The sequence below is a fragment of the Neolamprologus brichardi genome, chromosome 20, assembly GCF_056152115.1.
Source record: "Neolamprologus brichardi isolate AB-2024 chromosome 20, ASM5615211v1, whole genome shotgun sequence".
In the NCBI taxonomy this organism is placed as follows: Eukaryota; Metazoa; Chordata; class Actinopteri; order Cichliformes; family Cichlidae; genus Neolamprologus; species Neolamprologus brichardi.
This window is the reverse complement of record NC_142123.1, coordinates 29,635,709-29,757,604: the sequence shown is the minus strand read 5'-3', so window position 1 is coordinate 29,757,604 and position 121,896 is coordinate 29,635,709. Positions and strand designations below refer to the sequence as shown.

Sequence of the window (121,896 nt, the reverse complement as noted above, 5' to 3'; positions counted from 1 at the left end):
TCAAACAGATTGATGACAATTCTCATCATAGAAAATTGAATAAGACAGTATTAATAACATTTCCATTACCATAGGATGTAAAATAATAAGACAGACAAAAATATACTATAAAACTACTATAGGTAAGGTTAATGTAAATCCCTTCAGATTAAAGATACATGGCAATAAAACAAAGACAACATATGTGTATTCTACAGAAAAAGAGAGAAAATGATATATGACAACAAATGACTTCTCTTAACGCTTTATTTACTATTTACACAAAAGGGGAAAAAGGTGTTTCATACAAATTACATTCAAGAAATGTCAGATGCACTTGTACTGCACTGGCTCAATGAGAAATATCCTTAAATGATCAATATTAGCTTTACGAATATAACAAAATATAGTTATTTTCTATCAAATAGGTCCACATCAAGTGCTAACTCTTGTGACTCAGGCCTACATTTTACTTTAATGTATTTTTACTGCTTTAGAGTTACATAACTGGCACTTGGTATTTAATGTACTACTGTTCACTCAGAATTACACTTAAACTTGTGCTTTTCTATTTAAGGCGAGATATACGAGCACATCGGTAATCCTGACTGTATAACTATTTTGTGCTTATGTTTTACGGCAATTGCAGAAAATAATTTCTATGCTCTTTGCATCTGCAAGCACAATAGTTCTGAATAGACAGGCAATTAGCTCCAAGCATAATGATGGCCATTATGGATAAATTCAAAATGCAGCTATTCACAAAACGATACACAGTTTAAACTTTGGACATTTTGTTGCTGAGTTGTTATTACGATTTTTTTTTAAAAAGAACAAAATATCAAATTAAATCAAATGATCTCACTTCAGTTTGCATGAGTGAGACTTAAGTTAGATTGTTAGCTGCAATATTGGGAAATAAAACCTCAACTATTGTGCATGGAAATCATTTAAAAATGAAGCACACGTCCCCATAAAGCTATCTTGGCACCTGGATATAATTGAATATATACTATATGAATAGGAAACGGTGCATTATTCACAAATAATATATAAAAATAATAATAATAAACATTGAAATCCCATTCTGAAAAACAGTGCATATTAGGAGATGTCACAATAGTTCATTTGTATATGCTTAAGGCAGCAGTGTGCGCTTCACAAGAAAACTGCACTTAAAATGAGATGATCAACACGTAAGCTTTGGTCAATCTTTACATGTAAAAAAAAAACATACAAAAAGACAAAAACACGCACTTTGTGCACAAAGGTTGAAAAAAATGACCAAAAAACAAAGAACGTTGTACGTGTGATGACTTTACATCGCGACATTAACCTGTTGATGTCGTCTTTTATGATAAGGCAAACCGGTGCGGCTTTATTGTCTGGACATTATGGCTATGCTGTTTGTGGACTTCAACATTTTATGTTTTTTCTCTTTGGTTATAAACAGTGTTTCCACCTGAAAAACATCATGAACAACGTAAGGCACAATTTTCTGCCTTTCCTCAGTGGTGTTATCTGTTGGAAACCTGTCGGGTGTTGATGGCAGACATTACGGGTCAAATGAAATCTTCTGTTTGCCAAATGTTTATGGCAGGAAAACATCCAAAACAAACACAGCAGCCATATTTCTATCACCATGGGTAGCGAAAATAAGGAAGAGACGGTCTGATTGGTAGTGGAAATGCGTCACCTCGATGGACTGCCCGTTAATGTCTGTCTGTTTGTTTGTCGGCGGGGTGGGGGGGTAAGGGTATGTTGTCATTTCCTGCTGGAGTCCCTCCTTTATGTCTGACCTCTGGCCTGAACACCCGTCAGATCCTTTCTTATGATTTCATTCACTGTAAAGACAAATAAAGACGGCGATATCAGACACTGACGCAATCAGTATCACAAAGAAATTTCCAAATGGTAAGAAAACAATGCTTTCCTGACAACGTAAAATAGTGACACTGATAACATTCCTATTGGAAATATTCCTCCGTGAGAAAATTTACAGTCTGACTGATATCCTGTGAAGGGCGTCGATGGAGGGTAGACAAATGCTGCATTTATATAGAGTAACCTCTAGAGGTAGCAAGCAATTACTGGTTGTTGCTCAGCCGATTACAAGTGTGTGTAAACACACACCGACAGCAGAGGAAGGGGGTTGAAATGGAAACTTTCATGGTGTCAAAGCTCTAAAAATAGGAGCACTGTATGTGTGTGTGTGTGTGTGTGGGGGGGGGGGGGGGGGGGGGGCATACAAGTTGCATTCGAAATAATAATAAATATTGCGTTTCACACATAATAGGTGCAGTTGTTTATCTCTCTCAGCAGCACAGGTTTGAGTTCATGGAGTTTTGTTTTTATCTGCTGAGTAAAACAGCCAAATAGTAGAGACCAGGAAGTGTAACTACTTGCTATATAGTCTTACTTAAACTTCCTGCCTGCTTAGCTAGTTCAGCGTTAAGAAGCTAGGAATGATGACTATGTGTAATATGTCATTGCTTCAGAAATGCCATGCCGTCTGTGTTGAGCTGTGGTGTTTATCTGGCAGCCTGCTGTGTACACTCTGCCTCTCAGACATTATAGGCTGGTGCCACTGCTTCCACTATGCCCCGGGGAACTCATTAGGATGGCTGAGTAATAAAAGTATTTCAAAGAGGACCAAAAAAAGCTTCTTGCTTGTGACCAAGCCATTACAGAGCATATTATGCCTGTGATTCTGTAACCATGGTAATAGCCTTCATTTAAGGATTGGCCTATTGAACCATTAAAATGTGATTATCCAGCTAGCGTAGTTCGTATAGCAGTCTGTCAGGTTTGCAGAGTTTTCTGCTAGAGTTTGTTTTTTTCATTCTTTTTTAAAAGGATGCTTCTGATTCTGTTTGACTTGGTATTCCTCATTAAATACACCGTAGTCAGATGTTTTATTTAGGAAATATGCCTCCTTATTAACAGGGTAAACAAGAAACCCACTACAGTCGTGAGCCAATTAGCTTAGGGAATAAAAGCATGCTAACCAGTCACCTAAGCTGTCAGTCATTATTTATAAGAACCCAAACAAGGAATAATATGTTTACTTGTGTCATTTATAAGGATACCCAACCTTCACACACATTTTTACCTTTAATTTCATGCCACTTGAATAAAAAACATGCGGGGTTTTTCTGCTCTGAGCGAGTTTTTGGCTTACAGCTGTTTGTAGGAGTCTTTCCTCTGATTTTATTAACTATCTGCAGCTTCATGCGGTGCTACAGCAGCAGGATCCAGATAGTGAGACATCTGCATTTTTGTGTATGGCACAACAGTCATAATTTTCTTGACTTGTTATTCCTAATACACAAAATAGTACATTGCAATATGTACTATTTTATGCCATTTACTGTTAAAGTTGGTATTTCAGTGTCTGTGAAATCAGCAAATCATACATGAACCCAATAAAATGTCATCTATGAATGAAATATTTGAGTTATTATTGTGTTGTGGGAACCCAAGGTTAACATAAGTTGCCTTCTTTCTAACCTTACAGAAAATGACTTGCTCGTGCTCATTGGGCTACATATGTAATAATTATCCATTGACAAGAATACAAAAAAGCTGATATATATTAAGCTGCCTCTGTAACTTCACACCTACAAATATGAAATATTCAAATCTGATTTTCTAACCACTGTTAGAAAAAAAACTGACATCTTGCTTTAGATAAAGATAGATTAACTCGGTCCAGCCCAACTGTGTATGTTCTATTTCCATCTTTAATTTACATAGTGTCAAATTTAAGGGTGCGACTACATTTAAGCTCATGTAAAACAATGTCTGACATTATCTCACCCACACAGCTGCACTTCTGAGCAGGCACAGAGCAAACCGAAGACCACAAAATATATTAGAAGCTAGGAAGAGTCGCGTTATGTTTCTTGGTTTGTTTTTCTGACTTGTTTTGAGTGTTGTGTGGTTTTTAGGGGCTACAAACTATAATTCTAATTCAAACTTAAAGTACCTTTAACTTTAACCCAGTCTTTGTTTCTTTCTCTCAGCCTCTCCCTTGTCTTCCTTTGTGAAAGAGCAGCTCAGCGCTGAGTGCATTTTTTCAGCCAAAGCAGCTTCTGAGACTTCCAGCACTGCAGGAGTAGCCAAACTGGATGCTCTGCTGTCGTCACAACATCGGCCTCCCTGTTTATTTTAGTCTGTAGTGGAATTCCCTCTGACACCCAATGCCTTAAAGAAACTTTCATCTATCCAGCAGTGCCACAGGATTTTTCCTGAGTATAAAACCAGCTTAGAGAAGGAGCAAGAGTGCCACAGAGGAGCAACATACAGTGGGGCTTTACTGATTCGAATGAAGGGTTGGCACACACTGGCAATTTGAGGCAGGCCTAGGGAACACTCGGACTAGTCTGTTCAATAGGTGAGTGTCTGGCTCCTGAGTTCTATACCAATGAGCTGGACTGTTTACCAACCAAATGTGGGAAGAGAGGGGAGAGAAAGAGAGGGAGAGAAAGGGGAAACTCTGTACAGTAGCTGACTCAGTTGCCTGCTGTGAGCTGGAATGTGTGCGTTTGTGCATCTGCAAGTATCTGCATGTTCATACAGTGTACATGTTTGGACATACAGTATTTTTAATATTTTCATATGACCGAATCTATTTAAATGAAGCTCTTATTTCACTGCAATGACAATGTGAAGCTAAAAACACATCCACTGGAAAGAGAAAGTGGAGGGATCGGACTGACATCTAACTGCTATTCTAACTGCAGTTCTGGTGTGTCAGCACTTAGAGTGACAAGCTTGCATTTTGAAACAAAGCTCACACACACACACAGTGAAAAAAACCTGCTCGCGAGTGTTATTGTTATTTTTCTTGACGCTGGCATGAAGGGACTGATTTGAATCTGATTTGCATGAAAACATTTTCTCCATAATTCATTTTCTGTTCCTATGAGAGTCCAACTGTCAGATTTTTTATAGGTGTTAAACCCTTTTTGGTTTAATACATTTTGTTGCACATTAGCATTCAGGAGCAGTTTGAATTAAAATAAATTACAACCCCCCCCCACCCCCCCCACCCCCCACCCCCCATGAAAGACAAAACAAACAGAGGTTGTTTTGTCTTTCAGGTGCTGATGCAGCAGTTGAAGACCCAGCATGTCTGTTAGATTCATCCTAGACAGCATGTCTTTTGTCCCGTCCTCCTTTTCTCACCCCAACCAGTCACGGCAGCCGCCCCTCCCTGAGCCTGGTTCTGCTGGAGCTTTCTTCCTGTTAAAAGGGAGTTTTTCCTTCCCACTGTCACCAAAGTGCTTGCTCATAGGGGGTCATGTATCATGTATGTATTATTGCAGGGTCTACCTTACAATATAAAGGGCCATGATTTGGCACTGTATAAATAAAATTGAATTGAATAGACCTTTGTGGCCCCCCCTTTTTCCTCTCTTTTTCTATTCCTCCACCACCTTCTCCTTACTTTAGCCAACCTGGCCTTCCCCCCATGTCAGCTCCAGCATAATACCCACTCTGATATTAATGCAAATAATAAAATAAACTAAATAAACAGAGAGTCTATAGTGCTCCTGTTGGCAAAGCAAATGTGTTTGGCACAACGAAGCATTCAGACCATGATTCTGCTTGCTAAAAATATCGGACTGGGCGGGTTTAAAAAAGGAAAACAATTTGCATTACCGTATTCGTATTGCACACAGTGCAGACTGCAGATTTTAAAGCTGTATTGTAGCATAATCGCATCTGGAAGGGCGCGATTGAGTCTTTAAGTCTTTCAAATGAGATGTAAGTGAGCTGAGACTAATGCACGTCCACCAGGCCGTTGCTATGTGCTTTATCTTTCCTGCGCTGATCTCTACCTGCTGGAACACTTTCACCTGCTCCACTGCCTCCAGGCTTTATTCCACACCCACCAAATCTGTCACTTTCAGCCTTTGTATGCTGTGCCAGTCGTTCTATTTTTGCTCCGACAAACTATATGACATGTAGTAACTGATGGGGGTGATTCTTGACCTTTGTGGTTCATAACAAGGCAGGCTCTGACAGGCATCTTTCACCAAGTTGACTAGATAATGTAAATAAATACCAGTCAACAGAAGAACGGTCACGTCTGAATACCAGCAGAGGGCACGGGAACTTTTCGATGGGCATAAAAATTCAAGCCCTCTGCATGGGAGAAATTAGAAGCCACACTTTGTGAGAACAAATAGCGGGTTTTCATTCAACACTCGTCTCTGGAGTTGACACACTTTAAAGTCCCTCTGAGATGTGACAGTTACGGACCACAACAGTGTGACGATACCAGGATGTGGCATCACCTCTTTTTCAAAAATGACTATAGACTTTAACACATGGCTTGATGAGTAATGTTGACAATCTCACTTAGGGCTATAAAACACTTTTTTACCTAACATAAATGAGTGTTATGCGGTCAGGATCAAACTTCAGCAACCTTCCACTCAAACTGGAAGGGATTTTTTCTGCCTCACCTATCTTCTCACCCCCTAAAAATGTTTTGACTCTTGGGTAATCCCCCTCTTTTTCTCACTAAATAGCAATGATGGCATGCGTAGGTGGCCTGTCATCTGTTGGGAGTGATAAGACAATGGCAGAGCAATTGAGCTACAAATGCTACATAAGGTTAATAAGGTTTTTACATTCATGAATGGTGTGAATTTATAGAACTGCCATTGTCATATTGAAAATTGTAAAATCACTCGACGGTCAGATTAATAAAAGACAGTTTTTAATCCCAGGATCTGCAAGTAGTTTTCATGAGATAAAGGGTTAAAGTTAAACTCAAGCAGGGGCACCTGGGGAAAATGACTGACCGTCATCAGCTTTTGATGATGGGAGGATGAAAGAGGGCCCCAGTTTGACCATTTCTCTAACTCCTTGTTAATTCACCAGCTCACAGCCCTGTTGCTGTTTACTGTGGAGGAAAATCCTGCAAGTTCCATCCAAAAAACACAAATTCCATTGCTAGCCTTTTTTCTTCGTTTCATTTTTTCCATTGAAGCACGCACATGTGCAAACACACACAGCTCCTTCCCTTTTCCTGCGAACTACCCTCCACCCTCCTGCTATCTTACAGGGATCAGGCTGGATCTCTGGAGGACAGCAGCTGCAAATAGGAATTTCTTGTGCCAGATTGGCAGAATCCCGTGGTCGGAAAAAACCTAAACCTCTGGTGGGCTCCCCGACAGAATCGAGGGGCATAGGGCCAAGGAGAAATCCTGGCCAACTATAACAAACAAAAAGGCTTTCCCCAGTTCTCCCAGGCAGCCCGTTCCACTGTTTGACAATGGTTGCCATGGAAGTTGTTTTTCACTTCATAACAGTGTCAACATGTCCAGGCGGTCAGCACAGTGACACTTTTTTCTCCCTCTCGCCCTGTGTTTAATGCATGAAAAAGCTCATTTCCTGATGTTTGCCAGAGCCAGATGAACCCCTACGACCAGCAGAATGAGCATTTTTGAATGGATTGACGAGCAAAGACTAACTTTAAAAAACATCCGGCTGACAAAAACCAAAGGTAAGAAAAATATTGCACCGTGTTCAGAGCTGCTCGTTTTATTTTAAAAGACAGCACGGTTTGGAGAAATTCTAAGGAAGAGGTATAACCTCGTGCCTGCTGCTGGATGTGGCCTGACATTAATTTTGTCAGAGGGTAGTGGGGTTGACAAGCACAAGTATAAACATATGACTCACAATCCCTGTTATTTCCACCTTGCATGGAACATAACTGCACCTCCCGGCAAGGATTGTTTTAACAGTGCGAGTTTGTTCTGCTGGCTTTGTTCAGAGCAATACTATAGCACACAGACTGGACCAGGATATGTGAAAAGGAGATACTGTAAATATCCTTGAATTGTTCTTGGGAAAAGTCATATCTTTGTTAGTGGGTCTTATCAAATCGGAACTGCACCTATCGATCACGTTGTCTGGCCCTGAATCTGGAGACTCAGACACAAGCTGCAATTGTCCACTCACACTGAGTATAAAAGCATTAACTTACACTCACCATCATCTAGGTAGGCCTGGTCCAAATTCTCTTCCTTGACAGTCACTCGTCTCTGTCCGTCTCCCGAAGCGTCCACCTGCCCCGTCCCAGCTGGAGTTCTGCCTTTCTGCTGCTGAATCACGGTGGGGTAGTGCTGCGGGTGGGTTACTGCGACCTGGGGGGGTGTGGGCGAATGGGTGGCAGCTGCCTGTGGGGAATAGCTATCGCAGTATATGATCGGCTGGTTGTCAGGTTGAGGCCCAGTAAGGGGTTGAGGTTCACCTGCTCGGATCAGGTGGTGGTTGGTGGGAGAGAACTGGATGATAGAGGGGTGTTGACCTGCATTGATTGGCCCCACAGACTGAGCCGGGGAGCCCGTGTGGACCAGGACAGATCTGTGGGGGTCAGGCATCATCCCTCCGGTCTGCCACATAGCAGGGCTGCCACTCAGACTCTTGCCTCCACGTGAGTACACGATGGCCGGGCTCTGCTGCTGGAAACGTGCATCCTGGTTTGGAAGGCTGGAGCTGAGGCGCTGGCAGGGAGCCATGCCAGAGACCAGGCCATTGTCTGGGTGGAGAATGCCACGTGGGTTATGGTAGTAGGAATGAGGAGATAAGCCCAAGATTTGAGGCATGGCAAAGCCCATGCGCTCTGCTTCATACTCATCTATAGGCTCTGTCTTAATGGATGGAGCTGAGGAGGGAAAAAAATGAGTAAGATGGCTGTGAACAATACCACGAAAATCATTTACATATGATTCTTTAAAAACAGTATGTGAAAAAAGCATACCAAAAAGAGGCTGAGCAGCATTCTTACATGCCAGTGGTGTGTAGGTGAAATGCTGAGGCTGGCTGCGCTTTCTTTTGCCATTGATGACGTAGAAGTTTACTTTGACAGGATGGCAAACAGATGCATCCCGGTAGGGCGGCACCTCCACAAACAGCATACTCTACAAGACAATGCTCTATTATGTACTGAAAGGGGTTCATTTATTTGAACTAATGGGTAGATATCCAGAATTTAAGTGTCATGTTTAATACATACAGGTTGGCTTTTGTCTTTATCCACCGTTGCTTCCATTTCCCAGATTTGCTGCCCATCTAGAAAGAAGGAAAGAGAAAACAAAAACCTAATTACACTTAAGAACATGTGGAAATTAATTCTACAGGGTAAGTGAGGTTGATTGCTTCCAGATGTACTTGACAGCGTGTAAATTTGGAAACCGGTGAAACTAAAACGATTGAGAAATTGATTTTCTTTCTTTTTCAAGTGTATTTTGGCTTATTTTATTTCACCAATTCAAACGCAGGGACGTGCATTACTAGACAAATCTACTGTATGTCCCCACGAGTCCCATTTGAGTTACAGTTCATGTCGACAGAAAAGGCATCTTTGTGCTTGGAGATGATATCACTTTTGAAACCACTTCCTCTTACCCCACAACGCACGCCCAACGATAGAGGTTCGGTAGGTTTACCCCAAACACGCATACAGCCTTCCATTGTTCAGAAAGACATGTGACTTTTGAGCATCCTGAGCCGACTAAATAGTAACAACAAGGTAAAACACCTTGGATTATATCTATGGCGGTAAAGGTTTACGTTATCTCACACTTCATCAGATTTAAATGCAGCTGTCATTTATGTGCAAAACTTGAAAACAACATGTGCCTGCGAACGTAAACTCCACATGCCCCAACACATGACAGGACATGTGCTGCAGCGAGTTCTGTTTGGAGTGCAGTTGGGAAACCCTCTGTCAGATTGTGAATTAATAACACATGGCTAAAATGAGTCAGCAGGAGAAAAGGGGGGATTCCACGCATGTTGACAACTTTTTTTTTCTTAGCTTTATTTTTATGATCAACTTTCTCCACTGCTACAAAACGTAACCATTTCTGCTTTCTTGGCATTTCTATTTGTTTGCATTTTGTTGCAATTCTACTCCAAGCGATACCCCTGACTGCGTGTACTTTTGGAGATAATTGCATGTGGAGGGGAGGGGGGGGGGGGGGGGGGGGGGGCAAGGAATGGAGCTGGAAACAGAGGAAGAAAATTTACTTGGACAGAGAAGCTTTCCTTCGCTCCGTACAGCTTTCCCTGTCCAAGCACAGGAGTCAGGGGAGCTCCAGCCAATAGCAGCTGAGGGATTCAGAGGGATTTCACAGCCTCACTGGTCCAGAACTTTGTGTCATACACAAACTCTTCAAAACATCGGCAACCCCTCTTTGTACGATTTCTTTTTCCATCTCTGTATTACTATCCATTGCTGTTGTTTCATAACACAGCAGCAGGGAACCCCGAAGAAGAAGAAGAAGGAGGAGAGGAGGGGAAGCACCTGCGATGTGCATGTCCAAGTTTTATTTTAGGTAGCCTGTAGATTTAAAAATACAGCATTGATGCCATTTAATCAAAATAAGGGAAACCCAGAGCAACAGAACTTCTGACCTTTGACCTAAGACGAGAACCATAAAAGCTCCCAATCATAGTACAAATGCTTCAGTCTGGCGTAAAAATGTCAGAAGGCAAGAAAGATTACTGCACGTCCTCGCTGCTAAAAATAAATCCTTTTGTTCCGTCCATTTGTTTCAGCAAATAAAACAAACTTTTATGTGACACCATTGATCAAATAGCGAGAGGCCCGTGTGACTGATAAGACATGAAGGTGAGGGAGAAAAGGTCAAAAGGAAGTGAGGCAGCAGCGTTATCCTTCAGATCATGCAAATAATTCACGCAGATTCATCTATTAAATGAAAGCGAAGACACGTAACAGCTATGACCTCGTGCACAGACACGGCCAATTGTGACTCATTAGTTGTCGTTCGTGTCGTGTTGTGACACAATGTTGTGCGACAGTGGAATTGACAAATCGACAGACACCACAAAGATTTTATGAATTCAGTCACTGATTTGGCTTGAAAGCAAAGCGTGTTTTTGGAATGCCGCTTACCCTGTGTTTTCTCCATAAAAATGACCTTGGAATCGGAGCTGAAGTTCTGCCCAGTCAGGATCATCTGCTGGCCACCCAGAACAGAGCAGCTGTCCATGTCCTGCTTCTCAACCATGGGAAGCTCGTGAGCTGAACGCTGAGCTGCAGGGACACACAAAAGGGTGGCGTGTAACATTTACTGCCTTTCTACTGGTGTCACTTTCTCCAGTGTGTGGATTTTTCTGTTTTGCTTTGTTTTTGTGAACATCCTTGATTTCTATGCTGTTACTTGGACGCTATGCAGCAGGTATTGGCAGTTTTCCCCAAGCTCTGACATATCGCAGACTACATAACCAATTTTTAGTCATAGCCCAATACTGCAGAAAAGAAGAAAAAAAAAGCACGTAACAGATCAAAAGTTCACTATTGATTTCTCACAAATGCAAAACAACTCATTACCAAGAAGTGACAGTGTTTGGCACTAAACATTTGATGCTGAGTCATTCAACAATCTCACCCGGCGCTTTCGGTTTTAATCAGCCGAAGCTTAAAATCAGTCAAATCACAACCTACAAGAGCAAAGGGGAGTTGTTGCTGTCTGAGCCCATTTACAATCAAGTACCGTACAGACACAAAGAACAAAATAAAACACCTAAAAGAATGATGCAACCTCTAAAAACTGTAAATGTGCTGTGCAGTCAAATCATTCAATCAGACAAATATTTCCAGTTGATTGAAATATGAGCACCGAATTGAACGTTTGGATGAGGCCGATACAAAAATGCATACAATACTCAAACGTGCAGAAAGAAATACACCTGCTTGACTGGAAATGGACATGTTATGTATGTATATGTTAAAGGGAAACAGGTAATATTCCCGTAGCTATCAGCTTTGTATTCATTTATTCATCTTTTTTAAAAAAAACAAGACAGTTCCTCACTGGTGCCCTATTGTCATCGGTTCAGCCGTATCTCCTGTTCAGCTGACTCTCCACATTTACTGATGGGAACTGAGCTACTGACAAACACGCCGCTGACCTTTAAATCGGCCGATTCAACCTACTACACTGCAAAAGGGTAGAACAAAGAGGATGACACAAGCAGGTGGCTCATCTCCTCAAACACCCCATCACCGACCCTCTGCTTAACAATACGCCTGACAGATGCAGCACAGGTGTTACTGTGCGCGGCTTTACGCTCGATTGGTTTTTACATACAATGATTTTTCAGAAATTCACCTTTTAAAAAAAAAAGAGGTAGTATCTGTTGTTTCTCCCTATCTGTGATCCGTAAGCAGATGGAAAAAAAAAATACAACATAATATTGTATTCTGCATCATGACTTTTTACAATGGCGGGAGCATATTGCACGCAGATGGCGCAACACTTGACCGGGGTGTTGATTAAAGCCAGATAAAGGCCCTTCTTGTTTGAGTTTTGATTACACCAGGTGCTTTAATAACGCTGTGTACACATTCGCTGATGTACCCAAACACAGACTTTACTACTGTGCACATACAAACAGGTACACAGACACTGACACATGCTGTGCCCACTGACTGGATGGAAGCCCTGGTAGCATAAAGAGGTCTTTCATACTATCAGGCGAGCTCCAAACTCATTTGAATGTGGGTTCCTTTTTTTATGTTTGTTTTGTATGAAGTTTTGTTAACTCTTGAAAAGCAGTTTGACCTCAATGGGAAGCGCACATGCTGAAATTCAAAAAGCTCATGGTCTATCGGGATGATATTAGTAGTTACAATAACGCAAAAATAAAACATATTGTTAAATGGAATTATGCGCAGCTACTTACAGCACTCAATGGGATGTGAGGCCACCTGGAGAGAGACGTGCTGTCCTCCGGGCTGAGGTATGTGCACGCGAAACACAAGTCGGACTCTGGTGTTTTTCCGACCGACGTCCGTCTCGCCCTTCCTCAGCTCGATGTCGGCGTTCCTGAGCTTCAGGATCCCAGCGCAGTCGATGCTGCGACGAGAAGGAAATGTTCAGAACTTTAATATTTAAAACATTAGACGAAAAGACAGATCTGGGGTTTAAAAGTGGACACTGTGCTTATCTCACATTGCTTTCATGTTGTTCTTTGGCTCCAGCGGGATCTCGAGGACTTTGGTGCCGTTGATGATCTTTTCGAAGCTGGTGGTTGTAACCGTTTTGCCAGTGATGCGGTGGACTTGGTAAAAGGCATGAGGCTTGAGGATGCGCTCGTCAGCTGTACCGATAAAAATCTGCAGGCCAAGAGGCTCCTTGCCTCTATAGCCGTGTAACTGTAAACGAAGAAATAGCACTCAGTCGTTTTCTTTTCTTTTTTTAACTTAAAGCATCCTCTGGAAAGGAAGGAAGCAGAGATACAGTACGAAGGAAATATTTCAGTCACGTTTAACTGGTTGTGCTTCTCCATAGCCGCTTTCACTAACTCTGCATTTCCAGATGTTGCCCCCCCCCTCCAGTGATGGCAAATCTGTGTCAGACCCACGTGCAAACACATGAGTCTTTTTTCTGCAGCCTTGAACGGAAGCCAGCAGAGAGCTCAAATCCTACGGCCTTGTACTTGTTCTTTCCGATGGGATGAAGGATTAAGCAGGGATTCTATCTTTTAAACTTTAGCTGAAATGACAAGTACCACATTGATTAAACCGTGAACATGAAAAGACCGAGATGCTACTTTTAACCTGTGACTGCCTCCTAAGGAAACCTGCAAAAACCACAAAGCATCAACTTGCATCTAAATGCTGTTTTTATGCAAACTGTGTAGTGCATAACCTTTATCATAGAGCACAACCATGAATTGGATTGTGGGTAATGGAAAAAAAAAAAAGGCTCGGGTCCCTCTGCTATTAGCCTGCAACACGCAAAGTTAATTTAAAGTTGTTTCGAAACATAATTTCCATTCAAAAGAGCTCCGTTTAACTGCGGTCAGGGGAAAAAAATCTACTTGTTTGAAGAAATTATCATCTCAGTGGATGCAACTGTCAGGCTTGACAGCAGCTGCTCAGTGTGAACAGAAGCTATGGCAACATGAATGAGCATGCTCCCCTCCAAACAGAAGGAAGCTGACTGCAAACACTCAAAAGGCCATGTGAGCAGCCGGCCAGTTGTCATGGCATTGGCAGGACCCGTGAGTCATGACAGAGCGCAGTGTAGGAAAAGTAAAGTGGAGGGCAAGAAGCTTAGAGAGAGGCAAAGAGAAGAAGAGAAGGAGGGACAAAGTGAGTGAAAGAAGGGCAGAGGAAGGGAAAGAGGAGGTGAAGGAGTGCAACCGTGGCTAGCCAGGCCTGACCATCTGATTGGCCGGGCAAAGCAGGCAGAACTGACCTCAGGGTGAGGCCTTTGGGGATGGGCATAAAATGGAAAAGAAGCATTAGAAGCTTAATTTCCACAAAGTCCCCACAGTCACAGACAAACACAGCACTGAAATGTTGCCACAGTAACACAAAGAAAAGGAAGTTGTATCTATTTATGGACCCCAGCTGTAACTGTGTCAAAGCTAATTTTAAAGTGGATATTTGAATCTTATTTTGTGACTAGAGAAAAACTAAAATATTAGTATTTTTCATTTTCATCTGCGATCATCATAACCACAGGCCGTATTCAGGTTCTACGCATCGGGGCTGAACGCTTCGATACTTCAACACAGCTAACGCAAGAACCACACAGTCAAAACCTCGTACACAGAGTGTAAGAGGAAGTCAGAACAGCATGAGAACAAATATGTACATGTGGTTAAAACCATACGGCGAAGGTGCGCCATTGCAGACTATTTTAAGCTTTAACACCAAAAAGAAAAAAAAATCTGAGTGTTAGAGTTGATGAGTGACCCGAGGGTTGTCCTGAGTGTGCACCCTGGTTTCAATGCGTCATTTTTCTGGGGTTACAGCAGCTATTTCAATTTGTTTTAGAAAGTGAAGAAAAAAAATGGAGAGGTGCCATGACAGTAGCCACAATAACTTACGCAGACTCATTTTCATACAGATGACCCCGGGCAACAATACCACCGCTACCGCCGAGTGTATAATGAGTAGGAAATACTATTACACGCAAGCCCTCCCACCAGGGTTGCCTGAGGCTCTCGAGCTGGACGGCTAATTTAAAGCGGAACTGTTACTAGTTTCCTTATTCCTTACTTTGCTGTTGTGTTTACTGTCACGTCGGTGGACGATAACAGAATTCAGACTGCTCTAGGCACTTTTTTCTATGCTTGGTTCAGTATGATGTCAGTTAAACTGTAATACAACGATTTGAGGCACACAGCTCTGTCTGTGAACACAGAATCCCCACCCATGTTCAAACCTCTTGTTTACAAGGGCCAGCCAATCGGAAGAAAGTTGGCAGACCAGTATAAGAAAAATAAGGATTAGGTTTAGCTGTGAATCATTAGACTACTGAAGTAGAGCCCAAAATATGGGAATGGAAATAACTATGAATGTGCACTTTTATGAATAACCCTGACAACATGACTTCATATGGTCATTCACCAAAGTAAAAAACAGATTTATTCATATTTACTGATTTAGTTCTTAAAAATAAATCATAGGCTTAAGAATTTTACTTCATTTTTTTATAATGATGCTTTTGGCCATACCTGCACAACAGGATGTCCTCCCGTGGGGGCTTTGACTGCACCCCTGCTTCCTTCTGTTTCATAGTGAGCTCTGTGATGTGGTTTAGGCTGCACATCAATGTGCAGTTCATACTGGTCGGTGCGACGAGGAATCGGCCATTCCAGTGGTGGGAGAGAAGCCACGGGGATGCTGCAAAATATTAATTATTCATAAAATTATAGAATTATTACATAAATAAACACACGTGGAGAGTAGGAGCTTATCGGAGTGAAGCCTCACTTCATTGCCAATTTACCTGCAGAGGCTGGAAACCAAAGGCTTGGGCCAGACTGAAGGAATAACAAAGAAAGGCTCTGCAGCAGGTTTGGTCTTTATGTCCTGATCACAGGACACCATGTAGTTCCCATCGCCATGATTCTCTGGATACAGAGTGTAAACCTGGTTGGATGTCTTCACTATTTTAGTGGGAACCAGGTTTGGATGATTGGCGCCAAAACCATTCATGGCATCAGTAAGGCTGGTGTGTGTATAGTGGGCGCCTATGTTGTGATCTTCATGGCCGTTATTGGGGGATGGACTGCGGGACCGGTGCCCAGGGATTAATCCTGGGTTTCTGTACATGTCGTAGGTGCGTTTTCCCTGTGGGGAGGTGGAGCGAGAGCCTGGTCTTGGTGAGGGAGAACGGGGTCCGAGGCCGTCGTCACCTAGGCTGGTGTGAGGAGAGGTGCCCGGGGAGGTGCGAGGGGAGCCAGTGTGGATGTTCTGCAAACGAGGGCAGAGATCTCCAGGGTTCTGCGCACTGCTTGGGGAGACGCAAGGTGACGCCCAGGGAGAATAGTTCTCAGAGTGCCAGCTGGTGGAGGAATTGCTGCTGGCAGGACTCAGGCACTGGGGCTCACGGTAGGCAAGGTTTTCATGGCCCGGGACAGTAAGGGTAGGTCTGGGGCTAATGTTTAGATGGTGGTTCTGCAGAGAGTCCCGACCATGACTGTAGTGCTCACGTGAGGGGGTGATTTCAATGCGAGGGCTCAAGGCTGCAGGTCGGGTACTGTCCAGGTAGTTTCTGGCTTCCTGGTTCTCGTATCCTGTGAGAACTTCGGTGTGCTCACTGTAGGCGGGGCTGCACGACTTGATACCATAGGGTGAGGTCTCCTCCAAGGGGTAAGCCTGCTCAGATTCAGGACTGAGGACTTTTGGGGGTCCAAGGTTGGAGTCATCTGCAGGGAACAAAATGTTTACATTTATTACAATGCACACATTTGAAAGAGAAACGGGCTTATGTTTGTTTTTAAAGAAAAGCTCATGTTTTTGTACCAATATCACTCAGTGAATGAATGAATCTTAATCAAAGACGTGTTTCTTTTCAAAAACAACACAGGTTATTTTTAGCTCAAGTATACATTTATCAGCTGAAATATTGACTTTTTTTTTCCACATGGCGAGGCGTCAGAATCCTCATTGCGAAGTCTGTCAACTTTACTTCCTCGTTTTTCATTTCATTGACATTAAGCAACTTTAAAGGCCTCGCTAGTGGTCAACACAGCAGAGAGAGAGAAAGAGAAAGGCAAGCCAACTCAGAGTGCCAAAAAGAAAAGTCTCGGACAAACCTTGGTGCCCCCCTGCAAAGTCACTGCACGGCGGCTCATATTCAAACAGGTACTCAAACGGCAAATCCTCATCGGGGCAGCTGACTCGACTGAGCTCTTCCACCAAATCTTTTTCGTCGTAAAAGGAGGTCATCTGTCTATTTTTTTCCTATCTACTCCTCTGAGTTCACACGAAGCGGCGGGGACGTGGACGGCGAATTGCGGTGTAGATGTGGATTTGGGGAACCTGTTGTCAATTCATGCATCGGTGAGCAGCAGAAGGTGAAGCGCACACGTTTCCTGTTCAGTTCGCCGCGGTTATTTTCGTACGGAGGCGGGTCTATTTACACACTGAATACAAACTCTTCGTGTTCATCCCCGAGAGTCCGATCACGCCTTCTCTCTATGCTGATGCGTCAAACAACAAAAAGCGCAAGTGCAGTTTGGACGTGAATTAACTGCTCAGATCAAACAGAATACTGGTTTGACGGGCTACACAGCCTGTTGCTGCCCCCGGGTGTTTGACATGGTGACATAGCAGGGTGCCGACTATGTTCGACACCTGTCAAACTGAGTTACCATTAAAACGCGGTTGTGCATCGCTTTTGCATGGACTTAGATTAAAGAGGATAGATGGCTGAAAATATAAACGTTTATTTTATCTGATGCGTTATCTCGTCAAACAATAAATCCTGTCCCGGATTGGATTTCGTTGTGACGTACTGTTTTATTGTCACTGAAAACCCACGGGTTCTCCTGAGGGTATCCCCGGATTTACGCACGACGCAGCACACATACCAGGGCGTTCCTTACACCGGTAGCATGTGCTCTGTCAGCAAAAAGCTAAACAACGGCAGTAAACTTTAATTTTTCTGATCTCGTTGGTGGTGTTATATACAAATCACAACTTTATTAAATCGTTGATTATAGGCGTATTTGTTTAAATCCTTAATGAAGACGGAAAGCGTGTATCCCTATCAGAGAAGACGATAGCATCTTCAAGTTTCCATTAACTGATGAGAAAATCAATCTCTGCATGAGCCTATCAGTCTTTGCTACGTTGCATTTGGTAGACTTGTGCAGAGTGCCCTTCTTTCTCCCGATTAGCAAGTAATTCTTAATGGCAATCAAAACTTTGTAGGCGTGATTTCAAAAACACGCGCTGTATGCTGATTTAAAGCGCCAAACATCAACATCCCAGCTGTCTCCGAAATGTTAGACAGACAGCCGACAAATGACTGCAGCATTTCAGGCATGAACACACTAGTTAACACTAGTCTATAAATTAAAAATCAAATGGGTTGATTACCAGATAATCACAACACTTCAGCAGTACCTTGATCCATCGTCCTCATGGTGTGGTACTGTGCCAGCCTCCAAGTCTCTCTGAACATCTGGATACAAAAAACTGGAAACAGGAATGTAAAAAAAAAAAGAGAAAAAGAAAAAAGAAAGAAATATCTGGAAAAACTAGCGTCCTCTAATAACCATAGCAGAAGAAACTCTCTTCGGTTAAAATGCTGAAAGCGGAGTAAAACAGGAAAGAAAAACTCTGTAGACGTTCAAGTTAAGGCTGCGACACGGCAGCTGCGCGCAAACTCCTTTTCTGTTCAAAAACATGCGGCCGCATCAGCAGTGGCTCTGGTATGAAGCCCCTCTTCCTAGAGCTCTATAAGGATTACTTGAGTATCGAGAGCGGCTTCCTTCCCCGCTCTGGGTGTTTATAATGGTCCAATGCTGTAAAATAACGGGATTCCCTCAGTGTTTCCTCCTGTTTGTGCGCCTTTGCCATGGAAACCTGGAGCTGGTCCATGTCGGAGACTCAGGGCTTTCCTGCAAAGCCCCACACTCAGGAATCCATGACGTCTCCAGCTCCTGCGCCAAGGCATTTCTGCGGTTCTCTCAGACAGTAGCACACAAGAACCTCATTGTGGGTATGAAGAAATTACTGTAGGACATTGTAGGAAAGAGAGAGAAAAATGAAAAATAGCTCTAAAGTCTAATCACAGGCTACACTACGTGAAATTTACTTAACATAGTTCACCCTACTCATTCTTCTACAGTTCAGTTTGAACTATGAGAGACCAGGCAGTAGTAAGATGTAGCTTTTTGGAGCAAAAACTGAATCTTTTTTTAGGCTATGGCTAATTTTGAACATGGAATATGGAGAATTCCATTGCTTCCATTGTGGGAAGACGTTACTACCCATTTCCATTTTAAAATGGAAATCTGCTGCATCTTCTAATACTTGGCTGGAAAAAATCTGAACAAGACCAGGACATAGCGTGTCCCCAACAGACCTGGAGATACATTTATAATTAATATAGTAGTTATATAACCCAGCATCTGAGGAGAGGAAGAATAATGCTATTTTGGATTTAACTGAGCTAAAGATTTGTTATGTATGAAGGTTTCTGCCAGACATCTAAATCACAGGCTCACTTCTTCATTCCAAGAACCTTCATTTACTGCATTGTGGAGGGAGATCGCCTGAGGTCACAAAGACACGGGACTTTACATTGTAGACTTCATCTTTTTACTCCCAGACGTGATCTTTTTGGAATAAATCACAAAATAATGAATAGGAATGATATTTCACACAGCATAGTTTTTCTCGTCTCATAAAACTTAAAATCGCACTCTTGGGAATTCAGGAGGGGGTTGGGGGGGGGGGGGGGGGGGTGGCTCATCTATCTACCTGCTGAGGTTTCCAGCTTCTGAACAAATACTGACAGAAAACTTCAGGAAGAATGGTTCTGAAGTTGTATCGTCATAAATCACCCCTAGCAGCAAAGGGTCTTTATTTTTCATTTGGACAGGAGAGAAAAAGTTTACGTTGTAGATCAGTGCTCCTGCTAAACCGCTACTGTTTCACGACCATATGTGATGAATTGCGATGTTTTTAAGAAGCTGAAGTTTATCCAGAATATATTTGCATAATTAAGAAACTGGGAATAGAACATTAAGACTTTCACATATTGCCCAGGAGAGGAAGACGTGCTGAATAAGCCATCGAGAAGAGCCAAGTTAAACTATACGTTACCGTGTCAGTGCCAAGAACTCAACCCTACTCTGCTGCATTAAGCGTAGTCTGTTACTTATGACATCTGTGGAGTTTGTATGTATGTTCAAAATACCCCAAAATAAATAATTTGCCAGAAAAACTGAAGTTTTTAAACTATTTCATTGTACAATGTACTACTTTCTTCAAAGAACAGCACTGCTGGGATGTAGGGGTTGAGGACCTGCGAGGATACCTCTCACTTATCTTTGCATTCTAGTCCTTACTTACCACCATATGCGCTGTTCTGTAAAGGGAATTATTAATTGAACTTAATTTCTTTCAGGCACTGAACAGTCTTCATTTATAATAAGAACAATCTGAAGTGTTTCAAAAGATTTTGTGTGTGTTTGGCTATTTTGAGACTATATTTGTAACCAAACCCACAAAGGCGCTCCAGCTCAAACAGTCAAATGTCTCACTTCTTTAGTTAGCAAAATGGTTTTCAGCAAGTTCAGATATAGCCTTTAAAATTGCATTAGCTAACACATTGTGCTGCTGGAACACAGGAGTGATGACATGTCCAGTTCATGTTAACGTTACCGGTTAAAGCAAATTTAAAAAGCACATTTGCTTAGTCTCAGACTGCATCTACATTTGGAATGCCGAGCCTCAGTATAACCTTAGGGAGTGATCCCATGCTTACGTTAGTCATATTAGTCCCAAGACCACTCAGAGGAAAATGTGTGCACTTGAGAAAGGGGGGGGGGGGGGGGGGGGGGTGTAATCAGAGGATTTATTTTGGATTGAGATATTGATGAATCTGTGTTAGGGAGCTTGTGCTAGACAGCTGGGCGAACAAGGTGACTGCAATGAGTCTGTAAACCGCAGCGGCCAGAGCCTATGTTTTGGGGGTAACCATCCAGCAGGCTCGTCTACCAGCTCTAAATTCCTCCACTGTTACGGAACACTTATGCAACTTAAATCATGAATGAGTAAATGAATATGGCACAGGCTTAAGAAAGGAAAACTGCCTGTGTCCAGACAGTCGAGTTTGCACTTCCGCTTTTTTTTTTTTTTCATGAGCCCATTTTTTCCAAGGTCATGCAGTGTTTTCCATCACTGTTAAAGAGCTAATTGAGGTAAAGTTGTCTGGGTTAGAGCACTGCCTTGTTAGAGTTTTCCAAGGGTAACATATGCCGCTGAGCTCCTAAAACCAAGCATATGGAAATATTAACTTGTCCAATGGAAAACTCTCCCAGGAAATTCAGGGGTCAATGAAAAGCATGGACTTTTGACTTTGTTTGGGTCTTTTGATCACCTCTCTTACTTGCCAGGTAAAGTATAGCTGCTTTCTATTTTGCAATAGCTCTGAACCTTTCACCTCTTGACAATAAGTGGAGTAAACTGTAAATTTTTTCAGGTGAGCAGCAGGATACAGACCATAACAAAGAAAGAAAATAAAAAACATAACAGTATATCAACAGGTTTATTAGTTTTAGTGGGCTTAAGTCCATGTCATACACTGTTTAAAGCATGCAAACAATGGCTAAATACCAAAAAACAATCATATGAGAAGACTGACACCACTGACATGTTGGTACCCTGCAAAAAAAAAAAAGGCCAGAGAAAACTGGCAGTTAGCTTAATCCAAAGACTGGAGATAGCAAGTCTCTGCAAGAATGGAAGGTACCCAGTTGAATCCCCCGCCCCACATTCTTCTGTCAAGTCAAACATCTAAGTGAAGTGACAATAAGCAAAATAAATATGACTTTAATATTAGCACAAAGGAATCATTTTCAAAACTTATTACAGAAGATGTCAGCGCACACCTCAAACATTTATGGATCGCCTTTTAATGATGTGGAAGCCTTAAAAAATTAGAATGTGTTTCACAAGTATCACCAGATATTAGACAAGTGCTGTGGTAGCTGGAGAGACCACTACTGACAAGATTTCAGTTTGGGCAGCGCTGCCTTGTCATTGTGCAATAAAGAATCTTTATTTCCTTCCTGCCACAACTTGAGATCTGTGGAAAACATTGTCCTTCTTTTTCCAAATCGTGCAAATGAACTAATATGTTCCACTAACATGGAAACTACATACATCCACGCAGGACGAAACCAGCTCATTATGTAATAGGATTCTGATCAATACTGGAATGTCTGTAGAAAGAATTCAAGTGTCTTAAATCCAAGTGGAAAAGTGGCAGACTGCAGCTCACGGATTTTCCCCTTTTCAGCACCACATAAAATCTCACGAAACAACATCGCCCCCCTTGTCGACACTTCTTTCTGTCTGTCTGTCTTGAAGTTTCCAGTTCAACTCAGCAGTGTTTCATTAGATCTCTCTCTCTCTATCTATTATCAGTGCAAAAATGAAAGCATAAAAGTCAATATTTGGTAGTCATAACAAAGTTAAATAAATCCTATCCAAAACTGCAGCTAAAAAAACCCTTACTCCTCCTTCTACAACTCCATTTATAACAACAATTGAAGGTATTTTGGGCTCAACAATCACAACTAATCACTCCTTTTTTTTTTTTACTTATACTGCAACGAAAGTCTTAAAGTGTTTTGGGCGGTTTTGTTTGATTAGTTTGGGAGGTATTACCCAATGTCATTAGTGATCGCTGGGAGAGGCAGCAAAACACATATGCAGCCCTTCTTTAACAGTGGTGGGTGCCGAGACAAATCAAAGCATTCCAGGCCCACGGGGTTATAAATAGTGTCAGAGAAGGGTGTGTGTTCATGCCTTGCAAAGTTTCTGTGAGGAGCCTGTCATTGCCAAAATCCAGTGTTTACACAGAGCAATAACAGCGAGTAGTAAACAATTAATCTGCAGTGGCGTGTTCGTTATTTTGTGTCGTTTCAAATAATCCGTCAATGGTTTCTGTTATTTCAAAGCAGCTCAGCAGGTAAGCTTAATGTGGGCTATAATCCTAGGAGTGTTATTCAAATTTGGTCTATTGCGCGAATTTATTATGCCTTTAACCAATCCAGAAGCAAGGCTGACCTCAGGCTGAAACCACGCAGCAGAAGTTAGTGTTGTCTGTAGGAAATTGGCAGTGGCCTTGGGACCTCGTTGATGTGGCTGCCTTGGCCTTAAAGTTGGGTATAGATCCCACATGTTTCCATGCTATCATTTTGTATTAACCACTCTAGTCAGGGGCCTGTTACAGCTGGTGGTATATTCTGTAGCAGATTCATGATAGTCTGCTTCTCTCTCGCGCTGTTCCACTGGGAGCTGTGTGGAGGATGTTTCCAAGCTGGAAACAAATTCATGTGTTGAAGTGCCAAAGATAAAATGCAGCGATGTTGTGGTAATTAGCTTAGATCTGTTACATAAAAGCTATATGCTACCTTTTTTTTCTCAAAGCCTTAAAGTCAAAATGTTGTGAAATGCTAAATGTTAATTTGAAGATTTACTGAGATTGTTAACTGGATAGTGAACTTGGCAGTGAGCCAGCAGGAGCTCTATAGCTGGCATCGGGACAGGAGGAAAGACCCAAATGTTGAGGTTAGCAGGCAGCTCTGTTGATTCTGGAGTGGAATTTCAGTTTTCATGGGACAGATTAAGTTAAATGGTTTCTTTTAATGGTATAACTTACGCATTTGGGCATGGAACAAGAAAAAAAAAGTTGGATAAACACTGTAGTTTTAATTTGAACATGCCGTTCTGAGGCGCTTGACTGCATTTTGAAAAAAGGAAAAGGTTTTATGACTGAGAATCTAGTCCTGTTTAATCCTTGAGCTGAAATGCCAAGCAAACACAAACACTTTTACATCTTTTAACTTACATGAACAATTAATAAGGTTGCTTCTAAAAATTCTCACAGAGCATGGACATTGATTTAAAACAGATGCTTTTTCCACCAAGTTATGGATTTTATGAGCTGTGATAATATTTCTAATAAAGTCAGATGATATTTTGTGTTATATTGTTTCTCATTAAGACTGAAATAAGATTAAAACATGCAGGTCGTGACCATGAATGGAAAACAGAAGTGTCTCTAGGTACCAGGGACTCCCTCCTCTGGTGAGAGAGAGCCAAACATCCAGGCTCTGTGTGTCCTGTGTAACTTGCACCTCATCAGAAACTGGAACACAACCAGAGAAGCCAGGATTGCTTCAGCAGACAAACATAATTTGGTTTCAATCCAAACTCCATTAACAAGGATCGCTCAGAGGAAATGAAAGCATTAAAGTTTCATTCACAAATGCTTTCTTTATATACTCTTCTTATCATAGCCTGTTGCTCACCACTGACTTTTGGTTAGGCAACGCTGAGCAAAAGGGATTACAGTTATCACCTTTATTTAACAAGGAAGTCCCATTGAGAGCAAATCTCTTTTGCAGGAGAGGCCTGGCTTAGGTAGCAGCCACATCTACTCAAAACATCTCAAAAGCTCTAAAAGAAAAAAACATAAAATAGAGTATACAAGTAGCCTTATCAGTGGCCTCTCAAGAAAAGAAAATCAAGAAATCTCCTTCATCGCCTTTTTTATTTTTTATTTTATTAGATAGTAGACCAGACACACAGCAAAGGTCACATTCAAACCTGGGCTGCTGCACTCTGGCAATGCTCACCTATTGAGCTAAAGTGGTGCTCATTTGTCATTTTAAATTCACCAGCAAATATATATCCATGTTTAAGTTTAGGTTTTTTGTAAATTATGCCATGTCCGGTGTGCATAGTAACAAAAAACAAACACCCTAGTTAATTGTAACTGCTGGTACTGAGACAGAGAAGGGTATAAAGGTCAAATATAGAAGAGAAATATATCAGTGCTGTTTTATGCAAGTTGTATTTGATGGCCAAACTACCAAATCATAAAGAAATGGTAAGTGACAGGCTTTGTGATAAAATAAATCCACAGTACAATAAAACAAGTTTTTTCTTATAATAAAAAATACATTAACGCTAGTTTCTAAAAAAAAAACCCAACTTGAGCTTAGAACTCAAAAGAAGATTTGTGACATCTACATTAAAGAGGAACTTGTCATCTAATCATATACTGGTAAGTATGTACCCCTTCATTTACCATCAGATGTCACAAATTCATCAAATTCCTGCAGGCAGGAACATAAATTTTGTTAAATATTTAAAAATCACTTTTAAATACAGTTTGTAATGAATGAGTGAAATCCAGCCTGCCTGCCCCACAGAGGGAGCATGTGTGTACATGACAGTATCGTCAGCATAAAAATGTGTTTTCGCAGAAATGTTCTTTACTAAAGCATTCATAAAACAAGGCCCCACAATAGAGCCCTGCAGCACACCCTTAGTTAACTTTAGGGTTAACAAATTTAGGGTCCTCTACATAAACACAGAGTTCAATTTACAAAATAATTTCATATCATAATCATACCAAGAGTAGCATTAATGTGCTTTTTTCAGGGGGAATCCTTGAGCCACTGAATCAAATGACTTAGATCCAGAAACAAGACAGCACAGTGTACTTTCCTGCCCATGGCACCTATGAGATCATTTATCACAGTTGTAGCAGCAGTAATACTGCCCCTACTTGTAAAACCAGACTGAAAATAACCTTAAAGTAGATTAAAAACGTTTATAATAGCAAACTTACCTAAGATTCAAAGATTTCAGGATGATCTCCACCTTTACAGAAAGGGGGAATAGAGGCAGCTTTCTAAATATTAGGTAGGGAGCTGGACTCATATTAAAAATGTGAGCGATTGGCTCGGCAATGATATCAGCTGAGATCTTTAAGATATAAGGATCAGGATCGTCTGGAAATCGTATGAAGATTTTTGAGTGCTACAGACATGACACACAGCAAGAAATCATGGTGTGAAGAAGAATAGTAAACGTAAAAAATATACACAAGAATGGCACAATTAAAGAAAACATGTTTATTAATTATCATCACAACATTAACATCAGCACAGTTCTCCCTTTTTTGTTCTGCTCATTTGAGTGCAAACAACATTGTTAAATAAAACATGGCAATAAATTAAAAATCCTGTTATTTACAAGCAAGCAAACCATTTTAGCATCGTTTACGCTCTGCACTTCAATTACAACAGAAAAATATACTAATTAGTTGTACAAAAAAAAAAAAGATTCAGTGCAAACAGCTTGCTGAAGTCAGTGAAGACTGAAATTCCCATTTAGCATACAAAATTAATTATGGCACCCTGGATACTGACATATTAATTACATAAGAGAAAAGTAACGCCTTTTTAAAACTGAAGCAATGTGGTTATGTTAGCTGCTGACTTTGCACAGTCCACCATCACACCACTAGTGAAATGAAATATGAGGAGTGTAGCATCGTGAAGTTTTTCTTTGAAGGTGCAGTACTAATACTTATTGACAATATTCACATTTGGATGAGTAGTGTGTTGATTTGATCCCTTTTTTTGTTATTGCAATGAGAAGTGAGGGGGCCCTGGATTAGCTGACATGAAAGGTGGCGGCTGGACGCCGGTCACCGGGGTATTTTCAGTTATGGCTTTAGGTCACTGTTACAGTGAGTCATCATGCAATGCTGAAGCGTGGCCGTTGCCGGCCTGCCCAAGTGGCCACATTAGAGACTGTGCATTCTCCTGTGAACAAACAGCCTGTCGGGAGCCCCGGCGGAAGGCTCGACTGCAAATAACCGGCACTCCTTTGTGGTCGTTTTGACCACGCTCCACAAACAATAACAACTCAGGGTCCGCACAATGAGACAAGGACAGATTTAACATCAGACACCACGGGTCATGCTAAAATAAACTACCGCACCACCTCCGCCGTGCTGGGATGTAGCTTCGAGGTGACGCATAAACAAATGCACAAACTTGCAGACGTCTGTTTTATGCAGTCTAGCCAGCAAACTTAACCGTAACGTACAATTCTCAAACTCTGTTTAGAAATAACTGTTTAAGGAGAGTGTGACCCAAGTCCTGAGTGAAAATGCTACGTCAAATTCCAGTTCTTAGATTAAAAACTAATTTACTATTTAAGATGGAACTGGAAATTAGACCAAATTCCTTTGCAAAACCAGTGATACATCTACAGATGTCTAAATGAGTTAACTTTCCAGTGTAATTTCTTAAATATAGAACAAATTGGACCTGCAAAATTCACTGAAAGCTGTTTGTATTTTGCATTTATTACATTCAGACTAAATGGTTTCAGGTATATTCATGTTAGGGATGTTTTTTAATGCTGACAGGACAACTGAAACCAGTCCAAGCTGGTCAGTCTAATCCACCCCATAAATTTGTTGCAGGTGCTCTTGACAATAACGATCAATCAGTCTGTCCTTTCATGAAAATACATGCAATTAACACAGTTTTGTTGTTGTTTTTTTTAAACTGACACAAACTCTCCCAACCAGTAAACAATCTGTCCCTGTCGATTCAGTCTACATTTAACATTTCTAACAAAAGTTTTTCAGAGAAAATTAAAGGGCGTTTATCTGTATTTGATTCTCTGGTCAAGGTGCAGGTTTGCAGTTCAAAGGGAGGAAAATCTTTGTGTTTTCCCACAAAAAACAAATCCTGAGACCTCTCGGAGGAGACCTTGTTTTAAGAGGTCAGCTTGGAGTAATTGGGTGGAGAGAAGCGTCTGCGCAGGTACTTGAGGATGTACAGGGGCAGACAGCTCACCAGCGTGATGACGGTCACTTTCCACAGGAACGATACGGTGGTGATGAAATAAATATCTGACACAAAAAAAGAGGTAAAGGTAAAATTGTTGTTATAGGATACAAACAGACATGTCTCACCATCATACAAGAGTTCAGGGTTGAAAACATTTCTGTTTGCACCTGCAACTCAACTAATTTTGCTGTGTTAAGAGTTCAGTTCTGACTTCTTTATGTCTGGGCTAGAACCTAATTGTTGTTGTTTTAGGGTGTCTGCAGGTACAGAATTTTAAATACCTTTTCAATGCCACTTTGAATGAAATTTAAGACCAGACTTTTAATAAAAATGCAAACTTGCAATAGAAATGCACATGAATAAAGTCTAAAACAACTTCCACACACAATGCAGCTCACTTTTTAAGTATTTCCAGACATTAGCTTCAACCATCAACAGTAACTGTTTTTCTTTTTGTCCTTAAACACACATCCTCCCAGTTTCACACACTGAATGCTGGCTACCAAGGTCTTTTTCATCACCTTCAGAATTTCAGTTTCAATTTCAAGACTTGGTGCTCCCTCAGGGTCAATGGGTAGAAAATGACTTTTCCCCTTGTCTAACCTTGAGCCTAACCACCAGGGTTTGTTTGTTTTGTTTGACAATTTTTTAAGTGGTGTTTTAATTTTTAGCTAATGCTAAAAGCTAACAGCTAACGTGTGCTAATGTGTCAGCCTGCTTCATATTAGCTTGTTAAGTGGTGACACCGCTAAAAAGACTGAGGAACCTCCAGCCTATGTTTAAGGGAATTTAATAGTTTTGAAGGTGTTTTAATTAAAATGATGCATATTATTATTCTGTTGTAATTTCACTCAGTTGTATACAGCATTTGTATTCTATTTTTATCCTATTGTATATTTTATTCTATTGTATATAGTATTTTATTTAATTCTATTCTGTACAGTTGTGTACAGTATATTCTTATTGTATTCTAATTTTTGCTATATAACTTTACACTGTCCACTTTCTGCTGTGACAAAACAAATTTCCCACATGTGGGACTAATAAAGGTTATCTTATCTTATACTCATGGGTGTAGAGACAACGGTTACAGCGTTAGATAGTGATGGAAACAATAAGAGAGGATTTTCAGACAGGATGTGGGGTTATAAAGCTACATAATTTTTGTACTTCAAAACTATTCTTTGTGCAATGAAAATAGGAAATGAGACCATGATGGTCTCAGAAAGCACGACCACACTGAAACACACTTGATGCTTCTGCTTTCATTTTTGTATCAATACGGCTTTGAAGTAGCCTCTATGCTGCTCATTGTTCTTCAGCAGGCCAAACTACTTCCTATTGTTTTTATAACACTGGCATGCACTTATACCTCACACACACACTGCCTTACATCACACCATCTGTACCCCCGAACCCTATCAGTTTCCTGTGTCTTACTGGAAATGCACACCTCGCAGTTTACAATTTTATGGTATACATTTTCCATATTTAAAAAAAGAACACAATTTCCCTCAGGAGTTCTTGACCAAGTCTTTTTGAGTTAAAGCCATATGGGTACAGAATGCTTCGAATGCAGGAGACAGAAAAATAAACCCTGGAAAATGTCCAATTAAAAGTGTAAACTGCACATTCAACAGAAGAATAGGCTTTAAAATCTATTCTAGTCTGACTTGAAGAGGGAGAAAACGTGTACCAAAAGGGTATTCTTGACCACACGCCAGTCATGATCCTCAGTGGTCGAGGTTGCAGGCTGAAAATGGAACTCCACACCCCACATAAAGCTCAAAATAAGACCTTGAAGAGCCCTTGGTTACAGTATTGTGTATGTCACGAATCTTAATATGGCACAACTAAAAATGCCTTACTGTTTGTCAACTAAAGTAAATGTGTGGGTGCAACAGGGCAATAAACTGTTGTTCTATGAATGTTTTTCTTTTAGATTTTTAATGGCTATGAATTTATTTATTTGGTGGGAACATTGTTTTTTTGGGGTAATATTCTCTAACACACCTTTGCTGTGATAAACACATAAACCTTGGAAGCTCACAGGAAACTAACTGGACTGTAGGCATTTCCTCTTTGATACTACAGCATGCCTGACTGTCGTCCACACCAGGAGAATTTGTCAATACAGTCAGCTTTGGACTTCCTAATATTCAGCATATCGCTGTTTATTATACACTAGAGACACAATATGAATGAGCGGGGTCTCCGTACTGCTGAACGCTGACGTACTATTTCAAGGTCAGCAAAAAAACAAACTAACACTGTAGTGCAATCAATTCAGAAATGAATGCATTTTCCTTTGCTTCCCCATGAATTAGACAGCGCTTCAGCCTGAAAGTCACTCTTTGTCTGATAAATGCATCTGTGTGCGATCGTGTTAACTTACCGATGAACTCGTGCAGGAAGACGAGCGAGGCGATATAAGACGCCAGGCTCAGGAGCTCGGCAACTATCATGAGCCAGTGCCATGTCTGAATGGTCAGGGCCACCATCAGTAGCTCAGTCAGGATAAGAGAGGTGAACGAAATGGCAACGATATGGACAAATTCGGACTCGAAGAGCAGCATTGCTCCATACATGATGATGCTCCCTGTGGAGGAAAAAGAGGCCTTAATGTAACTAAAGCTTAAAAATGTGATCATTTAACTTGATCCACCTCCTCAGCTCATCCACAGTTTGAAATAAGCTGTTTAACATTACACTGATACAATTTGGTTTTATTAAAATAATGACAATGAAGATATTAAATATTTATGGTAATCTCATCATATAACAATGACAATAATGAAACTTCTGCTTTGAGTAAAAGGAAAACTGAGGTGCTTAGTTCAAACTGAGAATCCAAATGGGGGTGTCTGCGTGTTTGTGTGGCTACAGTGACTTTGAATGTGCACCATTGTTTGTGACAGAAGGGCTGGTCTGAGTATTTCAGAAACTGCTGATCTACTGGGATTTTCCCAAACAACCACCTCTATGGTTTACAGAGAATCGCCCGAAAAAGAGAAAATATCCAGCGAATGGTAGCTTTCTAGGATAAAATGCAATGTTGATGTCAGAGAAGAATGGCCAGACTGCTTCGAGTGACAATAAGGGAAGAGTAACACAAACAAGCACTCGTTACAACCAAGATATGCAGAAGAGCATCTCTGAATGTACAACACGCTGACATGCTAAGAACAGACACGCTTTGATACCAACTAAACTTCATTTACATGTCACTGCCTAGCTGGGTACTGACGATAACACCAGTGTACCATCCTCTACATTGTGGAGGACTATAAAGACCTTGGAGTATACATAGACAATAAACTGGACTGGGTTAAAAACACCACTGCACTTTACAAGAAGGGCCAGAGTCGTCTCTATTTTCTGAGGCGGCCGAAGTCCTTCAACATCTGTCGGGCAATGCTCAGGATTTTCCATTAGCCTGTTGTGGCCAGTGCTATCCTCTATGCTGTTGCATGCTGGGGCAGCAGGCTGAGGGTCGCAGACGCCAACAGACTCAATAAACTGATCCGTAAGGCCAGTAATGTTGTGGGGATGGAGCTGGCTTCCCTTAAGGTGGTGTCGGAGAGGCGAATGTTGTCCAAGATAAAGACAATGTTGGATAACACCTCCCGCCCACTCCACGACATGCTGGCTAGCCACAGGAGCACGTTCAGTGAGAGACTGAGATTACCAAAAAGCACCACTGAACAACACAGAAAATCATTCCTGCCTGTGGCCATCTCTCTGTACAGCTCCTCCATCTAACACACTGTGAACCCTGCAATAGTTACAGCCTTTTTGCACATGTCTTTCCTACTATGTAAAATTCCTGTCAATTCTTGATTTATTATCAGGGGTGCACATAAGTGGTCCGCAGGTGCGCAGGCGCTGTCAAAATAAAACACGCGCACCAAATGAGAAGTTGCAACGCGCGTTCACGTACATATAAAAGGCACTGTTTTTGTCTGCTAGAGTGGGACTTTCACGCCATATTCTGCACCACATCTCTGTGCGTTCATCATTTATTTGAAGCCAGCTCATCTCCTGCAACCACTTTTCCGAGAATATGCGCTTCTTTTGCAGTTCCGACTCCTTCTGACATTTCTTTGAAGATGACTGCTTAAAGGAGCTTCTTCAACATCTTTAAGAGTTCTAAACAAACGTCAGTCCTCCTCCAGAAAATCTTATGTACGCAAACGCGTGTTGCAACTTCTTATCTGGTGCGCGTCTTTTATTTTGACAGCGAATGCGCACCTGCGGACCACTTATGTGCACCCCTGTTTATAATTACAATCACCTCTGTCAATCCTTGATATTAATTAATGAGTGATTTGTATATATTGTGCTATTTCTTAAATTTCCTAAATCTGTAACACATTGTTAAATAGTCTAGTCTGTTTCTGTTATTTATACTGGAGCAACTGTAACCACATAATTTCCTTGGAGATTAATAAAGTATGCTGATTCTGATTCTATGCTAGATAACACACCATCATGTCACAAAGCTCAAATACTGTGAACCTCCAAAGTCAGCAGAGATCAACCTAATAGAGAACCTTTGCGATGTGGATGCGGAGAAATGGGAGATTCAGCAACTGTTTATTTACTTTATGTTGTCTTGTCAATATGTACCAAAAATCTCAGAGTAAAGTTTTCAGCGCCTCGTTGAATCATCGCAGTAAAGAATTAAGGTAGGCTGACAAGGTGTACCTAATAAAGTGGCCAATGTGTTTGGCTTATTACAGAGACTAAAAAAAACAAATTAATCAAAATATTAATTTAAAAGAGAAAACTTAGCTCTTATATAAGAAGAACAAAGCCCACTTCATTACCTCTTTAAAACACCATTACATTTAAGCATTTCCTGCATATTATGGTTGTTATGAGAGATTTTCCAAAGTAATCTTTGGCCGGTAACAGTAGCACTCTTCTATCTAATAGATTCGTGCCTCCTTTAACATACAAGCATGAATAGGACCGAGAAGAATGATACAAACACACAGAAGTGGTTTGCAAAAAACGCCCTTACCACTGCTTGGATATACAGCGTTTCGACAGAAATAGACAAAAAAGGTTTCGGGGTGTAGTTTAGAATGCCCGCGTAAACAGCTTTCATTGCAACGGTCCATGTCGGAAAGTTACCTCAAGTTTTTCTTTAACAAAGTCCCTAAAGAAAAGAAGAAAGTGTGTGGGCTTTTCGAGAGTGATAAGTCATGAACCTAAGCAATATATCTTGTTTGTTTGACGGGGAGTGACTCATCAGTCTGCCAGTGTAGACGTCTTGTACAGATACAAACATTTAAACAAACATATGACCTGAAATACAGCTTAGATGCTGTAAAGTACTTAGAAATTAAGTGTATTTAGAATTACTGACTCATTGCCAGCAGTTTGCACAAACTCTCTCTTACCTTGATATATACTTATTAAAACCCATATTAGGAACGTCTTGAAAGACAGTGGTCGACCCTGTGAAAAGAAGACAGTGCGTTCATATTCACCGATTCAAACCTACGTGTCTGCACAGCAATAGTTAATTTGCGAACATTTACTAGATACCTTCAAAAGATCCTTATACAACTCTGGGTATAGCATGGCAACCTCTGACTTAACATCTTTGTCCAACACCAGGGAGAAGACAGGGAACATGGTGTAGATAGTGGAATAGCTGAAACAGACAAAAATCGAGTGTGATGAATACTTCCCAGATAAAATGTCACGTGTACAAATTGGTTGAAATCTTTCATTGTAAGATTTTGCATATTTCCCCTTTTAAACATTTCAATAGTCTTAACACAGAGGAAATGCCAAGGACACAAGGCAGCTAAATGCTCTCTTGATAAGTCATCTCCATTCAGAGCGTGTATCTTACCCAATGATCAGGAATCCTTGGTAGAGTGGGACTGAAGCAAAGTAGAAAACAGAGGAGAAAACTGCCTAAAGGAACAGAAGAAGAACAAATGAGAAACTCTTATCTGTGATTTTTCTCATTTCAACACCCAAATGATATTATAAGCAGTATTGGAACATTGACACACTGATATTTGAACTCCGTGACAGAAAAAACACCATACTTTCATTAAAAGAGGCCTTTTATACTCATTTTTAATCGAGTACTTTTGCATGACTCACAGTTTAAAACTGATTTTTAAACTCCTTACACCTTCCTTTAAGCCACATTTCTTTTGATAGGCTGCCCTCCATTAACAGAAGATTTGAACAGCAGGTATGGTTGTGCTCATAGATATAACTATGTGAGATTTTAAGGGTAACTGCTTTAACCATAATATAACCATCCACCAATTCTAATAACATTTCTATGAAAAAAAAAAAAAAGGGAAAGTGTAATACGCCCCATTAAAAGAAACCCAGCTTTAACATTAACCTTCTGTGGGAACACAAAAATCAAAAGGTGACCACAAGGCCATCATTCTAAATCAAACTACTGAAAATACTCGGACTACAATGGCAAATTCTACAGTTTAAAATGATGAGATGTCAATTAGTCAGACAGCTGCAAACTGGAGAGGTCACAGCTCCAGCTGTGGTTGGTGTTATTGTGAGACATGCGGAGGAAGGCCTCCCCAAAACCCCAAAGTCCACGATACAGTGAGTCATGGGTTGCCCCTCCACCGCGGGGGCTGATGTTGGACTGGGACATGGGAACTAGACAGACTTGTTAGGCCCGGTGGGGGCAGTTTAGAAGGGCACCACAGACTGCCTTCTCTGAGTCATCATGCATCCCGCCCTTCCAAGACCACCCCTGAAACCTCTCCCTGCCTCTCCCCAAACTGATCCTCTCTACATTTAGATTTTAGGTGCTGTGAGTAAGAACAAAAAACACCTCCCTGCATTAACTTTAAGGCTGCATACACTTTTTTTGCAGTGTGGTTTTGGCTACAAACAAGCAGAAAAGGGCCAAACCGATTAGCTAAATTCAAACACTAAACACAGTCCTTTTGCTTTTGCTCATCTCAACCTTTTTTTGACATTATGCAGTTGAGCATGGGAGTAAAGAAAACAAAGAAAAGAGAAGTTTACTGTTTTTAGAAGGTTAAATTTAATTCACAACATACTGAAATAGCTTGACATCCTGATTACCAGCACAATATTTAACACAGAAAAAGCACCCTCTCAAGTGTGTGGTGCATTACCTAAATTGTTACAACTGAAGACAGATAAAGCAGTAAAATATAAAGTAGTGACAGTTTTGCAAACTAAAACAAGAAACTATCCCACAGCAAGTGGAAAATACTTGTAGTTCTAAGTTATTCAGCACGATGTTTACATGACTCATGCACACAAACCAATACGACACTGTGTATTTGTTAGTCTCTACCTGCATGGTGCTGATGCACAGGCTCCTGTGGATGACAAACTGGCTGAGGGCCGCAGACCTTTTGTAGCTGTTCCGCCCATGGACCATGAGGAGACGGCCTAAATGTTTAAACTGAGTCACCGAGAAGTCGGCAGCCAAAGAGGCCTGCTTTCCTTCCTGCCAAACACACAGCAGAGGACACTGAGGACATACTGCGCAAAGACTGACCTGAAAAGCATGCTTTGAGTATTGTGAATTGATTTTGTACAAATAAAACAGTTTTTTGGGAGGGAAAAAAACAGACTGAAGGTACAATAAGCATAAAGTTCATAATTAGCAATACAAAATCACAAAAAGCAGCATTGCACATAATAAGTCTCCTGTTTAAAAATCGAGCAAATATTCATGTTTGAGATGTTAGAACCAGAGGATTTTTATAGAACTGCAGATTTTCTGTTATTAAACCTTTAGCTTCCTCTCTGACAAGCAGCCCAGGAATAACTGTGTAGTTTTCCACCTTTTATTTACCATCATAAGATTATGTTTGGAACATACAGAAAAAATGTATTTAAGATGCCAAGTCCATCCTGTGAGTGCACCATCTTCCTTCCAAAGTCCAAATGGGTTTTCAGCTTTTTATGCACATTAGTCTGAACGAGTTTGTCTATGCAGTATGCATGAAATGAGAGAGTTTAGATCTGGCAATGATGCCGCATATCCCAAAGATTGTTGGGATAGAGGGCATCATTGCCAGAATGGTGGTACTGTAGTAAGCAACCATTTCCTCACAGTAAAAGGTTTCTGAGTTCCAGCCTGCTGTTATTTGTTTTCATGTTCTCTTTGTGCCTGCATAGAATCTCCCCTATAATAAGTTGAACATGTTAGCTTAGATCAGTGGTTCTCACTGCAGAAAGGACAACGATGCCATGCTAAAAATATGGAGAAAAAGTTGTAGGAAAAACTTGATTGACTGTGGTGTGAACTTTCTCAATTTGGACATAGCAGAAGAAAAACTGAGAATCACAGAATCTGCATTGGTGTGGATGTGAGTTTGCATGGTTGCCTCTGATAGCCCTGTCTCAGACTTGTCATCCTTTACCCAGCCTCTCGCCCCAATATCACCTGGGACAGGCTTCAGTTGTGTGAAACCTTATATGGATAAGCAGTTAAGAAAAGCGATGGATGATAAATATACAGAAGATAGCGGAAAAGATAAATTGTGTACATCAGTGGAGTCGTTTGGTACCGGGCCACGAGAGTTCAGGCCCGGGAGTGAAATTATGGTTTTTATTTTTAACCCGGTTTCCCTGGGTCTTTTCCCGTGTTGTAGTTGTGTGTCTTATTTTGAAAGAAATGTTTACACGTTACCATAGCAACCAAAGAGCATTAAGGGGCAGAGAGGAGGATGTTACTCTCATTGTTGTTGGCGCATTTCAGGAGGACGGCGTTAATAAAGTTAGACAATTACACAGTGAATTCGCGTTTATTATTATATTTACAAAATACCACAGTTTCTGTCTTGGTCGTATCATTTTATTTTGTTGTGTTTATCTGCGACACCTTAATGGTCGGTCCGTAAAAATATCGTCTGACATTAAACCGTAGCGCAAAAAAGGTTGGGGACCGCTGATGTATGTCACCTACAGCATCTTTTAGTTTGCAAACAGAGTTGTAAGTTTGTTTCTCTTCATAATAAAGATAAAATTTACAGTCAACTATTGAGCAGTTTTAAACTTTGAGGTCAGCTGTACTAAACTCCATATTTTAATATGCTTATTTACTTTATGTTAAAAAGTAAAGAGTAAAGACTAAACCAGGAGCACAGCTGCACTGTCTGCTGTCGGTAATACCACTGTTGTCACAAATATAAGGATCCATGTCTGAGCATACTAACCAACTTGACAGGCAACTTTCAGAGAGAACAATGAGAAGTAGAAGAGACGGGCTGATGGGAGATTCTTACTTTTATGATAAATATACAGTACAAAGCACAAAGCATCCTGTCATTTTGTTTCCTCTATTCACACAATAGTTCCTCAAAAAGAGGAATCATCTGTGTGCATGTCCTTTTACAACTCTCTGAATGTGAGAGATCTTGACAGGAAACAGAAAGCAAAAATCTGTGCGAGTGGCACGTCAATGTGAAGCGATGAGATGGAGAGTCTTACTTTCCCCTCCACTCCCACGCCACAGTCCGCTTCCTGGATCATGCTGACATCGTTTCCTCCATCCCCTAAGAGAAAACAAAAGCCATAGAGGTGTCAGGATTCACATCAGTGACTCACCAATACAAACATTTAGTGAAAGTATTAAGTGCATGTTCACAAGACACTCCCTTAATTTGGCCTGATTAAGAGATCCAAGCTGCTACAAATTCACTGGGCTGCAATTTAGAGGAATTTAGAGTAACGCATATATATCTATCTATCTATATATATATATATATATATATATATATATATATATATATATATATATATATATTTTTTTTTTTTTTATTAGGGGTGCAACGATACACAAAATTCACAGTTCAGTTCGGTTCGATACTTTGGTGTCACGGTTCCATATTTTTTCAGTACAAAAAAAATGTTCATGCCTTTTTAATTTGTCATTTATTAAAATTATAAATATATATTTTAACTCAAAAGTATAGTTTTTAAATTTAACGTTGCTGAAACAACAAAGTAATAAAAAATAAATCTGATTGAGAAATTACTCATCTTTGGAAAAGAGAGTTTATTACAGAGAAATGGCTCTTTCCAAAATAAAAGCTATACTATACGCTTCTTCTGGGCTATATTCTCAGCAGCATATTAAACATATCAAGTCCCCATAAGGAGAATCATGTGCTAACGGCTGTCTAAATGACTCGGGTAAAGTCTATAGCATGCGTGCTTGTTGTTTTTGTCTGCTTCCACTTGTCTTTGCACTAGGATGATGTCGGAGTAAATGTGCAGTCATATTCGTTGTGTTCCCACTAGTGCTGTCAGTGTTAATCTCGTTAAAATTACATTAACGCCATAACGCGGCAAATCTCCGTTAACGAGTTACCGCCGATCGTCCTGTGCGTGGGGCTGGACAGCGTCAAAACCTCAACGAGCTAACTGCGCTAACGCACTAGTTCCCACCAATTGAGCATTGCGTGGCTCATCCGACATACTGTTTTACTTTTGTCCATGACGCGCTTACCATCAGGGTCATGCTTCACATGAAAACCAAGATAGTTTCAAACCCCAGATCTGAATGAGGGTGGGGGAGGTTCAATTTCGGGTAGCGTTGAGGTAGTTGCCATGTTGCAAGGAGCTTAGCTTCTGTCTTGCTAGCTTGCGCTGCGCTCAGTGGATCTGCACTCGACAGTGCAGCCTAGGCGGAGTAGTCGAACGCAGATCCACTGAGCGCTCAACACAGACAGCATCGTCAGAAGAAAAGCTGATAAAATAAATCTAAAAAATTGTGTTGTTCGATACATATGCTTACCAAACTGAAAGCACTGTATTGAACGGTTCAATATAGATACGAGTATTGTTGCACCCCTAGTAAATATATATATATATATATATATATATATATATATATATATATATATATATATATATATATATATTTATTTATTTATTTATTTATTTATTAGGGGTGCAACAATACTCGTAATACATTTTTTTTTAATTTTTCATTATTATTCTTTATTATAATAGCATAACAACATTATAAAGTTGGAAACACATATTAAAACTAAAACAAACAAACAAACAAACAACAACAGCAAAAGAAACCACAGTGAGAAGAAGAACTTTAAACAAATGAAAAACATACTGGCCCAGTTTAAATTTTCCACTCACCTACTGCACAGGTGAGTTTGCCTGTGCGCTCTTGCAACAGTCGGACTATCTGAGCCTTCTGAGTGGGGGTGCATCGGCAGCAAACCACAGCGGGACACTGGCACGCAAGCTCCATGAACTCATATTCATAATACTTCAGACAAACCTGCAAGAAAACCAGCATAATGGGCAGATAAAACACTCAGGCACCCACATTTAACTGCTTTCAGCTGTGGCGCTCGAATACCTCCACTCAACTTACAGTTTAGCTCCTATTGTGGTTGAGATAGTGACTCTAACCACAGACACCACTTCCAGAGTGATATATTGTGCACGCTTCATGCAGAATATATGTCAAACTTTCATAAGGAGATATAAGTTAATGGGATGTGGGTTAGACAGTCTGAGTGGCACACTTACCTCAAGCGAGTCCCCCGATATCACCAGAGCGCAGTCATGCTTTCTCCTGAAAGCGTTGAGCTCCAGGTGGGCTTCCCCTCGTGTTGTCACCTATACCAATAGCAACCACATTGTTAAATGCACTTGTATGCCCCAACAAAACACTCTAATGTAGAATTATCACAGGGGAAAATCTGCCAGGCTTTGCATGTTTGTCTCTTTGTTATCAGGCAGAAGAAGGGAAGCTTGTCTCTCTCCAACTGCAGCAATGACAAATGTTAGAGCAACCAAACACCAAACACCTCACACTCGTGAGTTGTGTGACTGAGGGGGCGACCGTGGCTCAGGGGGCTGGGAAACGCATCTGTAACCGGAAGGTCGCCGGTTTGAGCCCTGGGCTCTCTGTCTTGGTCGTTGTGTCCCTGGGCAAGACACTTGACCCTACCGCCTACTGGTGATGGCCAGAGGGGCCGATGGCGCAATATGGCAGCCTCGCTTCTGTCAGTCTGCCCGCAGCTGTGGCTACGACTGTAGGTTGAGTGTGTGAATGTGAGAGTGAATGAATAGTGGAATTGTAGTGGAATTGAAAAGCGCTATATAAATGCAAATGTTTAATTTATTCAACAGCACCATGTAGCTACTGAATAGCAAGTATAATTCGGCATATAGGTTCCTATCTCTACTTGTGTTTGAAATAATATTGGAGTGACAATTAAAGGTTTCTGTGGAGCCTACAGGCAGATATCAGGTTGATGTAGGGAATAGAAGTAAAGAGCAGGATGAGCCTGAAACTTCACTAAAGCCTTACTGTTTCCAACCATCAAGTTCCACTCTATATCCCCGCCTGTCCATCCTTACAAAATATCTTTAGTTACGATTATTAATTGAGAGGTCAGAATCAAATACTGGTGACACAAATTGAGCATCTGACCAAATGTGAAATATTGCTCTACTGGTGAATAACTGCACGATTTCTTTTTCTTGCAGAACAAGATGATGTCACAGTGAAAGTGAGCATTTGGATACAAAATGTGCAGCACAAAGCAGATGAGAAGAGCACAAAGACAGAGGAGGTGCAGCCAAATAATCAACTAAAAGACACCGCACACACTGAAAATGCAACTGTTAGACAAGTGTATAAAACTTTACCATAAATAGATTGTGAATTCTTGAGTTTAGGCCAATTTTGATCTTGTACCTCAAGTACAGCTACATGTTTTTGCCACATGTAATTACTAAGAACATTACGTCAAAGCGACTTTGACCTTTTCCTGTGAAAATATAAATAGTTTTTCTCTGAGTCCAAGTGAGTATAATTCATTAAATTCCACCAAAGGTATCAAAAGCTATTGCATTTATGAGAATGGGAGTGACACACGACCTGAAAAAGAAGTAACTGAGTCCACAGATGCAGGCAAGGCTGGTACAAAAAACCTTAAAATTGTAATATTAGAAAATATTAGAAATATTAGAAGATTTTAATATCTCAAAAACTAGACTGTAAACGACTGAACTGAAAGTCCATAAGATCATTCAGATTAAATTAAAAAGTAAAATTATTGACCTTTTAGCTGAGCACGGTGTCTTAAAGAGGCATGTGTTGACACAAAAAAGGCATAAGGTAATTTCACCCTATTGTAAAAATGTTTTTAAACTTACCACGGAGGAGGTTAAAATGAAAATTATGCATATGCAAATTATTCAGGGTTTGTCCTTACATTTGCACACAACTACACTGTAGTGTATTGTTGATGTATTACAATGCAAATATTAAAAGGGTGTGTTAAAAGAAAAATGGAAAGGGGAAACGGGATAATATCCTGCATAAAAAAATTGAAAACATAAACAGAATTTCTTTACAGTTGTGTCAGGTTCAAATATAGACTCAAATTCTCCAAAAATTCAGCACTGACAAGGCATGGTGTTAATCTGTCAACAAAAGCTATGCTCTGGAATGAACATCCTTCAACCACTGACAATTCATACGTCAGTCCAGTTCAGGCCATTGGTGGCCACCAGGAAACTAATCCAGATGTATGTGTAGCAGGCCCAGTCAGCACACCCCCGTCCACTGGGACAGAGGTTTTTAAGCACTGCCAACCATTGTTATTCTCTTCCAGTAACCACAGTTGTACGCAAGTTCTAACCTTCCTATATGGCAGACGCTCCTTCTGCTCTGGCATGGATCCAGAGGTTAAGGCAGAAGGGGACTATCAAAGCAGCTACACTGCCTGAAACCTGCAAAACAAATTAGGAAGTGAGCCCTCTGCATGTTCCCTCTGGGAGTGGTTCAGCTGGTTTCTCCTCTGTTTGAGCGAAGGGCTGTTTGTTCTCTTTGACAGTGGCTTGGATGCTTTCGCTGGTGGGAGGTGATTTATTCAGCTGTGGATGCTGGCTCGGCCTGCATGCGTAGTTGTGTTGGGCTGTATGACCACTAGCTAATGGGCCTTGGTCACAGAGCCTGGATGCCCGCGGGGTGACAGATTCAAGAAACTGTCAGGGCAGCTTTGAACTGACATCAGCCCTGGAGTAAAATCAACTATTACCTACTAGATATGTGCACAAGAGAAAGACAGGTCTGTTTCATGGACTTACTGGTCTGAAGATATGAATGTCCTGGTTGCGGGTGATCAGATGGGCGTTCTTAGCAGTGCACGTGGCCGTTTCAAGCTTGTCTCCAGTCAGCATCCAAACCTACACAGGAAACAGAGACAGAAATCCCACTCCAGTGTCTTTAAACCCAGAGATAAGACTTTGAGAATCATCTTGATAATGAAAGCCTGTAAAGATTGCTCCCCAGGCTTTTAAGACACAAACAGTGTTAGTTTAGTTCTTGTGCTTCAAACAAAAATAACACAAGTCATCACACAGACTGGTATCACAGCATCCAAATTCTTTCTCATTAGTATTTTGGATCTTGCATATAAGAGAATTGACATGGCTGATTCATCAATATCACAAAAAAAAGTTTGGGGGGATTTTATCCTCAGATCTTGACATTTCTGACTCCACCCAAACACAGCTGAATTTCATTTTAACAAATTACATGAGTGGTAACTTTTAAAAAGCAATGTTCTGTTCGTGTGGTTTATTTATAAAACACACATTTATTTTTTTATTGGATGACTTTTTACAGAAGAATCTGACTCCATGTTCAGTAGTTTGTCAAGAGTTTTGGAAAACTGCACAGCCGCTGATTTTTAAAAATGTTTTAAATGCCATGATCCAAAGAAATTTGACTCCATTTCTGTCTGCTGTACTAAAGCAGAGGATGAAAACGGGCTTACAGGAAAGACTGTAAGTTGAATCGTTATCATGTTTGTTGCCATGGTCACAATAAACTGGAGAAACTGAGATTTGTTACTTTTTCTGAAGTTTGGTTTAAGAGCCGCTTGTTTACCTTTCGGTGTGAAACATGTGAGCTATGCTTGTGCTTTAGCACCTATGAAGAGCATACTGGGAAAGAGCATCCTTTTCAAAGACTGACGCCGTGTCCACACTAATACGTTTTCGTTTGAAAACGCATCTTTCCTCTCCGTTTTGGCCTTCCGTCCACGAGACAGTGTTTTGAAAACGCTCTCCAAAGCAGATACATTCGAAAACGCTGTTTTCGCGTTGCATTGTGGACAGCGAACCCAGAGCGTTTTTTAAAACGATGACACATTTTAGTCATGTGATGCAGTCATGTGGCCAATTAAACTTAGATAGCGGAGGGCATTATACAGCAGTTGTTTTGTGACAACCCTATTAAAGATTAATATCAGTTTGTACATGCTTCAGATAACTTTTCTTCAAATTCTTTAATTTTCACTCACTTTTGCAACTTAGTTGTTTTGTGTTACTCGCAGCAACAACTCCACCTCATTGTTAGTCCATTTAAAAAACTCGGTGCTTCTCCTCAATATTTTGCCACGACGTTTCAAAGAGCCGGAAAGTAAATAAACGGCAGACAGAAATGAGGTAGGTCAAATCGTCGTGTGTTTCACGCAAGCGTAGTACTGGAACGTAAGCATTTTTGGCCGTTTCAATGTGGACGCACAACTCTGTGAAAACGACTGAAAATGATCGTGTGGACGTGGAACGTTTTCACGAAAACGCCATTTTCAAATCTATCCGGGCTAGTGTGGACGTCGCCTGAATTAAACATCTAAAATCATTAGCAAATAACTAAAGTGTCAGTTTTAAAGTTTAAGGGATGGAAAAAAATGAAGGCTGCATTGAGACACATACAGCCAATATGAAAAACATATGTGCTTGTCTTCTTAGTTTGTTGCTACTGTGCACTGTAAGGCCATTTACCCACTCCACCCCACCCCACAGACCTTGATGCCTGCATTGCGGAGGATCTCCAGAGTGGGCCTGACATCAGTCTGGAGCTGATCCTCCACCCCAGTCAGACACAACAACTCCATCTCCATCTCAAGACTCTCAATCACTGTGGCCACCTTCAGAGAGCGGTCATGGACGCTGAGCTTGGCCTGCACGTACCGCGCCTGGAGAGTCGTAGTGGGAGGATAAGAAAGTTTAAATACTGTGAAATCACTGCAAGAAGTGAAACAGCCAGGAATAAAAGAAGAAAACAGGAATGTGGCTGTCAGCCAGGAGAGTCAAGAAAAACAAATAAGGAATAAAATGAGCTAGGAATATGTCATGCATTGTGCATACATAAGGCCAAATTTGCAGTCTACCTACTATATACCATCCTAAATGCACTGATACTTTAAATACAAAAATCTGTGTATAAATGTAAACTGTCAAGCAGCCCTGAAAGCTATAAATATAGCTTTGTTAAACAAAATAGCTACACATACAGCACACTGTACTTACAGCATACAGGACAGACATAATCAATCAGTTAACGCCCATCTTTAGCATTTCAGCTCGAGGGCAATTTGTGAGTGAGATAACGCAAAAACAATCTGAGGGTGACTCATACAGGAACATAAACTCTGTGTGTGACTCAGTTGGTGACTCACTGCTGCCCACCAGCTCTGCTCACTCAATTATACACTTCAGTAATAGGCCTGGGGCTAACAACTGCAGGGAAGACAGCCATGCCCTGCTCAAACAATGAGGGGGGCCTGGTGTATGTGAGGCACAGTGGGGTAGAAACACTGAAGGGGGGGTCAGAGGTTAGTCTAATTACCCAAGGACACTCTTTGACATTTAGAAATGCTGAACATGTCTCCTCCAAATATCAATATCATGTGTAATGCTTGTCAGTCGACAGATGCTTAATGTAACTTGAGCATGTTTTACTATCACACTGTTGAAACTGTAATGGCTTTACTAGACAGGGACCAAACAATGCATGCATAACAACGCTCGTAAACCTAAGCACACTTCAACAGCCCCATCTTCTCATACTTGAATCTGAAACCCAACTCTGAGCTGTCTTAGATTGCTGTAGGTCAATTTTAATGGAGGGCTGTTACCTCAAAATCCTGATACTGCTCCTCTGTCAGCGACTTTTTGGAAACCACGAGGACTCTCAGACCTTCCCTCGCCATGTTCCCACACTAGAAAACACAGACAACATCTGCATGTGATCTAAAAGTATGTGATTTATTATTAACAGGAATAAAATCAGTGTCATCAGGTATGCGGCATGACTCGTGGGAAACATAGAAACATACCTCCTCTTCCAGCCAGTCGTTATACTGGACGATGCCTGACATCACCACGTCGGCACCTTTCATGTAGAAAGTGATCTCTCCTGTTGATTCATCCTAGAAAAACATTGATTTGTGCTTTATCATGTGCAAACGGTACATAAAATTGTATTTAATATTCGGTACAACGATTACCCAGCCGTGCTTCTCGCAGGGGGATTTCTACTCAGCGTGCACGAGCCAAAGTGCACGTGCGCCATTCTATTATTTAGTGTTGCCTAGAAATTCACAACTTATTTTGGTATCCACAAGAGACTTAAAAAGTGTTTGAAAATATTATCAGGAGGAAGTCAACTTTAAAAATCCCTGGCTTCCTGAGTAACATCCCAGCCAGCAATAATAAAGTTAGTCATCCGACTTAGTCAGAGGTCACAAGGTGAGGTTTTTCTCAGATTATACACTTTAGCACAAATCTGTTTTTCGTTTGTTTTCCTTGTTAAAGTCAGCACCGAGCAAGAATCAAAATCATAGCAACAACCGCTGACCTACATTGACTGTAATTGAAAATAATTTCTAAGCAATGGAGATGTGAGGAAATCAGCAAGATGGACAGCAGCCACTACTAACACTAACAACTTGTAATAATATTAATTTTGGCACTCACTCTGACTATAATCCCCATCCTTTTGCTCTCATAAGTGAAGGGAAATATCTGAAGGATGGTGAAGTTCAGTATTTGGCCAGTAGGGGTCCGCAGCTGCATGGATGACTGGTCTCTTCCTACAAGTGTAAGGCCGACGCTCTCAGTCCACTGCACCAGCGACACCTATCAAAAGCACAGTGTAAAGGCTTTAGTGAGCGGTCATTAAAATGCACAACTGACACTAAATATATATAGAGCACAATAAGAATGCAAAATATGTAGCTTTTAGCTAATAACATACATTTCTACCAAATAAAATATTATCATCATTCAAGAACCCATTAAGAGAAAGTGACCTCTGCCTGGGTCATTTTATTATTTTCATGGCAAAAGCATTGTCAATATGATGTTCCATTACTTGAATTACACAGAAAACAGCGAAGGCCACTTTCAAGTAGACTGTCAGAGAACATCAATAGCTCGAGCATTTTCAGCACTTAAGACTATTGATTGAAAAACTGGGAAGATGTCCATTTCTTAACTGAAAATATAGTTTCTGCTTGTTCCTTTCTGAAGGACACAACAGACGACATCCATTAATACAATAGAAGCATGTGTGCGGGGGTGGTGTGTGTGTGTGTGTGTGTGTGTGGGGAGAGAGAACGAGGGGAGATGGCATTGCCCAATAACTTCCAGACTAGAAACCAGATCACGTTTCCAATTCATCATCCATCTTCTGCCAGGACGAACAGCAGAGAAGCCAAACAGATGCAGATAAGAGACAACAAGGGAGACTGCTCTGCTCCTACAGCAACTTTAAAATCACTGATTTTGGGATACCAAAAGTACTTATTTTGGAAATATGCACCACATGGCCTAAAAATGTCTGACCAGAAACGCTTTAGCGTCATCAAAGCTCTGACTACTGAAGTGTTTGTCATACAGGTTGGGAAGTATGAAGATTATGCTTAGTCAGAGTCTAGAAATATTCACTGCGGAGGAATTTTGGGATCGGGTGTCTGCCACAACAGCACTACCTTATAATAGAAGCATCTGAGTTAGCGTCCCATTTGTAACTGGACTGAATAATGCCTGACCCAGATGGTTTGACTCACAAACACCACATGGCTGACATGTTCTTTATGAGCCGGAAAGCGAAGTGATTCAGATTTCACTCCTCGTTGAACCAAACCATACAAACAAACATTTATTAAAATTTTAATAAATGTTGAACCAAAAAAAAAGAAAAAAGGAAAAAAAAAAACTACTTTCATCTGCATGCGGATGGTGGCAAACTGTCAGTTTACATTACAGTAGTAGAAACCATACATTTAACAGTCACTGACATTGCATCTAATGTGCTCACACACAAAACCAGATCTATAAATAAGACTTCCTGAAAGCTGTTGCAAAGCAAACTGAATCCGTCTCGATTGTATCAAACTGACTGAATGCAACTTTCAGGTCTCAGCAACTCAAAGCCAACTGTTTTATCCATTGTGACCTAAAACAATAAAACGGCTCCATTTCCTACCAACAACGCAAACCACTTCAACGAAAGACTTCTTTCTTTTCTTTTTTCTTTTCTGGTGACCACCACAGTGTATTGGGTGCTATTAAAATGTGCTATCGCCAAAAAAAAAAAAAAAGGAAACTCAGAAGGGGCTAAGTGCAATGGGCTGAGGAGCACATTAAGGAAATCCGTATTTACATGGCAGGAAATGGATCGAGTCGAAATCCGCAGCCTTTTTCCTGACGTTCAAAAGAATTCATACTGATCAAGGACATCAGTGTGGACTGCATTTCTGAGACTCTCCCTATTCAAGAAATACAGACACTCTTGTAATGGCCTTGACCAAAAACACAAACCTACGCATCTTATATGCAGAAATCTGCTTCCCTGTTTTGCTCTTGGTCTTAGGTTTGGGTAGAGTAACTACATTTTAAACATTTCAAACTGAAACATCAAAAAATAAGAGTTCAGCTTTATATATTAACATATATCATCTGATGAATGAATAATGAAGGTGTAATCACACTTTCAACTTCAGCACGTTGATATGAAAACAGTCTTTTAGAGTCATCGTTTGTGTACGGATCAAAGTGAGGTAACAACAACCACAATATACTTATATTAGTTACTAGTTTTACACCAGGGGTGGGCAACTCCAGGCCAGTGTCCTGCAGGTTTTAGATGTGTCCTTGATCCAACACAGCTGATTCAAATGGCTAAATGACCTCCTCAACATGGCTGTATTCCAATTCAGGGTCTGCAGCCTTAAAGGCAGCATTTTAAGGCCGATTACGTCACAGCGACGCGACGAAGGCTGTCCCAATTCGAAGGCTGCTCGAAATGCGTCCCTCAAATGCGTCCTTCATTTCCCTGAATTTTAAGGACGTGGCGGTGTAGACTTCGTGGCCCAACATATCCCAGAATGCATAGCGCGGCGGTGGGTGTGGATAATTTTGCTGAAAAAAAACGGCGGATGAGGGGCGCCCGAAGAGTAAACTTTAAGTAAGTACTGAATATTATGTCACTTATTTATGTGCAAATGTTTAATAACGAAGAACATTACAACATTACTGTTGGCCACATGTCGGCAAAGTTATGTGGCATTAGTGACGTTTGTACTAACTTGGTTTTAAAGCCTTTACTTTAAAATATGCGCCGTTCAATAGCTGAGCTTAATCTTACAGAGAATGATCAAAGCTCATGTAGAAACAAACAAACAAATGAACAAAAGATTTTCTCCTTCATTTCTGTCAAACAAAGCTGTATGAAATGTTTCCAGCTGTTAGTATCATGGTTGCTAGGCAACCTGGGCAGCGCAACGGAGGCTACACCGTCCCATTTCACAAGCCTCGCACTTCCGGCCTTAGCGGTCTTTGAGTACGCGGCCCTTGAGGATCGTTGAGGCTGCGTACTTTAAGGCTGCAGACTCTGAATTGGGATACAGCCCATGTCTTGAAGTTCTCCAGAGGCTTAGTAATGAACTAATCGTTTGATTCAGGTGTGTTGACCCAAGGTGATATCTAAAACCTGCAGTGCACCGGCCCTCGAGGCCTGGAGTTGGACACCTCTGTTTTACACAATAATAATGTGCATATCATTATATGCCTTATATGTTCTTATAAAACAGCATTTTCTTGGACTGGATACCTCATCTGGGCTGGATGCCTGGTAGACTCTGCAAGTGTCTTCGTAGTGCTGCTCGGCCTCGGCCTGGTCCGTCACGCCGTTGGACTCGTACACGGGTGTTACGTTGTGCACCAGGGCGATGGCCTTCACAGCCTCGTGAACTCTACTGCTGATGGTTTTTCGAACCTTAGTGGCTGCTGGAGCCCTGGAGGCTGGAAGGTCATGGGTGGGCTGAAGAGAATTAGAGAAGGTACTGTTAGTGCAAGAAGAACAAAGAATATAAACGTTTTAACGGACTTCTTTTATGTGAGTCTTTCACTGTTGCCAGCTGTCAAGAGAGGGGAAGTATTCTAGCCAACAGAGGTAATTATCAGTACTGTCAACTTAAAAAAAAAAGATCAAAAAACCATGGGCCACTAGTGACTGAGAGTTTGTGAGGAAGCTGCATTAACACTTGAAATGTTTCACAGACTGAAGAACTAGCTTCTTCATTTCAACAGTTTCCATTATCGCTATGTTAGCAGCCTGTAAACATAACCAGATGTGTAGACTAAATATGAACTATTTGCTTCTGCGTTGTGAATTTGCTATTTTTAGAAGGCTGCATGTTCTCAGGGTTAATGATGGTGTCATTAAAGGAGTCCGGTCAGTGCTTCGCTTGTGGGCTAATCCTGTTTCCTGCTCTACTAACCTCTGGTGTCAAGAGGGATAAAGAATGTCATTTGAGGTCAGGAAGCATTCAGCTGAACAATAATCACAAACTGATACATTTTCTAAAAAAGAGCTTTTTAAATTTGAATCTCCTCTTCTGAATACTGGGACACAGTTTGCTCAATTTAGTAATTTTTCTTCTTAAGATAACACCTTTCACCTGCGTGTAGGCACTGAACACATGGCTCTGTACTTCATCCATTGAGTCCATCCCATATGCCACAGTTCCAAGATGGAGCCGTCTGAACACCATTTCATTTTGGGTAAGAGTTCCTGTTGAAAGTCACATTACAGACATTTAAACAGTAAAAGTTATCACGCTTGACAGCACAAATTATGACCCTATTGTAAAGATTCAATTATCTAACTAACAAACAACAATCAGTCACCTGTAACAGCCACATATGGTGACCAGAAAAATGCCAGAAGCATTTGACACTACACACAACCTCTGTATCCTCACACTTACTTTAAAAGCATTTCTGCCAGTATATCAAAAAGACTTCAGGGGACTTCCACATACATTAGTGTGACCTGCAGACCCCACTGGCCTTATCGCTCTCTGGATGTGGAAATGGCCGATCATTTTATTAGGCATGAGGGCTGTAAATCTGACAAGTAACACCTCCTGCCTGTGGAAGTTCACTGCTGGAGGTGTTATGCTCTAAAGGTGTGTATAGATGAGAGACTTTGATTTTTTATGATTTAAAGGTCCTGTAAGTAGCTGGTCTCAGGGAGCAAGAAACCCACCGCATAGCAACGCCGCAGGGTAGGAAACAGCTAAACTCTGTCTTACAGAATACCTCCTAGGAAAATCCTCACCACTTTATCCTCTCGTGTTACTCCTCAACTAGCTCAACAAAAAACGGTATGCTAGGTTACCCGTTTTGTCAGTCAGCAGGTAGGAGATCCGTCCGAGCTGTTCAGGTATGGTGCTTGCCCTCACCACTGTCCCAGGGATCTTTGAGTCTTTCTTAATCATCCAACTGAAAACCATCTTTCCCATATCCAGATTTACGCGCAAACTGCATCAGATAAAACAAGGAAGCACGCAATTTTTCATTCCTCACATGTAAATATAACACAGTACTGCAGATGCCATTAAGAAACAGCGTTAAGTCGGACCTGATGGGCACAATGTGGGAGAAGAGCAGCAGGAAGCGAAAGATTTGCAGGTACCAACGGCCGGCGAAGTGCTGGAGGGCCACCATGACCAGTGACACCACAACCAGGGCTCCAAACAGGATTTTAGTCAAACAGTTCACCTCTAGGTCAAACAAACCAACCTATAAGAGAAGCAAACATAAAGCATCTACTTACTGTAAATATAAAAGATCAGAGTACTGACAAAATGTAAATAAGTGAAGCAACAAATTAATTTATCTGAATAATTAAGTTAAATCCAATCACACATAAACTGTATAAAAAAAAAACACATACTAGGAAAAACACCTTCATGCAATTAAATGATCAGACTTCTGTCTTCCAGCTCTGGCTTACACTACTGTACCTTGTGCCTAGGGTTGGAGGTGTTCATGACACTGCGCAGCTCCTTGCCTGTGTAAATCACGACCCCCACCACTGTGCCTGGAGTAAGTGAGGCAGAGACAAAAAAAAAACGGCCTCAGGGCAATATAGTAAAGGTACAACATAAAACACAGCATGTCAGGAAGATGTTTTCCAGACTTATAATCTTGACATGAATAGATTTTTCCAAATGAAGAATGACATTTTGAATGGAGGACGCAGATTTCTAATTGCTTAATGAACAACACATGCTTGTGCCGGTTAAAGTGGATTCACTCTCCCACAGACGAAGCACACTTTCTTTACAATTATAGTTAGCGGTGCCTTTGCGTTTTTAGAAAGGGCTACCTCATTGGGCTTTTTTCCCAGAGTGTAGATTTGATTAGATACACCATCAAATCAACAGCTATGAAGGATCAGTGCTTTAGTGAACACGCAGGTCCTGGTTACTTGGATATTAACAGCTTTATAGATGCACCACCAGTCAGATATTTACCAGAGGCAATAACAGTGCTCGCCCACAGGGTGTTTTCAATGCTGAGGCTTTCATTAACTGGTGGGTCTCCATCTTCCTGTAACAGTTGATACAACAGACATGCAGAATGATTACTAAGGACAGAAACCAGCTTGTCCCTGCTTCTCCTAATTGAGCCACAGATAACCTATTAAACGGTTTTATCATTCAATGTTTTAGTAGTCAGCTGAGACTGAAGAAGTCACTTGGATGAGTGACGAAACATTTCTCCCACAAAACGCTACGTCAGATGAACAGAATCAACTTTTGGAGATTTACTTACCTGGATGATTGAGCATGCATCAAGACATTCAATGTTTTAGAATATATAACACAGCAAGCGCTAGGAAGCTAAATTTGGACTCTTTTACTTGTTGGGGTGTGCTATATGTTAAGGGTTTTGCAGGATTTCAACTTTTATCGATGTAGCTGGGTGATTGTTGCGGTGGGGTCCTCAAACACTTTAAGGAAACTCATTTTTAAGTCTGATCTAATATCTATTCAACCATTTATCAAATTCAGGGTTGCTGAAACTGGAGCCTAATCCAGCTATCACTGGGCGACAGGCGAGGTACAATCTGGAGAGGTCACTATTGTATCACGGCTCCTGATCTAAAATAAGACATTCAACAACTTAAAAGTGTCACTTTCGCAGTTTTTATAGATGAAACCAATAAATTGTGTTCTATAAGACAACAATTGAGAGCACAAATACACTTCAATGAGCATCTTTCATTCTGCATGCTTTACCTTCTGTTGAGGGGTATTTAACAACACGGATATCACTGTACTCAGTTCAGACTGTGTGCTGCAAAGTCGAGCACGGTTTCTGTTACAGCTCGAGCATAAAAGTGACAAAGACTCAGATGTTGGAGATGAGATTAACATGTCTGAAGGGAGATTAGGGTTCAGCGTAACAATGCAACCACTTACCCTGGTAAAGGTTCCGATAAAGTTGTGGATATCAATGTTTGGCTCTTCTGCATACACGTATGATCTGATTTGGAGAAGGTCCTGTGAGAGATTAGACAACATGAATTAAAATTACCCGAAGAAGAAAAGAAAAGGCTTTACAAGACCTACATGGTGCAGAACATTGTACATGCAACAATTATTAATGAATTTAATGTTTAGATTGCATACTTAACTTAGCATGTAGTGGCTAAATAAAAGACTTGTTTCTCTCAGTTCAAATTACTCTTGTATTTATTAGTTTTTATAAAAAAGAGAAAGAGAAACAACAACAGGGCAAACATTCAGTTTCCAGTCGAATCGTTACTGCCAGCCTCCGTCTACAGTTTACAACTCACGCCAGCAGTTGGTAGTCTCTGCGTGCAGGCCACTGGGAGGCGTAGTTTCCAGTCCGTCTCTCCATCCAGCTGGTCAGTCCGCAGGAAACAGGAGCCTGGAAAAGAGAGGACAAGAGCTGCTACTGACGCCATATGAAAACAGTCACCTCTAGGGGGCAACAACAGAAAGGTTTTTATTTCAAAGAAGGAAACTCATAAGCTCCATTATTGATCACTTCACTGCCTACAACAGATTATCAACCATACTGAAGGCTAGACTGCGAGTTCATCATATTCTCATCTTTTCTAATAAACATCCATTTTTTTAAGTTAATGTTATGTGTGAATTTATTTTAACATGGGGTCACAGATGAACACTGACTACTGGGAACAGGACGGAGCAGTTTATTGCTGTTGGGATAGAAGTGGAAGCGTCTACCAGAGCCCTTCCCCCCCACTGGCCAGCATGAGTCATCCTGCCCAAAACTCTAAATCCTATCCTAGGCCCTTCATAATTGACCTAATGGCCTCCACATGGAATGGGAGATAACCGAGCACTATTTCCAGTAAAACAAAGTTGATGTTTTTCTTCCCCCAACAGGAAGACGCAACAACAACAAGCATGTAGCGTTTCTTTCTTAGTCACATTTGGATTTCTAGGCTATAAATAAAACAGCAGCAGCCTGTGCATTTCAATTTAAACCGCCTTAGTCAATGTTTGGTGTCATCTCTCACAAATGATACACTAATCCATATTTGATTATTCAGATGAGGGATCTTCCCCTCTTGTCTTCTTTTTGTTCTTTGCATTAGATTTTTTTTTTTTGTGTCCCTTGATTTTCCTTTTCATTATCTTCTCATTTGAAAGACAAAATTAGTCAGAGACGAAGATGAAAATCAAACAATGTTTTGTCTATGTGGCCGTGGCAACTCGCCACCATAACTTTGAGTGATAACTTAGTAGTGGTCGCGGTTCCGATTTATACAATGTAGGACTTCCTGTCGCAGCTCAGGGCTAATCCCTGCACCTCAGCGCCTTTTTAAACAACTCATTTCCCCAGCCGGCCTGTTGTGGATATATGGATGAATGACCGGCAGATGTTTACCATTTCTTTCAGAGGTCCTTAGAAAGATCATGTCAGCAGGAACACGCTGGTTCTACAAAGAAAGGCAGAAAGAAAAAAAATGGCGTGAACCTTACATCCTGATTCTATACTTTCCTTCTACCTCCTTATGCTCTTGTGACTTTTTTTCACTTCATGTGCCACATTACCAACAGTCAGTCAGTCAAAATATTAAGCCCCTCAGCAAATCATTCTGTCATGGCCCTAAAAGGACCCAAGCCAGCTTTTACACTCAGCCTGACCCGGCCATTTCACTCAAGATATTACACATTAAATTCACTTGACCGCTTTGGCAAAATCTAACTGTTTAGATGAGTTCACGTGATTAATAGCAGTTTAACAAAGCAAGGCGCATGGCTTTTCAAAGTGAGACTTATTTGAAAACTTTTGCCATCACCTCCACCGATGACTTTGTGAATTGTAACCCAGATGACTCGGAATCACTCGGTCATATTAGCAAAATGTGTAGGACAACATGTGTGACCTTTCCCTCAACTGCACTTAATGAGTGATTCAGAGAGAAGCCCTCCGCTGGAAACTGAAGACAGAACACGCTTCTCACATTTCATGTACAAAGACCTCAGGGACTCCAGTCTGTCCGCGAGGCGAGCAACACAGCAGATCCAAAACTCACACAGATATCGAACTAGAAACCATAAATGAAATCTCGAGATAAAACTAAAGCGCTTAATTGAATTTGTATTTCAGATCTAATTAAAAGGCATTTCATGTTCACGTATGCGACGCGTGCATCGAGTCTGACAGGCCGACACTCGGCATTGATCACAAGATTACAAAATCTTTACTAACTCTTTTCACCTCAGTCACCAGCGGAGCACAGAAGATTAACAACCCCCTCATTACTAGCTGTCATATAAACGGTAACTTGACAGGTCTAAAAAGCAAAACTATTCACAGATGTGGATGAAAAAAAAACTTCAACAAACCTTTTCCACAATTATTAGATCACCGACTTGAATGCCGCTGCTTTTAACCTTCACGGTGCCTGAAATACAGAAGAAAACATAAAGTTAAGTGTTTGGCAAGTTTGAATGTTGATTAAAGTCTCACATACACGTAGCTATTTGAAATTTTTATGCGAGTCGTGTAGTTAAGAACTTAAATGGAATCTAGACCACCCAACATTTAGATTTTTGTCTTAAAAGTTTCCCTAATTATAAGCTAGTGAGAGAATGTGGTATTTTTTCAGCAAATATGTCTTCACAAAACCCAGACCTCTGGGCGAATTGCATGGCTCACTAGTCACCTGAGTGAATCTGGGAAAGTAAGTCTCCATGAAGATTTGAAAGAATGCTGGGGGAGTTGAGCCTTTTCTTTCATTCCACTTGGAATGAACGGCAAAATTGTTTGGAAGAGATCACTGACCCTTGAACTCTGCCGTGACCTCTGAGCTTTGCATATGTAAGACATTAAAGCACATTAATATCGCTATGCATTCGGGTTCATGGAACTTTACTCTACAAATGCATTTTACATTTTACACACAAACACAAAAAAGACTTATTCGGTAACACTTCACACCACAGCTTTTAGCAGAAAAGCATTAAGTGATGAAAGGTTCTAGATGGTTTTGACTGATCATGTGGCAATATCTCATGCACGTGTATTCATAAGCATACAATTTAAAGGAACTTAGACAAAACAACTGCAACCAGTACACCGAGTTCTGACACCATAAAGTTTCTATAAACCACAAAATATGCAGAGGGGCTGCTACCATGGAGGCAACCAGTCATTGTGTTTATGGGTAAAACAAGCTGCCACATCAAAGAGGCAAAGTGATGGAAACCACAAGAGGTCCCATGCTTTTTATTGCTGGTAGCACTTTATACCAAGGCCTCTTATGTACACTTTTACATCTCTGCTTTGAATTACCCACCATTTCCCCCAGCCCCAATAAGTTTTAACAGGACCAACCTCCTACAGTTAATAGACATGTTTGCTAAGAAAACAAAAATGCAACACAGAAATCGACGCAGGTAAAACCTGCAGATGTTCCTTAAGCTTTCCGCTCTTACCTCTTGTTGAAAGCTTGCTGTAAATCTGAGAGTTCACTTCTTTGTCTCGAAGGTAGCACCTAATTTCTTCAATTGCCTCTCGCATGATGGTAATGATCAAAACAAGACCCTGGAGAGTGACAAGTCACGGTGAAAAAGTAACTAATAAAGTTTATGTGAGTGCTGCAACCGTGGAAGTGAGAAGAAACATCTAAACCTTAATTTTCAGCAAAAGTACATTTTAAAAAAGCATTGAAGAGGAACACAAATAATGGAAAATGAAGCTGATTGACCTTAATGATTAACAGTAAGTGAAATGCCACATACCAGAGGGACCCAGTAGGTGTAGAGAGCACCTAAGCGTAACTCCTCGACAAATTGAGAGCAGGCCAAAAGCAAAAAGTACAAGTTGAAGAAGTACTTGAACTGATTGAACAGCACCTGAGAACAAAAAGGCAAAGGATCAAGAGTGAAATATTCACAGTTTCGCAAAGCAACGTGCATATGGAGGCTGTTGTTGAATATACACGATTTTCAGTTTCTGGCTTTCCCACAAAGAATAATAACCAGGACTGTGATGAACAGAATTCCAAGTATTATTTTAAGTAGGGTTTAGGAGCTCCATGGTGTACTACACATTTGCCTAGCAAGCAAAAAAATCCCTAGTTGGATCCCAGGGGGAGGCACAAATCCCCCGGGGGCTGCGTTTGGAAGGGCATCTAGTGTAAAAATCTGCTAAAATGCTGCTCAGATATGAGGACCTCTTGTGAATAAGGGAGTAGATAAAAGCAGCTTTCATATTAAATAGGGTTTAATTTACCCAAAAATAACACGTGCTGCCATTTCCCAGAAAAAAAAACAAAACAGGAAAATGCTCACTCACTGCCTCAACCATACATCATCACCCATGTCACAACCTTCCCCCTCAAAAGTCTGTGTTTTTGTTTCGTTTTGTGCAACAAGTATAATATGTCATTTAAAACAAATCAGTTTTCGCTGCAGTTCCTCTAATGACCACTTGAGGCTGGCTACAAAAGCGAGTCAATTCCCATCTTAAGAATTACATTACAAAGTACGTTTATAAGCTTGAACAAAAACTGGTTATGGTCTCAACCAGTAGCTTTTCCTCCATAACAAATGTGTGCTGCATGAATTCTTTAATAACACATCCATATTGGATGCTGCTAAGTCTTAAAATCCCAGCTGTGGAGTCTTTGATTGTCAAGTGTGCCCACACAAGCAGCTATAGCTGATTGCTGTCTCCTCAGCCTCATCTCAGTTAATTCACTGAGCAGAACCTCTCTTCTACTTTTAACAGGATTTTCTGGCAAATGAGCTGCTTTGTCATACAGCTCATCCAGTAAGTTTGTGATTCAGCTTTGTTGAGAGATATCCTTGTATTTTATCGGTCTTCTACTTTTATAAATCATCAGGTATCTGCATCAGTACTTTTTACTCATCCAGTTTACAAATGCAGCACTTAGCACTCCACCCTCTCATGCAAACATGATGATTTTTAGCCTTCGAAAACGACAATGGGCGCATCCAAAACACTAAAAATAAGGCCTCAATTAAGTGACGTCACGGATGCTGGATTCATCTTTCACTATTACTGACATGCAGCACCCAGCAAGACATTGTTCTCTCTAACGGAAATGCTCTCTTGGTTGAGATGACGATGCAATCGGAGTATACCAGGGCATAGGAAGACCACTAGCTGTGAGTTTGCTGGCCTATTATCTTCAGTAGTCTTCCTTTGCCATAAATTGGGACAGTCAGATATCACCTGGATCTTTTCCACATAGCTGGCAGGTTAAAAAGCATTGAATGTCTGAATAAAAATAGCAGTTTAACTGGCAATATTGTTAACACGCTAAATTAATAAAGAATAAAAATGATCTGACACTGCAATCGTATCCTTTTGAGTGAATTAAAAATCAAAGTTAAAAGATGTTAATCTAGAACTAAAAACACCACAATTAACTGCAACAATGTCCACATTTACACACAATATTCGACAAAACCAACCACAGACGTAGCATTGCAGCAAATCTGGCAGCATCTATAGGTGTATAATTTCACAGCTCATATAAGCATCTCACGCACCCTTACTAAAGAAGTACACTTTTCAGTTAGGCGGACAAATCTTTTCATGAACCAACAGATATGGAGCAATGTGCAAACACATATGGCTACTTTTCATCTGCCAGCGTCGGTCTAAAATTCAACACACACACTACAGCTTTGCTCAGTTTCATTACCATCAGCGTGTGAGATTACTACCAGCAAAACTTTTCCTCCAAGAGGAAAGAAAGCACACGAGCAACAAATATGTTTTAAATATGATCTAGAGAAAAGAAGTTCTTCACATGAACCAAAGTAAATAAAAAGCATCTTGATTTGCAATGCAAAAAGGCTTTGCTCTTGTCTTTTGCTTTACAAACAAATCTGAGCTACTTTCAACGTCTGACTCCATAAGCAAAAATAAGATCTTAAGACAACTGAATGCCTGGAAAACAAATGCATATGTAAATGTAAATCAAAGGCACATAGCTCGGTAACTGCCTTCCATGCAATATCCAACCAAAGCCACATCTGTCACGCAATATCAAGAAAGTGCGTGTATAAGACCTGGTGCTGCACAGGTGCTGGTCAGCTGGAAGCTGAAACTATGATGCATCTCTCATTCATTAGAATATGCAACATTGTACTGTTTAAAAATGGCAAATTATCTCTTTATACTACTTAGATGCAATCGGAATAAAGTAAATAATATTGAATTCACAAAACAATCCCGTCCTGCATATCAGGGCTAAGACAGCACAAACAGTGCATCTCTCATATCCTCACATGTATCATCTAATGTTTTGGGTTAGGTTTAGTGTAAGCATAAAGACAGACTACACTACTCTTATAGGAAACTAAAGAACTAAAAAAAGCACTTGTCATTCATAAGGATCTGATCTTATCTGGAGATGCATCACTGGGTCACTTTCTTAATAGTCAGCTGTTTTTATAAAACAAACACTTCACTATTTTCTGCTTTTTTTTATTGCTTAGTCCTGTAAAAGTGACTTTTGGCTGATTAACAAAACATGACATTAAATACTCACAGTTGGTTATGGTGGATGACCCCAGATCACAGCCTACTCTATTTAGTGTTTTTATTAGTACTGTCATTTTTCAACCAATGCTAAAAATAACTACTAGCTGCAGGCCAAACTAAGCCAAACCTGATACTCTGAAGCAGGATAATTTGAAATGAGCATCAGTGCCTTGCATACTTACATTACAAGCAACCAACAGGGAGGACTTAAAATATATCAATTAAGACAGACATATCCTATGATGCTCTGACAATGTGCCGATCAAACAGACAGTGAATCATGACCAGGAGGAAAGAGCTGGATGACGGCTTCAGGGGGTTAAACAAAGGGCAGGTGAAGCGGTGACCTTTGACTGGCACTAACCCCAGGCAGGAAGGTGAAGAAGTTGTACTTCTGGTTGTTAATGACATTCCTGGGGTACCTCTGCTCCCTTTTTTCTGGGTGGCCGAGCCACACGGTGCGGGGACGGAAGTCACCCATGCCACAGCATCTCGACCACGGGCAGCACCTGAGAGGAGGAGGAGATGGAAGACACAAGTAACACTTCACATTTAATTCCAGTGTTTGATTCTGCAGTAAGGACGCAAAGACAAAGACTATTATGTGATGAAAAGACAATTAATATTTGGGAAGTATTTGAATTCACTCTCCACACCCTGAGAGAGCTGCGTTGAGGTAACCCTAATGAATTTCCTCTCACATCTTCTTGTTAATGTGTTGCTTATTGTAGCCAAATCCCACAGCGCACACTGCACTGAGCTACAGACCCATGACCAAAGGTGTCTGGAAAGATCATGCCGTGAAAAATAAATATTAACTTTATCTTGGAAAAGCTGGTCACTCCCTTCAGACTAAGAAAACAAAGCATTTCGTAAAATCCAACGAACAGCTCAGTGGCTTTGCGATTAATAATTGAACCTAACTGTAAACAACATATTTGACTTTTATGGCAGATGACTCAAGTCTTAGATGCCAACAATATCCTGTCTGCCAGGCCTGACAAATTAAAAGAAAAACATCATAGCACCGTAGCAATAATTCAACAACCCTGCAGTGATGATATTTACGTCACTTAGACCCCCTCATACTTGCAGACATAGAAAGAATGAACATGGAAAGCATAACACAGGCCATTAATCTGACTTTGGTGCAATGGCAATTCAAACCCACCCATCCAGACAATTTAAACTGTATTTGTTATGCAATACTGTGTTTCCTAATTAACTGTTTAGAGTAGTATCAGGCATATATAATGAGCAGTCATTATGCTAACCTGTGAAAAGTAGCTAAAACACCCAAGCTGACATATTCAAAATGTTCTCCCTTATGTTACATGTACGTGTTATCAAAATACAGGTTAGTACTGTATATCAACTGATTATTTTTCTAATGCTTTTTAGTCTTTCTGTAGAATTCTATATTTACATCAACCGTTAGAGTGGCTGTTTATTCACTAATAAATGGGACACCTAAATGTGGACTGTTATCAGCAATGAGATGACCTTTCCTGATGTCGGCTGCCATGTTTATCTGTTGTGCTGGATGAACTATGTGCCGGAACAAAGTTCAAAGATAGCGTGATGAAGAGATGAAAGACTTATATTAATTATTTTTTCTCATATTATTTTTTAACCTTTTTTCACAAATGGGGGAAACAAACAATTCGCCCATCCTGAATTTTTAATACAAATTAAATGTGTAAGTGCTTTATACAGAGCTGTGTCTCAGGAGGTCGAGACCCACTCGACCTCCTGAGAGTTTGTTGATATAGTTTGTTGATATCTTTAATTTAAAAAATTACTAAGGAGCTTTACAAAGAAAGTCATGCTCCACCTTTGCTTAAATGCTCTAGATTATTTAGTTAATGGAAAACAACAAAATCTCTTTATGTAACATAATCTCAAAAACACAGAGCTCATAAACAACGAGAAGCAGATAGGTATAATGTTTTGGGCATCCACTGGAATGTGTGTGAATGTTAGACAGAAAGCATGTACTTCTAATTCTCAATCATTTTACTTTATTACACCAAATCCAACTTATACGTGTTTCTTTGATATCATTAAAGACTTATGCAAGGTCCTCAAATGTCTTATTCAAGTGTGCTATACAAATAAACCCTCACCTTGGCATGCCTCACTCTGTAGGAGGCAAAGAAAGTGCACTGGCTGCACTAATGGTCACTATATATCACACTGCCAGCTAGAAATCATACACCCATCATCCTTGTATATACGCAGGCCTTTATTTCTGCAACATCATAGCTCGTTCGAGGATCTTGAGTCTTTATAACGGGAGGTGACATCACCATGGCAGCCTGATCAGTGTGCTGGAAGCATTTCAGCACTGTGTCTCTCCACTTTGTCCATCATTATTTCTTAGGCCTGCCCCCTTTTGTGGTGGTCAAATAACACTACAGAGGATCACTTCGTCCGTATGTAAAAATTAGGGGCAGAATGTATTTAAATCAGGGCAGACAGCCCGAGCTTAATGTCAGGCGAGCAAATATTGACAATGGGCGTTAAATGCACTTGCTACTGCAACCCCGGAACAAGGATGTGCCCAGCTAACATTAGCCGTTTCAAAGCTACAATGAATAGCTACATCATATTTATTAGTACATCTACGGGCTGCTCGTCCTTATGTTTCCCTCCGTACTGTTATATTTTACCCAGAAAGCTGCTTAGCTGGTTTCTGAGACAATGTCGACGCGCTCCTGTAAACACTTTTAACCGCCACAGTGACAGCAGGAGATGCGACGAGCGAAGCACGTAAACAAATGGCTTCACAGTGATAATACCGAGCTGTATAACGCCCTTACCCATTTCTGTGTTTACTGTCGTGTCTCTTCGGTCGCCTCACGGGTTGTAGAGGGATATTGTCGGTCATTCCTGCAGCCCCTTGTCGCGGGTGGAAGCTGGAAGGAGTCCGCTTGGCTGTGGAGCTGCTGGGCGGAGGCTTCCCTGAGTGACAGCAGGGAAGCAGTGCTGGGACAGTGCTACACCAAGCAAACCAATCTCCCACTGGAGTACTATACCACACTCATGTCATTAATAATTACTTATTGTATTTTTTTTTTTTTTTTCAAATAAGGTGTTTTAGTTTTAATAGTATAGTAGTAGTAATAGTATTTTTTTTTTCAATGGGGTGGCACAGGAAAGACCAAAAACGAACGAGACACAGTGAGGAGTACAGGAAATCCAGGACACATTACATCAGAAATAAATACAGTAAAAAAAAAATTTTTTTTTAAAGAAAATCGAGAGACAAAAAAAATTTAGCAAACAGTTATCAAGTGAAATTTGGCACTAAAAAATTAAAATAGCTGAATTAAGTGTCATAGATTTTATTTGACATTAAAATAGACAAGCTGTTGGATTTCATACAGTATTTCTGGACTGTCTTGACTGAGGGGTCTTCTCTTTTTAATCAAAAATTATTGGCTTTATTATTAACTCTTCCAACCCCTTGTTTTTTTCCTTTTTCATTATTTCTGTCATTTTTCTGACATTGTTGATAGGACCATCTCAAGGACTGCTGCTCTGATACTCAGCTGTGCAATATCTTTTACTTGATAAATGTTTATGTTAAATAAAATGTTATCATTTTAATTTCAATGCTACCTGATGACCGCAAAGCCTGCAGCAAAGCAGCCTTTGTGTTTGTGCAGTTTTTATATTATTCGCTAGCACTATTCTTATTCAGCATGGTTCTTAAGACTGGAAAGGAGTGGTATTGATTTATTTTTCACTAATTTTAGCATCTTTCCAAAATACCCACAAACAATCTGAGTAGAAAGTGATGTGATCTAATAGACTGTAATGTGATTAACACATATCGCTCAATCCATCCATCCATCTATGGCAGAAGGCTCCCTTTCCCTGAGCCTGGTTCTAAGAGGTTTCTTCCTGTCAAACGCGTTTCTCTGTATTATTGTAGGGTCTTTACCTTACAATAAAAACCACCTCGAGGCATCTGTTGTTGTGATTTGGCATTATGTAAATAAAACTGAATCGAACCCATCCATCCTTCCCTCCAGGCGTCCAATATTAAAACACACCCCAGTGTAATGCAGTCAAATGGGCCAGTCATCAGCCTATTGGGGCATTTTTGAGCACATTAGAAGAGATCTCATAAGACTGCGAAAGTGCTTATTTAAAAAGGTTCGAGCAAGGACAAAAGGGTAAACTTAAACGACTGTAGCAAATTGTAAAATTTGTATAATGAGTTTAACCTACAGCAATTAAATTTGCATCCCACAACTTTGACCTCAGCCTGTGACAGAGAAAGAGTCGATTAAAAAAATGATGCGAAAAGGCAGCCACAATGAAAGCATCTATCGTGCACCATGTTTCAGATATACGCATAAAACATTGCACTATCTTTGTATCTTTTTGTTGTCTGTAATGCTGCTTCCTTAACCACGAGGCTTTTCCCAGCAGGTAGCTCTGCATGTTTTGATTTGGCAGATTTTTACACTAGATGTGCTTCCTGACACATCCCCAAAGGGATTTGTGTCTCCTCAAACTGGGGAGCTTTTGCTTGGTAGGGTGAACGTGTAAACCACAACACTACAGAGCCATCTTTTTGTTAGCCCTTACAAAATCTAAAATGATATTGCATAAAAGGTACTATTAAAATGAGCTGACATGCAAACAACTCTCTTCAACAAAGACATCTGACGGTTATGATTGCCATTCTGTATTTTTGCATTAGAGGTTTCTCTGTATATCTGCTCACTCTGTTTGCCTGGAACTACTTTGTATTCCATAGGGAGACTTATGCAAACTAATGGATCATTTCAAAATTCCTCAGGAAGAGGCCACCGTGCTGCTTACCGAAAATGGACGATTGGACAGCATGCTTCAGTTGGGGATGCAAATAGTTTTTCGTTGAGAATGCAAACTGGCAAAGGATTAATAGCTCCTGTTGGGTAATGAGAATTTAGAAAAAGAAAATAAAAATTGCAGTAGGTGAATTTATGTAAATAAGGGATTTTATGTACATTCAAACAAGCCTGTGTAGCCATAAATATTAGCCTAGAGGTGTGGCTAGCACAATGCTGTCTAGTCTTAAGGCTTTTTAAAAATGCATTTATTGGTTTTATTTTCATCGCTAAAGTTCGATGATCTTTGAAGTAATGACAGGAGGAATGTTGAAAAAGTCACCCTGATTTTATTTTTCAAAAATCAGAAAACATTTACGTGAAGGAAACCTTTGAAAAAAAAAATATTTACACTGTAAACAGATCAAACTGGCTCAACATCACTTGAACTGTAGAGACAACTTGAAAGCAGTTTCTGACATGGTTGCTAAAGAAAGGCACAACTTGGCAAATGCATATCAATAAGGAATGTACAGCAGGGACCTACAAAGCACTTGGACCATTCTGAGTTGTGTAAAGTGTCAGACATACATTCATTACTGTTCAACTCAGCAGGTTGAGAGTGAGAAATCTTATCGCATTATCGGAAAAAAAAACAACTAAACAATGTACCCAGAAACGTACAGAGCATTGCATTGAGTGTAGGGGGCATGTGGGGGACAACTAAAATCTAAGCGAGGTAGAACTTACCCCTAAACTCAAGCACTGTGTAATATAAATAAATTAATCATGCTACAAAGTTGTATATTACCGTAAACAGCTGTTTGTTACAGGAAGGAAATACACACACAAATGTTGGCTTGACCTCTTCCCCTTTTAGCCAATACAATTAAGCAGTGACGTAAATGTATCTATACAATGTAAATGAAACTAAAACCTTAAATAAAGTGCAGGCATGAGAACATTAAGCATGGGATAGCCTTCAGAGCTCAGCCAACAAAATTTGACTCCGTGGTTGTAGAAGTGGACTACGTGGGTGTAAAAAAATGATTTTAGTAAGCTGACAAAGATGTGATACACATGCCATGTCACAACACAATATCTCAAGTCAAACAGCACCTTTGTTACAACCAGATGGTGCCATGAAATCAGACTAGGCACTTGGAAAAGGGTACAAGTTATTAACTACTGTATCCTGGCGCCAGTGCAACAAAAATGCAGCTATGACTGAACTGTTGCACTTTGAGAGATTTTTGCATTGCCCATTACATTAATCTGATCAGAACGCCTCTTCAATTACAGACAAGCTAATAACATTTACCACTACAAATATGTACAATATCATGTAACCTATGGCACACAACGGGAGGGGAAGTAGTATGGACACATGTGGTCAAATACGTCATTATTTCTGACTCATCAGGCTGGCAAGCTCAGGTTATTTTCCTATTAAAGTCAAAATCCTTCAAAAGTATCAAGGAGACAGTCTTGAATTAAAGCAGTTTCAAGTAAGTTATACATTCAATTTCTGGAGAGACAACAAAACAACTCACCGGGAAAAAAACGAAAAAAAAAGAAAACAAATACCCGCATATATAATTACATGAAATAAAATACAACTACAGTAGTTTTTAGGGATGCACCAACTGGAATCATGGGCTTGGGATATTGTCATTTTGCTCCCCTTCTGTACCAGGGAACCAGAGAAATCTTTTTATAACTAAATTACTAAAGTTTTTCAGCGCTTCACCATGCCATAGAAGTTTATGCAACAATAGACAGACATTAATCATAAAGATCAGCAAGTCTTCTTTGTCAATGTCCTTCAAAAAAATGAGCTGTTGTATTGATGCATCCCTAGCAGTTATACAGATTTGACTAGTAATAACACTTAAGAATCACTGAGATCAGGAGGAAAAGAGCTGCAATAAAGTTAATTGGACATTTTTAACCAATTTAACAGCAAATCAACAAGGATTTCTCAGAATATTGATTGTACCTCAATAAAGAAGAGAGACATTCACAAAAGCGAATGTGTTTATTACCTGATGGATAAAAAAAAAGAAAGAAAAGGGAAACTAATTAACTGCTATTTTGCCCTCTTCCATGAAATGTGGAAACTGTGATTTTGGCACACTGTCTGAGCCATTTTTCTCAATTTCAGCCATGGTGGCAGGCAAGCCTGAGTGGGATCCATCAATCTTCATGAGGCCTCCAGTGGAGCCAATCAGGGGCCCACCAGCAGGGCTCCCAGGGAGTGGGATGCCACCTCCCTGGATGACAGAAATTTCGTTGGTCTTCATGGTCAGGCCACCACTGAAGGAAGCAGTCGCATACTGGTTCCACAGAGATGGGTCAAAGTTCATCGGAGGAGCGACCAGCTCTTTGGGGGCCTGCATCATTTCTGGCATCATCTTTGCATCTGGGGTCATTGCAATCAGCGCCATGGGATTATCTAGAGACAGACGCTGGCCACGCCTTGATGAGTTGTTCCACATGTGGGTGCCAATATGAACCTTAAAAAAAAAACAAAAACAAAAAAAAAAAACGCTTATTTTTCAGTACATCATCTATATACATGAACTCTAATGCCTAATTTAACCATTTCTCAGACAAGTGATGACTCACCTTTAGATTTCCCTTCGTTGTGAAAGCCCTGCCGCAAATGTGGCAGGCGAAAGGCTTCTCCCCTGTATGTGTGCGCTCATGGATCTGCAGGGCACTGGCAGATGAGAAGTTCTTGCCACAGACATGGCACACATGTGGTTTGGCTGATCGTCGTGGCGCAGGGGAGACTGAGGAGGGCGTGGCTGTTCCCTGAGGCACATGGGAGCTGAACAACCCGTGAGGGCCCAGAGGATTCTCTGGGGGAATCTTCATCTCTAGACTGGCCAACGTTGGTGGTATCCTCATGAAAGGCATGTTACTGGAAGCTACTAATACAGAAAGATTGAAGATTAGGTCTACACATTCAAGATGACAGCATCTAATACACTTCACTCAACTTGTAAACTTACCATAGTCTCCATTTGAAAATAACATGCCAGGCTCTTCCTTAATTGCTTTTGGGGTGAAGCTGCTGGAAGCTGTGAGGTCAAGTGCGCCACTTGACTCATCTTTAACGCCTTCTGACTCTGGTTTTGACCCGCTCTGGGGAAATTCATCAAGAGCAGGCTGAGGAGATTTGCCGTTAATGTTGTTAACTGGAGAAGAGGAGCGAAATGACGCAGCCGAGTCTGAGATGGAGGGACTACGGCCGTTTTGATACTCCTGCTCTCTCTGAGCTGGTAGCGATTCTTTGGATGTTCCTTCACTTTCTGAAGTAGTGCTATTTTGTCGTTTCAGTGCAAGAGCATTGGAGAGATTCTTCAAAACATCTAGGCTGGATAACATTGCAGGGGCTGCAAGCTTCTGTGGTTGCTCCTCAGCGGCAGATGGCAGGGAACTGGAGGAGTCATTTGCGGTCTTGTTCAGCTCTGGCTCTTGATCTTCCATGCTGGCTTCAAATCCGTTGGCGTCGATAGGCTTCTCTTCTGGGAGAGAAGGCACAATTGCTTCTGCTGGTTCAAACTGGTTTTCTGGCATGGGGGTGTTGGGGATCTGCCCACCCATGTGCATGCGAATGTGCTGCTGTAGAACCACTGCATTTGTGAACTTTTTCTGGCAGATTGGGCATGAGTGTTGCATTTTAAGAGGAGTGCTAGCCCTGTGCACACCATAATGAGCCTTGAGGTTACCCTTTGTGGTGAATGCGCGGCCACAGATTTTGCACTTGTACGGCCTTTCGCCAGTGTGTGTGCGATAATGCATTTTGAGTGAGCTCTGACAACTCAGTACCCTATGGCAGATCACACACTCATTGGGATCACCGGTCTTCTTCTCCAGTCCATCCACCATCTGCTGAAGTTTGGCTGTTCCAGAGCTTTGCTCCCCTAGGAGAGAATTACCATTCATGTGGTGCAATGCTCCAAGCAGCTCTTTAGCATCTTTCTGGTTAGGCTCCAGGCCCGCCTCTTGGCCATACACAGACGAAACATTTGGGGAGCCATTACTTGTTGATGGCGAGGGTCTCTGGGAAAATGGATCACCCCCAAAGCCATCAAATGTTTTGAACCCTGGCATGGATGATGGGCTGAAAACAGCCGCTGGGTGACTTAGCACAGGCTTCATTTCGGTTATGTTTGACTCATCCATGGGTACGGACATACCAAAGGGAATCCCACTGCTGGTCGGAATATTGTCAAGGTGCTCGGGTACAGGATGAGGATTCATGCTGATGTTAGGATATTTGTCTTTATGTCGCTGGAAATGCACTTTGAGGTTTCCCTTGGTTGTGAAACGGTTTCCGCAGATGTTACACTTGAAAGGCCTCTCCCCGGTGTGAGAACGCAAATGAATCTGGAGGGCACTGTCATTGCCAAAAGTCTTTCCACAGTATTTGCACTTGTGCTTGTATAGTGAGTCCCCACTCTTTGATTCCGGTGGGATGTTCAGCATCTTTGGCTTCACTTTTTTGGAGGCATCGATCCCTGCCTGGACTCCACTGAACACGCTAGGGAAACCCAGAACACCTGAAGACTGTGGCATGAGTACTGGTAAACGTCCGGCTGGATCTGGAGCACCCTTTAAAAGGTCCGTGTTTGATGTCATCGAGCCCATTCCTGCATTCAGAGCAGGAGACATGCCAGTGGGTAGAGGTAGTTTACCTTGCTTTAGTTTCTCCATGGAAAGGCTCTGACTGCCGGTTCTTTTTCCTATCAGTGCTGCTGCAGCAGACAGTTGCTGAGAGAGATGTGCACCAAGGGCTCTCAGAGGATCCATTGTTGACTCTACTGATGATTGGAGACTCTGTGGGACCATCATGGCTATTTGGATTCTGATCTGTTCGGTGAGCTGGATTTGCTGTAGCTGTTGCTGCTGGAGGCACACTAGCTGTTCCAGGATTACTGGAATGGCCTGCATGGCATCCTGTGAAGTCTGAGAAGTGTTTGAAGGAATTTGGGAAACGGCCACTTTAGTGTCAGCCATGGTTTCAAGAGTAACATTTGAATCTTGCCTTTTCGGGGAGGGTTGGAAAGTCATCTCAGGACTAGCAGACATCTCTCCCCGATCCTGGTGTCTGGAATCATCTGCATTTGCACTCGACTCCTCCTCCAATCTTTCCAGCTGGTCTGTGTTGGCATGCGATGGAGAATGACTGCTGGAGTGGCTGTCTTCGTGATCACTGGCAAGGCCTTCAGAAGAACCCTGTGAATATTTCTCAGGCTCGTCACTGCCGTCTCCATCTTTCATGATGACCACTTGCTGACTTTTTGTGCAATTTTTCTCATGTTCAAGAAATTCTTCTTCGTCGAAGAATTCAGCACAGCACTTGGTGCACACTCTGGTTTCATCCATTCTGAACCTCTTTACTTCATTTCCAATCTCCTCAGCGGAATCACCTTGATGAATCCCTTCAACGAGAGAATAAAGTATTTACATGAATACTTCTCATACAATTACAACCATGTTCGTCAAATCAAATAATGTAATTCCTGTAACACATTAGAGGCTACAATGTTTTGTTTAATTTTCAAGATCTGAGATTTTGCTGATTTGGTGTATTTATTCACTGGCTCACACCATCACATCTAAAAGGGTCCCCCCCTGTTTTGTCCACTCTCTCTAGGTAACTGCACCAGGCTGTAAAAATTGTGAATTGCTCTATTGTCCAAAGGGCCTGTAGAGGGCAATCATTTATCTTTGGCTACCTAGAACAATGTCCACAGAAACAAAGAGCTACAGATTGAGTATCAAGTTACACTCAAGTTAGATTCTGAAAAAAAACAAAACAAAACACAACAACAACAAAAAAAAACCCACCAAAAAAAAACCAACCGAACAAAAAAAAAACCAAAAAAAAACACCACCTTACACTAAACTAACCCCAGTTAAAGATCAATCTTATTTCCACAGTAAACAAATATAAACCATTTCTCTAAACTGCAGGTTTTATATTGTATAAATGAGAATAGCTCAAACACAAGACAGCTTTACATTTATTAAAAAAAACTTCCCAAGCATTTTTCAGTCTGTTGAAAGATTGATAAGTGCTCCAAGTGAGCATTTTAATTTGTGTGCTAACCAAGAGACCATTTCACAACTGGGTGTATTGTTAAATGCTAATGCCTGGAAGAATGGGGGGTAGACCACCTGTTTGCATTTGCCCAAGGAATCTGCTGGACTTGTTAATTGCTCACCAGGCGGCACTCAGGCGGTGTCACGAAAAATTTGCAAACAGCATTACATTCTGAACCATGAGGAAGCGCTAACTATGGCTCTGCAACACTGTTAACGTGGACTGGAAGAGCACCCATGATGCAGCTTAGCAGCATTTAAAACTAAAAAAAAAAAAAAAAAAAAGTCCTCATCAGAGCGGATCCATCATTAGATAACTACAGGACGCAGCACACTCGCTCGCCACTTGACGGCGCATGAGCCTCCTGTGATCACCTTTGGTGGACAACATGAGGAGGTCAGAGATAACCGCTCAGCTTAAGCGGGCTGAATAAGATTCATGCATAACCTTTTGGCATTTTATGCTCTACAGTTCATGAAAAAAGGGAAAACTTGTCATCCCAAGTTTTCTAATTATGAGGGGCTACAGCGGCGCTGAAGTTTGCTTATGGCAACACCAAAACGCACCCCCACCCAGTCTCCACAAAAAGGCCACTGCTCCATCCCCCACCTCTCCACATATGTACGAAAGGAAACAGTCATGCATTAAACTGGGGGATTTATTGCCTTTAGGTCGGCTTACTACAGAGTCATATTTCATACAGTTTTGGGTACCTTTGTCTGAAACTTCCAACTCAGGCGCAGATTTGCAAATAAACTCTCGCCAGATTACACAATTCTTAATTACAAGGGGCAGAAAGTACGGATAATTATAATTACAGCAGAATAAACTGTAACGATACCTATGGGAATCTGGCACAAAGAGTCAAAGGTACTGCGCAAAATCTAAAAAAAGCCGATTCAAATTTAACAGTAAAACCAGCTGGCAATACGTGAATGAAATAAAGTTACACACGACAGGCATCCTGACCAAATTAGGTAATTTTTCTAAATTAAAAAAGCGTAAACAATCCAAAATGTAGCAACGTGTCCTTCAATGAATCAACAAAAAGTTCAAAGGACTTTACCGTCTTTAATTTAGTCCGCGAAACAACCTCAATTCATTAGAATCAAACCGTCAATATAAACAACGAAACAAGACAAAACACAGCCAAGAATAAACGATGTTTTTTTGCAAAATCGAAAAAAGAGAGAGGCAGAAAGCTTACAATGTTTCAATTTAAAAGAGCCCCTCGTGGAGCACCTGATTTCTAAATGTGTCGCTTCTCGACCGAAGTTTTAGCCCTGGTCAGTTGAGAGGGACAGCAACAGGTCAAAGTGCGAGGAGGACAATGTAAAAGCAGCCCCCCTCCACACTTTTAAATAAAATATCGATACTGTGTCATTCCTACATGTTAATTTTTCTTGCCAACAAGCCCATCTTTTTGCGTAAACTTACCATTTTCCATCGATCCGGGCTCGTCGGAGTTGATGTGCTGCGGTTTGGCTTGCTTGCGCCGCGACATGGTGCGACCATCAGGAGCAAAGAGTTACAGACAAATTTCCTCCCCTTCTTCAACAGATTCTTCGGCTCGGAAAATTAACCCCTGAAGTAGAAATGCGCATGTCAACGTAATTATTATTATCAATAATGCATTGCGATTTATCACGGTCCCCTGACAGCTGATTGGCTCTGATCCAAGCGCTCACACATTATTTAAATGCGCTCCCTATTGATGAGCGGAGCGGAGTGCCAGAAGGGGGCGGGAGGAGCCATGCTAGTGGATGGCGCTCTGGATGGAGGCAGGGTTAATAACACCCAACTTATAGTACTTTTCCTTGTTCAGGAAAACTATATTTTGCCTGCCACAGAAAGACAAAGGCGACCGAGAGTTCAGCCAAATATTGTTTCCTTGACTTTAAACTCAAAGCAGCGAAATTTAATGATCCGATCCTACTTTATGCCTTTTATTTTCATTAAAGCAACTTATTGTTTATGGGTTTTTGGCCATCCCTTTCCAGGAAACTCCACATATTTTACATACAGCATTTTGTATCCCAATAGCATCACTGTAGGCTAAGTAGGATGTTCCTACAGGGAAATATGGCAAAATAGTTCTACAGAAAGTCAGTTTATGCTCATCAAAACATAGGCTATAACCATGTACATGCACATATGTGCCCCTCCCTTTAATCTTTTTTAAAAAGAATATCGTGTACTAGTAAATGTTGATCTTCTAAATATGAAACGTTAGAGCAGTTTTGTCTCAAGGATGTACACTAATGGAGGGAACACAGTCATCTAAGGATACTGTTGAGCCATAACAGGAAACAGAGTCAAACATGAAATGAAAACAACGTCTTGTTGGTTATATTTGAATGAATGAGAAAGCCAAACGGTCAAGCCCCAACACTATGCAACTCCTTTTTCAAAATAGCTCAAAACGTGTGGTTTTGCATTGAAGGAGCTGGTCAATAAATTATTGTGATGCTAGCTGATGTCCCTAACTGCTGTGAGTGGTTAACCATTTGCAGTGGTGTATTATTTATTAAAGAGGCTGAATCTGTCACTGTATTTCCTGCTGCTGTACTCGCCATAATGTTGTTTTGTCAGGGGGGAAAAAATCAAAATAAAGAAAAAAAAAAAAACAAGGGTTCTGTTATGGGATCAGGATGATGCTGGAATGACTCTGTTGGTCCTGCTTCACATTAGCATTCACATTGTTGGCACAGTCGGTGTGCCGAAAAAACATTCCAGGAAGTTCACTACACATCACAAAGGAGAATTTACAAAGGGGGAACCTTTATTAATGCAGAGCACAGTGATCACCTCCTGCATGTTTATAGCTCACCACACAACAGCAGTCACCCACAGATTTCTAAAGGGTGCTATATGTTCCGGTGGAAACACACAGTCTTGCTGCAGGACTGTGTGTGGGGCAAAGTATAGGAATAACACAATATGCTTGTAGTGTAACCTTGGAGTTCTATTTGTAGGTCTTATTCGCAGATTAACTCATGCAGACATTAATTGGTATACCAAGGGCATACTAAACTGTTGCTTTCATAGAGGACAGTGAAGGTCGCTGTAGTTTGACAAAAGTGTATTTCGGGTAAAATTATGCATGTTGACAGGAAAAGAAGCAACAGGCATACAGATATAAAGCTTGTAAAGGGATTAAACTGTTCGTGGAAGCACAATTGACACATAAATGCAGATCTTGTAGTCTATTAGGCAAGTTAGGGCAAGTGTGTTCATGCTTCATAGATTGAGGCTTGAATGTTAAAGTTTTAAGAAAAGCAAAAAACAAAAGTATAAACTGCAACAATGTAGTTAAGGCTGGTTTTCATGCAACTTCCTATGTGAAAATCAGATCAGCTTGCACTGTATCCTTTCAAATTTTTTTTGTATTTATACAAAACATGTTTTTGACCCTGCTAAGTTCAGGAAACATTTTTAATTTGGATTTTCTTTTTAACAAGTAGCTCCATGCATGAAAGAGTGATTCATACTAGGAGAAAGCGCTGATGTTCATTTAAGAAAATATCATTTAAATGACCTACAGACAGGAGTATGCAAAGTTTCAGTAACTCTTGGTGATACTGGCCTTTCTACCATTCTCTATCACTCTAAAATGCCTCAGTGAGTGTTATATAATGCCACAGCTGATAAGTGTGAGACAAAGACACGGCATTATATTCAAATAAACAAATGTCCTTTAAGGGACTTGCTGAAGGTGAAAAAGAGGGGAGTGTTGTCTAGACAGTTTATAGCCCCAATAAGAAACCATACTTCAATACGCTGCTTCTTCAACCTTCAATCTATACAACTTAAACTGTGCACAGTTGTAAAATTTGGAAAAATGGCTGACTGCTTGGGAAAAAAGTCCCATAAGTAAATAATCATAATTAAATATACCAGTGAATGAAACTAAAAACTGTTTTCTATTCGACACACATTCTTGCTTTGTATAATGTAATACACCATCGAGACATATAGATTCAATGGCCTTGTGTTGTTAAGGTTACATGCATTTGTTGGTGCCTGAAATCTATAGTGATCATTTTGCACTGTTCAGTTTCAGTTATGTAATTTTTGAGAAAAGAGAAACGGCAGTAGAAGAGGCAGCGAACGCAGAAAGCAAACCTAATACTGTGTCCTTGACCAGGTCATGTATCTGACAATAGTATATCTACACTGGTGACAGAAGGTCTCATAAATGGCCAACAAGGCAGCTTGAAAACAGCCTCAGGACAGTAACTACTGAGTTATTATTTTCTATATCCTGGCCTAATTTTCCTCCCCTCCTTGTCTTTTCACAACAGAGTGCTGTGGGATAGAGAGACTTTAAGTTTCTCAGATGTGTCACTCGATGAGCTTTACGACGACCTTGCAGCGGACAAACAATAACAGCCTGACACTTGCTCAGGAATTGTGAATTGAACATGTGTTTTTTAGGACTCAGTAAAAGATGAAAGGCACAGACCAATCGGGGAAGGGTGAGCTATTTCACCTCAGTGTGACAATCAGTGCTGCTGTCAAAACAAGCAATTTGTTTTTTAGCTTTATTTCTAGAAAACCTTTACTCTTCCTTGCTGTCAAATAAAGTGATATAAACAGAAGCTTGCAGAGTTTGAAGAAAACACACCACGTTTGACTTTTTTCTATATGTTCAAGTCTAAAATAAAAGTAGAGGTTATATTATTTTGTAAAATTGTGCATTCTTGTGATAAAACCTAAAGGCTCATAGCACATAAAAGCTACTACGCAGTATCATTAGCTATGAATCTCTTTGACATGACCCTCATTAACACTCTTGATGACATTTGAGTGTCATTCCCGAGCTCCTTGATTAAATCACAGACATTACACGTGTTAGATTGCAAATAATTAACTGTCTACTGGAGAAGCAAAAGGGAAAAATGGCATTTTTGTTCTATGTAAAGACCTAAAAAAAACACCATGCCAGGCTGCCTGACCCTTTTAGATGTTTTCTCACCAGCAGGACACCACAAATAGTCTTTTAATGGTTGACTAGCTTCTTGCTCACTGACATCAGGATTTCTTATGAGTGTATTTCCCAGATCCTGTTTTATTATTTTATCCTTTGATGGCTTTCTTCAGGTACCCCTTAAAACATTTCCTCCCTTGTAGCCATAAATAACGTCATTAAATTTACACAAAGGACAAAGGGGAATAGTTTTTTTTTTCATGCAAGACTTGAGTCCCATGGAAAGGGTAAGCAACGCTGAGGATAGGAAAAGAAAATGAAAACAGTTTGGGTGACCTTTTTTGTTACTTAGGTCCAGTGATTTCCCCCTTCATATTTGTCATATCAGAACGTGAGCGCTGCTTGAAGGCAATCAATGTGCCTTTTCTTAAGACTATACAGTCATTTTCCCTGCCACTGTTGATTTTCAATCACCTAAACATGGCATTATCTAGAAAATACAAGTATAGTGGCTCTCTGCAATTACTATAGTGTCCGACTGTTTTCGTTATTGATCAGCAAACACCCTTTGCAATGTCCTCCTTTTCATGAACATGTGTATTTTGTTCTTTTGTTTGGTAGCATCGGCCTAGAATAGAGGCTGAGGGCACTGAGGTGAAAGGCATTGGATGTTTGCTGGCTGTTCCAATATTGTTTTTCCCGGTGAATGTTTCTGTTTATGTAAAGCCTATTAGATAAACCAGCTGGCTAATTTTCTCCATAGATGTAGATGGGTTGTCTCTAATAATTTCTTTCTTTTTTTTAAACAACAACTTGTCTCTCTATTCAAAAATGGACTGCACGTTTTGTTACCCTTCTTGGAAATTTGACCTTCACTGTGCAGAACGTTGTACGTGCAGAGCTGGACGCTAAAAGGCTCTTTTGACATTTGTTTGCTGAAGGGGGGAATTTTTCTCTGTCATTGTCGTAAATGTGAAGTTAAGTCCAGGTTCAGTCCAGGTCCAACATGCAGCCTGCAGTGTGGAAACCTGACATTTCCAGTGGACATGTGAACCTTTCAGAGAAACAGGACCCATCTGTGTGCATTTAGTGCAATAAAAGCAGTTAAGCTTTTTAAACAAAGAATGTTTACTTCTTTGTGCATTCTGCATTCTTCATGGGCCACTGAGTGTGAGTCTAGCTGTTTTTTCTAAGAGGTGTCTTAATTATTTTGGGATATATAAAATATATCATTTAAAATAAATATTCAAATATATACAATTTCAAGTAAATATATATAAAAAAACATTTCATCGAGGGTACTTGATTATAAAATGTTAAAATTTAACAAGTGTGTTTCCATGTAAAGAGTTTAACCGGAAATTGTTATGACACCTGGGTGGAACAGGAAGTATAAAAAACTCTTTAAACTAGATCTGTGTCTTCAGAGATAGCGAGATGAGTGCTTATTTGTCTCACACCACTGACTGAGAGGATGGGGGGCAGGGGCCTGAGGAGATTATGTGCTACAGCATTCCACAAACAACTTCTACTCTGCTCGTGAAATCTTTGATTTTAGCTTTCAGGTGTAGTTTCTACCCAAACTGAAGTAACTGTTTCGGCACACAATTTTAAACAATTTCAGGCGCTGACGTCACAAAATGAGTCAGCGTTGGTTTTATGTGTTAAGTCCTGGTCTACAGTGATGGCAACAGTTTAATATCCAGCTCAACTCTGAGTGTGGGATCTGTGTGAATGTGTGTGTCTGTGGCACAGGGGCTAGCGGGTGAGGGGAGAGATCAGTGGCCCACACATGGCTGTAATTTAATGGAGAATTGCCCAGTGGTTCCTGTGCAGATGTAAACACAGCAATAGTCAGGCTTTTGTTATTGCATGACTATGACAACTGCCTTCATCAATAAACAATAGAGTGTTGGGGGAAACAAGGGCTCACTGTATGAATAGAACCCCACTGTGTCCACTTCTCACTCTCGTTTTTTTTAGTTAGAGCCACAATAAAGAAATCTGCGCAATAAGAAGATTCTATACCTGAAGTTACACATTAAAGAAGTTAATGCACAACCACAGATATATCATTTTTAAGACGCTGTTTAAGAAAATAAAGATGTCAGGGAGAAAAGCATTACAATAAAGCACTCTTAATTTACAAATCTTGATGGGATTATCTAAAGGAATTATAGTTTGGGGGAAGAGGAGGTCAAACTTAAAGAATCTGCGACACAATAAACAAAGAGATAGGGAGAGCTGGGCAGTCCACATCAAGCTGTGAGTCAACAGGGGGCCAATCATTCAAATCTGAGATGCAATCTGGGTCAGGGCCATAAAGATTTACAGGGTGGGAAGTGGTGAGCAGAGGGGCTGCAGGATATCAGTCCTCTCGCACTTCTAATTAGCTTATGAGAATATAATGGTTATACAGAAGTACAGCGCGCCATCCAAATTTGGTTATATATGTTCATTTAAGTTAATGAATAATCACTCTCAAGCGGCGGGATGAAGGGGAAAACTATGTACACATAATTTAATTGTAACATTTCTCTTATTGTGTTCTTTTGGAAGATCACATTGTTTTCAGTGTCACCTGAAGAATGAAACTAACTCAGCTGGTTCATGGGAGATGAGAACATGTATGGTATGGTGCCAATGAAACATTAATGACTGTAACACGTCTTTGTGTGTCAGCAATGATATCATGCGGACACACATGCTCAGTTTTTGCAAAAAAGCAGAAAGTTTATCTGGAATTTCTTATTGAACATATAAAATCACATTAACCTAAAACTGCTTAAATATGGTAAGAAGACAAAACTGAGTGTTGCCATAATGCTTTTTTAAAATATCTGTGAATAAACCTTTCATTTTTGCATTACTAGTGGCAACGCAACCAGATCTAAAAAAAATAATAAGTAAATTATTAAATGCAAATCTAAGTGGTAGATTTACCATCAGCTGAAAGCACTCTAAAGGGCCCTTGGGAAGCGAATGGGTAAATCTTTTCTAAATACAAAAGAAACTGGCAGCCTATAGCACTTGACAGTGAATGTGGTGGCCCACAGACTTTAAAACACCTGGTGGGCTTTGAGTCTCTGGGTGGAGGTTTACAGTGGCTGCAGACAAAGACAGCCGTGGACCTGACGTACCAGATGTACTGACGGCTTTTTGTGAGCACTGAATGAAACTGTTTATGCCCTCGGCTTCTGCCTATTGTGTTCAATAGTATTTACTTGGGGGCACTTTAAAAAAAATCTATTCGCATTTCCTGTAAGACGAGCAGCCTAAATATCATAGTTCTTATTACTGTGTGCTCATAAAAACTTATTAGAAGTATCTTCCTCTTGTCCCATGCAGGCTTACATGTTGAATTGCACTCTGATTAAAAAATTACAATAAAAAAATAATTGAATAAGACTGCTAATTCTCATTCTTGTGAATACAGTTTAAAAAAGCTGATCTACTACCACAAGTACTGCACAGGAACATGGATAAGAGTGCATTATGGTTGTTATAGCAACCACAGAAATGGCTTTTCTGCTGAACAATAGTCAGATGGGTCTTTGGGGAGGCCCAGTGGCAACTCCCCCCCTCCACACCCACATCTGCCGCCCTCACATAGAGACTTATGGGATGTTCTGCTGATTATTTTCTGTCCTGCTTCCCCCTTTCAAAACTGACAGGCTGAGAGAAAGAGAATAAAATTAGGAATTCTGCCAACATCTGTGGAGGGGCTGTGGTGTGGTAAGCTCTGCTGTGACAGTTTAGATAGAAAGTTTGAAAAAAAAAAAAAAAAAGAAACATTTGGAGAGTGTGCTGAATTCATTCGAGTCAGTGGAGTTGAAAGGTGTGTGACAAATGGTCTTATGAGCTTTGCAGGGTTTATAATGGCAAACAATTTAGAGGAAGAGTCAGTAACAGGCATCTGAAAAGGGCTGTGAATAATAACTTTGCATAGGATCCAGGATAAAATGCAGGACATAGGTCACGGTATCTATTATTCTCAGACTGAATGTATACATTTTATGGTACAATTACTTTTTAATGTTTCCTCTAGCAAAAACAATGAATTCGAGGGATGTAAACAGCCTCACTCTCTCCTGTAATATAAGGAATTGTTTGAAGTATAGAGAGAAAAGGGGTGGGGTTACTCTTTAACAAGCAACACTGTAAATTAAAAGCTGGATAGAAAGGAGAAAACCCTATAGTGCCTTTGTCTTTTGATTTCTAGACAGCAGCCTTGGAAGAATTGGATCGAAGCCACCTGCGTGTCTGCAAAGACACCATGCAGACCGAATACAGAAGAGACACTCTTTATTTTTAATGACTGTGCTTAGTAGAGTCACATAAAAGATCCCAAAGCTGGTGACTCCTAATATAAATAAAACTCCCAAATCTAAAAGCAGGATTTATTATTAACAGGGCTTATTAAGCTCTGGACATCAGTTTTATTTATTTTTTCCACAAATTATTGACAAAATTTTCTCAAGCTGCATTCCAACCTTTGCAGCATATCGTGTTGCACTCTGAAAGTAGTTATAAAACTTACATTTTTCTGAATTGTTGGGAAAATCTTTAAAGACTATTCTTATTTAATTGTGTTTTGTTTTTGAACACATTTCTAGTTAATTTTTGTAGTTTACTGGCTCCAGGAGGTCAGAGTTCAGACGTGTGATGTCATCAGTAAGCGCAAAAAAAAAAAAATAGTGTCTGAGACGTGAGGGAGCGATGTTTTGCTGATGATGCGCTATCCTGCCTGTAAACTCCAAACTGAACTGAGGAGAATAAAGTTGCAAGAAAAAGGAGAATGGAGTCATGTCTCTCTGAGGGTGCAACATAATCTTGGTGTTTCCGCCCGGTTTGGAGTTTATACCGCAAAGAAGGACGAGCTACAGGTGACTAGCCTCGCTCACTACCCCCCACCTGAACTCGCACGGCAGTGCCATCCCTCCGAGAAAAGGCAGTGAAGGTAAAAGTTTTTCGTCATGTCTAAAGTACAGCAGATGTCTCCTGATTGGGAGCAACTTCTTGAGGAGATAGAGGAAAAGTTACTTACACTGCTAGCACCGGATTTGAATGAGATTTGTGTTGCCCTCAGTTTAGCCGTGGATGAAAGTGAAAAAGACTTACCTCGTAAACTGAGGCGGCGTATTCTCCAGTACTTAGAGGGAGAGGATGTTACTGCACGAGAAGATGAAGGAATGTCTCTTTTGTTGGAATTAGATGACAAAATTAATGAAGTGAAGCAAAAGAGATGCGAAAGTAATGCCCCGTTGTCTCAACAAGTGGTACAAGAGCACCACCCTGTGGCTGAAAATGTGATAGCACCCAGTAATTCAGACGAGCAGAGAGAAAGTGTTTCTCATCTGAATGCTACACGGGTCACCCCTGTCGCCACTCAAAGTGTCCCTTTTGTACATCCACTGTACCGACGGGATCTGAAAATAATGGGACAAATTGGAGAACCAAACCAAAAGGACAAATTAACATACACTAGCTTGGAAAGACAAATCCAGAGGGCATTGAAGAGGGGATATGATGAAGGAGACATTGTTGAAGCCATCATTCAAGCTATAACCCCAGGAACAAAACTGAAAAGCTATCTTGAGAGTAGAGTAGATTTGACTTTGCAAGCTCTCAGGCAAATATTACGGACTCATTACATTGAGAAAGATGCCACAGAGTTGTATCACTCGCTCACACGTGCTGTACAGGAGCCAAAAGAAACTCCAATCCAGTTTTTGGTGCGAGCCATGGATTTGAGACAACAACTTGTTCTTGCTTCAGAGAGAGTTCAGTCTGGTTTAAAGTACAGTTCGGAGCTCATCCAAAATCAGTTTCTCCAGACAGTACTCACTGGCCTCCATGATGACACCATCCGAGCTGATGTGAAGCTATACCTGCAAAATCCTAAAATCACAGATGAGGTTCTTCTGGAAAAAATGACTGCGGCATACAGTCTGGAAATGGAAAGAAAGAATAAGCTGTCAGCTGCATCAAGAGCAAAGATGATCAAAGTTGCAGCAGTAAGTGGGGAAGACCAAGAGGTGGAGAAAGAAAGCAGTATGCACACATCAGACAGTAAGAACAAGCAAGGTGGAGCGGTCAAAAGAGACACATTAATGGATAAAGTTGATCAAGGCAGCAAGGCTATATGTGAGGCTCTGCAGAACCTCACCACTCACATTGCCAGCCTCCAGCAGACCGTTAAGCCTCAGCACATGAGAATGGCTGAACCACCTGACCGGAAATACCAATCACAGCCTAGGAGCACAAACGTTAGACAGTGCCAGCAGTGTCAATCATCCAATACAGGAAACAAATGTGACCACTGTTACAAATGTGGCAGTACGGAACACTGGGCAGCAGGTTGTCGTAGGAAAAAGTGCTCAGCTAATTCAAGTAAGATCGAAATCATACTTAACCCTGAAGGGGAGAAGCACCAAACCGACCCATTCAGCCTCAAAGCACCCCTCACTGGTAAACAACAACAAATGGCGAAGCTGGTAGGCAAAAGATGCCAGGTCCGTGGCTTCTTAGGAGGTGTGGACACCACAATATTGTGGGACACCGGCTCACAAGTATCGATAGTGGGGACAAACTGGAGAAAGAAACACCTGCCTGATGCTGAAATGAGGTCGGTGGAAGAGCTGCTCGAAGAGGGAGATTTAGAGCTCTCGGCTGCTAATGGGACCAGTATTCCATATGAAGGATGGATAGAGACTGAGTTCAGCCTGTCCAAAAATGCTGTGGCTGGGATGACCAACAGGCCTGTCCAAGTTCCAATCCTAGTCGCCAGTGGTGACATTGAATGCCCCATCATCGGCTTTAATGTGATAGAAGAATTAGCTTTGAGAAATGACACCAGTGAAGACTGTATCCCCCCAGGGCATATGCTGGACAGATTGTGCTCAGCATTCGAGGTGGGGCGGAAAACTGCAAGAGCTGTCCTGTCTGTCCTAAAGAAACAAACGCCTGACAGCCATCCCCACATAGCCCGAGTAGGAAGGCGACCTGTGACCATCCCGAAGCGTAACATGATGACAGTGCAATGTGGTTGGTTAAATAAGAGTGTGTTGAGTGGGTCACATGCAGTGTTGGAGCCGAACTGTGAGACACCATGGCCAGCAGGCCTAGTTGTTAGAGAACAGCTAATTCAGCTCCCCTCAGAAGGTGATGCTAAAGTTGCAGTGACTGTGGAAAATATGACTGACCATGATATCACCCTCTGTGGTCGCACTACACTGGGGTGGCTGCACAATGTTGATGCTATCTACATGCCACAGGTAAAATGTATGGAGGGTGAGCTTTCTAAGACATCAGACGAAAGTACTTCCTTACCCACAGTGCAGTCCAGTCAGACAACACAAACTGAGCCCTGGGACCCACCAGTGGATTTGAGCCATCTGACAAGTGACCAACAGCAGCAGGTAAAACAGATGCTGAGGGAGGAATGCAATGTTTTTGCAAAAGATGACTGGGACACAGGATGCATTAAAGATCTAGAGCTGGAGATACAGCTAAAAGACAAAGTGCCTGTGCAAAAGACATATAATGCAATCCCCAGACACCTTTATCAGGAGGTAAAAGCACACATACAAGACTTACTCAATCGGGGCTGGATCCAAAAATCTTGTTCTTCATATTCTTCGCCTGTGGTATGCGTCAGGAAGAAAGATGGTGGCCTTCGCTTGTGTGTAGACTATAGGCTCCTGAATGCAAAGACACTGCCCGACAGACATCCCATCCCGAGAATACAGGAGATCCTGGAAAACCTTGGGGGCAACTCCTGGTTCACAGTATTGGACCAGGGAAAGGCTTATCACCAGGGTTTCATGAGTGAGAACAGCAGACCCTGTACCGCATTTATAACACCATGGGGACTCTATGAGTGGGTGAGGGTCCCATTCGGCCTTACTAATGCCCCAGCAGCATTCCAGCGCTACATGGAGGGATGCCTGGGAGACCTCAGGGATGAAATGTGTGTCCCATATTTGGATGATGTACTCGTCTTTAGCTCAAGCTTCGAACAACACATCCAAAATGTGAAGAGAGTGCTACAGCGACAAAGAGAATGTGGTATCAAATTAAGGCCACAGAAGTGTGACTTTTTCAAACGTGAAGTCTGCTATGTGGGGCGAGTGGTTTCAGCAGAGGGATACAAGATGAACCCCAAAGAAGTTGAAGCAGTGCAAGCACTGAAACAGGAGAAACCATCGACCGTGAGAGAGGTGAGAAAGTTGATGGGTTTCCTTAGCTACTACAGACCCTACATACAGGACTTCTCAAGGACAGCCAAACCCCTCTATGAACTCTTAGCAAAGCCTAAGTCTGAACACAAGCAGCGTGGAAAGAGTAAGGAGTGCCACCGCAAATCTGCCCAGCTGCCACCATCCCATCCAATCCAGTGGATGACAGTTCACCAAGAGACATTGGACAAAATAGTAAACCAGCTGACAAACCCACCAATCATGGCATATCCAGATCTAGAGAAACCATTTGTTCTTCATGTAGATGCCTCTGAAGATGGGTTGGGTGCAGTCTTGTACCAGCGTCAAGGGACTGCCCTGAGAGTCATAGGCTATGGATCACGGACATTGACAGCTGCAGAAAAAAACTACAAGCTACATTCAGGCAAGCTGGAATTCCTGGCACTGAAATGGGCCATAACAGAACGCTTTCGTGATTATCTGTTTCATGCGCCTCATTTTACTGTGTACAGTGACAATAACCCGCTGACATACGTCATGAAGTCAGCGAAACTTAATGCAGCTGGACACCGCTGGGTGGCGGAGTTGGCAGATTATCGGTTCACTCTTAAGTACAGGCCAGGGGCAGCGAATCGAGATGCAGATTTCTTATCAAGAAGAGGAAAGCCCATTGAAGACATCATGCAGGAATGCACAGAGGAATGTCAGCAAGATGCCATTGAATGTATTGGGAAAGCCCTAGAGAGAGAGAAAACAGGAGAAATGAACTGGATCTCAGCTGTCACCTGTAATGTCAACGCGCTGCCAGAGGGATGCATCGTCTCAGAACCAATTCAGCCGTTTGCAGTTGACGACATCAGAGACGCCCAGGATGCAGACATAGCCATAAACCGAGTTTTGTCCCTGAAAAGAACACACACCTACCTGAAGCATAAAGAAAAGATGGCGGAGAGTGAGGCAGTTAGGTACCTTCTTCGGCAGTGGCCCCATTTGCAGATTGATGGAGATGGCATTCTGAGGCGTGAGACCACCAGGAGAAAACAGTTAGTTGTTCCTGACTCATTAAAGCCCATGGTCTATAAGCATCTACATGAGGAGATGGGACATTTAGGAGCAGACAGGATGGTCGCTCTCGCCAGGGAGCGCTTCTTCTGGCCTAAAATGAGGCAGGAAATGGAGCACTATGTCACTCAGGTGTGTCGCTGTATAAAGAAGAAGAAGCCTAACAGAATAACCAGAACACCAATTCAGAGCATTGAAACCTCTGCGCCGTTTGAGATGATATCCATTGACTATCTGCATTTGGACAAGTGCACAGGAGGTGAAGAATACATACTCGTAGTTGTGGATCATTTCACCAAATATGCCCAGGCATATGCGACAAGGGACAAGTCTGGGAAGACTGCGGCAAGAAAGCTCTTTGATGACTTTATCATGCGCTTCGGTTTCCCATCCAAAATACACCATGACCAGGGGAAAGAATTTGAGAACAATCTTTTCCGCAAGCTTCAAGGCTACTGCGGTATCAGCCATTCTCGTACCTCCCCGTACCATCCACAGGCCAATCCTGCAGAGCGCTTCAATAGGACACTCCTAGGTATGCTCCGGACACTTGATGAATCTCAGAAGTCAAGATGGAAAGACCATTTGAACAAAGTAGTTCATGCCTACAACTCGACTGTGCACGAAGCAACAGGATTTTCTCCATTCTTCCTTCTCTTTGGCCGTGAACCAACCTTGCCTATCGACCTGCTCTTCCCAAAAAGAGAAGAAGAGAAGAGTCAGTCACACAGTGGCTATGCAGAGAAATGGAGAGGAGTTATGCAAGAGGCATATGCAATTGCAAGGCAGAACATGAGAAAGAGTGCAAGAAGGGGACAGAAAAACTACAATAAACGTGCATGGAGCTCTGTGCTTCAGCCAGGTGACCATGTCTTGGTGAGAAATCTCACACCCAGAGGAGGTCCTGGGAAACTGCGCAGCTATTGGGAGGATATGATTCATGTCATCACCGAAAGGAAAGGTCCTGATAGTCCAGTTTATGTGGTTGAGCCATTGCAGGGGACAGGAAGAAGACGAGTGTTACACCGTAACCTACTGTTGCCGTGTCCTTACCTGGTTGACGAGTCTGGGGTGTGCGAAAGCAGCCTGAAAGAGAAAAGCCCAGGAAACAAACAGAGACAGTCAGCAAGAAGACATCATCAGACCAAGCCCGATACTGACCAAACAGACACAGGCAGTTCTAGTGAAGACGACTGTCACATGTGGACAGCACTCAGATATGCTGATCCATCCTGCCCCCAGAGTGAAGCACTCGGAGAGAAGTCTGAGCCTGCTTTCAGAGCAGAGGGGCATCCTGAAGAGGAACAGGTGGAGGAGAGACGCAGTTTGGAGGAGGATGTTGAAGCTCCAGCTGTTGGACCCGAGAGTGAGCAGAGTGATGCTGAGACATGGAGGCACAAGCCAAAGAGAATGAGACAGCCCCGGCGTGTCTACACATATGAAAAACTAGGTCAGCCAACGGTCCAGCAATGGAGCACGTGCCCTGTCGGTGTGAACAGCCCTTCAAGTGCCATCCATCATTCCTCTGTCCCACCATCATTCATGTATCCTTTACAGTATGAATAGATATAACAGAAAAACCCAGAGTCAACTTCACAAGAGAGTTTAATCTAAGCGTAACATTACAGTTGCAGTTCATGTTGATGTGGTATTGACACATGTTACAGTTAAAAGAAAAACAGGTACTCTAAGCATTATGACTATAATAAATAGAGGGAAGGCTTATCATTCTAGTGGCAAAGAGTTAAGACAGTAGTGGGTACAATATGGGTTTAATGAACTCATGGTTTTGAAATGTGTAATCACATGATGTTGGGGTGTAAATGGTATTTTCCTTGTCCCACTGCGAAGATTCGGCGGGCCCACCAATACTTCGAGGGATAACCCACCCTTCAGTACAAAAGGACTATGAACATTTAGTTTTGTATCGTGACCATGAGAGACTTGTCCTGAGATACTAAGAGATGGTAGCCTCTCACCCAGTAATGTGTAATATGTGTGGAAATACTTGTTTGCTCACTCATCTTTGGTTAAATGTTCTATTTTTGGTAAATTGTCAAAAGATTAGAAAGAAAATGTGTGGCAACATTTTTCTTTTGTGGGGGAGGGTGTTGCACTCTGAAAGTAGTTATAAAACTTACATTTTTCTGAATTGTTGGGAAAATCTTTAAAGACTATTCTTATTTAATTGTGTTTTGTTTTTGAACACATTTCTAGTTAATTTTTGTAGTTTACTGGCTCCAGGAGGTCAGAGTTCAGACGTGTGATGTCATCAGTAAGCGCAAAAAAAAAAAAATAGTGTCTGAGACGTGAGGGAGCGATGTTTTGCTGATGATGCGCTATCCTGCCTGTAAACTCCAAACTGAACTGAGGAGAATAAAGTTGCAAGAAAAAGGAGAATGGAGTCATGTCTCTCTGAGGGTGCAACAATCGCACTAATTACTTTATTGATTCATACAAATACAACTTAAAAGGAGGGGAAAACGATAAAATTCAGCTAGAGCACATGAAAGTGGATTTGTCTTTCAGAACAAACATTCAATACATGTTTTAAAAAGAAGCACTCAAACTTGTATTGCTTGTTTGAATCCCTGCCCTATCCAGTTAACTACTGATAAATAAGTGCTTTCTCTCAGGTATGCTTCTATTTAGCATTTACATGCACACACACACACACATGCAAGCACAGATAAATAGAAAGTAATCTTGTCGTCATAGGTAGTGACCAATGATGCATTTACAGGCAGGAAAAGAAGGCAAAAGAAAGACTTTAGACTTCCCCCGCATCCATATTGATTAAACAAATTTGCCACAAATCATTTTACAAATGCCCAGCGGGGGGCTATAGAAGTTGGTGGAAATACCCCATTCATGCTCCGTCCTCCCCGCAGGGCTGGAACCTCGACTCTTGGCTCGTTTAAGCGTGCTGACAGTCTCTGATCCTCTGGCCATCTGCGGGGTGGGCTGGTCAGCGCCGAGGGGTCTTTGTGTTCTAAACTTTAGGAGATTTAACAGTGAAACTAGGAGAAAAAAACCTCTTAAGGTGAAGGATCCCCCCCATAAATCTGGTTTCTAGCTCATTTGCAAGACACACAAATCAAACTGTGAAGTCAAAATGGCGAAGAGCTAAACTGAAAAGGACGCCTAAGTGAAAAACGTCTGTATGGTGAACAGTTTCAGTCAAACTTTAAGTGATTTTTTTCCCACTTTAGCTGGAAAACAAGTGGCATTCTCTGCAGCACATGGCACATGCCTGTTGTGCTCTTTCAGTGACTCATACAAATTTGGAAAAAGATTAGCCCCGCCCCCCTACCCCCCACCACCATGCTTCTCTTTGTGAATGAAAATGGGAGGAGACAGCTTATGTGGAATCTATGTAAGAATGACTATTTCTGAATGCAGGTGGGTGTGTGCATGTGCTGAGTTGTTGTCTGACAGAGGAAAATAACCAAAACTGCTTCGATTTTCTTCTGTTTGCAGCGGCTGCTTTTCAGCTGTTGTCACTGTTATTGACTACTCGATTTTAGCTTTTTGATAATGCAAAATTAACACAAAGAGGCAGGATACAATGCAAAGTAATGCAGCACTGTGATTTGACCTGCCTGATGAAAACACTTTAAAGAAACCTTTATCATTCACACTCTCCAGGTCCTCCAAATGTTGAAGTAAACATCAGCAGCCCTCAGCATGGCTGTTCTGTGTAAAGAGGCCATTCCTCCTCTTCTTATAACCTCAAACACATGGTAAGCTCCTATTATTTTAACTGCTTCCAGTTACTTTAGATCTCACTCGACCCCTGAGTGCAATCAAGGGAAGGTATGGCCACATTAAAACAACCAGGCAAACCACAGCTTAGGTTACCCTTGTTATAAAAATTGATAACATAAATGATTCATTAGTGATGTTGATTCATAAATAATTCGTCTTGAATCTGGGAACAATTGTGAATGCTTATATATAAATCCATCAAATTATATTTTAATTGAATATACGTGACTAATCTGGTCTCAGATCTATTTTAAAACTCCTGTTTTTAATCTTACTAATCATTAGATACATGTGTCTACTTTGTTTTGTGCCTCCGTCTACACAGAAGTCCAAAGATGATGATGAGTGGGCTCAGAGGGAACAGCTGAGTTTGTTTCTGTAGAGAACAACAAACTGGTAACGCTTACAACAGCTGTGCGACCCGAGCGTATAAGAAGGCGCTACTGAGTGGGGTTTTCACCTGTGTAACTATACACATAAAGTAGCTTTGTTATGATTAGCTCATAACACATTCTTAAAGTCCGATTCATGCACGTGCTCCGGATTATGCACAGCTCACGTCCCGTCAAACATTTACTGGAATCTTGAATCTATTCCTGTATTGCACAGCTCATAGACGGGCCCTAAATGCTTCCCCAGAAACTCAATCCAACAAAACAGGCCATCGCTCATAAAGATGCCGCATGAGTGATGTGAACAGAGCAAGTTATAGTGACCCTGGGACACACAACTCTTCCCTTCCCCGAACATGCAAATTCCCCTGCTTTCTACACATTTTTGATCTTTAGTAAACAACACATCGGATTCATTACAACATGTGTCCATACACAAGTTTTGCATTACTTGTAAAATGTTTCAGAAGAGCAGCAGCTTCTTTCAACAACAGGCTGTTCATTTCATTCTGCTGCCGCTCGCTATTTGACAGCAGGTTGTTTGAGCTGCTGAGTCGTTTTTCCTTGCTTGCTGCTGCTGTTTGCATTGGACTGGATGACTGAGTAAACAAGAAATTGCTAATAATAAATTTTAGAGCAGACAGTTAAATATCTTGCAGACACATCGCACTGTATAGTTGGATGCTGTGTGCATGAATATGTTTTTCCGATAAATATAAAAGTATGTCTAATGAACCAACTCCAGTGGCTTAAAACATGAGAATGGAGCTCATGTTCAATAATTACAAATTCATATTTTGTATGCTCATGGATAGTGCGTAGGTTCCCACGTGCACACTCTGCTATGTAACTCGTCTTCAACTCTTTCTACCCGATCTAGTCGGAAGTTACAGAGGCTTGGTCCTCCAGACAATGAGATAAATATACTACTCCACCCTTGCCTGCAGATTTTTCTCATAAAAAAACCCTTTGATAGTTTAGCCATCTGGCTGAGCCAAAAAAGTCCTCATAAAAGAGGCCCAAATAAGGTCAGGGGTCACTCCCTCCCTAGGTCAGGGGCCCTGGAAGGTTGTTATAGTGGACTTTACTAAAGTTGTCAGCTCAGATCCCCTTGACAAATTAAAGCACATTCTTCTGTTTTTTACTAGTATTCCATTACAGTCAGACTTCCCTAAAGGAAATGTTTTTCAGGACAGATGAGAGGTCGGTTACACTGATATGAAATATGAACTCACCTGGGTAGTGTAGGTTGGGACATGAATCATTCGTTTTTCATCAATATTTGATGATCAAAATCCAGTTATTTATCAGTGTTGACCTTTTTCTTTTCAAAACCATTATCTATGTGCGGATGAGAAAACGGCCTTTACTCAACACATAGTACATTAAAGGTGCACTGACAGCCTGTCATTAACCCTGACCTGTCTGAGCCTCCGTCCAAATGTCCAGAGGATGAAAGGCTCGGACTGGATTTATCTCGCAGACGCATTTAACTGACTGCTTTCTGTGTGTCAGCACACAGAAACTGCCTGCTAACGCGACGCAGACACCGGGAAGTTTGATACACAGACTGCAGAGATTTCAAGCTACTGTTTCCCATTTGCAAACTTAAAATTGGACACATTTTGATTTCTTGCTCAACTATTGGATGTTTGACTCATGTTTGTAAGGTTAATATGAGGCTACGGCATAAATCATAGCTTAGCATGAATACAAAGAAAGAAATATGTTTGGCTGAGTCTCTCCAACGGTTAAAGCAAAGCAAACAAACAAACTGCATATAAAAGATGGCATTTAGCCACTGGGATATCACTGAATAATTGGGGAAGTTGGGGTCGTAACCAGGGTTAGCACCTGTAATCTAATGACCAGTAGAATGACCAGCTACACTTCCAGACCATATTAACCTCACAGCTGTTTTTAAAGCCTGTATTTTGGTGGCTGACAGTGGGGAAGAAATAGTAAAACTGTGAGAAAGACCAGGGGAAAAACACAGCAGATTGGCCTTGGTATGGAGTTGAACCCAGGTACCTCAGACTTATAGCATATCTATGCAAACTGCTCAACCCAATGAGCTAAACAAGCACCCTCAAATACTGTTTTAAAGCCCTTTGGGGCATTTTGGCCACTACGAAATGCCCAAAAGGAAGCCACTACATTTTTGTTTTTCTTTTTGAAGACATTAGTGACCCATTTAGAGAAGATGGTTGTCAGCTAACGCTAGCAAAATTAATTAAAACTAGCAAGGTATATTTAAAAAAACCCTCCAAACATTTAAAGCTTTTATATATTATAGATCCTAACTCTTGATTTTCATTTTTATCATTAAATGAAATTTAATTTGCGTTCATTTCGCGTGTCACGTTCAATAGCTGTCACTGCTAAATAAAGAATTGAGATTATGAAAGAACGGCTGATTTTCCCTAACAATAAAAAAAATATTCTAAATAAATACCTGGAGGAATTACCAAGATGGCTGCTTAGTGGTGAGGCTTTCAGATGGACTTAGGTTCAACCAAGGAACAATGAGGTCACATACAAAGACACATTGTTTTTTTCCTACAGATCTGAACCAAGCTAGCAATTTAGCATATGGATACAAAGCACTATTATTTACAAATGTACTACTGTCATCTAACTCTGTAAGGATGAATGTAAATATACTGCTTTATCAGCCATAAATATAAGACAGATGGGAGGAAACATCTGTGGCTATATGACAAAAAAGGCGATTCTTCTTAAACAGGCACTAAATCAGAGATGAGGTGGGAGAATAGGAACTGAGCATTCATACATCTGTCTTTATACCCTGCGACTTTCACACATCTAAGGATGTGTTTGGTTTCACCCCACATGCATTCAAAAACCCATTAAAAAAAGTTGAGCAAATGCTGAGCATATGACAGCCCCTATGCGACTGTGGGAAGGACTACACAAAGGCAAGTGTTTTCCACCACACAGCTGCTCAGTTGGAAATTTGTCTTGTTCCTATTGTCTTACTCTTTAAAAGAAGTGCTAAAGCTCTCACTCCATGCTCCAGTCACTTCCTAAGAAAGGTGCTATTGGATGATACATGTGGCAGAGTGTCCAGTTTCAGGGGAAATGGTGAGAGAATTAGTAGGGGACGATGAGCTCCATTAAACACTGAAGAAGTGGACCTGGAAAGGGTGTTTGGAGTAATCAGCGATGCATAATCTACAGGTGGGGTATGGGAAAAGAACCCCCACAAAGTGTATAATTTTTTATTATATCTTCTTAAAGAATTAACAGCATTGTTATTATAAATAAAACAATAATAAACTACAAAAGCAAACATTGCTTTGAGGCGTTAATAAATGATTTATCATAAAAAATGCTGTTTTTTCTTATATTTTCTGTAAAATAAAGTTTAAAATTGATGGAAATAGAAAAATAAAGCCTTCAAATTCCAAACAGACAGATCGGCAAACCTTTACAAAACACATCTCTTTTGACGCTGCGACTGAAAATGAGAAAATGTTTCTCACAGAACTTTTGCCTCAGGGTCTGAGTATGGGGGGGGGGGCGCCATCACAGCACACTGTTATTAATCTTAGTTAATTGTAGGCTTCTCCATTCAAACACCACGCAGCTGTATTTTTCATCATTAAGCCTGTGTTTATAGTTGGAGGAAATTGGCCTACAATGTAAGTGATAGATAATCAAATCTCAAGAAAACTAACAGCTTGTGGTCAGCTACCACAAACCACACACTGTTTATCCCAGCATTCATCCTCTGAACATGGGAGAATCTATTGAAATATGCTTTAAACATGAATTAATCAGTTACAAAGCAATCTCAGGCATTGTAACTGTTACCTAATTTACAGACTGTTGTTGTCTATACAGAAGTTTTATTTATTTTTTTTCAGTTATTATCCAGATACTTGATTTCCACTCAAATGTCACTATTTGATGTATTTTACACTTGTTTTTGCAGTGTTTCAGGGAAAACATCTCACTTTTTAGTCGACCATATTGGTTAAAAGGAACTGTAGTTACTTGTAACAAACATTTTAGTTGTGCTCCATCTTAACCAATCATAATTGATTGATTGATTGATTATTTATTTTGCTAACATATTACAACATCCCGACTGAGGAGATTCTGCATAATAAATACTATTTGACTTCAAGTAATGTCTTTTGCTTTACATGTTTTGTTCTGTTTTTATATTGTGGTCCTAATAAATTTATAGAATGCTTCAACTTTTATAGTTTTTTAAAGCACCTGATTTAATGTTTTCTTTCATGTACTTTTCTGTGAGTTGGATGTGGCATTCCTTCACTTGCCATAACACAGCTTGCATTCCATTTGTTGCACGGTGATGGCATCCTCTTTTGAAAAGGAATGCATCATGGTGGAATAATTGCCCTACTGCTCTCAGTCCACTTAGTTAAAAGGGATTCAGATGGTTTGGGATCTCTGTCTCTCTTCCCCCTCCACCATCTCTCCTCTCATGGGGCAAGGAGAAGAGGAGAGTCTGAGGGGGATGGGTGTTTGACTTGGGAGAGCAGAAACTGGGAGGGGGGTTGAGTATTTACATAAATGGCCAATCTAAGTTTTTCAGCCTCCATTTTAATCTACAGAAACTAAAGGCAACCTTTGCCCTAAAATGACGACCCCGTCTTCTCCTTATCGATATCTAAAGTTAACACGTAGGCTGGCATTCCACAAAGATTCCGCGCATTAACTTTCCAGCAGAAAGTGACGCGCACAACTAACAGACATGGATATTGGATTATTGCAGCATTTTAGAGGTCACATGATCCTCTCGGATCACGCTCACCTCTTGTCGGCTGCTGGGAGGTCCACCGAGTCTCGGTGGTGGAACAAGTGATCGCATGAGGCTGTGGCTTATCTCAGCCTACACATGCATGTTCACACACACCCCCCACATGCATGCATCTACCTACATTGCACTTGTTAATCATGGTTTAGCAAGCATAACAGGTTCTAGAGTTTTAAAGTAATTTGCTTTTTAAAACTTTCTAGTGGGTGTATCGCTCATGAAATACTCACTAATGCGCACTTAAATTTGTCTCTGGCTATTCAACTACAGGACGATACTTCTAATGGAACAATAAATAAATAAAATATCCTAAAAGTCATCATTTTTATTAGGAAGAGTAGCTGATTTTAAAATAAGCATAATTAACTATGATTTAAAAAGGCATCGTGTGCTTTGGAAGTTTCAGTTATCCATAAACATTTAGATGCTTTTATAATATTTGAAGTTGATTCACTGCTGCTTTCACATCACGCACCTTTTCAATTATATCACTGACTGTCATCTGCAATACTGTACTATCATACTTGTGTACTTTTGTCCATCCTACTGTCTCAATCTTATGTTTTCGACTTCTCCCTGCTGTGGGGCTAATTAAAACAATTTCATGGACAAAAGAGGAGAAGCTATTGTATCGCACAACCAGCAGTGCAACAGACATGGTGTCAGAGGCGTGCAGTTGTCAGGGATTAGCTCCCCTTTGCTGGCACAGATGGATACATCAACCACCACCACCACCAGTGATGAGTGGCTGAGCATGGACAACTGCCTCAAAGCAGCTTCTAGCACAAATTTAGGTCCAAAATCATACAACAAGACAACCACATCTGCATTTTAGGAGGATGACACGAAACAAACGGTCAGTTTTGATTAACCTGTTGCACTGCAGATTTGTGGCAACAGACTAAACCTGCTGATCAAGATGAACATAACGCATATTCAGGCATTTGAAGCAGGTTTTGTTAGAAATCAAGCAAGTTGATTGGAACCACCAAATAGTGGCACCACTATTTTGTCCCACATTATGAAATCATTTTATTTATATATTTTATGTAAATTAAATTTAAATTCTCTGTATTATATCAGTTAATAATGGAGCTATAATAATGCAGCTGGCATAGTATTATTAGCTGTTCTTCCCACCCAGAAACTGGCGACGAGTCGCTCCTATTTATGGGAACAAACATTCCCAACACCCAGATCTTTCTTCACATTCCTGAGCTTTGTTGAGCCCACCCCCTTTCTAAAACAGAGAGATCTGATGGTGACAAATCTTCAAACCAACTTCCTCTTTTTTCCTTTCAACTCAAGTAATGGCCCAGTGAACTGGATTCTCTGTCCTGACTCACATCCTCCGTGCCATAATATTTATGCTGCCTATTCAAATGGTGGCATGATCAAATTGCCGCATGAATCACACCACAGGCACCAGCTCACTAAATTACATCCTGACTAAGAGTCTGAGTATTAGTCTGGGATAATGTGATATTAGCAACAATGGCTTACTTTCCCTGTATTATTTATTAAGTTAATTTATTGCACCTCTGATGACCGCAGCTGCTTGCCTAACCTGAATTGCGTATGAATCTGGGTGGAAATCTTGCTAACTGTGGCGCTGACAGTCAATGCCTCATCCATGCTTTTAGGGCATTGTTGTTATCTCCGTGGCCAGGTCAGACTTATCTCACAGAAGGAACTGTATGTGAACAGAAACAATAGGCTTGATTGAGTGCATTCCCCACAAGGTGTTAGGTTACACGAGCCTGGTCTATTTAATAGATGATATCTGTCTGACGGCACTTTGCCACATGATCTTTATCGCAAGCGAAATGGTGCATTATTCATAAACTAATTAATTTTCTGTCATGAAGACGTGATAGCAGGAAACAACCCGAGTCGGGGTAATACAATCGAGTTTGAGGCGAGAATTGCAAGAAAAAAAATATGTAACTAATCGATTAGTCGTTTTAAAAATCATATCCAACAATGCCAATTATTTAATTTACATGTGAAGAAAATACATCTCATCCATAAGTCCTTGTGCATTCATTCATAGGCTCACATACCCCCTACTTGATTTTTAAACAGACACAATAATGCAATTAGCTTAACAAAGAAAATGGTAATCCACGAGCCGGTATGAGTGCATGGGTGGGGTGCATCTGTAACGACCCGAGAATGACTCTGAGAATGCTTCTGAGGAATTTTCACACCAATAAGCTGCAGGAGAGCCAGACTGAAACAGCAAAGTAGTGCAACTGAGAAAACAGGGGGAAAAAACCCCAACTTCCATTCAAAAAAGCATGAATTTCACAAAGCCTGCCTCCTATGCTTCAGTCAGGGGTTCAAATGTAAATGTCTAAACATTATTATGAAAATAAAGCCATTAATTAAACGGCGCAAAAAACGCAAACCAGTCATCCTAGTCTGTATTTACATTTATCAGTAACAGTAAGATCCATTATCAGACCACCAGCAGATACATAGCTGGGGGTAGATTCACATATGCTAATAAAGCAGATGTCCAGAGTCCTCAACACATTCCAGGCAGCCTATAAAAACAAAGTGTCTTTCTTCCCCTAGGAGCAGTGCCCCATCCCTGACTGTCTCCAACAGTCACAAAGATTCATATAAACACTCGGTGTTATAACCTGATGATCCCAGCCGTGCTCAGGCTCTTCCTGCCACTGTCCCTAAAGCAACCACAGCATTTTGATCTCTTCAGACTACAGCTCCCCTCATTTTGGGAGTACTCTGCATGTTTGGCCAAGGTGTTGGTCATTGTTTGAAACATTTCCATGACACTGGAAGTTTCGGCCAATGTCTCTGTGTCACTGCCGTCCAGTGTGCTGGACTCCAGCTAAATTCATCAGCCATTGTTTTCTCTGCGCAGGCATTTATGATGTCACTGCAAACATAAGCTTTGTCCTCAGATGAAGGATCAGCCAAGGTTCGTGCCCTTATGGGGTCAAACAAACATCAAATATGGACAGGCTATGACTTTCCATGGGGTTGGGTGGACATTATGGTGGCACAAAGACAACTTTATTTAAAGGTTAAAAAAAGGCTGGCCATCCCCAGTTCACCATAGCTTTTTCACTAGTAACAGTAAAACTGGAAATGTCTTCTTCTCTATCGTATTAATTGTAATATTAACACTAATAAAGAGTCTAAATCTTCACCATTCCATTCCTGAGCATCTCAAACATTTCTATGGGTCTGCCAACAATGATTATTATACAAACAAGATACACTGAAGAAATTATAGGTAGGATGCAATAAATGTATGTAGGGCCACCACAACAGATTTAGAGATATAAAAGTATTTCTGCAGTTCTTTAAAAAGAAAATGTTTTAATTAAGTAAAAATACATCAAACACACAAAAAGAATAAAAACTGGAGAGATTTGTGACAGGGATGCAGTTTTAAAAACCCCCACATTTCTCAGGTGAAGTGTTTCAGATCCACCAAAGGCTTCAGTGTTTCCCATTGTGTAAGAATTATTGAGGCAGCAGTATCTGTGCGCATTAAGCACTCTGAAAGCACACATGGTAAACAAAGACTTAAGCGCATACACAAGCATGCGCGCGCACACGCACACACAACAATGGCTTGTATGTCAAAAGATTAGATTTCCATCGTGTTTGTTGTTTTAGGATAAGGCATGCGTGAACAGAGAAAATGTTTTGCTTGCTCATAGGCATCTGCTGAAAACCAATGGAATTTCTAAAATTGTAAATAGGTTTGTTTGCTTACGCAACAGTTTTGTTCCTTCTTTGAGGACAATATTCACAGTTAACACATAAGTATTGATTCAAAAGCCACATGTGTAAAAAGCAACTCCTACCACGGACTAACAACCAGTGTGTCCATATAATAAACACATCAGTAATTGTACAAATACTCTTATTATCAAACTTACTATGACTGCAATTATGGAATGCTTAACAACAATCAAATCACCGTATAAAGGCAGTCTGATGAAAACAAATGTTGAAGCGCACAAAAACTGACTGTGCTGCTCTGCAAACTATGAGACTATGCGGACAGAGAACACACAAAGCAACATGCTGACATATGAGAATGATCAAAGGTTGTCGCAAAACCGAGCATAAAAAAACAAATCCCATATCTGCGCAGAGCCAAACCTGATGGCCCAAGACTAACACTTGGCTCGGGTTCCCAGCAAAACCTGCATCCGACCATATATGGAATAAAAGAAAACAACTGAGTGCTTGTTTCCCTTTGAATATATGGCACTGATGTGCACGGCCAAAATCATTAAAACATGCATTTGTATAGGGTTAGCGGCACAGAAACAAGACAGGAAAACAATAGCTAAATGTCTTTGTTCCTGAATCACAAAAGCTGATAGCCGGTTATTTGCATTCACAAGATTACGTGCAGCTATCGCTGCAAAACGGTGAAGCCCACATTGTCACAGAGGAATAAAAGACATTATTTTAAAAGGCACTGGCTCTGTATTGAAGAGCAGGAGATACTGTAGCATTCTTTTGTCCACTAAAGGACTTTTATGGGCTCTTGTGCTCCCACTGCAGCCATGCCTATTGGCTCAAAATTATACTTATTTTGCTGCCCCCACCCCGAGGACTGGTTTTAAACTCTGCTTTCAATCTTAAAGTAACAACAACAAAAGGGCCTGTCAGAGTAATGCTTCCTGACAGCCCAAGATAGACGACAAAAGACAAAAACAACACCCCAAACACTCAAATGCTAAATAAATACCACAAAATAGTGTCAAAGCTCTGAGAGAGTGTGAAAAACTCAAGAATCACAGGAACAAATTTGAGCAGCTTTGAGTTGTGCCCGAGTTCATTAAAGAAGAACAAACATGCAGCGTGAAATATACAACCACCCACAGAGGCAAAGTCATTTTAAATCCAGAGTTTGCCCTAAAGTGATACTATCGATTCCTCTTGTAGACGCTACAATAGCCTAATAATGTCTCAGCAAATAATCACATTGCATTCAGAAAAGCAAATTGAGGTGTCTTTTTGTCCCTCGGCTGATCACATACCGCTTTCATCATGAATTTCTATGAGAAAGACAAAAAGAATTGAACACAGACAAGATAAAAGCCTCCAGTGCACTAAGAAATCAAAATTCACTTAAGATGTCAATAGTGTCACAGCCAAAAGATGCCTGCATCGGAAAAACAAATCCATATCAATACTTCGCCAATCAGTTAATTTCATTAAGGCATTCAATGCCATTTACTGATGGGATTGCAAATTGTGTGCAAACAAACCAAAGGTCAGAGATGCACTGTTGAACCGAGGGACAGATTGTATCTGAAGGAATGAAAAACTGTTTGGACTCGCTGATTTATAGCTACCTCTGATGACAGAAATGAACAAACTCAATTCATTTAGGTTTATTTTACTACCTTTTCACACTATTTAGAGCACCGGCAGTTGTTTTGTTTTTTTTTGCCAAAGTGTCATCTTGCTCTGGTTGTTGTCCATCTTTCCATCACCTGGTCCTTTCTGGATCTATTTATGTCCAGAAGGAATGCATCACAAGTTACGATTTCTTTAAGCAGCTGTGAGTGGAAATTGCTTTTTGGGGAAGCCATTTATGGCCCCCATTCAAAGGCTGGCATCTCAAACACAGGAAGGAAGGAACACAGAAGTGCTATACAGTATGAAGAGCTTCATTTTAAACTCATCCTACCATTTATCAAAAAAAGAAAAGCAAGCAAAGCTTTAGGATTTGCCAACAGAATGCACTCTAGTTAGCTTTGAAATATGAAAACAAGCTTACAGACCAAATAGGGTATGATTTATACTGTAACCAAACCACTATTTTTCCAAAAAATGTAAACAGAATAAAATAAATAAATATAACATCAACTCTCTTCAAACCTTCTCCCCAAGTGGGGCTCTTAAGACATTGTAACCCATAGAAAAGGCACTTAACCCAGCTATGACGTCACATGTGGAAGAGGAGAAGGGGGAAAGAAAGGGTCTGTCCTCCTCAAGGGTGCTTAGGATTATGGCCTGGAAGTCTGTTAGATAATAGATCAAAGAGATACATCAGAGTGCTTTGTGGTTTTCCCACATAACACTCATCTTCATGCATAATGGAATTTCAGGATTTTTTTCCCCCCTAGTTCCACCTGAAGAAGAGGTGACACAGAGAGGTTTGGAAAATCTGAGTTTGAGTGCAGGCACTCATAATGCAACCCAAGTGCAGAACTGATGCAGATTTAGTGTTTGCATGCTGCTCTGGCTTTATGTAGCTTAAATCATAGAAGAAACAAAGCCAAACTTCAGATTTCACCTTCTATTTAGGAGCAAAATGAGTATTTTGATTTGTCTTTTAATTTCAAGGTAGAAAATAGAGAAATAGTATAAAAAACACAGCAAACAATCTAAAGAGCTTGCTTAAGTTACATAAATACACAAACAAAAACCAAACATGGCAACAACCATCAACGAATAAGATTTTAGTAGTAGTTGTTCCTGTGGCATCTGGTGGTGGCGTCATATTTATTAAAAGTTAGCATTGTTATCCATGGAAGCTTTTTTCTGTCACTGGAAATAATTGAAGTTGAAATTTTAAGTTATCCTAAAACGCATACAATGGGTTTTATTTCAAACGATTAGATTTCTACCATGTTTGTTGTTTGAGGACCTGCGTGAACAGAAAATGTAGCATTGTGATTTGATAGGTCAAATACTGCATTCACACGTAAAACAATTATTAGCAAATATGGGCTAAAGCTAGCACCCTAACCAATTAGCATAGTTTGGAGACAACCAAGTCTCTAAAACAATACGCCTAACCCTTTCATAAGGATGTCTCAAATTAGCACCCTAAATTTTCAGTTCAAAACAGAATTCACAAAATAAGTAACTACGCTTTCTTACCCAGCTAGGCTAGCTGTTTTCCATATCCAGTGTTTATGCTAAGGCAGCTGTCTCCTACTCCTTTAATGACACAGCAGTCATTTCATATCAAACAATTCTTGGCTAGCACTTTCAAAAAGACACAACCTTCAAGTGAGTAGCAGTCGTATCTTACAGAAACACAGTGGTATAAAAAAGTGCAGCATTTCTCAAGAAAATTAGTAATATGGGGATATTATAGAAAAGCCATCCTTCATATACTTTCAGTGTTAAAGCACACACACTACAGTAATACCCTTACTAGCTTGAGTCCCTGTCTAAAACAGACACCAACTCCCTCAACCTACAGTTGCTGGCAAACATGTTTTTTTAAACCATCAAACCACTTCATCTGAGTTTGTGGCCATGCTGAGCGAGAAAATGTAAGAGTCTGCTTCAGCAGAGCCATTAGTGCTCAGAGACCAGAAAGAAATCAATGGTCAAGTGTTTACACAGGAGAATCCTATTCAGGTGCAGCATCCGCTCTCTGCAAATACTAAGTGCTTAAGTCTGAATGTAAAAATAGGAAGAATAATAGAAAGCAGCAAGCAAAAAACTGGCTCTTTATTGAAAAATCTATCGGAGATGCGAGTCGCCTTTTAGAAGCTAAGACCTTGATATGCAGCCTAATGCTTTCTACAATTGACATCTACTTTTTCAGATTCGGAATGAGGGCTTGAAAAAAATATTTATTTTTAACAAAAGTTATACATACAGAACATGTATAATCAATACTACGGGGCAGCAGTACACTTACAGTCTGAATACTCCATAAAGCAGAGCAAGTTTCATTATATACTCTCATTACTCTGCTGCCACCTAATGGACAAACATAAAAAATACATCATACAAATACATTCAGTCACTTTCACATTTTGTTAATTTGCGGTATTATTCTTTTATTTTTTGTATGATGTTGCTTTAAATTAAACCTGATTTCAATTAAATATTGTAATTGAAATATGGTTTAATTTGAATTTTTGATGCCTGCAAATATAACACTTGAAAATACAGTGCATGAAACAATGTTAAAATTGATGTTTTATTCTAAAATGTGAAGACTAAACAAACTACACCTCCAAAGCCAACAGTTTTGCTATTTTAGTGGTTACTGTTAGATCTACAGGTTACTATCAGCAGAGAAATAGCTTATGATGCAGTTACTGTCTTTTCACTTTCAGAAACGCACAACGCCGTTCACTGTGGGATGCTTTCGAGTGTGTGTGAATTGGAATAGAGTGCATGAGGGGAGAGCTGATCCACCGTGCTCTGCTGAGGCTGAGGAGACACTATAAGTGGAACGCCGTGGATGACCACATTCTGACCGCCCAGGCTGATGTTTGGCACCAGTAATGCACTTTCCTCACAGGGTAAGGCACTCTCCTCAACCGTCACCGTCTCTGCTGGCTTGGACATGTCCACATCGGGCAGAGGTGCTGTGGTCACCAAAGCAGAGTTTCCTTCCGTAACCACTGTAATCTCTGTGCCACCTTCCTGGATCAAAGCATTGAGCCCCTCCAGTTCAGAGCAGGTGGTGATGAACGTCTGTGTGCTGCTGCTCGAGTCCTGAGCGGTTATGGCCGTTTGCATCAGGGCCTGGTGGAGCGGGTTGCTGGCATCGTCGGTGCTGAGTTGAGTCAGGAGGACAGTCTGGGGTTCAAGAGTGGCTTCTGTGGTTTGGGATGAACCGAGTGGTTGTACAGGCGCCAGCAGGTTGACCTGCTGGATCATGGAGTTAACTACCATGTCCTGGTTTTCTGGGCTAAGCAAGACCATGTTGCTCTTATTCTGGCCATCCCCACCAGTTGAGAGCAAGGGGTTATCCTGGCCTAACGGGTGAGATACAATGATTTTAAGCTGTGTATTACTATAAGGAGGCATTGGGTTGCACGGGATAGGAACTTCGAGCTCAGAGCTGGTTTGTGACATGGTAACGGGAACCAAGTTAAGTGCTTCTGCTGGGGTAGAGAGCTGGAGTTGCAACACACTCTGAGTGTCCCGATGCTGCTTCTTGTGGCTCCGCAGGGAGTCCTCCCTCACAAACGAGGCGTCACACGAGTCGCAGCAAAAGGCTCGAGCTGCATCTAGTTTGGCTCGGTACCGAGAGCTGACAGGCTTCGGAGAGTCGGTGCCTAAATTTTTGCCTCCACCTCTGCCTCCTTTCCCACCGCTGCCTTTTTCAAGCTTATCCGAGTGACACTTCTTCTTGTGAATGACGAGATTGCTGCGCTGCTTAGAGGCAAAGTTGCAGAAGTCACATTTGAAAGGGCGGTCTTCGGAGTGGATCCGCTCGTGGACCTTGAGCGCCCCCTTGCTGGAGCAGGAGTAAGTGCACTTGGAACACTGAATGGGCTGAGTGGGTTGGTGTTCTCTCAAGTGTTGTCGCAGAGCAGTCTTGTTGGCACACTTGAAATCACAGTGCACGCACTGAAAGGAGTTCTCCGTACCATGTTTGATCTGAATGTGCGATTTCAGGTTTCCTTTCATGGCGCAGCAGTACTCACAGAAGTCACATTTGTAAGGCTTTTCGCCGGAGTGAATCCGGATGTGCCTCTTCAGGTCTGAGTTTATTTTGAACTTTGCATCGCATTGTTGGCACTGAAAAGGTGCATCCCCTTAGAAAATAAATACATAAACAAAAATAAAGCCAGTTTTAATACCAGTTTCTAAGCTACAACTGTCACACAGCTGCTGATATTTTGGATTTTTTGGCTACCTACCTGTGTGAGAGCGGAGATGCACGGTAAGCTGGCTGGAGTTGCGGCTGGCGTAAGGACAGATCTGGCATTTGAATGGCCGTTCATCATAGTGGATACGCAGGTGCTTCTTCAGGCTGCTGCTGTCTGCTGCTGCATAGGGACAGTGTTTACATTTGTGTGGCTTCTCACCTGTGTGCGAGCGGCTGTGCATGTTCAGCTTGTCCCGCCGACTGAAGCGTTTGTGGCACAGTTCACATTCAAATGGCTTCTCACCTGGATGGCAGACAGAAAAACAACTGGGGTTAAACCTTACTCTAAAGGGGTTTTGCAACCGAAGAACATATTTTGAAAGCATTAGCGTACCGGTGTGAGTTTTAAGATGTCGCTCCATGTCTTTTTGGCCATACTGTGTCTTGAAAGTGCAACCTGTAGATTGTAAAAAAACAAAACAAACATTTTCTTAAATTGTGTGCAGCCTCTCCATTTGTGAAAAGTCCAATCAACACTGTACTAAATAAATACAGTGCTGTGAAAAAGTTACAGATTTCTTTCTTCTTCTTCTTTTGCCTATTTGTCACTCTGTTGATGCTTTGTGCCCATAAATTTGTGGGGGTGCGTTTATAAAACTCTATTATGGTTGTTTTTACTTGTGTCATTTTGTACATTTTAGTTCTACTTTATTGCCTCTCTTTTCAATTTTTTGCTGATGCACAGCGTTTTGTGTCAGCGGTGGCTGTTTTACAGCACTTTCCAAAACTGGAATGGAATTTTGAACTTGCCAATGTGTTTTGGGGATTATTGTCCTGCTGCTGCATAAGCCAAACTGATTTTGTAGTAGAGAGCAGAATTCATGGTTCTTTGAATCATAGCTAGTCACCCAGGTCCTGAAGGAGTAAAGCAGCCCAAGCCCATCACAATACCACCATGTTTGACTGTTGGTATGATGTTGTTTATGAAATGCTGTGACAGGATGCAAACCTGCCAAAAAGTTAAACTTTTGTCTCGTCAGTCCACAGAATATTTTCCTAAAGTCAATTTTTGCACAGTCTCTTTATTATTGTTGAATAATGATCACTAGCTTTAACTGAGGTAAGTAAGGCTTAGAGTTCCTTAGATGCTTAGATGGGTTCTTTTGTGACCTCCTGGGTGCTCCTTCGATGCACTCTTGGGTGTAATTTTGTTATTTATATATTACTTTGCTTGATTATCTTTTCACACAGGACAGCTTTGGATAGCTTTTTTATTCTAATAAATATTAAATGAAATTAGCATTTAAAAACTGTATTTTGTATATACTTGGGTTTTCTTTGTATTTTACTTAATAAAGTTTGTTTGATGATATGGAACAGGAAAGTGAAGGAGGCAAATAATTTTTACAGCACTGGAAATATTAATGATATGGGGCTTGAGTGGCAGGAAGTGCAGTTCTTCCTGTTAGAGATTGAAGATCTCCATTCATCAGCAGCAAGAGGCACCAACCTGAGAAACAGCAGCTGTGTCTCTTTGAAGTCAGGGCAGGTTTTAGTTTTTTGGAAGGTGTCTTTGGGGCTTTGGTCATCTTTTTGACACCTCTCACAACACAGGTCTGGTAGGTCTCCTCAAAAATAAACTCAGTGCTGGAGTCTGAAAATAATTTGACAGGCAAAGTCAATTTTTCATTTAAATTATGGACAGCAAAAGCAGAAAGAGGAGTATGTTACCTGTGAGAGAGGATGTGGCAGTAGTGGTTGGGGTGTCAGGTGTGGACAGGAAACATTCATTTTGCTTATGGGCGAGAAAGACCTTATAATTATTGTACTGCTTTTTGCAGGAGCCACAGATGTGGATATCTGGGCTCACCTCCACCACCACAGAATGACCTGCAGCCACTTCGGATGGCAGAGAACACAAAACAGGAAATAATGACTTCATAGGACGTTGCATAATGCACATCTGTGAAAGCGATTACAAGATAGCTACAATAATTTGGAGCTAAATCGTGATATCATAGATTTGTCTTCCAGTTATGAATTTTAGCAACTGTTTTGTTTTACCTTCAGCGGTGTATGCAGCCATTTTCGAGGTGGTTTTGCTGGAGATCAGCTCATTTTCTGTGTCCTCGCTGCGTCCATTGTAGTTTTAAAACATGCCGACTGGGGTCAAAAAGTAGCCAATGAAACATCACTACCTATTTCCAACTGCGAAATCTACCACGGTTTGCATATCAATAGAACTAGCACTTCACTTCTCTGCCGACTCCACTTTTCACGACATTCTGCTTTGGGTTTACGGCAACCGCACAAGGCTTTGCTGGTGTCGTCATATGCTGCTTTGAGAAACGTGGGAAAATCAAACTACAAAGTCTGATCACCCAAATCAACTTATAAGTCAACAAATAATACTATTAATAAATCTATCTGACTTAGTGTTTGACTGTCCTATTTAGAATAAACCAATCTCTACTTAACACTGTGTTAATTCTTTTGCAAACCAGGATTTTAAAAGCTGAAATTGCGTATTTATGAGCACTTGAACGCAACATCATTGTGTGGTGGTGCCAGCGGCCCATTCGAGGTCTTCAGGCTATGCTTTCCAGATGCTGAACAAAACTAAATCTGATTTCAAAATTTAAAATTCTTTAAAAACAGAAAGTATATTATTTAAAGGTTTAACGAGTAGCTGCATTAGTTGACTTGGAGAGGATAGTAGCTATTAGCTTACCTCTTTGTTCCTAGAAAGCCACCAAAACGGTTAGTACTTAATAGAAATGTCACAAAGAGAGGCAACGACGGCTTTTACATGCATGTTGAAACTATTTGTTGGGCCATATAAATGTCAAATTCTAACTTACGTAGGCACGGAAATCAGCAGTTAGCTTTATTGTTTACTCTAGGCAGCAGAATATTGCCTTAACACTTGCTGTGGTGCCTGCAGCGACTTAATAGAGTATTGCTCGTGTGCAAGGTAAGCTTTCAGATGGTAGGCTACTTAAATATACATGCTCTACCATTTTCAAGTAAGGGCAATTTGCTTGGTTGTTGGTGTGAGTGAATGAGAATGCCTCTTTTTTTTATGCCAGAGCAGTTGTGCTAGTGTGAATAAGCCATGAAAGTGACTGACATACAGCTCCATTTTCAGTGGCAGGTCCTTAACTGCCTGATTGCCACTGTGAAGCTCAGGAATTTCCTTACGCTGACTTTCCTGCATGGCAAAGGCATAGGACTGATTCCTTCCCTGCTGAAACAGCAAATCCTTGAGACAGACAGGAGGTACACACACATATTTAAGTACACTAGACACATGAACACACACACTTAGACTTGCAAGGCCTTTCATAGCCTACCCACATGAATGTGACTAGTTGATTATCACCCTATTTGACTTATGATTTGTCACGTATAATCCATAAATGTTCAGTTAGTGATATGGTAAATGCATTGATGATATTATTAACAAAGTACTGTTTTCTTAGATGTTTGAAATTTGATGACACAGCTCAGAAGGAGACATGGAGACATGAAAATGAGCTAATTAAATAAATAATTGCATCTGACTAAAGAGTGTGCAAATTGCATTCACATAAATCCCCCCCTCCCTCGCAAATTCAGTATACTTAAATGTACATTAAAAGACCACATTTACATGTGACACCCAAATGATTTAGTGGTGGTGTAATTAAAAAAAAAAAAAGACTTATGTCCCTCCCGCCCTTCTCCCAGCAGTGAAGAACTGGCCAAAATGCTCCCTACTTTGATCTAGAACTGTAAATCTGTTTTTTTCACTTTTCACACTCAAAGCTTAGGATTCTTCTTTCTCTCGTGTGATTGAGCAGTTTGGTCACTTCGTTAAGTTCAGAAACACTGCAATAACCGCAGTGAAAATATTCCCAAGCAACAATTGTAGTCATTTATTATTTGGGCAGATCGTTTTTCCACTTAATGATTTGAAATATCAGAAAGTAACAAGAAGTGCTCATCACAGTTTTTCCCAGTTTATATGTTTCAGTTTCTGCTCAAAATAATTTAAGATCCACAGATATTAAATTTCAGTGATATGAAGAAGAAAAACATGTAACAAGTTGAAACCAATGAAAATTTGTTGTTTTACATCCTCCCAAAAAACCCAAAACAAAAGAAAAAAAAATCCATAAACTTTGAATTATCTAATTGTTGTCATTGTTTTCACTTGAACTAATCATTCAGTTCACTATTTGATTAATTTCCAATAGCTCCTGGTTGAGCGCACTGCATAGTCTCGATTGTGTTTCCCTTAGGCTTCCATCTCTTGTTAGAAAACAATAAAAGCACTTTCAGTTTTTGCATTCAGAAACAAACTATCATTTGGACATCCAACTGTGCCAGTCCTAATTTGTAGACATGCCCCTTTCCCATTCATTGAGACACCCGTGTATTTGGTGAGTGATGTAATGTCCCTCTTTTCCCCAATGAGACAAGGGCAACAATAGGGGGGAGTGCCTCTGTCACATTATTTTCCCCCACCGAGGCACGCCAGCTGCTTACAGTTGCTTAATGGCTACGAGCTGTCACAAGGCATCACAGCCCACTGCCACACAGGAGCGGCAGATGCTTTAATTGCACAATGACTTGTAGGTTGTCAACAGCAATTATACCAGGCTTCCACCTGAGGGCACCCAAAGAACACCGTCGACTCACTTCACAGACACAAGCCTCAAAAGCCGACTGCTGCACGCAAACCCCATCTCTCTCGCTTGCATCCAGACAAGAGCTGCCGATGGATTCCAAGTCTCCTCTAAGCTTAATGGTTTACCCATGTTCTGCAAGGATAAGGGCAGCATTGTCAGAAGACTCAGGACCCCAAAATCATATTTAGACATAAAATATTTACCCAGCGTTGTCACCTTAGGGCCCACTGCCCACCGTGCTGCGGCAGGTTGTGGTGTGCAGAGTTTGAGTAATTTTGCTCATTATTAATTCATGCAATTTTTTTTTTCAGGCGAAGCTCATTTGCTGCCGCCAGTCCTAAGATTATCATCATTAAGAGGAGGCAAATAAATCGGTGAGTTCAGAGCTGTGCTGCAACCTGCTTCAACCCGCATTTGCTCTTATATGTTAAAGATTTGTTATTTGTACAGTTCCAAGAAAATAACTGCGTAATGTGTTTAGATTTGTCGTCCGTTCTATTTCTAGACGGTCCTGAACTCAGGAAACCAAAACACACACGGCGACCTTTGGTTTGTGTCGTGTCAAATTGAATGGCTAAAAGATGTCCCATGTCCCGAGTTTGTTTTGAGCCATAAGACAAATTATACACACATGTATGAATTCCTTTGGTCAACAGCTGCCATCTCAGCATCAGATAAAACAGAGCCAAAGTCTGGGAACCATCAGATGCCTCCGACACTCCCACTTTATCATATAAGAAAAAAAAAAAGACACTGTACACAAGCGTGCACACAAATACACACATTTGCACAGCGAGCAAGTGCAGCCGTGCTACACACAAAAGGCGCACATGCTCACACGCAAATCAGTGCTATGCTCTTTGTATCTGCCAAGTGATGCAGATGATAGGGCTGCATATGAGTGCATGCAAACCAGAGAGGAGAGGGTACATGTGGCGTCATAGACAATAGCAGGCCATAGCCCTGGGAGGAGTGTGTGCAATCCCAAGGAACATGCTGGGATATAAATTAAGACAAAAATGTAACCTCCCCCCCACTTTAAAAAAAAAGTAGTTTAGAATTGTCTGTATTGTCAAGTATTAAGATCTAGCGTGGTAGCATGCATTAATGCAAATGTGGCTGTAGTAGCAAATAAATAATTAGGTTTCTTCTCTCCATCTTTAAGGTGCACGTCTCTTAAAATAGATGATATTTTTGTCATCTGTTCTGTCACGTTTATCAGTGCAGTCTGCTTTGGAAAGAAGGTTCTGTAGGTTGTGTTTCACTTTAGTGTCAGCAGGGGGTGTCCAAAAGCAGTCCAGAGAAAGAGACCCCTGTGCTTGTTTGAAGCAGCTTACAAGGCACTGCTCCAGTTTGTAGTAGCTGACATTTTGGAACCAGTGGGTCAGCAAAATGGAGAAACCACGGAGATGTATCAAAACCAGTGAGACTTTTGATCACAGGATTGTTATGTGTAATTTATTACGGGCCTTTGGTTATTCTTTATCGCGAGTCCTAATTATTTTTTGGGTGGGAAGTGACCGTTACTGTGAGCGCACGAGTAGTTTTCAGGTGTTGCTTTCTTCTTCCAAGTAGAGCAGAGGAGGAAATGAGGCCATGGGCCGAATGTTTCAGGTTTAGGCCGATCTATGCTAAATCTAAACAAAAGGCATGTGCATGCTGTGTGCGCGCGCGTGTCCGTGCTCGTGATATGTGAGTGTGAGTGCGCGCGCATGCATTTTTTTTTGTGTGAAATTGTCAATGATGTCACAATGGAAGAGAGAATCTTGATAGTTAGACAGATAACAATGAGGGCGGCTTATTCGTGCCCTCCGCACACACATACGCACGTGCACGCACACACCTATAGTCACACACACAGCATCATCATCGTCACAGGGGGAGCAAGGCTCATAATTGGACAGAGGTGTCTGTAGATAATGAAGCCAGACCTCACACCTGCCAAACCTTGGGGATTTCTCTTGACTGGCCACTTAAATCTTCCTCACTCTGTGGGTCTGGAGGGCAAGAGAGTGAGTAAGGAACTAATGGAAAAAAAGCATGCGCTACAGGGAGGATCCCTGTCAGCACGAATGTAGTGCGGACCCCCACTCCCCCCCGCCCCCCACCCCGGCTAACGCAGCCCCCACAGCTCGTTCCATACAGCACCCACCTCACTTCACTTCACTGTAAATCCTCTGGTGTCAAGGATTTCAGACGGAAATGGGGAAATGCTGCACCAGCTATTTTGTTTCAAACTCTCAAAACACTCGCTTCTCCCAAGTTGTCTTTGGTGACAGCGTTGTGTGCGGGAAGCGTATTGTGCCAGCTTTTAGCGGGGTGTCATTCGAGGTGCTGAAAGGGAAATCAGATAGACGCTTCAACGGAGAAATACTTCTATATAGAAAGTTTACCTGACAGTCATCAGTGACGGCGTGACACTATATCACTGGTAGCAAAAAGCTACACCAATTAGGGATCGAGTTTACTCCGGCAAAATCTTAACAATTTAAGGGCAACAAAATGGGATTTCGCTCCGTCTTTCTTCACGACTCGATCCGTAAATGAGGGTTGGAAATCATTGTCATTCAGTATACAGATTAGGCACGGGTATAAAAGCAGTGGAGAGATTTCTGCTTATATGTTATTCTTTTGTTTTTGTTGTTCCATAAAACCACAGACAGCAACAAGACACCAGGGGGTTATCACTCTTTGTTAGCTTGTCATGAAGTCAGCCATGCCAGTTTTAACATATGAGCTTGTGTCTGCTGTCAAAGGGTTGTAGTGGTAAATGGCGAGAATCAATAACTTTGTAGTGCTAACAGACACAAATAGAGACTGGTAGCTTTGCTTGTTTAGCCGTATCCAGATGGCCTGAGTATATTTGTCATATTTTATTCTTTATCCTGCAGATATTGGATAAAAAGGATAAACACGCACCTGTCAAACTCTGCTGTTTTGTGGAAGTTGTTTTGTGCTTCTTATGCTACCCGACGCCAAGTCATGCATTTATGCTTTGACTTTAGGGCTGGAACAAGGTTACAGAGGGAGCTTCAATCATTTTTCTCTGTTTTCAGGAGGAATTTTCATACAGAGACTGTAGCGGTTCTCCTGATGGAGATTTGCATGCGCATCTAAATAGACAACAGTGTTACACGGAAAGAAACAGGATAATGTTCACAGCAGGATAATGTGCACCATTAGATTGGGTGCAATAAATGAATGAAATCATCACTTTTTCAATGAGGCTTTTATTCGGAATGAAAGGGGTCAGAAAACTTCTCTTATCTTGGATACTTTCGGGTCATTTTTCCAATGTCCAGGGCAAGTTGGGGAGGTAAGTGAGCCCAGGTGGCTTTCCTGGACGGTGATACCCAGGAGGGAAATCTTGTAATCAACGGCAACAAAACCAAGCTTCCACGGTGATGGATAGTCTTGCATGTCCACCTAGTGTCTGCGCTCGGAGTGCTCGGCATACGTGGGCGATAGCTCACCTCATCCTCCCGCGTGATAGATGGATATGGATAGACAAAAAGCTGTGCGAGTGCAGCCAGTTTTGGGAAATTCGCTGTAACCGTAGACCCCGAGTCATCATCGTCCCATCTTTTACCAGCTTTAGACACTTTTAGTCGTCGGGCAACATTCGCTAATGTGGATCTTCTTTCCCAATTGCGATGATAAGCAACGCTGAAATGTGCCCTGAAATGAAATCACACGGAAACCGAAAGCTTATCAAGATGAAACTGTGCAATAATACAAGAATTATCCATCACCATCCATCATGTATTTGTTTGCAGGAAACAGATTACATGGATCTTAATTGAAATATTATTTTACCTTCATTTGAATTATTTATGCGTTTGCTGACTAGATTCATACCTCAGAGAAAAACATGAACACATTATGTGATGCAAGAATGCGAGTGTGTATTTGTGAGTATTTCTCATATATTATTCAAAGTGTAGAGTCAGAATATGGTCTTACGTAGCCATATGAAGGATATCAAAGGGCCCATCTTTGATACAATTTATTTGAGTTCCACTGGCCAGAGCCGAGCTGTCCATTGGCCTTACATCGCTAATGAGATCGGGGGTAAAATTGAGAGTGGTGGGCTGGCTGTCATCCGCTAGGTGATGGTTTTAAGACTAAGCAGTGATACTTCATTAATTAACCTTCACATTCTATGTAGATCTGCTCATCAAGATGCAGTTAATTAAAGAAAGGTCATTCCAAGGGCTGCTGGGAAGCGGCATTATTACAATGGAGGGATGGCACTGCTTTGAGCGAGATAACACGGGGGAGGGGGCAGGGAGGAGGCGATCACCCAGTCATCACTGAAATGGCAGAGCGGCTAGCCAAAGCCAGTTTCTGAACTCCTGATGTGGACCGCCATGGTTCAAGAAAAAGGAAAAAATGTATTTTTTAGTTGTTTGTGTTTTTATTTCTTAGTTTCCCTCCTCTTTTTATATAGAAATACACTGTTGAAAGGCTCTAATGGAGAAAACCTCACTAAAATATTCATTACACTCAATCGACAGCATCTATCTTTTAGCATCTCACTATAGTTTTTCTGCTTTCTTTTTGCAGCCCCGTGTCTTTCCTGCCAATTCCTCGGATGAATTTTACTTACTCTGACCTTGCTCGGTGTTCAGAAAAAAAAATGCCATCTTGAAATAAATAAAAGGCCAGGAGCTCAGCGACATATAAAATAGTTATGTGTCATCTGTAAGTGAAATCCACTTCAGGTTAGTGACTTATTCATTTCAATTTCCTGCTGTCTGTCTATATATATATATATATTTCTATATATGTATCTATCTTTGTCATTGTCTACTAAAGCACAGCTCAAAATATGTAGTCTTGTTTCAGAAAGTGGATCAAATAGGTACTGTGTTTTGTTCTAAAAGTCACTGGTATATGTCAATATGCCTCTGAGGCTTTTATCAGTCACAAAGTGATTGTTTTCGTGCCGGCCTACATGCCAACCTAAGGACAGCAGCAGTTGGAGCGTACTATGAAATAACGCGTCTATACAATTGCCTCTTGGCCAATCGCACAAGTGAGATCAGACTTAGTGTTACAAATGGCTTTCTGTAATGTTTTTGCCAAGTTTTATTTTTTGATAATGGCACCCCCCCCTCCCCTCGGCGTTGTCTTGTTTGGAACCTTGGTGTCAGTTTTTCAAAATGTTGCTCTGCTGCAAAATTGCAGCGAGACATCGGCACCTCCCCTGTGTCCACTCAGTCCTCCTGTAGTCATCCCTGAGTGTCTTTTGGCATTGCTTCCTATGGCAGGTGTAGAGACAAACGAGAAACAGTGCTCAAACCTGCACGCGCTTGCATTCAAGGATGTGTGTGTGTGTCTCTCTCTCTATATATATGTGTGTGCGTGCGTGCGCGTGCATGTGTGTATATCCCTCCTACTCTGCAACGATACAGTAACTGCTGACCCCGGACACAGTGCCATTATGGCAGACGAGCAGGGCTCCCCTGGCAGCGGCTGGAGCGGCTGGTTGCTAGGTGGAGAGACATTACCGCGGGCCTCTGCAATAATTTATCCTAAGAGCGCGGCGAGCCGTCATGTAGCCCCTGACAGAGAGCTGCAGTACTTTATCTGCCTGCCTGTAAATCAGCCATGTGTGGGTGCAGACGGCAACATTGTTTGATCTCTTTCAGACACTCTAATAATCTGCTCCCCTCTGATTGATACCTTCACACAACAAAGCACATTACACCAGCACACCACAGCAGCCATCAGTGTGTGCGCGTATGTGTGAGTGTGTACGTGCATGCGCCGACGTCTAGCTGTATGAAAAGTGTTCACGCTTGCGTGTGTGTGCGCGTCTTTCTGGTGGTCATCAGTATTGCCAGTGGCCAAGGGAGGGAGGAAAGGGGATGAATTAGTCTTCTGCAGAAACAGAGAGTCATTTGGAGTCTCTAAACCAATGACAGGGTAAGGGGTTCACAAAACGATCACCGGATAAAAGGAGGGGCAGGAAGCGAGAGGAAGTGCCATAAAACTAAAAACAAAATACAGCAAAGAGGATAGCAGAAACAGTTATTCTTCTATTAAAGGGTTACCGCTTTCACAAGTGCTGTTTTTTAAGGAGTAGAGCCTGCTGTTGATGTAGATGCATGCAATCAGAAGCAGCTTATGTATGAAAATATTTAATTAAGGCTTTTATAATTGCAGACTCTACAATGTATTTTCTTGCAAGGAAAAAAATTATATTTGGATGAAAAACGTTGCCCTCTTTGGTTTTCAAAACAGCAAACATGTTTGAAAATGAATGTTTGGTCTAGGCTTTAACAAACATAGAACTACACAGCTGAATGCTCCGATTTTTTTCCCTTAAAATGCTGATATCTTTTCATGCCATCCATGGCCTTCTTTCAGCTCAAAGTGAATTGCATCCTTTCCAAATTGCCTTCCAACTCCTTGCTTGATATGGCTCATATACAAAGGAGAGCAATGTCCCGTCCAACAATACCCATACCATTTGTGCTGCTCAGCTTCAGAATGTCATTGGTTTGAGTGTGACAATAAAACATAACTCCACCTTTTTCTGTGGGTTGCATTGGAACATAGCTTCCAATTATTCAGCCCCAAATTCAATAGCAATTTTCTGCTCAATGAAATAGTGGTTTCAATCTCTAGAGTAATGTCACTTTAGAGAGATTTTCAAAATGGCATGTCTGTGAGTGAATAGATGGACGCGGGAGGATTCATTTTGCTTGAGGAAATGATACTTGTCTGCTGAAGCTTGTCATTTATTGATGAAGAGAATTCCTCCTCACATACTATAGAATCGACAGTATATGTACAGACGTAGTGGGGGGGTTTTTTCCGGGCAGATTTTTAGTTTTTAGCAAGTGTTTCTAAAAAGGATAAAAGATGCCAGCCAGATGCATAACGTTACGGTTGTGTTTGGTCAGATGGAGCCCATTTTGCTTCAGTGCAGCATTAAAAGTAGCACTGAACAATAAAAAAATGCAATTATAAGTGTGTTTGTGTGTAATGTATCAGTAGCCCATCCAGGGCCCCATAATGAATGCAATGCAACGTGCGATCACTGAGCCGTGCGTATGCCCCGCTCAATGCATCTCTGAAAATAAACAGAGCAATGGAAATGGTTCTCATTAGTGTTGTTTTCATATTAAGTCCCTCAGACAAGGTTGACAAACCCAGCTCCCTGTGCCAGGCTCCTCGGGGACCATCGCTTCAATACAGCTAGGGCAAACAACACCAGCCGATACCAACACCATTACCACCTCCTATAGTTACTTATCCTCCCCTCCCTCCCTGCGGAGTGCTCTGTCTACACAGACCAGAGGAAAATGCATTAAGATCTTCCAGCAGCATAGAGAAAGAGTCCTGCTTTCATTTATCACTATTGCTATTGGCCCTAAAAGGGACAAATGTCTGTTCTCCATCTCTGAGCAATTGGAATTGGAGAAATGTGTGCTGTGTGTGTGAGATGGAAGCTATTTTGTGCTCCAGAGACGATCCACTGCGAGGCTGTTTAGCAGGAAGGGAACAGGTGTGCTGAGCTTCTGGCTTCCACCATGTGTTCCAGTTGTTTCATCTGCACCTGTTTCCCCGAGTCCTGTATATGATGATCAAAACACTTTATTAACCATAAAGTGCTCTCGCTCATATGCCACAATGTCACTGCCTGTATCAGGCACATATCATTAGAAATAATTAAGTCGTGCGGCCGGCGCGTATTATTGTGTCAAAAGTTACATTAACAAGGAAAACATGTCCAACCTAAACTTGAATATGCTACTTTTGCAGATTAATAAATAATGATTTAAACTACGGTAGAAATAGCTCGTGCAAGAATACAGTCGGCAGCAGCAGTAAGGAGACGCAGGCTCCATGGCATTGTGATCTGTTTATATTCTAAACAATAACAGTGGCATTGCCATAAAGAACCGAAAGAAGTTGTGCTGTGTCGGTTACACGTATTTCTCGAATACATGAAAGCACTGCTTCATCTATATGTGGCTGCATGTAACAAGTTTGATTGTAATTGTGATCAAAGCCATGCTGAGATGTGATATTTGCAGCAGATAAACAAATTTGAAAATCTAAAATTTGTCTAATAAGATAAAAATGAAGTGTGAAACTTGTGATGGTTGACACACTCATGATTTTAACAGAGAAGTTATTTGTTCAAGGCAGACAAAATCAAATGTAGTGAAAATATGCCATCGCTGCTTAACTTTAGGTGCCTTGAGACTACTATTGTTGTGAACTGGCTCCATATGTACATAAAAGCCAATCAGTCATGTTGTTCAAACATAAAGTTAGAGAGATACAAGTTAAATCTGGATTTATGTTTTGTGTAATTTGCCGGTAGGAAAGAACTACAAAATTAAACAGGTGCATAGCTGCAACTTTGAAGTCAGCTGATTAGTACACTATGCATGCTGATTGTGTAGTGTAACACTACCCCAACACATGTTCTCACGTAACCATTAAAATGTGAAAAAAAACTTCTTATAAACTGGACTGTAAGTGTTTTTCTCCAAAATTGGTTAATATCTTCATTATGTTTTTTAATTAGAAGATGATGAAAAATACCAACTTTATAGGGCAAAAATGACACCTGTGGACTTGTTGAGTTCAACCAAAAATAAAGAACACAATGGTTATCACTTTACTTTCATGTAACATAATCAGAAGCTTGAACTTTGACGTCTATGACTGTTTTTAGGTTGTACAGAAATGTGTCTTTCTTGAATGCCTGAAGATAATCTTTTCCAACCTTGCTCAAATATTCACTCAAACTCAAGCATGAACTCAAATCTCAGGGTCGCTGATATCTCATCATAGCAGCATTCTTGTAAAGTCAAAGGAAAAAAAACTGTTTTGCAAAAACATGAATTTCGGCTGAAGGATGAACTGCTTGGAATTTGGTATTTGAAGGTCAAGATCACCTTGACAAAATGTACTTTTTGGCTATAACTCAGTAATCTTCTAACAATGGTGGTACCATTTTACCAAATAACTCACCAAATATTATAATAAATAATAAATAATGATGTTTTGTGGTTTAAAAATTTATATAAAAATTTGATATCCTGACAAATCGCTATTTTTTTCCCTGACATTTTTTATTTATAATTATTTATTTGCTCATTTATGTTTTGACTCTTCTCAGATTGGCTGAGTGTTTGTAGTGTTTTAAACACCTGTTGTCAACAGGGATGCTACAGAGTGCCCACTGGTGGACAAAGCATGTAACAGCCACACTTATGATTGAAGGGTGTTTCTCCTGTCTGCCTGTACTTTCACATTTTAATATATTGGTAGTTATAAATGCTGATACTGATAGATCAGCAAATAGCTAATATTCACCAGTAATACTGGCCTGCCAATAAATCAGTCGGCTCTACATTTTACACACATGGGATGACATTTTACACTCAAAATGTTAAAGGTCAATTCACCGTTACGTCAGAATATTGTGCAAGAATACTTATTCATAACCATTACTTATTAAAAGAAGGATAGGTTGTGAATTTATTTCACATTTGATCATATACTGAATTAATATCAATAACCTCAGGTGCCCACTTAGGTGATTTTGGCTTTACGGTGTTGCTCTATTAAAGATGTGTATGAAGCATCCATGTTTTAGAATTTGTAGCATCCTTGCATCAACACTCACTTTTGTTGCATTGTTTACTGTCATGGCTTCAGCTTTGGGCTCTGTCAGAATCAGCTTAATTGGCCAGTGATGAATATACTTAACACATTTCTTGACTACATATGAGCCTTAGCCCTGTGAGCTTAGAAAAGCATACAGAAAAGGGTGAAAAATGCTAATTTAGTGGTCTAGGAAGGCATACAGAGTTACAGACGTGAGGAGGCAATTCTAATTTATTTGAAAATAAATTAATTCTTGCTGTTTTGATTTCTGTTGATCAACTAATCTGCTAATTGAGTAATTGTTTTGGTTGTAATCCATGCTTAATCTTCTGTAGGTTTTCCAAAAATGTTACTGACCAGTCTTGTGAGCTGAGCTCAGCTTGATAATACACTATGTTGAATGACTATAAAAACCAAATACTTAAAATATCTATCTATCTATCTATCTATCTATCTATCTATCTATCTATCTATCTATCTATCTATCTATCTATCTATCTATCTATCTATCTATCTGCTTAAATAATTGTGTTAATTAACCTAATACAACTGTCTGGTTATTGCCACATAAACCTTGGCATCCTTGAGGAAATTCACTGTCTTAACTTGAAGCATATGACTGTTTGTAAAAGCACAGGTGTTACCTATAACAAAGCGATGGCTCTTTTTTGTTCCAGTGAGCCATGACAGATTATCAGTGAGGCAGTGTGCACGATACAAGGAGCCTGAAACTAAAGTAGCTAAATGGAATTCAGACATCATTAATTTTGGTATTTATAACCATGCTTGTCCTACACTTGCACGTTACAGGAGACAATCTAAAACAGGAGAAAATCAAAATGATACTTAAACCTTAGTTGCTCGTCTTCGCAGACAATTATATGAATTGCTTTTAAACACACCGATATGAGAGCGATCTTTAAAAAATGCATCTTGCCAGTGCGTCTAACATACTCGCATCCTCCCACCTAGCACAAAGAAGTTACTTGGCCCACCTGAGCTGTGATTTGGCAGGACACATCACACTGCTGCAGGCTACTGTAAATATCACCTTTCTTGTTATCTCCAAGACCTGCTTTTCCAGTAAATAGGGGAACATGTAATTCAATACACTGTCGGCCCCTGTGCTTTCAGAGGACATCTAGGTGACATGACTTAGTGGCCCCGGAATGAACATAAAGATTAATAAGTAATGGCCACATAAAGATGATATTTGCACTCAGATATCGCCTTTTTTTAGATTAATGCTTTTGATCACAGGGAAAGTGGTAATACAAAACGAGCAGACAGCAGAAGGTATGACATCTCAACACAATCTGGTGCATTAGGATTCTGGAGTACTTTTCATGCTTGGCCCAAACAAAACTTTTTTTCCCCCCCTTTTATTATTCCCAGTGCTTCTGCTGCTCTTGCATGATATTTTTGACAACGCACAATTGCGAATTATCAAAGATACCGCATGCTTTGATATGTGAGACAGGCAGTGATAACTCAAACTAGCTTGCATGCTACAATTTATTGACAATAACGATAATATTGAACCGCATGTCCCACACTCTAAAATGAAATGGTATTTGGCTGTCCTCTGTAATACTGTTGTCGGTCCCCCTGGTATTTTGTAATTTGTTGCAGTGTTTGTGTTCTCTTTCACACTTTAATATCACAGTATTGCTTCAATTTAAGCTCCAAGATAAAGTTCTATTTCATTTTGTGGGATTAACTTACTGTGTAGCACACGTCTCAAGGTATTTGTTGTGTTTTGTTTTATCTATGAATTATTTAGGAGCTTCAAAAATCGAGAATGGGTTAGAAGACTGTGTGTTCTGTCTCTCTCAGCAATCTCAGTCAGATGTTTAATTTGGTCTGCTAGCGTAGAATAGCGCTCAACACGACTGGGATTAGGTGGTTGGCTATGTAATTTCCCTGAAGGAGGAGCATGTTGAATTGGAGAATAATGATAAAAGAGGTACTGAACATTTGAAGCAAGGAAATATTAACTCATGATTGCTACGTGTGCTTGAAGGTATCACGGATCTTAGCTTTCATATTAAAGACGCTGCAAAAATAGAGAGTTTTAGGAAATATAGTCACACGAACCGCACAGCTCATGCTAGTAAGATGTTGCTTTAAAGTCTGCAGTAATGCTGTAGCCATCCTTTATCGGCTGATTCTACATAATTTACCCAACATGCTAAAGTTCACTAGGTCTATTAATGAAAGATTCCCTGTTTTGCTTTATACTCTGTAGCACTTTTTAAAAATGCTAATGGACTCCAACAAGCACCTGAGCAAGGATGAAAGTGCCCTAATTCCTGCTCAAAAGGTCACAGAGATGAGTTATAGTGGTATAAGCACCTGAAAGCTATTCCCTTGTTAGATTTGACAAAGGGAGGCTGCCATTTCCCACCTTAAAAATAGTGTTGGGTAATAAATGATCATTTGTGGAATGCAGTTGCTATCGGCAGTGACTTTTCCTCTGACATAACTTTACTGTTGGCTGATTTACATACGGAAAGTTGTCCCCAAAATATTTAAAATGGGCATTTTATTCATGATGCACAGCAGACGGTAGTGACACACACAAGAGCTCTTATTGTTCTTCTTAGGGGAAATAGCTAATTAGTTGGCCATGAAAAATGCCTGCGTCCTTGTTTTACTGTCATCCTCTGTTTGACTCGACAACATTGTAGGCTTTTGTGGAGATTTGCAGTTCTACATCCAGAATCAGCACAAAATAAAATATCTGCATGCCCACACTTTGCTTTTACCCCACTGAGTTACTGACACATGCACGCTACTATCAATTATGAAGCATACTGGTCTCTGGATAAGCGCTGCCGTCTGTACAGTAGCTGCCGTGTGCACCGCGGCATATGTGATCGTCCTTCTCAGCAGCCCTTTACAGGTCCCGGGAAGGTGCTCCTGGTGTGGATGCAGGGCTGTAGAGCAGGGATCACAATGACAGTTTCAGGTAGAGGAGTCTATTAATAGTTTACCTCTCAGCCAAAGCATTTCATCATTTTTGGTGTCTGTGGGCTTCCTGCTTAAAAAGGGGGGTGAAGTTATGCATCTCAATCTACCCCTTCATCTTTCATGTTGTTGAGGATTATAAATAAAAGGACAGACTTTGACCTGGGCTATTAGTTACCCGGGATCCTGTGGCTAGATGGTGCTTTGTCTTCTGTCAGATTGTGGTGTTTTTCCTTCACAAGGCAACAGGATTACAATCAGAGTCTTTGGGAATACCACATGAGATATGATACCTGCTACCTAGAAGTGAAAAGGAGGAAGACGGATCAACAAAAGACAAAACAAAACCAATCAGTCAAAATCAGCCAAAAGGGAGCAGCAGAACAGAAGAAGGTGGAGAATTTGACAGTAGGTCAAGCTATGGGTCAGTGTGAAGTACCACTCTGTTGATTGCTGTTTTTCCCCTTGTGTAACTTTCTTGTTTTCACCACACAAACTGCCCTGATGTCCCCAGAGATGTGCCCCTCTGACAGAGCGATGAAGAAAACAGAAACCTCTCGCTCTCTCACCTTCCCCGTGGTCCAATAGAAAGGCCCAACATATGCCAAAGCAGCCTGTCAGTGCTGCTTGTTGTTGGACAGACCTTTGATCTTGAACAAATAGAGAGTCTCAGAGCACCTGCCTTGGGGCATGAAGAAATATGGGCACCGCAAAGGGTCAAATTCTAGAAGAAGGCAGTAAAATTAAAACCTTTATTGCCATCTTTATGGCCTCATTCGCTATGGCAATTACATTATCTATGGAAAATGACAGAGCTTTGTTCCCATTATCAGGGAAATCTCTGGCAAGGAGTGTCTGATGTGCTGAAAATGAAAGTGATGTATGTCAGTCTGAATAGATCACAGCGAGTGTGGACTTACCGCGCTACAGTATGTCAAGGTGGTTGTATTCAGCAGTTTAACGTGCTGAAATTTGATTACAATTTGCAAGTAAACACAAGTGCTCAGACATGCAAGTAATCAATAAATAACACAAAAAAAAGTTTTTTCCGCTCAGAGTGTTTCTGTCAAATCTAGATTGACAGCCCTCACTTGGAATTAATGATTTTGCTTTTCTGCGACCACTCAGACGCTAACCACCCGAAACCCCACACATTGACTTTTCTCCACAGATTGCAACTCATCCATTTTTTAATTGTGTTCATTTTTACCTGGGTCCCACCGGACTCGGTGCAGCGGTGGTCGTTGTCATCCGTCTGCTCTGACAGGAAGGGAGAGTGAGAGAGTGGCGCCACACCACTTTCCACCCCAAGCTGATGTGTCAGGCTTATCACACAGCCGAGCGATCCTGAGGTGACATCCTCCACTGAATCAGTGACATTTCACGGACGGTGCAAATCTATCCATCTTTGTCAAGCATCCGCCTCGATTTTAGCATTCCCAGAGTTAGCATATTGATCACTGAGAAACGCATGAGTGAGGACTTCTTGTTTTCTGCTCCTTAAAATGGGCATTGTGAGTCCACGGGACTCTTCTGTCAAAGTCTACTGCAGTGGGCCTTAATCTGCCCTCCTCAAAGTTGCATAAAAGATGCAGGGCTTTTGTCATTCAGGACCAAGAGACACACCAAAGACTTTCTTTAGTTTATATCAAAAACTTTGGTAGGGTGAAGTTTCTACAAAATGAACTCTTTCAGTATAGTGTTGTTTTCATTAGTTTACTTTAGTTGTTTTACTCTCATTAGTTTTCACTTTCTTTTTTTCCTATTTAGATTTAACAACTTAAATAGAGACTGTTACAATTTTTTATTTTTAGCTGTCTATGATAAGATTGGATATCCCTGGAAAACAGCCCTGACTTAGTCCCACACACCTTTGGTTCAAACCTTCTGTTTGCAAAAGGTACCCAATGTCTTATAGGCAGGGGGAAGGACTTAAAACAGCTTGTTTCAGGTAGCAGATGAACAGAGGGTCTGCAAAAAGCCCCAGTTTTGGTAGAATAAAGAGTAGCTAATGTGGAAATGAGAATAATATGT

General features: G+C 40.9%; 4 protein-coding genes across 10 annotated transcripts; all 4 read right to left on the bottom strand.

The window, feature by feature from the left end:
* Nucleotides 1-228: 228 nt before the first annotated feature.
* On the bottom strand, nt 229-17,525 carry nfatc2a (nuclear factor of activated T cells 2a). 4 transcript variants are annotated; one of them, XM_087834021.1, is made up of 10 exons: nt 17,089-17,525; nt 15,777-16,698; nt 15,502-15,670; nt 12,984-13,186; nt 12,715-12,887; nt 10,922-11,062; nt 9,017-9,072; nt 8,762-8,921; nt 7,985-8,665; nt 229-1,823 (listed from the first exon to the last, which is right to left on the bottom strand). In XM_087834021.1, exons 1-10 carry the CDS (start codon nt 17,219-17,221, stop codon nt 1,768-1,770), a joined length of 2,694 nt encoding a protein of 897 aa, XP_087690147.1. In that variant the 5' UTR covers nt 17,222-17,525; the 3' UTR covers nt 229-1,767. The 4 variants fall into 4 exon arrangements, with proteins under 4 accessions (XP_087690147.1, XP_087690148.1, XP_087690149.1 ...); XM_087834022.1 differs by having other exon boundaries at nt 7,991-8,665; XM_087834023.1 differs by having other exon boundaries at nt 8,789-8,921.
* Nucleotides 17,526-25,929: 8,404 nt separating this feature from the next.
* atp9a (ATPase phospholipid transporting 9A) lies at nt 25,930-61,900 on the bottom strand. Its single transcript, XM_087833757.1, has 28 exons — nt 61,719-61,900; nt 59,261-59,405; nt 56,118-56,231; nt 55,812-55,920; nt 54,720-54,778; nt 53,755-53,806; nt 52,670-52,764; nt 52,293-52,373; nt 51,342-51,417; nt 50,829-50,905; nt 50,444-50,604; nt 50,201-50,343; nt 49,479-49,591; nt 48,629-48,838; nt 45,490-45,651; nt 44,850-44,942; nt 44,649-44,732; nt 43,536-43,706; nt 41,809-41,907; nt 39,235-39,324; nt 38,836-38,980; nt 37,165-37,229; nt 35,018-35,173; nt 33,551-33,615; nt 33,238-33,346; nt 33,090-33,147; nt 30,077-30,280; nt 25,930-27,743 (listed from the first exon to the last, which is right to left on the bottom strand). Exons 1-28 carry the CDS (start codon nt 61,784-61,786, stop codon nt 27,607-27,609), a joined length of 3,141 nt encoding a protein of 1,046 aa, XP_087689883.1. The 5' UTR covers nt 61,787-61,900; the 3' UTR covers nt 25,930-27,606.
* A 2,205-nt stretch (nt 61,901-64,105) lies between these two features.
* sall4 (spalt-like transcription factor 4) lies at nt 64,106-87,032 on the bottom strand. 2 transcript variants are annotated; one of them, XM_035909152.2, is made up of 5 exons: nt 86,898-87,032; nt 71,278-71,425; nt 66,740-69,175; nt 66,351-66,658; nt 64,106-66,238 (listed from the first exon to the last, which is right to left on the bottom strand). In XM_035909152.2, exons 2-5 carry the CDS (start codon nt 71,342-71,344, stop codon nt 65,801-65,803), a joined length of 3,249 nt encoding a protein of 1,082 aa, XP_035765045.2. In that variant the 5' UTR covers nt 71,345-71,425; nt 86,898-87,032; the 3' UTR covers nt 64,106-65,800. The 2 variants fall into 2 exon arrangements, with proteins under 2 accessions (XP_035765045.2, XP_087690197.1); XM_087834071.1 differs by having other exon boundaries at nt 66,351-66,655.
* Nucleotides 87,033-100,588: 13,556 nt separating this feature from the next.
* On the bottom strand, nt 100,589-104,885 carry zfp64 (zinc finger protein 64 homolog (mouse)). 3 transcript variants are annotated; one of them, XM_006794012.2, is made up of 6 exons: nt 104,645-104,885; nt 104,312-104,479; nt 104,091-104,234; nt 102,975-103,037; nt 102,633-102,884; nt 100,589-102,527 (listed from the first exon to the last, which is right to left on the bottom strand). In XM_006794012.2, the coding sequence occupies exons 1-6, from the start codon at nt 104,664-104,666 to the stop codon at nt 101,110-101,112; spliced, it is 2,067 nt and encodes a 688-aa protein (XP_006794075.2). In that variant the 5' UTR covers nt 104,667-104,885; the 3' UTR covers nt 100,589-101,109. The 3 variants fall into 3 exon arrangements, with proteins under 3 accessions (XP_006794075.2, XP_035765050.2, XP_006794074.2); XM_035909157.2 differs by having other exon boundaries at nt 104,312-104,375; XM_006794011.2 differs by lacking the exon at nt 104,645-104,885 and having other exon boundaries at nt 104,312-104,586.
* Between the last annotated feature and the right edge of the window lie 17,011 nt (nt 104,886-121,896).

Excerpts from the sequence above, each read along its gene's own strand:
- nfatc2a (XM_087834021.1), bottom strand. The coding sequence starts at position 17,221 with ATGACCTCCTTTTACGACGAAAAAGATTTGGTGGAAGAGCTCAGTCGA. Across the intron at positions 12,888-12,983 it reads AAGAACAACATGAAAGCAAT|CATCGACTGCGCTGGGATCC; the intron begins GTGAGATAAGCA and ends TTCTCGTCGCAG. Across the intron at positions 1,824-7,984 it reads CTACCTAGATGATGGTGAGT|TGAATGAAATCATAAGAAAG; the intron begins GTAAGTTAATGC and ends TTGTCTTTACAG.
- atp9a (XM_087833757.1), bottom strand. The coding sequence starts at position 61,786 with ATGACCGACAATATCCCTCTACAACCCGTGAGGCGACCGAAGAGACAC. Across the intron at positions 53,807-54,719 it reads ATCTAATAATTGTGGAAAAG|AACCAGCGTGTTCCTGCTGA; the intron begins GTTTGTTGAAGT and ends CTTTCTTTGTAG. Across the intron at positions 37,230-38,835 it reads CAAACTCACCTGTGCAGTAG|GGGATGGAGGAAACGATGTC; the intron begins GTGAGTGGAAAA and ends GTTTTCTCTTAG.
- sall4 (XM_035909152.2), bottom strand. The coding sequence starts at position 71,344 with ATGTCGCGGCGCAAGCAAGCCAAACCGCAGCACATCAACTCCGACGAG. Across the intron at positions 66,659-66,739 it reads ATTTTCAAATGGAGACTATG|TAGCTTCCAGTAACATGCCT; the intron begins GTAAGTTTACAA and ends TTTCTGTATTAG. Across the intron at positions 66,239-66,350 it reads CAACGAAGGGAAATCTAAAG|GTTCATATTGGCACCCACAT; the intron begins GTGAGTCATCAC and ends TTTTTTTTTAAG.
- zfp64 (XM_006794011.2), bottom strand. The coding sequence starts at position 104,543 with ATGTGCATTATGCAACGTCCTATGAAGTCATTATTTCCTGTTTTGTGT. Across the intron at positions 104,235-104,311 it reads TGCCACATCCTCTCTCACAG|ACTCCAGCACTGAGTTTATT; the intron begins GTAACATACTCC and ends AATTATTTTCAG. Across the intron at positions 102,528-102,632 it reads GCATCTCCGCTCTCACACAG|GGGATGCACCTTTTCAGTGC; the intron begins GTAGGTAGCCAA and ends TTATTTTCTAAG.